The 136,685-nt window shown below is 55.5% G+C and overlaps 10 protein-coding genes and 1 pseudogene across 14 annotated transcripts in view; 3 read left to right on the top strand and 8 right to left on the bottom strand.

The window, feature by feature from the left end:
* Window positions 1-4,376, bottom strand: part of EFNA2 (ephrin A2) — a 13,125-nt gene extending 8,749 nt beyond the window's left edge. The window contains exon 1 of the mRNA XM_016209672.2: window positions 4,213-4,376. Coding sequence (XP_016065158.2) covers window positions 4,213-4,361 — 149 coding nt within the window. The 5' untranslated portion in view covers window positions 4,362-4,376. The remainder of the gene's footprint in view (window positions 1-4,212) is intronic.
* Window positions 4,377-8,355: 3,979 nt separating this feature from the next.
* FAM174C (family with sequence similarity 174 member C) lies at window positions 8,356-13,712 on the bottom strand. The gene is made up of 3 exons (XM_016209711.2): window positions 12,658-13,712; window positions 11,377-11,493; window positions 8,356-10,567 (listed from the first exon to the last, which is right to left on the bottom strand). Coding segments are annotated over exons 1-3 (447 nt in total). The 5' UTR covers window positions 12,987-13,712; the 3' UTR covers window positions 8,356-10,566.
* A 2,666-nt stretch (window positions 13,713-16,378) lies between these two features.
* CIRBP (cold inducible RNA binding protein) lies at window positions 16,379-18,811 on the bottom strand. Its single transcript, XM_016209708.2, is given in 7 exon segments — window positions 16,379-16,730; window positions 16,733-16,821; window positions 16,934-17,015; window positions 17,115-17,253; window positions 17,347-17,453; window positions 17,540-17,720; window positions 18,740-18,811. Coding segments are annotated over 6 exon segments (612 nt in total). The 5' UTR covers window positions 17,697-17,720; window positions 18,740-18,811; the 3' UTR covers window positions 16,379-16,692.
* An 8,948-nt stretch (window positions 18,812-27,759) lies between these two features.
* MIDN (midnolin) lies at window positions 27,760-35,369 on the bottom strand. Of its 3 annotated transcripts, XM_087816591.1 has the most exons (8): window positions 35,137-35,369; window positions 34,030-34,117; window positions 33,802-33,864; window positions 31,689-31,817; window positions 31,299-31,604; window positions 30,957-31,104; window positions 30,479-30,739; window positions 27,760-29,758 (listed from the first exon to the last, which is right to left on the bottom strand). In XM_087816591.1, the coding sequence occupies exons 1-8, from the start codon at window positions 35,367-35,369 to the stop codon at window positions 29,481-29,483; spliced, it is 1,506 nt and encodes a 501-aa protein (XP_087672717.1). In that variant the 3' UTR covers window positions 27,760-29,480. The 3 variants fall into 3 exon arrangements, with proteins under 3 accessions (XP_087672717.1, XP_016065199.2, XP_016065198.2); XM_016209713.2 differs by lacking the exon at window positions 31,689-31,817 and having other exon boundaries at window positions 30,957-31,101; XM_016209712.2 differs by lacking the exon at window positions 31,689-31,817.
* Window positions 35,370-39,592: 4,223 nt separating this feature from the next.
* Window positions 39,593-42,618, bottom strand: ATP5F1D (ATP synthase F1 subunit delta). Its single transcript, XM_016209716.2, has 5 exons — window positions 42,407-42,618; window positions 41,617-41,770; window positions 40,394-40,482; window positions 40,138-40,263; window positions 39,593-39,823 (listed from the first exon to the last, which is right to left on the bottom strand). The coding sequence occupies exons 1-4, from the start codon at window positions 42,545-42,547 to the stop codon at window positions 40,141-40,143; spliced, it is 507 nt and encodes a 168-aa protein (XP_016065202.1). The 5' UTR covers window positions 42,548-42,618; the 3' UTR covers window positions 39,593-39,823; window positions 40,138-40,140.
* Window positions 42,619-43,840: 1,222 nt separating this feature from the next.
* On the top strand, window positions 43,841-54,582 carry CBARP (CACN subunit beta associated regulatory protein). Of its 2 annotated transcripts, none has more exons than XM_087816589.1 (10): window positions 43,841-43,911; window positions 47,409-47,522; window positions 47,605-47,744; window positions 48,002-48,066; window positions 48,416-48,560; window positions 48,800-48,971; window positions 49,201-49,338; window positions 49,848-50,058; window positions 51,496-51,679; window positions 52,598-54,582. In XM_087816589.1, the coding sequence occupies exons 2-10, from the start codon at window positions 47,430-47,432 to the stop codon at window positions 53,652-53,654; spliced, it is 2,205 nt and encodes a 734-aa protein (XP_087672715.1). In that variant the 5' UTR covers window positions 43,841-43,911; window positions 47,409-47,429; the 3' UTR covers window positions 53,655-54,582. The 2 variants fall into 2 exon arrangements, with proteins under 2 accessions (XP_087672715.1, XP_087672716.1); XM_087816590.1 differs by lacking the exon at window positions 43,841-43,911 and adding an exon at window positions 45,421-45,648.
* Window positions 54,583-55,383: 801 nt separating this feature from the next.
* STK11 (serine/threonine kinase 11) lies at window positions 55,384-73,823 on the bottom strand. Its single transcript, XM_016209715.2, has 10 exons — window positions 72,737-73,823; window positions 64,204-64,287; window positions 63,511-63,600; window positions 62,633-62,765; window positions 62,421-62,557; window positions 61,549-61,676; window positions 58,787-58,844; window positions 58,506-58,702; window positions 56,117-56,335; window positions 55,384-55,472 (listed from the first exon to the last, which is right to left on the bottom strand). The coding sequence occupies exons 1-9, from the start codon at window positions 73,024-73,026 to the stop codon at window positions 56,133-56,135; spliced, it is 1,320 nt and encodes a 439-aa protein (XP_016065201.1). The 5' UTR covers window positions 73,027-73,823; the 3' UTR covers window positions 55,384-55,472; window positions 56,117-56,132.
* LOC107534536 (large ribosomal subunit protein eL28 pseudogene) lies at window positions 73,227-74,946 on the top strand (annotated as a pseudogene).
* An 8,561-nt stretch (window positions 74,947-83,507) lies between these two features.
* On the bottom strand, window positions 83,508-85,800 carry RPS15 (ribosomal protein S15). The gene is made up of 4 exons (XM_016209690.2): window positions 85,739-85,800; window positions 85,268-85,353; window positions 83,734-83,968; window positions 83,508-83,647 (listed from the first exon to the last, which is right to left on the bottom strand). The coding sequence occupies exons 1-4, from the start codon at window positions 85,739-85,741 to the stop codon at window positions 83,534-83,536; spliced, it is 438 nt and encodes a 145-aa protein (XP_016065176.1). The 5' UTR covers window positions 85,742-85,800; the 3' UTR covers window positions 83,508-83,533.
* A 4,667-nt stretch (window positions 85,801-90,467) lies between these two features.
* On the bottom strand, window positions 90,468-115,665 carry DAZAP1 (DAZ associated protein 1). Of its 2 annotated transcripts, none has more exons than XM_016209718.2 (12): window positions 115,592-115,665; window positions 108,286-108,326; window positions 107,378-107,544; window positions 107,020-107,085; window positions 103,192-103,299; window positions 101,929-101,977; window positions 98,809-98,891; window positions 96,142-96,295; window positions 95,024-95,053; window positions 94,766-94,906; window positions 93,291-93,467; window positions 90,468-91,419 (listed from the first exon to the last, which is right to left on the bottom strand). In XM_016209718.2, exons 1-12 carry the CDS (start codon window positions 115,618-115,620, stop codon window positions 91,247-91,249), a joined length of 1,218 nt encoding a protein of 405 aa, XP_016065204.1. In that variant the 5' UTR covers window positions 115,621-115,665; the 3' UTR covers window positions 90,468-91,246. The 2 variants fall into 2 exon arrangements, with proteins under 2 accessions (XP_016065204.1, XP_016065203.1); XM_016209717.2 differs by having other exon boundaries at window positions 103,192-103,302.
* An 11,266-nt stretch (window positions 115,666-126,931) lies between these two features.
* The window catches only part of APC2 (APC regulator of Wnt signaling pathway 2), a 13,813-nt gene continuing 4,059 nt past the window's right edge, over window positions 126,932-136,685 (top strand). Inside the window, exons 1-14 of the mRNA XM_087816592.1 lie at window positions 126,932-127,517; window positions 127,695-127,785; window positions 127,912-128,092; window positions 129,028-129,136; window positions 129,273-129,386; window positions 130,088-130,165; window positions 130,359-130,457; window positions 130,976-131,366; window positions 131,993-132,088; window positions 133,313-133,452; window positions 133,868-133,945; window positions 134,137-134,253; window positions 134,640-134,854; window positions 135,483-136,685. The exon at window positions 135,483-136,685 is cut by the window's right edge and continues 4,059 nt beyond it. Coding sequence (XP_087672718.1) covers window positions 127,377-127,517; window positions 127,695-127,785; window positions 127,912-128,092; window positions 129,028-129,136; window positions 129,273-129,386; window positions 130,088-130,165; window positions 130,359-130,457; window positions 130,976-131,366; window positions 131,993-132,088; window positions 133,313-133,452; window positions 133,868-133,945; window positions 134,137-134,253; window positions 134,640-134,854; window positions 135,483-136,685 — 3,053 coding nt within the window. The 5' untranslated portion in view covers window positions 126,932-127,376. The remainder of the gene's footprint in view (window positions 127,518-127,694; window positions 127,786-127,911; window positions 128,093-129,027; window positions 129,137-129,272; window positions 129,387-130,087; window positions 130,166-130,358; window positions 130,458-130,975; window positions 131,367-131,992; window positions 132,089-133,312; window positions 133,453-133,867; window positions 133,946-134,136; window positions 134,254-134,639; window positions 134,855-135,482) is intronic.

A 136,685-nucleotide genomic window follows, 5' to 3' on the forward strand; every position in this document is an offset into this window, starting at 1 on the left:
GGCTCTGAACCTCCATCCCCGATCCTCAGTTTCTTCCTCTGATAAGACCACTCAAGGTGGTCCATGGTAGGGAGGGACCAAGGCTGGGGAAAGAAGGACCCACTGGCCCATCAGACCACAGGAGGCCTTGCACCCTAGCTCAGACCCAGATGGAGGGAGCCCAGGCCCCCAACAGGTGGGAGCATCTCAAAACTGCCCCATTCAGCCCCCTGGCACTGCTGTCCCCACCCTGGGACATCACTGTCACTGTGGATTTGGGGGCCTGGAAGCCCCTCTTGCCCACAGAAGCTGCCTTGGTTTCCCTTCTCTGTGGGAGAGGCTCTCTGTGCCCCTTAGAGTCCTACTGCCTTCTGCTGAGCGGCACAGCCTGCCAGCCCCCACTTCACAAAGGAGACACAGGTTCAGAGCAGCCAAGCCACCACCTAAGATCACCCCCAGGGTTCCAAGACCCACAAATCTGAGTCCAGGCCCTCCCACAGCCTCCTAGACCCCACCTTCTGGCCCCAAATCCCCAGATCCATTGGTTCTTACTCTCCAAGCCCTATAAGCTGGGGGTGTGTGTGTGAACTTTTCTTTCAAACAAAACAAAAAAACCTCATGTGGCAAAACATAGCGTCACCCCTTTACAGCCAATCCTCCCCCAGCCCAGAGACCCAGGCAAGGCTGATTGGGATGGGGACTGGATAAGAGGCCTCATACCTACAGCAGAGGAACATCCTCCCCAAATCCCTATTTCCCACCAGGTCATTTGAGAGGAAATGTGGGTGCTGCTCATCTCATAGGCAGTCTGGCTGGTGGAGGACCAGGGAATGGTGGCCGGAGCCCGAGATGCCTAGTGGGGTAGGCACTAAGCCCAGAGCCCCACCCATGTCGGCACAGCTGGATCCAGTCTGGCTGCAGTGTTCCATGGTACCCACTGTCAACCTCAATAGCCCCTCTACACCACAGGCAGCATGGGGCCTGAGGGATCTGGACAGGTCTCCCAGCAGGGACCAACTGGCCCAAGGAGAGTATAAAGGGTGAGCAGGGAGGGCAGACTGTGCCACCATCAGTGAGGCCCTGGGACAGCCAGAGCCAGGCTGCACACACAGACAAGCGTGTGCTCTCCACAAACAGACATACATGTGCACCCCCCACACAAACACACACATTCTCCCCGTGTACAAATATGCAGATGCACATAGGCAGATGTACCCCCGGATACCACACACATTAAACATACAAACATACTCCTGCAAATGTGTTACACCCTCCACACGTGTGCACTCCGGCATAATCACATAGACACATGTGCAAACAAGTCAGGGCAGCCATGCACACGTAGGCACATATGTCACCCTGCCACACAGACCAGCATATGGACCATATACATAGACATGCACCTCCTTGGGTCCCTAGGACCCCCGCATGTCAGGGACAAGACCATGCATCAACACATACAGACACATCCTGCAGACCCTGCACCTTCCATGGGCACAAATGCACATGCAGCTCCACACTTGGCCAGTGGTCAGGCCAGGTGAGGGCGACCAACCCAGCCCAGCCTGGTTGAGGACAGGCCCAGAGATGCCCAGAGTGGCTAACCCAGGGATGGACAGCAGTTGGTGGGTGTGCCAGGCGAGGGTGGCTGGATTGGCACAGGGCACAACTCTATGACAACAGTAGAGATGGGTACCGGACTCCCTCTTCAATGAAGTCCGAGGGCCAAAGGAAATAATCTGCACAGCAGGACATAATTTGGGAAACAGCCACATACTTACTACCTCAGTGCAAGTACCAGGCCCAGGCACGGGAGGGTGCTGGCCTCACTGCAATGCCACCAGTGCCTGTCCATCTCCACCTGAGTACAGCCACCCCTCAGGCTCCTCTCTTCTCTTCTGCCCTTCTGTCCCCAACTCCAGCTACCTAGCCCTAGCTCTGTCCCCTTCTTCGCAGTGCCTTTTGTGTGTGCCCCTCTCAGGGCACACCCCCTTTCTCGTTTCTATGTCTCCTCAGCTTGCCACAGCCACCAATCTCTCTGATTTGATCCCATCCTTGTCTCTCCCAATCAAGCCTGTCTCTCATCTCTGTCTCTGGGACTGCCTTACACTTCAGGCTTGTGCCTCTTCAGGCTGTGGTCCCTGCACTGAGTGCCCTTGGGAAAGTTCTATTCCTGAGTGCCCTCAGACCCTGAGGCCCAATACCACCCTCCTTCCAAGACATCCCATCACTGGGCACAGGTTCCAGTCCAGCCACCCCTGGATACTAAACCTCCTAAGGGGTCCCCAGGCACCAACGTTCCCTTTGGCAGAGCCCCCCAACCTCAGCAATGAATGAAGTCCTGATCTGGAATCACCCAACCCCCACCCCCATCACAGCTGTCAGGGGGGTCACCTCCCACCTGGGATACCCCAGGCAGGAGGACGAGGGTCAGATGAGAAAGGTGTGCTGGCCAGGATCTACACCAGACAAGCAAGGCCATCCCCTTAGGTGGATCCTCAGAGCAGGGCTGTTGGGTCAGCAACAGGAGGTGGCTGAGTGGCGGCAGAGCCAGGACCTGGCACCTCCTTTCCCTGATGTGATCCTGTCAGCAGCACAGCCCTGCGGCAGGTCGGGCACAGGGCTGCCCCAGACCCCCTTCTGTTCGGGTTTGTCCCAGTTTGTTTGCAGCTCCTCATGTGTTTGGCATTTACTGGAACAAAGGACAGGCCATGACAGGGACAGGGATTTTGGAGCTGAAACCAAAAACTTGGTCTGGGAAGCACTGCCCGCTGGCTCCCTGCTCAGCCGGCTGCAGGGAAGAGCCTTAATCAAACCCACATGTGACCAGCAGGGCTAGCGGCAAAGGGACAGACGGGCTCCAAGGTGGCCTGGCCAGCCCTCCTTGGCACAGGGTCTCTATCCTGGGCTCCAGGGTCCGACCCAGCAGCTGGGCAACTGAGGGGAGTGTCTGGGCGTACTCCCTGCCCCCACGGCGGACACTGGCCACCCTTGTCCCAGAGCCTGCCTCAAAGACTGCTGTTTATGCAACTTTCGGCCCAAAGCCTTGAAGGCGGCAGGGAACAGTGGGGGGACGGCAGGCTCAGAAAGGCGCTCTGCACGACTTGGAAACGAAGAGAAAGTGACCAGTGGCAGAGGGACAGGGAGCTGGGGGGCCAGCCACCTAAGCCCTGCCACCATGGGAAAGCTGTGTGACCCTGAGTGCTGGAGTCGATAATCAAGCCATGGGACCTTGGAGCCCTATCTCCCATGGGACCCCAGACCACTCCAGCCTTTGAGACCCAGGGACAACCCAGAGGGAGGTTTCTGCTGATGTCCAGGATGTGGTCAGTCACCAGCAAACTTTCCCCACTTTGTCTAATGGGGGCTTTTGCTGACCCTCAAATTGTACTTGGCACCCAGCACTGAGGAGGTTGTATAGGCAGGGCAGGTGCTGGCATCTCGGCAGGCTAGGAACAAGGCCACCTGAGTCCCTGCCCCAGTTCTGCTCCCTTGCCATGACCTTGAGCTAGCTGCTCATTCCCTCTGCCCCTCAGTGTCCCCATCAACACTATGAGGATGGGCAAGGGTACTACCCATCAAGATTCCTGGGACTGACCCCCAGCTCCCTAGGTACCCCAGTCTTCCTCATCCTACAAAACCTGGACCAGAAACCCCCTAGGGTGAAGGTGGACTCTGGATCAGTAGAGAGGGACATTCCAACTTCCTCAAGTTATTCTGGGGACCTACTGGCAGAATGTACCTACTGGCAGAATGTACCTACTGGTAGAATGTACCTGTGGACCCAGGGGACCACGGTTCCCCATCTCCAGGTACAGCTCAGTTGCCAAGGTCCCCAGGAATCCCCACCAACTCTGAAAGGGGGTTCCCTTCCCTGAAGAGGCCCAAGGATGGGGTTCCCCAAGTCTGGAAGGGAACTTAGGGAGCTGCACAGCGTCTGAGGGTGCCAGAGGGGATCCCCAAACTCCTGGGGATGGCGGCACTCTGGGGCATGCACGCGCAAGTCCCTCAAGACTGCATGGCAGTGGGGCACCCTGGAAGGAGAATGCACTAGCAGCGCGAGTCGCCCAAACTCCGAGGTTGCTGGGACTCCCTGGGGGCTCCCACGGGGACCAGGTGCCCCCACTCCAGAAGCAGCGCGTTCGCAGGACCGGACACACGAAGCTCAGGGCGGAGAGGCCAGGCCTGGTCGGCAGGGGGAGGGAGATCGGGGTGCCCCCCGCCCCCGCTCACCTGGGGTTGCTGCGGTTCCAGTAGACCGCGTAGCGGTCCGAGTTGGCTCGGGAGGCGTCCTCGGCGTGGGCTACGGGCGGCGGCGGCGGCGGCGGGGGCAGGAGCAGCAGCAGCAGCACCGGCAGCAGCGGGCGCTGCGCGGGCGCCATGGCCCGGGTCCGGCCGCCACGCTCGCCTGGCGGCCGCCTGCCGTCCCCACCTCCTCTGCCGCCGCCGCCGAACAGGCGGGCACAGGGCTGGCGGGAGGAGGGCGCACCGGCGCTTGGAGATCCCCCGCCGCCCCCGCCTGGGCGCGCACGACCTCGGGCGCCGAGAAGTCAGGCGGCGGCGGGCGGGGGCGCCGGGGTCACCCGGGCGCCAGCCCGGCCGCAGGGACTCAGAGCACGGTCCACCGCTGCTGCCGCACCCGCCGAGGAGGGGCCGGGGCTCTAGCCTTTGTCCCTCCCGAGCGCTGGGAGGGCCGCGGGCGCCCCCTCCTGCCGTGCCCCGGCCACGCGGGGGTGGGCGGGGGCTCCTGCCTCAACCGCGCCCCCGGCCCCAGCCAAAGCGTCCCAGACACATCCCAGGCCCAGGCTGCTTGGACCCCCAGGGTCGTGCCCCAGAGATCCCATCATCACCACGTAGCCCTGATGGAGGTTCCCTAAGTTCCTCTCCGTCACTTCCATTCAAGCCCATCTGCAGAGCCAGATAATTCAAGGAGCAGGAGGAACAGAGATGACTCACCCCATCTTTCAAACCCAAATCCTAAACCAGACTGAGCCCACTCCACCTCTCCAGTCCCACCTGGTGGAGGTTTTTGCAGTTGGGCTGACCAAAGTCCACTACTGCCCCCTGGAAACCCCCAGGACAGTCACTTCTCCTTGAACTCCTGTTTTTTCATCCAGGAAATGGGACAGAAGTCCCTAACTTGGCACCTTCAGCAGATAAGTCAACATGCATAAGTCTGACAAGGAGAGAATGGGAAAGGCATTTGGGCAGAGGGCACAGCCTAAGCAAAAGCCTAGAGTGAACTCAGAGTGATCACTCCTGGGGGCTTTACCTCTAGTTCTGTCTTTATTCATTCCACAGCCTCCCTCACCAGACTGAGCTGTCACCAAGTGCTGAATGTTAAATACCAGTGGTGCCCAGCTAGGTTCTGCTTCTCTGGGTTTCCCTCACCCAGGCCTGCTGCAGGGTCCAGAGCCAAGAGCTCTTGAACTGCAAGGTCCCCATGTGTATAGTAGAAGCTCCTCCCAGGCACCATGAGAGGTAAGAGATGGACAAACTAACCTTCACCAAGACCCATCCCAGCCACACACCTCTGCTATGTTGTGGACATATGCCACATGTCCCGAGTTTCTCCCTGTCCCCACTTCTCTGCCAGGCACACTGCCTGGCCTTCGCTTGGATGTACCACAAGTACCTCCCCTTCTCTTCTCATTGAAATTCTGCTCCTTCTTCAAGGCCCATTGGACCCTGTGCCCCCATTCCCCACAGGATAAGGTTCTCAGTCCTCTGTCCTGTAGGACACTTGGCCCAGTCTGTTCTGGCTCCTGGGTCCTGTCCTCTGATCTGACTGCAGATGTCCATCCCAGGGCTGGTCCAATGACTCTGAGGAGGGGGAAGGAACCTGCCTACAAGTGGTGGCTAAGGTAGGCCCAGGAGACCCAGAGAGGCTCAGAATCTACCAGTGGTGCCCTGGGCCTTCAGACAAACTCTCTGGACATCCCTGGAGCAAGGGCTCAGCCCAGCTGGCTGACTGGCTCTTTGGGGAGCAAGAGGGGCAGCTACTTCCTAAACAGAGGCCTGATGGCTGGACCAGGCACAGAAAGTGCCCAGAGCACCAGCATGACTGGCCCAGCCCAACATCTTGACAAAGGTGTCCTTTCCAGAAGTCTCCTCTGCCATTGGAGAACCCTACTTTATGGGACCTCACAGATGGGGTGGGGGCTGTCAAACACAGCAGGATTGGACCTCACAGAAAGTGGGCAGGGCACCCCTGGCAGAGGGGACCAACTCCAAAAAGGCCAGTGCTAGATCAGCTAATTTGCATTCAGGGGCCACCTCTGTGAGAGCCACCGCCTCCTCAGAGATTTGAGCTGAAGCTCTGTTTTCCTTCTGTTTTTGTCTCTCTCTCAAGGTCAGAGCTAGAGCAGGGACAGGAACAAAGGCATGTATCCCCCACTCAATCTCTCTGCCCCTGGAAGGGCCCCAGGAAGGAAAGGTCTGGGCAGCTCTGAGGTCTGGCCCCGGGCAAGAAAAGGGTGGAGGTGCAGAAAAAGCTGCCCAACTGTTCATGGCGACTGTTGCTCAGCTGGGGCCAGCTGTGGGCACCCAAGAGGCCCTGACTAGCCTGTTCCAGCCTCCAGCCTCAACAGGTAAGGGGATCACCTGGGGTTAAGGGTCATTCTGGTTTAAGCTTCCTCTAAAGTCAAGAGTTGGACTTCAGGCTCACTCTGGGGACAGGGTTTAATGCTCAGTTGGGGTCATGGTCATCCTGGGTTCTCTGTCAGCCCAGGCTCAGACTCAGGACAGGGTCTTTGATGAGGGTCTATCCCCATCCACCTGGGCCTGCATTCTTGGGCTCAAGGGTGTGCTCCAGGCTCCGCAAGGATCTTGTTCTAGCCAGACTCAGACCTGGCCCCTAGCTGTGCTCAGCACCCACTGCCACTGACCCCTGATCCATCACTCACAACCCATTTACCCCAGTCTAGCACCCACTGACCCTTCACCCACCACCCAGTACCCACTACCCATCACCTGCCACGTGGTCCACAGGACAAGTCCCCAGGGTGGGGATCAGTGTCCAGCATCCCTCAGCCTTCAAAGGCCACAGCACCATGAAGGCTAAAAATACGCAGGGAGAAATTTCTCATTACAGAATAAATTGGACCAAATCCACAGCCTGCTTTGGCTCCAGTGGTTCTCACATGCCCCAGCTCAGCCAGGTAGGTTTCTGGCAGAGAAGGATAGGGGCCTTAGCAGGCAAGGAGCTCCACTGACCCTGGTCAGCGCAGGGCCAGGGCCTCTGCATCAGCCCAGCCCACACCTGGGGTGAAGAATTCCCCCAGGCTGTGGGGGTGTTGGCTTCTGTCATTTGAAAATAAACGTATCCCTTTCTCTTGCTGATAAATTAACTTCCCACCCTTCTGTCCAGCCAGGCCCTTGAAATCTCAGCCTAAGACTCCTGCAACAGCCAAGGCCAGTGACTGAACAGGCCCCACACCCCTGCTAGTTCCCTCCTTCCTCCCTGCTTCCCATCCTCCCAGCCCCAGGCCTGGACAGAGACTTGTCCTCCATGGTGACTACCTACCAGTCTGGGGCTAGACTTCTCTTGAGGACAGAAACATTCCAGATCTTCGCTGTTCCATACAAGTGCCCCCAGCTCCCCATGGCTCCTGGGAACATGGAATGTGGCCAGTATGACAAGGAGCAGGGTTTTTAATTTCTTACTTTGAGTGTAAATGTAAAAAGCCACATGTGGCTACTGTGCTGGGTAGTGCAGCTCTGGGTGCCCCTGCATAGCCACACCTGCCCTGGACTAGGACATCACAGCAGGGCGGGGGGGGGAGGGGCTCAGACTCCTCCAAGGAGGATAAGGGGCACTGAAACACCAGAGAGGATGGGGGATCAGAGAGGACTTGGGTCCTGGGAATCCCAGGAGGATGCAGCTGCCTCACTTGCTGACCCTAGGTGAGAGAAATGCAGCCCTGCTGGGAGCTAGGTCCATGTCTGAGGGAGCCCACATCAGAACCAGCAGAAGAACCCCTACCTCCTGCCCTGGCCAGTGTGGCTCAGTTGTTTGGGTATCGTTCTGTGCACCGAAAGGTTGCTGATTGATTCCCAGTCAGGGCACATGCCCAGGTTTTGGGTTCAGACCCTGTGTATGAGAGGCAACCGAGAGATGTTTCTCACTCTCTCTAAAAACCAATAAAAATATATTTTGGAGGTGGTGGGAGAGCCTCAAGGGTGCAGGTTATGGGTTGTGCACCCTAATCTGGCACAGGCTCTGGATCTGTTGCAGGCAGTATGTGTGCATGTGTGTCCTGTGTCTATCCCTATGCATGATAGTCTGTGTCACGTGCTGTATGTGTCCTGTATCTGTGTGTGGGTATGAGAGGTGGAGGAAGGTGCTGGAAACCCCTCCGTGCTCACATGCATGCACGTACACATGGGCCCTTAAGCTGCCAGGACCCGGGCCCTTCATCTGGTGCTGACAGGCCCCTCTCCTGGCTTCAAGCCACTGAGAACTTCCTGCTAATATTGCATTAACCTTGAAGGGAGCTGCCAATTACTCCACACTAATGCACGGGGATGCAGTGAGGCTGACAGGTGCTGACAGGCACAGGGGCCTGAAAGCAAGGGGCACCCCTCCCTGCCCCATGGGGGTGGGCAGGAGGCAGCCACGCTAGAGGGTGAGTAGTGTGTTCCCAGCTCTGGATGGCAGATGCAGGGTCTCTCCTGACTTTATTAGAGTAATTAATGTGCCTTTTGAAGCTCAAGAAATCACTCAGAGCTGTGGGAGAGAGGCACAGATCACAGGGTAGGGGGACCCGCACAGTGTCTGTGCACCTGTTAAAAGCATGTCCCAGTGGGTCAGACAGGGAGAGAGATGGAGAGCAGAGAGAGACAGGTGGAAATGGAGGGAAACCAAGTGAAAGGCTGTGCAGGTGGAGAGAAACAAATAGGGAGGCCGGCAGGGGTTCAGAAGTGGAGAAGACAGAGATGCAGAGACCAAAAACAGAGATGTGTGGAGAGGGGTGGGGACAGATAGGGAACAGCCAGAGCCCCAGAGGCAGGGAGTGTAATATCTGGGGCGTCCAGGGGACTCTGGCCTCAATTCCTCAAACTTCCCTGGAGGATCTGCTGGTCCTCAGTGCAGGACCCTCCCAAAGAATGGTGGGGAAGGGGGGCAGGAGCTGGGTACTGGAGGAGGAACTGGAAGTGGAAGCCAAGTTGTGAGGGGCACAGATAGAGCCGCCCAAGGAAGCAGACTGGAGACCAGCTCAGAGGACCGGAGATGGAGAGAGGAGTGAAGAGCTGACTGTGGCAGAGATGGCTCCTCTGCACCCGGCAACAAGCAGGGACCCAGGATAAGGCCCAGCAAGGAGGGTCAGTGGGGCTGAGAGGGAACGGCCCAGAGGGTCAGGTTTGGCCCATCCCACAGTGGAAATGGGGACAAAGTGATGCTCAGGAAGAAGCTTGAGAAACAGGGCCCCCAAATGGATGTATTTCCCCACCTGTACAACTGGCTGATCCCAGGCCACACCTGGGCCCAGCAGGTCAGCAGGGCAGAGGCTGGGCAGCACAAGGCTACCACCTAGTGGCTACTCCTCCTAATGACATGGCTGTGGTGGTTCTGGCCAGTGGCCTGTGGGGAGACCTCAGGTAGTGGGGCTGTCACAGGTCAGCCCCTCCTCTCTGACTCTCCAAGACCAAATTTACAGGGAGCAGGGGTGACAGAGCTGGACCCTGCCCAGACATAGTGCCTTGAAGGAAAAACAAAGCCCAAAGAGGAACCCATCAAGCCCCTCACTAGGAATGAGGTTAGGTGCTGGGGTAGGTTCATTAATGATTCCACAGGAGGCTGACAGGGGAGAGGCATGGTGGGCACAAGGGGTCCCGAAGCTGCAAGAAGTTCCAGCCCCCCTACACTACAGTCCCAAAGGTGCTGGTGTGAAAAGGGTGAGGCGAGGGTCCCAGAAAACATGGCCCTTGAGGGGCCCAAGGCTGAAGGCAGCACAGAAGAGGGAGCCCCTATACAAGGCCTTTGATGGTTGATTAGGAGATCTCTCTAGGCCCAAAGGCAATGACTGGCAGCTCCTTCCATCTCTCCATCTACCTCAGGAAACTCCTCCCTGGGCCCTCTGGACAGCTGGGGACAAAGTCAAAGAAGACCAGCGTGATCACAGATAAGAAAAACCAGGCCCAGATGAAGCCCTGGCATCTACCCTGGCTATGAGCCAGAATGCCAGGTCTGGCTCACTGTGGAGTTGGGTGCCAGATACAGAAGCACTGCTGCCTTTATTGTCCCCAGCCCAGTGGGGAAGGCACTCCCAGACAGGACCCTTAGCCCACCTGCCTGCCAGGCCTCAGCTGTGTCCCCACGGGGAGGGTCAGCGGCACAAGTCACAGTCCAAGCAGAGGGTCTCAGAATCCTGGATGGGGCTGCTGGGGGTCCCTCTGGTTTGCACCTGGCATACTGGGTAGTCCTGTGGTGGTGGAGAGCGGAGGTGGCTTCAGGCAGGCTGGGCAGGTCCCACTCAAGCTCTCAGGTCAGCAGAAGAATCGGCAGGTGTGTAGGCACTGGGAGTGGACCCTGTCTCTTATCTTTCTCCCAGGGCAGCTGGGAACACTGCCTCCCTGACCTGAACATCTGAAAGATGAGGGGTAGGGGTGAGAGGTGTTGGGAGCAATGGGCCTACACTGATCCACTCCCCCCAACTGTGCCTGAGGCTAACCCTCCAAGTGCCTGGGAGCCCTCTCACCTGTCCAGCCCCTGCCCCCAGGTCCACTGGGGTCTACCTCCCCTAGCCTGTGAGGCCCTACCCACTTCCCACCTTCAGGGAAGGGGGAAGGAGGAAGGGAGAAGGGGGAAGGGATAAGGGGGAAAGGGGAAGGAAGGAGACGGGGTCCCCTAGCTAGGAGAGGTAGAGAAGACCAGAAGGGCTACCACATCATAGCAATGCCTCCCCTGGGAGGCTTGCAAAGCCAGAGCCGCCCCCTGGTCTCTTGGCCTCCACACCTGCATCCCCAACAAGCTGGGTTGAAGAGCCATCACTCTCTGCTCAGGCCCAGTCCCAGCTCTGTGCCCAGTAGACCCTGGGTCCTCAGTCCCGCCCTCCTTCCTTTCTGCCATTCCCTTTGTCTGCTATGCTCTTCCTGGGGCTGGGACCATGGAAAGACCACCCAACCCATCCCCTCTGCAGCGCCCTGAAGTTAATTCTCTATCTGACTTTGATCTTGGCCTTCAAGGTTGGGCCCAGAGCACTGGTTCAAGACTTTGGCCCCTTCCCATCTGAAAGATATGGGAAACTGAGTCTGGGAGAGGCCCATTTCTTGTCCAAGGCCACACAGCCTGGTGGCATGTGGATGAACTCTAGAATCAGTGGTCTTCCCAACTCTCTAGCCCTGCTCTACCCATCCACCCATAACTTCTGGAGGTGGGGGGGGGGACTTCAGTACCATCTCAGATTCCTGGTCTCAAAGGTGGTTTCCTCAACACCGTCCAGCAAGGCCATGTCCATAGGATCCTCGGTGTTGGCCAGGAGGCCATAGCTCCTCCGCTGGGGTTTCTTCAACCTGAAAGCAGTCCCAGGCCCCATCAGTGGCTGCCTCGGGTCACCTCCCGGGGCAGCTGACACCCCAGCCCATTTCCTGCCTTTCCCCATAGCCTCTGTTGTCTCTGCTCTCCGCCTCCTCTGCCTGACCCCCAAAGCTTTGCTGTGAAGCTTCCTGGTCTAATTGTGTTTCTTTTACCTCATAACAGCCACCATGATTAGTTGCTCTTATGGCAATAATGGGAGGTGGATGCCTCCCTTGGTAGAACTCTTGGCCAGGACCACTCCAGTGGGGGGCACTGTTATCCCACTCTACTGATGAGAAAACAGAGTCTCAGAGAGGGGTGAGGGTGTATCAGAGCCTGAGGGCTGGACTGAGGGCTTTCTCAGACAGAAGCCCCTGTTCCTGACCACCACCAGGCCACCAGAGAAAGGAGGGCCTTCTGAAGAGGATGCAGCAAGATTAAGTACTCAGAGGGAACAAGAGCACTGTGCACCCGCGGTAGTGTGGGTGGGGGACAAAAAGGGCCCCTTTAAAGCGTCTTAACATGGTCAGCTCTGCGACAAAGGCCCTCTGGAGGTCAGTCCCGAACAGGAAGTGAAACAGGGAAGCCAGGGGACTGAACTAGAACTTTGCAGGGCAGGGGACTGAACTAGAACTTTGCAGGGCAGGGGACTGAACTAGAACTTTGCAGGGCATGTGGACCATGGGGAAGGAAGAGGAGTCTTCAACTCTCTAGGGGGAACATCCGTGGAACCAAGAAACTGATCGCTGCCAGCTCCGGTGCTGAAAGAGCAGAAGATGGAAGGCGCGGTTGTCAGGCCCTTCCCAGCGGGCCCTCCTTTCTATTCTCCCGGCTGGGGGACTTAAAGGGCGGGTGCGGCTGGCGGGGAACACAGGCTCAGGCTAGGCTGGTGGGCGTCGCCTGGCACCAGGACCGCGGAGCAGAAACATAAAGCAGGAGCACGCCCTCCCCCACCCGCACTGTCCGGCCTGGGTCGCTGTGCTCCAGAAACCCACATCTGTGCCCCAGCGTGAGGAAAATCCAAGGCATCACGTGACTGCATTTCAGCCACCCGAACCTTACCACAGCGCCGAAGGGGTGGGGCACTCGCCCCTGAGCCTGTGAGGCAGAAGGTGCACGCTGATTTGGCGCTCCTTGGCGGCAGCGTGCGCCTGACGTACCTAAAGGCCCGGATAAGGAAGTAGAGCACTGCCAGGCTGATGAAACCAGAAAGCACGTAGAACGAGCGCAGCAGCGGCGAGCCTGGCGAGCCCAGCAGCCGTGGGTGCGTGCTGTTGTGCAGCGTGCCTGACTGGCTCCCGTTCGTCATGGCGTGCGGTGACCAGAGCGTAGGTTGCGGTGGGTGTTGCGACGAGGAAGTGGCATTCTGGGTTCCACAGAGCATCACTGACAGCAGCAACATTGGCAGGAGCAGCCGCGCTAGCACACACTGCCCCATGGCCCCGCGGAAGAAGTGGTCCCGCCCCACCCACCCCCGAGTCCCTGTCATTCACTGGCACAGGGCGGTGCCAACCAATGGCTCGAGGGGGCGGGGCTTGGCCCTGGGGAACGCCCCGTCCCATGGCTTCCCCTCGCTCAGTCCCACAGTGCTCTGCGCTCAGCCAGCTGTTCGCGTGCCTGGGCTCACGCCCCTTCTGGCCCAGAGCGTAATGGCTACACCCACGCGGAGCTCCCAGTTTGTGGAACAAGTCAGAAAAGCTGGGTGCCCAGAGAGCGAGCGACACGCCACAGGGGAGCCAGCAGCCTCACAGGAAGAAGGTTCCCAACTGCACAGAGGGGGGTCAAAGACCAGCGGCAAGCGGCAAGGCCATCCCAAGTTCAGCTTAGTACCCTTAGGGCCTCTCCCCCATGAGGTCCTGGGAATTCTTGCTGTTCTGGTTCCCAGTCCGGACCTTGTGCTGCGAGGGATAGGCCTGCCTGTTCCAGCCTGGGCATCCTGCGCTCAGTTGTGGTGGCAGGCACCTCAGCCATCCAGACCACATTGCATTGGCCCAGCTCTGGGTCTACTGCCACCATCCTCCCCACTCTGCTAGAATTTGAGAGGACAGACCCAAGGCCTCGGAATCAGGGTCCAACCCCAACTCTCTGCACCCCAAGATCACAGCAGAGAGCCACCAGCTCAGGAAGAAAGGTAGGCCCTACAGGCAAGCACAGATGAAGGTGCCCAAGGTCATTCCGTGTCAATACCTTTATGAGGGCCCTGAGACATGTGCACATCTCAGATGAGGGAGCCCAGGGAGCACTGCCTCTTCCTCTCAAGCTGAGTGTGCCCCGAGACCAACCCCAAGATGACAACTAAGTGACTGCCTCGTCTGTCTGGTTTGGGTCCAGCTACTGCCCTGAACAAAGGCCAGAAGAGGCTTTCTCTAAGAGACCCCCCACTTCCCACCCAGCCTCCACCTGAGGCTTATGGACCACCCTCCTCAGCCGCGCCCCAAACCAGACTCAGATTTCTGGGTAGACACACCAGTCCTTTATTCAAATCTGACTTCCACATCCTGTCACTGTTGTTGCAGGTGAGGACTGGCCACGTGCAAGCTGCCACACACCCATCCTCCTGGAGTAACTTGAAGCCCTGTACTTCCACCTTGCCAATAAAGCACCTGCTGGAAAAATGAAGAAGGAATGAAGAGAACTAGAGCTGGATCCGACAGGAGGCCCACACAGAAAGCTGCCCCCATCCATACTATGGGTGGGGCAGGAAACCAGAGAGAACCCTCAGAAAGGACTAGGCATTGCCAAGGCCAAAGGACCATGTATCACCCCCCAGAAAAGCACTTACAGGTGACAGGCTGAGAGAGCAGGGGGCTGAACCTCTGGTTCTTGCTCCTAGGTGAAGTCCCTCTTGGGAAAGGACCCCAGGTCATTGCTGTTCTTGGACCACCTTTCCAAGTCACAATGGCTTCCCTTCAACCTGCCAAAGCAAAGGAGTGTTACCCCTAGGATCTTGGACACATGCTCGTAGCTGCCCCTCCTTACCTCCCCCTAAACCATCCACTGCTCCTAGGAGGGTTTTAAGCTAGTCATCGGGCCATCCTGGCAGAGACCCTGTCACGGGCTGGTGTGACCAGGGCAAGCCTGAGCCTTGGCCAGGCGGTGTTCCATCCCTAAGCATAGCCAGCTACCCACTTGGGATGGAGCTGCTTAGAGAATAGTGTGGGCTCTGGGAAAAAAAAAAACAACTCATGGAGGCAACAGACATCAGAGAGCTACAGAGAGGAGTATGACTTAAGGAGGTCTGGAAAAGACTGTCAATTGATGAACAAAAAATCCGAAGGCAGGATGTTCAGTGCTCTCTAATCCTGCTTACAGTTCGAACCTACTTGTGAGGTGCAACTTCCTGGGCTGCTTGCCTGGCTGCAGGCAGGGAAGGGCTAAACTAAGCCGGGGTCTGACTTTGATTAAAAAAATGAAAAGAAAGAAAAAGGGAAAGCAAAAAAAAGTCAAAGAAACATTCCCCAGGCACATAATTTTACTTTCAAATGAGCTCTTGACAAGAGGAGGGATGTGGACACGAGCAAAAGGAGTTACCTCGAATTACAGGGCTATTTCCACATATGAGCTAGCCAAGGGAGCAGCTTGCGTCTCAGAGGTTTCTGTTGGGCGCACAACACTTCTGTCCTCCGAGGGGCTGCAGCTTCCATAGGCTAGCGGAGAACTCTCAGAACTTGTGAAGCAACAGCAGAGCTAGCTAATGAGCAGTCAGTCTGCGGTCGCCCAGGGACACTGCCTGCCATCTGCTCTCTGGCCTGCTTCTAGGCTAAGATAGTCGGGTCAACGTCAGGTGCCCGTGTGTCCACTGTCCCTGCTGCACTGCCCGCCCCATTGAGCCCTCTGGCTGCCACTGCCAGAAGCCTCCCAGGGCTGCCTCGAGATCCAACCTACCCACTCCCGTCAGCCACCTGCTCACCTAACCAGGACTGGTGGCAGTTGGCTGTCACAAGGGGCCCGCCAGCGTCAGTTTACTCTGCCTTCCTGGTCTAGCTCTCCATGGGCCTCAGGCAGGACTTGCAGACCTGCTTCTCAAATTGCCCTCTCTGCTGAGGTCTGAGTGTCAAGAGCTCGCAGCAGGAGTGTGTTGAGCAATGAAAGGGAAATTGTCAGAGCAAAGTTCATTTCAGACGGTCTTTTAATCGGCTTCGTAAAGCCAAAAAAACTGTGTACAAGAATTCCTTAACCACTTCAAATACAACATCAATGGGATATGCATACGTCTTCCAGTAAAAAAGGACAATATAAATAAACATTTTCAAGAACCTCTTGGGAACATCTCCAAGTCTACTGTAAGTCATACACAGCGGATAGGCCACATAGGCCAGGCCCAGGTGAACAGTCACCTCTGTTGCCACCTGGGACGGGTCCTACCATGCTACACTCAGAAACGGTACATGAAGTTGGAAAAAAGCCATGGCTCACTCAGCGTCCAACATGGAGCAGACTCAGAGTCTGTCCAATCTCAGAGAGATTTGAATTGGGGGACCCAACTTCACCAGGCCAACCCCACTAAAAAGGGAAGTAAAAAAGACAACACAACCAAAAACAAAAAACCCACACAACCCCCGATGATTTTCTAAAAAACTCATGGCTCATGGTAAAAAGAAAAAAGTAAAATCTTAAGTGCTTTTCAAAACGTTTTTAAAACCCTTAAAAACGAACGCTTCCTTAAAAAGTAAAATCTAGTAATGAAGCCATCTGGGGGGTCAGAAGCAGTCAGGCTGTGTTTGACAAGATCAGAACTGATAAGACTACAAAAGTGGGTACAAGGAGGTGTGTTCACTACACATTAATGATTCAGCGAAGCTCCCAAAATCTTTAAATATACAGCCATTGGAAGGACGATCTTGAGCAGGAAGGATTTTTACTCGTTGTGTGTAGCTGAGAACAAGAAGCAGGTACAGTGTAAAAGCACTGAAGCACGCAACAAGAGGCAGCATTCCACTCCCGGGTCCAGACCTGGAGGGCTCGGCCCTGCAGCCTCGGGAGCATCCAACCCCCCCCACAGCCAAGGGCGGCGGGGCCGGGTGGCCGCACATGCACTTATGCTGCCTGCTTGGCAGGCCCCTCATCTCCCTTTCCTTCTCGGTCAGTCTGGTCTAGCTTTTATGTTCTGTGGTAGAAATGGCTGCTGGCACGGAGACCTGAGAGGGCAATCTTGTCCCTTATGGGCAAGCACAGTGACAAGGTCTGAGTGTCTCTCACAGAGGGTGCCAAGGCTTGCTGAGCTCCCACCGCAGCCCTCAGAACGTGACTTACCATAACTGTCGTAGCTGTCTCTATAGGACCCTCCGGAGCTCCGGTCACCATAGCCACCACCCTGACTCCGGCTATAGGAAAGACACATGTGGGTGCTGGAGGGCACCTTAGTCTACTCACCCCAACCCTGTGCCAACGTCCCAACAGAAGCCTGCCACACACCCGGCAGGACTGCACCCTCACCTGCTGTAGTAGTCTCTAGAGCCGCCATAGCCCCCGCTCCTGGACTCGAACCGGCTCCCCCCATAGCCTCGGTCCCCTCCTCCTACAGACAGGAACAGGAAAGACAAGTTAAGTGCCAGCTCCTTCCAGCAGTGTTCCCATCATGTCCTCAAGGGCCTCGGGCCCCAAGAGTGGCACTCACCTCTGGAGAACCCACGGCCCCGGCCTCGGCCCCCACGGAAGAAGCCCCGGCCCCCAGCAGAGCCACCTCGGTACCCACGGGATCGATTATCAGATGACTTGCCAGCCTGGTCAACTCGGATCTGTCGCCCATCTACAGACTGTGAAGACCAAGAAGTTGGCTCAGGTCAGCCTCTCAGCCTCCCTGCCCTGCAAGCCTGAACACTTTGCATCCCAGAGCAGCTGCCCCTCACCTTCCCATTCATGGCCATCATGGCGTCCTTCGCATCATCAATGTTCTCGAAAGTGACAAATCCAAAGCCTCGTGACCGCTGGGTCTCCCTGTCTTTCACCACCACCACTGTGGAGGAGAGAGGTCTGCAGTCAGCACCCAACCTCACCAAGAGCAGCCCTGCTTAGCCGCTGCCAGTCCAGCACCAGCCTCACCTTCAGAAATCTGTCCATATTTTGAGAAGACCTGCTCCAGCGACTGCTCATTGGTGTCAAAACTCAACCCTCCAACGAAAAGCTTGCCTTCATCTGATGCCATGGTGGCCTGTGGCAAATCGTTGAAATCCTCACTGAGATCCTCCAGGGGCTTCATCGCTCACCCCTCCCTCCTATTTTACTTTATACAAATAACATATACTCGTTGGGGACACATTGAAAAATTGTCTTTCTGCCATTTATCATCCCAAAACCACACCCAGAAATTAATTCAAAAAAGCTGTTAATTCCTTCATCACCCTGGGCCCCATCCCCACTTGGTTCCCTTAGAGGGAGCCCGGTTCTGCATACTCGTCAGTGCCACCCCAGCTACAGCCCCCAGATGATGCCCTCAGGAGATATTTAGGGCTGGGCACTAAAGGCAGGTTGGTATCTACCTCCTTCGTCATTCGCGGAGTGCACCTTGGTTCTCCCTTTTGCAAACAGGCGCCTAACTCCTAACAGGACCATCGGGGTTCGGGATGGCAAAGTGCTTGGTCCACTATGGGGTTCCTGTGGGGGTGGCCGGGAACTGGACCTCCATAAGGAGCTGGGGCAGAGTCCCAACGCCGGGACTCCAACATGGAGTAGACAGGTGGGATCAGTGCTGACTTGGACTGACCCTTTCTGGGATGGGAAAACCTCTGCCACGTGGGTCCGGAAACACAAGCCGGGAACAGCGCAACTGGAAGCCCAACTCGGAGTGCCAGGAGGGAATGGGACATGGGAACGAGGGCTGCGCTACTCTAGCGCATATCCAACCGGAAACGGGCACCAGGAGCCTAGGTCGGGCACCACTACATGGCACCGCCCCCAAGGCCCGCCCCGGCCTCGCGCATGCGCCCTGCACGCGCTCTGCGCCACTCCATCCGGGCACTCGGTGATCCCGCCATTTCGCGGGGCGCACCCTCGCGGCTCGGGTCCGCCATTTTGCGGCGGCGCCCCGCTTTGGGTGAGCCTAGGCCACTAATGTACACCCCCCGGCCGCAGCTCGGACTGGACTACCGCTGCCCCTCGCCGCCGGCGGGGCGGACTCCACCCTGGGCCCGCCCCGACACCACCCCAGCCCAGGGGCGTGCCGCCGCCGCCCCGCCTCATCCGGCCGGCCCCAGGCCGCCCACAGCCCGGGGCCCTTGGAGCCGGTGCCGCCAGGACCCTCACCACTGAGTAGTGCAGGTCCCTGACGCAGGAGGGAAGACGACGCTGCAAAACGACCACAGCCTCCTAACGCGCGAGTGAGGGGGTCGCAGGGCTCCCGGCCTTATGTATGCCGCCGCAGGGCTCCGCCCCCAGATGCCGCCCCCCGCGCCACGCTGTCCAATCCCAGGCCCCACGGGCAGCGTCCCAACCTCATATTCATGAGCTGTGGGCCGGGCTTGACTAGGCCACGCCTCCTTCCGCGCGCTGGTGACGGGCGCTGTGATTGGCCTGAATGCGTGGTCCCGCCGCTTTCCACGCCAGCGAGCGGTGGGCGGGGCCGGCTCACAGCGGGGCGGAGCTGACCCATTTCCGCCTGCCCGGCCCCGGCCTAGAACAAAGAGGCAGCCGGCCGCAGTTGCGAAGGCTAGAGCCTCCGGCGGAACTCTGACGTCTGCTGTGAATCGCAGACGTACCGACCTAACCTAGGTTCCCATAGACACCGAGGCCCAGTTCTGACATTCCAACTTCATCTGAACCCCGACAACAGTCCTGATATACTTGCCCACATAACCAACACCCCGCAGTTCCAGGAACCCAAAGCTCCTGATTACACTACTTCACGTGATAAGCCACAAAGTCCACCAAAACCCCAATACTGAGACAAGCTCACTTATGTGGACCCCAATATTCACCACAATCCCAATCCTTCCTACTTCCCAACTTTGAGGCACCCTAACTTCACCCAACCCAGATTGCCTACAAACCTCGACCCGCACCCACACCTAACTCCCATCCAACCCTGACTTCACCCTGCCCACACCCCAACACTAGCCTGGTCAAATACTTCTGCGCATGCCAGCTTTAGACTACAGGCTGACCCCCACCTGGCCTCCCAAGCCCACAACTGGGCCCAGTCCTCGAGACCCCACTGTATCACTACATTCAGCTCAGCTCTGGCTTCCCCTCCACCAGGTGCTCCAGCACCCCTGCCCCAGCACACCCAGAACCCACTCACTACCCATGGGGGGCCAGTGCCACTCTGCTCCTCCCCCTGTATAGTTTTTCCTGTCTTTGAAAGGCATCTGAAGATCTCTGCTATCAGGAGAACCATCTTTGCAGGGATCCTCACACCTTGGAGAGCCCCTCTTGTGGCCAACATTTGCCTCCTGCCCAGGCCTCTGCTCATGCTGCCTCCTGTGGCCCTGTACCCTTCCACGGGGTAGAGGAACTTGGTGCAGAACCTTGCCTTCCAGACCAAAGATCCAAGCTACATCCCTGCCCTAGAAAGTCTTCAGACAAGACCACCCCAGAGAAGTTCCAGCCCCACTCTAGACCCCTCAGGTGGGTCTAGCTGATGCAGCAGGGGCCTGCCTTGCACAGACACTGTCCCCTGTGACAAGGTTGTTGGGAACCCCTCTCCTAGACACCAACTCATGACTCATCATAGCCCCCTCTGCATCTTGTCCCCCTATGCCACAGCCCCTCTATTCAACTCCCAGTCAGCAGCAGCGTGCTGCAGTGTCAGCCACTCACACAGGGTGGTTATTAAAAGGAGCAAAGAAAGATTTCAGCACTCAGCTCCTTTTCCTGCTGGCTGCCCATGGGGGATCTGGGGCCAGGGCTCCCTAGCCCAAGAGCAATTACTGTCCACCCTTTCTGATCTGCTTCCCCAGAAAAGTCAGGTCATCGTTTCCTTGCTCCAGCCCAGGAGAGGGGTTCCCTGCAGTCACCACACCCTGATCACCCTCTGCCCTGGCCCCACCCCCGCCCTGCCCCACCTTCTGTTGCTCTAGAGTTGCCCTTATTTCTCCAAGCTCCCTGTTCATTCATTCATTCCACCAGCACACAATTATTAAGCGTTTACCACGATCCTGTTGCTGGGTACGGTACGGTCTGCACCCGTACCCACGACTGTCCTGATTTCCCATCATGGTGTGGACACATACCTGTGGATACCTGTCACTAGGTGCACCGGGCATTGTGTGGGAATTGTGAACTTGCGTCACAAGTGTGTAACCTGTCTCCGTACCTGTCTTTGTGATAACCTGGGTCTGCTTGTCCCAGTGACTCGGTGTGTAACCAGAACAGTGTGTCTCTCGTGGGGTGCTCCCTGGGGGGGCTGGGATCACCTTCATTCCTGCCGCTATCGCAGCGTCACGCTCACGCAGCGGACACTAGGGGGCGCCGCGGCCTAGCTGTCACTCTGACCCGGTCTCGCCAGGCAGTCCAGCTGCCCGCCTCCAGTCCCAGCGTGGGAGGGGGTCCGGGTCTCGCCCCACGCCTCAGCCGGAGCGGCGGAGCAGTGTGTGGCTGGGGAGGAGGAGGCTCAAAATAGCCGCGGGCGGGGGCGAAGCTGCTATTTGAAGCCCGGAACGCCCCGTGCTCTCCGCTGCCGGGCGGGGTTGGGGGATTAGGCTGGGGCACTGGGTCTGCGCATTCACAAATAGCCCCTCCCCAGAGGGCAGCAGTGGAGGGGGCGCTAGCCGCCTGAACCCAACATTGGTCCCCCGTCTGGGTGCCCACGGAGACGGGGGTGTGGCCGCCTCGCTCTCGCACCGCCCCCTCCGCCTTCTCCGCAGTGCCCCGCCCGCCGGATGCCAGGTCCTAGCCCTGACCTAGGCTAACGAGCTGGCGGAGGCAGTAATGAGGGTCTGGCCCCAGGACGGGAGTGGCCGGGATGAAAGACGCTTGTTTGTGGGAGACCCAGGGGCCGCGTAATTACCACCCCCTCCTAGCCTCTCAGACACCGGCTGGACTATGCACCTGGCAGCTTCCGAGCGGGGGCGCAGAAGAGGGATGATCCTGGCGCAAATCAGCGGGGTCCAGAGCCAGGGTGGGGGAAGCGGAGACTGAATGTGTTCAGGAGTTGCCAGGTGTGGTGCAAATGTGTGCCTGTGGGCAGTAGACTCGTAGGTACAGAAACAGAAACAAGGGTTCCTGGGGACGCATGCTTGTGTGGACACGAAAATGGAGCTATGTGCATGGAACTCATGTGTGTGCAAATGAGTGGAGGTGTGTGTGTGCGAGCACACATGGAAACATGCTTGCATTGCAACCCATGTGGAAGATCACGGGGTTGTGCACAGACTCCAAAGCATGTGCATACGGGATGTGGAAGCTGCAGGGGACAGAGCTGGGTGTGACTTGGGAGGGCTGGGACTCACAACACATATGTGTCCCTGGGGTGGGCACACAAACTGTTCATCAGTAGTGGTCAGGGTATCTTGAGACAGAAGAGAGAGATAAGCAGCCAGAACCAGGAGGGGGAAAGGTTAAACTGCTGTCCACCCAGTTCCCACCAGCACGAGGAGGTGGGGCTTCTGGCCCTTTCAGGAGGCCCCAGGTGGTGGACAACTGTGAACACAGGAGATTTCGCTTAGCTGTCCTGTGCTTAGTTTCTCTCATTTCTAGGAGAGGGTCTCCACGTGGAGGAGGATTCAAATGGTCGGGGGACACCTGGTAGAGTTGCCTCTGACTCACGGTCCAGGATTGTGGAGACTGAATCTCCTGCACCTGCCCAGGCCCCAGGAGCATAAATGCCAGGCAGTGACCCCATTCCCCACAAAATGCATGCACACATGATGGGCTGCAGAGTGGGACCCTGGGGGACACAAGGAGACACAGACCTTGTGTATTTGCACCCACCTGCACCTGGGCAGAAGGCCTGTGGAAGCCACAAGCCTGCCTCTCCCATCATACAGGTTTGCTCTTTCCCCATTTCATGATCTCCACAGGCCTGGATGGTGGTCTCTTCTGCTGTGGGAAACTGAGGCACAGCAGGGTGGTAAATGCAGTGACAACAAAGCACACACCAAAAACATGCATTCAGGCATAGGATATGTATCAGGAGGAACTAACCCCCATGATGCCCCCATCTGGCCCCACACACAAGATGTCACACACATAGAGGCTCCATGCAGGCACAAGGGGCTTGTGGGATCTCCATGGCAACACTGGAGTGACACAAATGGAAAGTGACCCCTCCCCTGGCAGCTGCAGGGATTCAGGGAAGAGCTGTGGGGCAAGAAGCCCACACATGTGCCCACACCCCCCTGCACCTGTCCCCACCAGAATCACCTGGCCGGGCTCCAGTGGGCCTGTGTGGGTGAGTCTGTAGCTGAGTGCTGGGCGTGTCTGGGGAGGGTGCTGCCTTGAGTGAGCAAGTCTTCCAGGACCCAAGTGCCAGCTGCTGGGTGTAACTTCCAATTTTGCGGTTTTCTTAAGGGAGATCTTGGCCCAGGCTGACAGTGGGGGTGCAGTTCGATTTGAGGGTCACACAGTTAACTGAGGTTGTGGCTGGAGCCAGTGGGGGTATATGTGGGGTGTTGTGTATTGGGGTTGCTGGGTTGCAAAGCAGGGAGTTGATGGATTGCGGAGGAGGGTGCTGCATGTGAATGTCCAGTGAGAAGGCGGATTAGTTTGTCTGGGGCTGTGAGGGGCTGTGTGTGGGAGTCTGGGGTGGTGTTGCTTCTCCAGGAAGCCTATGGGAGTGTGGGGGGGGAATCAATTGGGGCCTGCATGTGGGAGGCTGCCTTCCCCTGCCACTCAGTGAGGCTGGCCCCACCCACATTCCAGAAGGGTTAGGGGGTGCCCTTCCCTCCCCTGCCTGTTCCCTGACCTATTACCTTGGCCCAAGCCCACTCCCTTGGTCTTGGGCACCCAAGGCAGCAGTAGCTGGCTCCAGGGAAGGGCGGTGAGGTGGGATGGAGGCCAAAATGTGCCACGGGTGAAGGAGGGGGCCCCCAGAGAGGGGGCGAAAGTAGTGGAGGGGCTGGTGGGACAGAGACCAGATGAAAATAGAGGGAGACCCATCCAAGAACAGAGATAGGCTGAGAGACTGAGCAAGGCAAAAAGAAAGAGAGAGATGAAAATAGAGGAAGGAGAGGAAGGCCGAGAAGGATGGAGACCAGGGGCAGACATGAAGGCATCTGGCTAAGAACACAGGACCAGGGTAGGGCAATCTGGAAGCAAGGCCCCAGGTGACAGTGGCTCTTCCCCCACCCACAGGCGGGCTGTTCACCAGGTCCTCTGTCATCCCAGGGTTGGGCAGCTGTGGGTGGGACTGGATTCAAGACTCCTAGGTTGGGCCCAGTGCCCTTGGCTTGGTAACTCCCATTCCCAATGAGCCTGGAGAGAAGGGCAGATTCCACCAGGCCTGGTGGGAGCGGCTGTGCCCCAGGCACTTGCCTAGTGCTGGGGGTGCGGCTGGCCCTGGTGGGGCACCACTCACTCCAGTCTCACCAGATGGCTCCTGGCCAGGGGCCTGGCTCTCTAATGTCTTCCCCAAAAGACCCAGGACTGGCTGGGGCCTTTGGCATTTCAACACCGTGCAGCTAGCCCCAGTGACCCATTTGGCCACCCCCAGGGGACTCTGGCCTCAAGCTGAAAGCCATGACCTCAGTTACTTTCTCCTGCCCACCCACAGTGGCCTCATCACCCCAGGAGCACTGCCTACCTGTGAGCCACCACTTGGACTCAGGCTCCACACCTTGGTGGTCACACCAGCCAGTTCACACCACCATCCTTGACCTTCAACTCAGTCTTAAATTCTCTGCCTGGGACCAATGGTTTGGCTTGCATCCTCCCCAGCTGGCAAAACCTACCCTATTCACACTGACCACTGCCTTCTCTGAGTGACTCCTGGTCACAGCCCAATCTGAGCCACACCCAGGCAACAACGTGGACTTCCTGCTACCCTAATCTCTCCTTCTGGGGTCCTCAATCTCTGCCTGGAAGTTGGCCAGGTGCCAGGAGCTCATAGGGGTACCTTCTTCCAATCTCCCAGTTCCCTGCAGTCCCTTTGCCAATCATCTCGCTGTGAACAAGAGGCCCCTTCAGACAATGCCCCAGCTCCATCTGTCCCTCTCAGGCCTCTCCCCTAAATCCAAGCCCAGCGTCCAGCCACATCCGTCCTGGATGTTCTAGCTTCTGCTCCCTTCACCTCCTTCTCCTCCCTGGGCATCATCTCACTCCCCAAACCACAGACTTGGAGAATCACCTTTTCGGGTCCTTAGCCTTTTGTTTATATCTCCCACAACCTGATTTCCCGGCTGCCCCACAAATGCACCTGCTTTTACGTCTCCTGGTCTTTGCACACGCCGTGCCCCCCACCTGGGGCATCCATTCCCTCTTCCTCTACTCGGCAAACTCCTATTCCATGGGCAAAGCCTCATCCCAAGTGCCCTCCCGTTGGGTCTCTGGCGCTTCCCCAGCGTGGGGGCTGCAGTACTCCTCCAGCCCCGGGTCACGCACACGGAGTCGTGGGGGAAGAGGCAGCAGGCAATACCTGGGCGTGGAAGGAATGGTGCACGCGAGCGCGCCGGTGCAGGGGGAACTGGGAACATGCGGCGACCCCAGACACGCCCCCTCTTCCATCCAGGGGTATCTGCGGGTGTAAAAACTGCAGCCAGAGGGAGGGGGCCTAACCCCTCCGCGCCTCACTTGCGCACTCAGCACGGCCAGGACGCAATCCTGCCTGGAGAAGGCAACCCAGTGCCACTATTGGTGTGTGCAGAGGAGCCAGCGGGGCAGCCACCAATGAGGCGAATCCGATGGTAGGCGGGACCTGGGCCTCCGATGCGCCGTAAGGGGCGGGCGGGGCGCCCTCTGTACGGTGACGTCAGACCCGTTTCCCCGCGCGTTGCCCTGGAAACCACGTTTCCAGCCTTGTGGGTTTCCGGGGCCGCCTCTTCTCATTCATCTTTTTCGTCATTGGGGGAGGGGGAGGTGTAGGGCCGACCCTGACACTCGCGGTCCCAGCAGTCCCTGCCTTCTCTGGGCGTCAGTTTACCTTTCGTAGCCTCCTACTCCCGCGTGGTCTAACCTACCGCCCCTCCGGCCGCTGCACACCCTTGGCTGAGCACCCCCACTCCCACTTCCTGCAGGTGTGTGTGCTGTGGTCCACAGCCCCTATGCGGGATGGAGTCCTCATAGGACCCCTGGGCAGGGCCGTGACTCTTGCACCCCGGTCTGCACCGTGAGGAGTAGGTTCCCGGGCAGCAGGGCAGGTGCTCCCCGCCCTAAATTGTGCAGACACAGCCCTGTGATTCAGCGTGTTCCTCAGTGGACACCTTCCCTCTGCATCCCCCACCCAGCTCTGCGGTGGTAACCTGGGTGACAGCGCCGGTCCCTCACCCCCCAACATCCCCAGCTGGACTGCGTAGGCGGAGGTTCCCACCCACACTTCCACCACCTGGGGGGACATTTGCTGCGTTGACATTGAGGTCTGAAGCGATCAGCCTGACTCCGGCATCCTGATACCTTTTAGCTGTGAGCAGACAAATATGATTTGGGGGTGACTGGACGGTAGGAGAGGCCCAAGGGCCTCCACGAGATGCCCCAGGACTCTCCTAGGAGGGAACGTTTCCCTTCCTTCTGGGGTCCCTGGAGCTGGGGCTTGGGAGGACAGGAGCTTGGACCATTAGAAATCAGCCAGGGGGAAAAAAGAAAAAGAAATCGGCCAGGGAGGTCCTGGCTAGATAGCTCAGTTGGTTAGAGCATCCTCCTAATATGCCAAGGTTTTGGGTTAGATTCCTAGTCAGGGCACAAACAAGAATCAACCAATGAATGCATAAAATAAGTGGAACAACAAATTGATATTTCTCTTTTCCTCCCCCCTTTTTAAAAATATATCTTTATTGATTTCAGAGAGAGGAAAGGAGAGGGAGAGATAGAAATATCAGTGATGAGTCATTGATTGGCTGCAGCCCGAAACCCGGGCATGTGCCGACCGGGAATCGAACACAGATCGCCTGGATCCTAGGTCAACGCTCAAACGCTGAGCCACACCCTGCCGGGCTCCCTCCCTTTAAAATATATATATATATATACCTTTATTGATTTCAGAGAGAGGAAGGTAGAGAGAGAAACATCAATGATGTTATTGATCAGCTGCCTCCTGCACGCCCCCTACTGGGGATCGAGGCCATAACCCGGCCATGTGCCCTGACAGGGAATTGAACTGGGATCTCCCAGACCATAGGTTGATGCTCAACCACTGAGCCACACCTGGCCAGGCATCCCTCCCTTTTTCTAAAATCAATAAATAAAAATTAAAAGAGCCTGGCTGGCATGGCTCAGTGGTTGAGCATCAACCTATGATCCAGGAGATTGTGGTTTCATTCCTGGTCAGGGCACATGCCCCAGTTGTGGGCTCCATCTTCAGTAGGGGGCATGCAGGAGGCAGCCAATCAATGACCCTCATCATTGTTGTTTCTCTCTCCTCCGTTCCTCTCTCTGAAATCAATAAAGACGTATTTTTTCTTTTTTAAATTGGCCAGGGGTAGTGGTCACAAATTTCAGAAACATCCCCAAGTGATGCTTCTCTCTGGGCCTGTTTTCTCCTCTATTAAATGGGAATGCTAAGTCTTTTCGGTGGCAGTGCTTGTTAAGTGAGGAAATCCATATAAAATGACATATGATTGTCCCATGTCTGCCCAGTCCCAAAGTGAAGATGGGATCCCAGAGCGGTGGGAGAGGAAGACTGAATAGTTCCCAAGCCAAGCAGGGACAGCTGGGAGAGGGTTGTTCCTGGACAGGGTGCAGCCTGGGCTGGATGCACGAAGGTCAGGGCTGGGGAGTGCTGGAATGCAAGGCCAGATAGAGTTCACACAGGACCTGGTGGCCTTGCACAGCACCAAGCCCTGGGAATTATGGATCCCCTAATAGAGGATTGGGTACTCTGGAGGCCGGGCACCAGGGCACCCTAGTAGTATCCTGGGAGGGGACTCAGGTCTGGGGCCAACCAGAGCAGGGAATCAAGAGGGCAAGGCCCCACACAGCCCCTGCCCACACCCTGCAGATTTCCGTCCTTGGGTAAGGGAGGTGGCCTACCCCTCCCTCCTCTGCAGGGGCAGTTTCCTGCCCACCCTCACCCCAAGCCATGGAGGGAGCCTGGGATGCACTCCTCCCTCTTTGCATTAGGACCCACTTCACACCTGAGATGGTGGAAGACCCCCCCCCCATTGCCACTCCCAGGCACGCAAGACCACCCACTATTATAATCTCGAACAGAACCTACCCCCAAGGGGAGCAGGAGGGACTTTCACTCGTGTAATTTTCTGTTTATTACTTGAAATCAAGGTGTTTGTGTAGGTTTTTTCTTTTCATACAGGAAACTCATGAAAAGTGCAGGCACACCCCACAGCCGGACCCCCACCCCCAGGGCCGGTAATGCTTTCTTGGGGGGGGGGGGCATAGTGAGGCAAGGCTGGTTCCTGCCTGGGGACTCTACCCTCAGACCCTGGGGGGCACAGACATTATTTAAAAATTGTTAAAAAAACAACAACAAGAACACATTTAAATAGGTATCCAAGACAGTTTTTCAAAAAACAAACCTGCCCCTTTTCTCTTTTGGAAAAACAAAAAAAATCCTTGACCCTTAACCTTCTGACCCCCTCCTCCCTGCCCACCCCCCCAACAAAAAAAATTTACAGAGCTACAGTTAACACATGATGTTCACATCTGAAACCATTAACTTGAAACACATAATGGGGAGGGGATGAGGACCTGGGGTTCATCTACAAGTAGGACAAAAGGAGGGAGACAAGCAGGGGTGGGGTGTCCTGCAGGACAGACAGGTGGGGGAGGGGGAAGGCCCAGACATCTCCATTTATCAGTAAAAAAGTGAATGAAAAATAAACTCCACCCACATTGAAATGGCCCCAATTAAGGGGGGGGGGTCCTGTCCCTCTGCTCTGGGCCAAAGACCCCTGGGGCATGGGCATGAGTGGGGAGGTTCCAAATTAGACCAGCAGCAATGCCCCCCAGGGGGTTAATGCTACACAGTGTAGCTCCTAACCATGAGATTCACAGCTCAGCACCCCCTCCCCTCCAGGTTGCAGGAGGGCCATCCCCAGTCCACAGGCCCAGATCCCTCAGGTTGGGCTGAGAAGCAGGGCTGAGGGCATCTCCCCTGCCCCACAGGCATTTCTCTCCTGATTTTTCAAGAGATTCCCAACTACTATTGGCTCAGTCAGAAAATTAACAGTCTATAAATACCCCGAGCTCAGAAAAAAAAAATAGGGGTGGGGCTGGAGTGGCATCAGAGGATATCGCACAGTGCATGGCCGGCAAAGGCGGGCGACAAATCTGTTCCCTTCCCTCCCCTTTGTGCCAGGAAAGAGTACCACACCCCTACCCAAACCCCAAGGCAGGCTCTGGCCAGCCTCTCCCCTGAAACAGCTTTTTTTTTCCAGGAAAAAGAAACCAAGAAGAGAAAGAAGTACAGACGTGGAAGAGACAGCCCCTGGTCGGTTGCAGCTGTGGGTCCTGTGAGGTGTTTGGAGCCCTGTGGGGCCCTGCTGGCTGGGGGAGGCCAGAATCAGCAGTGGGGATTCTCTTGTCTGTGGCCCCCTCCTGTCTGTAAAGTGCATATGAGGCATCTACATTTTTGACTTAAACCTGAAGAGGGTGGGGGAGCAGCAGAGCCAGCAGAAGGGGTGAGGGGGCTTCCTCATTTCTGCTCTGAACCATCTGGAAAGACTGCTACATATTTGGAGCTTGAGAAGGTGAGCAGGGAAGGACCCTGCCTGGCTGAGGTGGGGGGGGGGTACAGAGGAAGAGGTGGGGAGGTAGGGAGGCTGAACTGAGGAGGCAGGAACCCAAGGCCACGTAGGGTTTGGAAAACCATGGTGAGAAATGAAATTTTTAAAAACCAGGACACTAGCTGAGGAGGGAGGGGCCTCCAGCAGTGCCCACTGCCTGCTCTCCTGAGCTGGGTGATATTCTCAGCCACCCTGGGCAGGGGCAAGGGACAAGGTTCCTAGGCCACCACAAACTCTGATTTGATGTCAGGGTTAACTTCTGGCTTCCAGACGGATTCCTCGAAGTCAAGGCCCAAGCCTGCAGCCTCACTGGGGCTGCCACCACTGCCTCCGGGGCTGCTGTCACTGCGACCAGCCTTGCGGCTGGGTGGCCAGTGGTAGGGGCCGCGGGCATCTCTCCGGGCCTTTCTGCGGAGCCGTTTCTGCTGGAGCAGCAGCTGCAGGCGCTCCACTTTGCAGCGGGTGGCACGGTTCTCTGTCTGCCGCAACCGGTCCCCTATAAAGGAAGCAGTGACTGTGACCCCCCCAGGAGAGGCTGGACCCCCAGCAAATCCCCTCCAGCATTAGGCATAGCCTAGGACTCCCTCCATTGAGGGGACTGGTTAAGAGTATTTACAGGATGAATCTCCAGTAGACCCCTGGAAGCTGCAGGTTTATTAAAACTTGCTCCAGTGTCCAGCACACCAGCTTTGAGCCCTGTGAGGGCAGGGTCATGTACAAGTCAGGCACTCAGGACACAGTCACAGCATGAATTAACTGCAGCTTGAACCCTTGCAGCTCCTTCTGTGACCGAGAGGAACTCAGGCTCTGGCCTCGAATGATTTCCCCTTTGTGGCCTGGGCTGGGGGGCCCACTGAACAGAGTGGCATCACCAGTCTGCAAGACTCCAGACTTATAGGGTAAAAACAAGTTGGGAAAATATGGCGTCATAGAGAAGGAGGGGAAACTGGGCCCCCTCCTTAGCCTGACTTGGCCATTCACAGAGGCTCCACCTGCCATTTGGAGAAGGTTCCCGAGGAGGAAGTGAGGAGGAACCCCCTTGGGAGGGCACAAGGACACTTTCTGCCCCCAACACACGGTCCCTTCTCTGCAGGCTCTCCAAGAGCAGGCTGAGTGGCAGCTGGTGCCTCCCTAGCCTGAGGTGGGTCAGCTGCTCTGAGCTGCACAAAGAGGGGCCTTGAGTGATAAGGATGGGAGAGGCACCCTAGATACTCACCCGTGGGCTTGCCCAGGCGGGCCTGGCTCAGGGAGGCCGGGGCCATGGCCACCAGCTTCTCACAGGAGGTAGTTTTGGGGGTGAGGTCTGCAGCAGACGAGGCAGGTGCACACTGGGCATGGCAGCGCAGTTGGGTCAGTGATGGGGGCATGCCCTGGTAGTGCCGTGTGGCACTCAGGAGGTCATTAAGGATCTGCAGGATGGTGCCGATGTCCCGCCGTGGCCGCCCACTGCTGTCCTGGCAGTTGGGGTGCAGCGTGCCTACAGGTGGCAGAGTGTATTGGTGAGTGCCTAAGGGATGGGACCCTGGGGCAGGAATGACACAAAGACCCCCACCCACGCATGGGGGACACAAAACCTGCTGTAGGGTCATGAGTATATGTAGAGATCTGAGGGTGGGATGGTGAGAGTATGTCCCAACCCTGAGGTGTATGCATGTGACCACTAGTGGGACACACGTGGAAGCCATGACACCTACCAGAGAAGGTCCCTGAGAAGACCCCCGGGGCGTGGTTCACGAAGCTCTCGATAATGGCACCAGGTTTTCGGGAACGGGAGGTGGGGCTGCCCCCAGAGGTGGATGTGGGACTGGCCCGGGTACTGGCAGCAGGGGAACAGTCCATCTGCTGATGAGGGAGGGGGCACATGAGCTTAGGGTATAAGCAAAGACCTTGGGGTTCAGGGTCCAGGGATCACCCACCAGCCCAGGATCCAGCGATGGCCTTTGAAACAAGGGATCTGAGTCCCTGTGCACCCTCCTCCCCCATGTCCCAGAACAGCCCATCCTTGAGTTCACCGAATAAGCCCTTCCTGGACTCACCTCAGGACAGGTGGTAGGGGCTGAGTGGGAACGAAAGGAGCCGGCTGTGACAGGTGGGGGGGATGCAGGTGCAGGGCTGGTGGGCACTGGAGGGACACGGGCAGCACTGGACACTGGCCGGCAGGGAGAGGACACAGAGGTGGTCATGCTGGGGTCCCCGCGGGTGGCAGCGGCTGCAGCTGCTAGCACATGGCGGTGTTGTAGTGGGGCGTGCTGGGCTGCAAGTTGAAGCTGGACGAACATCATGTGGTCACCCACTCGAAGAGCCAGGGTCAGCGGTGAGCGGCCCGACAAGAAGTCACTGACCTGCAGAGAGTAGCCTGTCAGCCCCAGGGTCCCAGCCCTAGGCGCCCCCAGCCCGGCCCAGCCCGGCCCCCCATGCTGTGTGACCTGGGGCCTCTCGCCGCCCCTCTCTGGGCTCTGGGGTCCCTGTCGGTGCCACGGATGCTTAAATAAAATGAATCGGTATTTCCGGAAGCCGCCTCCGCCAGCCCGGCCCGGCCCGGGCGCCGCTGGGGGCTGTGGGGGACAGAGGCAGGTCAGACAGGGGGGCCTGGCCCTTCCTGGCCAGCTTGGTTCTTTCAAAGGGAAACTGAGGCCAGAGGGGGCAGGGCCTAGCCAGAGGTCACTGTCCTTAAATAACCCTCACCTTGTACCTTTCCCCACCCTCTCAAACCCCCAGATCCTCTCTGCCTATGATTATGGCAAAGGGACCTATTTCAGGCCCCCTCCCAGTTAAGCCAAAGGGGTGGGCAGCAAGTGGGTGGAATTGCTGGACAAATTCTTCATCCTAACCTTTGCTTTCTCAAGATAAATATTTATCTGTCCTGGGCGGGGCAGAGGCTGAGAGGGAGGCGTCACTGCAGGAAGGGGCCCTGACTGGTTCCCTGGAGCCAGGGTCCCCCAGGGCCTGAACACAACCCACGCAAACATGAACCCTCCAATCGGGGTCCCCTTTCAAAGAGGGTGTGGGGTGCCTCTGACCCTAGTCTGCACTGGGGACTGGCTAGCACAGAACTCTCCCCAGGGGCTGGGCTGGGGGTTGGGGGGGTGGAGAGGTTTCTGAGAAGTGACAGAGGCTGGATGACTCAGAACAACCGCCTCCCAGCTCTCCCCTGGCAGCGGCTGGTGTAACCTTCTCTGCTTGGGGGCCTTGGGGAGGAGGCGAGGGAGGCAGGCAGTTCGAAGCCCCCACCCCCAGCCCAGTCTGCACGACCCACCCCCACCCCCAGAAATGCCCCTTGCAAGAAGGGTCTGGGGTATCTCCCAAGAGTAGCTGAAGCACCCCCCCATTCCCTCCAGCAACTTCCTCCCTGGGGAGGGCAACTGGGCAAGCATAATGTGGTGCCAGGCAGGGAGCAGCCCTTGGGAGCCCAGTTGATCCACCCAGCCTCCCCACCCCCGCTCCATCTCCCTCCTGATGAAGGCACCAGGGCGGATGTGAACCAAACACAGGGCCCCCCACTGGCAACCACATCCCCCACCAACAGCAGGGAGCTCAGTTCACATCTGCCCCAGGAAATCAGGAGCCCCCTTGGGGCTCCCAGGACTCCTGTTCTTCCCTCACCCCGCCACCCCTTCTGATGGCAGACCACCCAGATCCTGCTCTCCCCCCTCCTCCACACTAGCTGGCTGGTGAGGGCAGGATGCTACATGTCGGGGAGGGGGCGAGGGCCTCAGGCAGGAGGAAGGGAAGCGGCTGAGCAGGTTTCCTGCGGCTGGCCAGCCCAGACAGGGAGGCCTAAAACCTGCCCACCCCCTCTAGGGGAGGGCAGCAGCCTGCTTCCCCCACCCTGGCAGCAGGCGGATAGCTGAGGCCTGTGTCACCCTCCTGGGAGGAGGCCCTGCCGCCAGAAAAATGAGAAAAGGAGGGGAGGGGAAGGCTGCAACAAAACCGGGAACCTGGGTGTGGGCCAGCCCAGGCCTCCCTCCTCATCTCCCTCCAGGCTGCTTACTAAATATTTTCCTAACATCCTGTGTTGGTCTTGCTGGGTGCCCGGTTGCCCCCACCCCACCCCTCCCCTTTTGGGGCAGAGAACAAAGGCCAGAAAAAGGAGGGGGAGGGGTGACTACCCACCCCTGACAATGGGGTCAGGAAAGGCGAAAGGCGGAAGGAGTGTCACCCAGGCTAGCCCCTCCCTCTCCCCACCAGCAGAAATTTTATAAAGGTCGCTCTGGGGAAACTTCGGTGGCTCTGGAGGGGGGCACTCAGGGACACAGGCCCAGTGGGTGGGAGCTGGGGCCAAGGTCACCCGAAGGCAGGCTTGTGAAAGCTGGGTCCCCATCCCCCATGGGAGCCACCGTGGGAGAGAAGGCCCTCAAGGTCAGGTGGTGAGTGCTGGGGGGGAGGGGGAAGAGGAAGCTGGGTGACCAGGCCAAGCTGGCAAGAAGGCGGGGCAGCACGAGTCCCCTCCCCACAAGCTTCCTGGGAGCAGAAACAACCCCAGGCTCTCCTGTGGGGCTGGTAGCCCCTGGGCTAGGAGGGGCGGCGATCGAGTCTCACCTGGGTCTCTGTTAAGCTCTCCAGGGCCTGCATCACAGACTGTTCTGGCCTTGAGGCCTGAGACTACAAAGAGAGGGAGGGGAAGAGACCCTAAGTATGCATTTTGGGCTGGACACCTGAGCTGGGAGGGTCCTGCATGGTGGGGGGGAGCCCAGACAGGTGTGATAGGGACCATGCTGGCATGAAAGGGCGCTGCCCTCCCATGTTGGGGCCTCCTAAGCCATTTACCATGAGGCCCGCCTCCACGGTGGGCACGAGAGTCAGCTTGCTGCCATCCCCCACGCCGAACTCCTGCAGCTTCCCCGAACTGAGCCGGCTGGTGGGGGGGGAGGGAGGAAGGAAGAGGGTGAGGCTACAGAGACCAGGCAAAACACGGAAGCAGAGGCTGACGGAGAGTGCTGTGCTCTGTGCTCTGTCCTTCCACCCCCATCTCTAACTGGCCGCTAGACCCAGGGCGCTGAAAGTGGGGGCAAGGTTCACCCTCTGGGCCTTGGGACCCCATGCTAGCGGTTTAGACCCCTTCTCTCAAGGAACCCCAACTCTGGATTGGGACACCCCCTTTACACCTTGGCAAGACACTTTTTCATTACCCGGGCCCCACTGTGCCCTGTGAACCCTCCCAGCAGGGCCAGCCCTGCCTGTAATTCAAGAACTCCGGCCCTGGGCTCCTCTTTGTGGGGCCACAGAGCTTAGCCTTTAGGGGCTTTGCCTGGCAGGGCTCCCCCTCCTCCCTCCCTTCCTGGCTCAGGCAGCCTCTGCTCAGACAAAGGAGACCCTCCCCCTCCCGCCCCTCCCCCACCGAGGCCCCTCCGCTGGGGATGGACACAGCTTGTCCCCGGAGGCCCACGGGAGGCGGGCTCCCCGGCCTGGAGGCGATTTAAATACCATGGGGGAGGGGAAGGCTGAGGGGAGCACTCAGAGGCGAGAACAAAGGGGGGCAGAGAGACGCAAGTTGGGGGAGACAGCCAGACGCAGAGCAGATGCGGAAGCCGGCGGAGACGCAGGCAGAGGAAGAGACGGCAGGGCCTCCACCCCCGCAGCCAGGAGCACCGCGCCGTCCCGGGGCTCCTATCGTCCTGCGAGGGGGGTTGCCTAAGCCCAGACAGAGGCACCCTCACAACCGCCTTTGTGCTGCGACCCCGGGCGGGGGAGGGGGCCGAAGCAAGCAAGGCCGAGCAGAGGGCGCCCGAGAGCGCGCCACCGCCGCCCCCCTCCCGTCTGACCGCCCCCCTTCCTTCCCCGAGCTGCGAGCTCTTTGTTCCCGTCCGGGGGCTGGGGCCAGAGGGGGCAGCAGGCCAAGGGTGCGCTGGGGCCGGGGCGGCGCTGGGTACCTACGTGTCTTTGTGGAGCAGCGCCAGGCGCTCCTTGGGCACTTTGAGGCGCTGGGACAGGCGCTTGCGCAGCCCCTCCACCGTCTCGTCGGGGGACACCGACAACTCGTAGCGAGTACCCGTTGTGCTGTGGATGGCCAGGCTCATGGACGCCGCATCCGCCGCCGGGCCCAACTCGCAGGCGCCTCCGGGGGCCCCGCGCCGGCAGCCCCGGGCGCCGCCGGGCTGCGGCTCCATCCCCGGCCCGCGCTGGGGGGCTGGGGTCCGCGGGGCACCGCCAATCCTCGCCGCGCCTCCGGACAGGGCCGAGGCTCCCAGAACCAGGGTTCTCGGGGACACTGGGGACGGGAGGCAGCGCGTGTCCCCTTCGACAAGGTCCCAGTAGCAAATGGCGAATCAAGAATCCCAGTGGCGCTCCGGGGTCGCGTCGGCTCGTTGGGGCGCCTTCCCAGGTTGGGGATTGCACTTGCGACTTCTTTCAAGGGCTGCAGGCGTCAACCGAGATACGGCGGGAGCGGGAGTAGGGTCCCGGAGGAGTGGGCGCCGCTGGCCGACCGCGCTTAGTGCCGTCTGCCGCTCGGGCCGCGCTTCCCCGCGCGTCACCTCCCTTAGCAACAGTCGCCGCCGCCGCCGCTCAGAGGATCTGGGGGTGAAAGTAACAAGAAAAAAAAGTTATAATGTAGCAACGTTACAAGGGGCGGGGCCTCCGCCCCCTCCCATTCACTACTTACTCAGCCGGCCCCGCGCCGGCCAATCAGCACGCGCCGAACGCATAGTGGGCTGCGCGGGCCCGCCAATGGCTGCAGCCACGGCTCTGCCCCACGTGGCCGCCGGGCCCGCCCCCGGCTCCGCCCCAGCCCCAGCGTCCAAGAGGAGCGCGGCGGGGGCGGAGCTGAAGCAGCAGAAGCCGGCCCCCACGCCCCCGCCCGCGCCCGGGGCCATTCATAAGGCCTGGTGCCCACAACAAAGAGAGAGCGGCACGGGAGGGCCCGGGAACTTCGTCCAGGAGCTGCGCGGCTTGAGGGTGGGCTTTGTCCCTAGGCCTGCAGGGGCAGGATGCCGCGTGACCTCCCCCCGCGTTCGTCCGGGAAGCTACTGCGAGCGGAAGCGGGAGGCAATCCCCGCGCCTGGTAGCTGGGCCCGTTTCGGCGGCTCGGGGGAGGGTTCGACCTTGGGGCGTGAGGTCTCCACGAGGAGTGGGGTGATGGCGAAGCCTGCATCCCGGTGACGTGGCCGGTGTCGGGGGGACCCTTCCCGCGCTGGTGCCACCTCACGTCCCACCCCAGTATCGCGGGCCGGACCCGCTTCTAGAGTCGCACCCTCCTGAGCTATGACGTGACGCGGCGTTCCTGGCTGCGCCCGCGCGCAGCGCTCCGCTCGAGGCTGCGGTGAGTCAGCAGCGCTGGCGCGCCCTCTGCCGGCCCCATCCAGGAGCGCTGCCGGGAGTCCTGGGGAGGGGGCGCGAGGCTGCCCCGGGTAGGGGCAAAGCCGACCGACTGCCGGCGTGGGGAAAGCCTCGCTAGGAGTGTGAATCCTCCAAGACTCAGGTCGTACATCCGAGGAGACAGGCTGGAACAGCAACTAGCTCAAGGTCACTCTGAGGAGGGGGAGTGCCCGGGCCGGAGGGGGGGGGCTTGGGTGGCGCGGGGGCTGAGGTCGCACCAAGGGGGTGCTGGCTGCGCCTTGCTTCTCCCATTCTACGTCCCGGGGACGGAGGGAGAGGCTTCCCAGAACTGGAGATATCCCGAACCCTGCCTGCCCCAAGAACAAAGAAAAGTGGGACACCTTAAAAGCCTAAAGTGGGGTACCCCTCCTTGGCCCACGAGATCCCGCCCACAACTCACCGGGCGCGGGCAGTCCGAGGTCACAACAGTCCTTAAAATACCTACGTCCAGAACTAGTGCGCGGTAGCAGGGTAGGTCTGGGGCCCTACGGACGGCCCCGAACCTTTATCCGCACCGCCTTCCCTGGGGTGGAGTTTGGGCGGGCAGTGACGCAGGCCGTCCCCCGCCCCTCCTAGTGGGCCAGGGCCTCGGAGCGCCTGGCCTGGGCCACTTGCCCTATAAATGACTGAGCTCCTTGACTGCCTCCGAATCCGAGGTCACGGTCGGCCGCGTCGACGACTCTGGCGCACCCCTACTTAGGCCACGGGGACTGGGTTTCAGGGTGCACAGCTGGGCTCCCTGCCCCACCCTTTTTCCTGCCGTTCCAGGCCCCGTGCTTCCACCTGGGAGCGCCCGCATGGCGGGGCGGGGTGGGGGGTGGGGGCGCGGGAAGGGGAGCCTGAGTCAGCAGTGCAGTCCAGGAAAACAGGCTGAAGTCACCAGCCTAGAGTGGGGATGCCCCAGCAGGCGGCCTCCTGCATCCCTTAACAGTGACCTCAGAGGGCATTTATGGAGCGATTAACCAGCACCAGGACTGCCTTGTGCAGCCAGTCACCACAGATCCTGTGACCTCTGGAGGGTTTTGGCCTCTGGAGCCTGTTTCTCCCTGGTAGCCATGGGGTGGAATGAGAATCCTACAGGGCTCACTCTGGGGCCTGAAGTATGGGTCCCTCACCTGGACTCTGTGATGTTATCATCACTCAATAATGCAAGTTCACAGGCTGCTGCCCATCCTTTGGGTTGGGCATAACCCTCCTACCCATTTTACATACTAGGAAATAGGCCACACAGGCAGAAATGTGGCATGTCCTTTGGGGGGCTTTCTAAGGATGACCCTGATTGGTGGTGGGGCCCTCCTGCCCTGAGAGGAACTCCAAGTTCTACTCACCCACCCTGTCCACTTATCTGCCTTCTCCCTTTATCTAGCCTGACCACCCCCACCTCCACCCTCTGCATCCGTCCCAGGGCTGTTCCTTTCTGCTCTCACCCAATGCTCCTATATAGCCTCTGCCCTGCCAACAACCCCCCACCCAGGCACTCCCAGCCCTGCAAGGTCAGCCAGGGCTGGGCTGGAAGGAGGGAGTCACTGGGGCTGCTGTTGAGGGATGGATAGGAGTTGGCCACACACACAGCAGTGGTGCTCCAGGAAATGGAAACAGCCAGTGCAGAGCTCTGGAGACTTAAGTGGAGGCAGGGGGAGGGGTCCAGGGTGGGGGCTCTGCTTCCAGACGGAGCTTGTAGGTGGCAGAGGGAGCAGGAAGAGGCTGGGTGGGACCCTCAAGGGGTGGGGATGTTGCTGCTCAGGTGGCAAAACTTTGTGATCTCAGGCTGGTTCTTGACCTTCCTGAAACCCTTGAGTCACACACACAGGGGGGAGGGGGGGGGAGATAAGGGGTTGCTGTGGGGGGGGGGCTGACCTTGCTCTGTAAGTCTAACAATGTGCTAATTAACTGGCTTCCCATTCCCTCCTGTGTAGAACATCCCCATATTTCAGCAACCGTCTCAGGGCATGAGCACAGGTATACCAGGGGACCCCTTTCCTGCCCCCCATTAGGTCCCAAGCTTGCCCTATGGATAAGGTCTGGATCTCTGGTTTCTGGCCCTGTGACCTGCCCCACCCTGCATGCCTTCTGCCCCAGGTCTTGGCCCTGCCAGCACCAGCTGTTCCCTCCAGCCCATGTCAGGCAGGGGTGTCTTCAAGACTCACAGGTCTCCCCATGGAGACTATGCTATGGAATTCGTTGCATCCTGCTGTCCCCCAACTGGACACTGAAGTCTCTCAGGGAATAGGCAGGGGGGGGTCCCTGTTGTGGGGGGTGCTGGCGCAGTATCTTGGTGATGGTCTCCCTCCTTAACCCCACTTCTTTGGTTTTATTTATGGTGCCCAGTCTGGCCACGGCCTCTAAGACCTAGGCTCTAAGTTGGAGACAAGAGTGGAGCTGCACCTGTGACCCCTGACTGTCACAGCCTTCTCTGGGCTGGGGGTTCCTGGGAAGTGGGGGGCAGCTGCTTGGGTCTCACTGGCCTGAGAGTAAGAAGACCCAGACACACACACAACCAGAGCAGTGAGCTCACCTGGAGGCCCCACACACATGGGTCTCTTACCAGGTCAAGCCTCAAACACAGCCATGTGACAGTCACTTGCATGGGACTGCAACACCCTAGTGCACAGCCCATCCATACTGATGACATGTCCCTATGACACACAGGGAGGCCCAGGCTCTCCTAAATAGTCACCACCCTGGAATACCCTGCAATCCCTGCTTGGGTTCAGGGTTGAGGGGGGTGGAGCAAGAAGACTCCTTCCTTGAAGTCCTCTGTCTACCAACTGGAGCCCAAGTCTGGGTTAACTCCAGGGTTACAAAATGGAATAGATGGAGCAGCACGGCAAAGCTGTGCACTGTCAGGGCTGCCCCTTCCCAGACACCACACCCCATCTGGGGCTGGCCCAGGGACCGGGGTGCCAGAGATGCCAACACCAACAGGAGTCAGACAGACAGCTATGGCCACCCCCCACCCGTTGCCTCTGCCCCATCCCCTTGTAGTGAAGGCCAGAAGCCTGCCCATCACCTGCCCTGGTGTCACTGGCTGTGTTTTCCCCCATTTCCCAGAGGCCCCCAAGGACCTCTCAGGCCACAACCTCCAAATCCCTGAGGCTGAGGCCCTACCTCACAGGGGATATTGTGTCCCAAGCCCATTGCCCTAGGCAGGAGACAAAATCAGCACACACAAGTGGGGTCCTTGGTCTTTAATGGGGTGCAGACCGGGGACAAGCTGTCCAGAGGCGGCAGTGGGGAGCACAGGTCTCTACAGGGATGAGAGTGGAGGGTGGCAGGTCAGGTTGGTGGGATCTTTGGAGGTGGGAAACAAACCCCCTAGGTGATAGTCCCCCAAGGGCAGAGCAGGGTCTCTGGGCTCATCCCTACCCACCAGGCCTGGGCCCAGGGGGTGTGCTCTGAGAGAAGCTGGCAATGTGCCACCCCCTGGTGGCCTGGTCAACAAGGATGGCTACCTCTCAGAGGGGTTGCCCCACCCCCTCATACTGAACCCAAGGGAGCTGGTTCCAAAGGGTCCCACTCTGGGCCTTGGTTTCCCTGCTGACACTGGCAAGGGGCACGCACCGTCTACTCCAGGGCCTTCACCAGGGCTTCATTGGCCTCGATTCGGATTTGGATCTCAGCCCTCGCAGCCTCGTCCGCTGCCCCTGACAGCTCCGAATGTGCCTTCTCCAAGTTTGCCTTGGCTGCCTACAGTAGGTGGGTGGTTGGTGAGGGCCAAATAAGGGCCCTGGTCTGGCACCTGCCCCTCCACCCCCAAAGCCAGAAGCTCTTAGCTCATATGCCTTCTTGGTGCCTCAGTTTCCACTGGGACACTTACCCCCAAGTCCAGCATGTCCAATGTCACAGCCTCTTCAGCCAGTAACTGAACTGATGAATCAGCATTCACTGTGACCGAGCCGCTGCTCACTGCGGAAGGAGGGGGGATGAGACTGCCACATCTAGGCTCAGGGAAAACCACCAGTCCCAGAATCGGGACAGTGGCCCAACAAGGGTCCTGGAGTACAGCATAGGGGATGTAGCACCTGGAGAGAACACATGGGAACAGGGCCACCAGGGGCATCTGTTGTGGCTGGGCATGGGGACAAAGACCCATCCCTTCACACATGAACCCATTAGCTGAGCAGGGCTGTGTTTGAATCCTGGCTGGCTCTAGCTTTAGAGACATGCTGGTGGAAGGTCTTAGAGCCAGTTTCTTTCTGCACAAGTTTCCTCCTTCTCTAAGTCAGGCTCCCCTCCCCAACATGTTTTATTTTTTATTTTTAGAGAACATTTATTAAAACTGGGGAGAATGAAACAAGGAAGGGCCTAGGACAGAAGCAGCAACAGGTGCGGATCCAGTGTCCAGAATGGCCTCTGTATCTGCATGGGTGAAGCAAAGGTGAAATGAGGGTCTAGGAGGGGAAATGAGACTAGGCCGGGCTGCTTTGCTCACTAAAATGTAGAGAAGCCCGGCCAAGCGTGACTCAGTGGATGAGCATCGACCTAGGATCCAGGAGATTGTGGTTGGATTCCCCCTCGGGGCACATGCCTGGGTTGTGGGCTCAATCCCCAGTAGGGGGTGTGCAGGAGGCAACTGACCAATGACGACTCTCATCATTGATGTTTCTATCTCTCTCTTTCCCTTCCTCTCTCTGAAATCAATAACGATATGTTAAAAAAGTCAGAGAAAAGGGAGCCTTGAGGACAGGGTCAGGGAGTTAGAGCAGAACAAGCTGCAGTTGCCCATTGCTCCCTGGTCGCAAGTCTCGTGGGTTCCCTTAGAGTTTAGGAGATGCATTCCTGTGGAGGGAGGAGAGGGAGAAGGGAAAGGTGCAGGTGTGCTCCTGGGAGGGAGAGCACGCCTACCCAGCACCGGTTTTACTTCTCTTCCAAACCACAGCCAGTCCGGAGCTGAAGGCTGCAAGATGCTTCTGGCTTGCTTTCCACCGTCCTCCCAGTGCCCACAGCACTTTTTGTTGCCATATCAACTGAAATGGGGACTGACTTGCTGCACTGTGCAGCTCTGCCCAGCCCAGTTCTCTGTCCTCCTGTTGGACTCACCAAAGTATTTCGAGGTAGTACCATCCTCAGCATGGACGACGACCAGCCCTGGCCGCAGGACCTGCAGGGTGGGCACGTGGGATGCCAGGATACCGAAGGCTCCCGTCTGCGTGGGCACGTCCACCTGCCGGACGTTGGCGCCATTAAAGAAGACCTGGAGAAGAAACATGGGGAATAGGTCGCTACAGGCCAGTCCCACACCACCGGGATTCAGTCTTCCCAATAGTGAAATGGGCTGGGACAGGGCTGAGTGCCAATGGGAGACAAAGCAGCAGTCGCGATGGGGCCGATGCTTGGGTTTTAGTCCTTGGGCTTCAGTGCCATTATCTGTGAGAACGAAATCCAGCCACCAAAGCTTTTCGGCAGAGATATGCTATAAGGATACCAGGAGTGCCTGCCAGGGAAAGACACCATAAGAGGTGCTTATCTCGGGAGAGCTGCCTGCAGCAAGGGGCAATGCCGGCTTAAAGGGCTGGTCCGGCCCTTGGGCGTCGCATTCCAGGTGGAAGGCCCGGGAGCTTGGAGGAGCCGGATCCCAAACCACATGGAGAAGCGACACAGGTACGTAGTACGACATAGGAGTCCACAACCTGGGGGTTTGGGGCTCGGATTCCGGGTCTGGAATGGGGATCGACAACCTGGAGGCTGAGCGGCTTGGATCCTGGGGCCGGAATGGGGGTCGGCGACCTAGGAGTTGGGGAGCTCGGATCCGGAATTGGGCTTGGGGAGGTTCGTGCCCGAATCACGCGGGAGAGGGGCGCGGATCCGGGGTCCGGAATGGCGTCCGCACCTGCGTGGGTGAGGCGAAGGTGAAAGACATTTGTCCCGGGCCCGCGGCGGGGGCCGAGGCGACCGCCGCCTCGGCGTAGGCGCGAGCCTGGCGCACGAGGCGACCCAGGCCCGGGCGGCGGAGCAGCGCGGATGGCAGCATGGCGGAGGCGGCGCGTAGACCGAGTAGCTGGGGTCTGGCGGAACCTGGGTGGCCTAGAGGGCGAGGAGGACGAGGCGCAGAGACGCTTGGGGGAAGAATTAGTAGCGAGGGCGCACGCGCGAACGACTCCCGGCTGGCCGCGCGCTGCTCCGCGGAGTGCGCGGCACGCTGGGGGTTGTAGTTTCCTTTCAGCTCCAGTTCCCAGACCGCTGGCGGAGGGGAAGGGGGCTGGGGGAACCAAGGTTGGCGTTGTGTGGCTTGTGTGGCGCCGGGGTGAGAAACGGCCGTTAGAAGGTTCAGTTAGAAGGTTCTGCATGCAAGAACTAACAGCCTGTGCGAAGACCAAGAGGTCACCGTTTGCATTCTTGGTCAGGGCACGTGCCCAGGTTGCGGCTAGATCCCCAACAGGGAGCTTGCAGGAGGCAGCCAATCCATGTTGATGTTTTACTCATCGATGTTTCTTCTTTCTCTCTCTCCCCCTCTCCCTTCTTCTCTCAAATCAATAAAAACATTAAAAAACAAACAAAAACAAACAAAAACCCTGCGCGGAGAAGACACTTAAGTTGAATTCAGGATTTGGGGAGCGCTCATTGGATGCCAGGAGCTGGAGAGACATTAGAGAAATACCAAGATTCTACCTCTGGTGTGTGTGTGTGGGGGGGCATTTTACAGACGTTCAGCGTAATAACTAAACAAATCATGAAGTATGCTAGAAGGAGACATACTTTATTTTTTAAAGGAGCAAAAGGGGGGGGAGGGAATGAGTGCAGAAATCCCGGAACAGCATCCTCAGGCAGAGGGTCCGGCGCAAGCAAACACCGGCGGTGCTAGCACGGCTTGGCTGTAATTCCCGCGAGCGCCACGAGACGACACCCCGGTGTCCGGAGACGCTCTAGTCGCAGCCCGGCCAGTCCGTCGCCCCTGCGAGCTGCTGACGCACTGGCGCCTGTGTGGTAGGTCGGGGGCTCCGCTGACATCACCGCGGTCTGCGCAGCCTCGCTCGTGGCGCTGACGTCACCAATCCGCCTCCGCGGTCACGCACGCAGGTCGGCGCACGGGGCCGAGCTCCCAATCCCTCACCTTGGGCTCCGGGAAAACGCGGAGTCCGGGTTGAACCGGAACGGCCTTTGTTGAGGACCAGAGGGATGCAAGGTGCAGGGGAGTGGGTGTCACTCCTAGGCCCAGGGCACCTGCTGCGGAGGCTTCCCAACCCTAGGGGCTGCATGAGTCCTAGCTTCTTACAGGGCCCAGGCAGACGCTGTCGCTGCGCCCCTGCCTCCCAGCATCCAGACCGAAAAAGCCTCCTCCGGGCTCTGGAGGTGGGGAAGGCGTGTGTTTTGGGAAGCCCTACTCACGTTTCTCGGGTGAGTCATGTGATCTTGTGTGCAGTCCGACCTCTCCTGGAGACCCGGACCCCACAGGGAGGCCTGATCTATCTAATAGGCTTCTCAAACCCATCCGCTGGACGACTTCTTTCCAATCCCCATTCCAGCGTGACTCATGGGTAAAGGCACCACCTGTTACTCAGGTCCTAAACCTTGAGTTACCCTGGAATACCCTGGTGGAACCATAGACAGGGCCTTTCCATTCAGCTTGGACATTGTGGCCATCACTGGTTTGGATGGTCTCAGCCTCCTCCCTTAGCCTCACCACAGGGGGCTTCATACACAGCCAGAGGTACCACGTTATTCCCCTCCTAGGAACCACAAGATGGTTTGTTTTCCCTGCTTCCTCAAACATATCAATCTTCTGCAAACACACCTACCTACCTCAGGGCCTTTGCACATGCCATTCCTACTCACCTGGAGCCAGCTTTCCTGGGTTATTTATCCACTTGGCTGTCGCTTGCCCTCCTTTAGTGGTATCACCCTTTCAACCAGTCAATAAGTATGTTTTCTCCCGGGTGCCAGCCCTGTGCTATCCCTGGGGAGCCAGAGGTGAATGAGCTCCTGCTCTTGGAGCTCACTGTGTAATGGGGTTAGGAGTGAGTAGAGACGAAACACACAGGAGTTAGTAAGGTCGAGAGAGGGCCATAGCAAGAAACAAAGTGCAGCAAGGGACAGGAGTGTAGCGTGGTGGTTGTCATGTTAGTAGACAGCCAAAAGGAGAGGCATGGAGGCTTTGCTATGTGGGAAGTGTTGAAGGTGGGAAGGAGGGTCTCTTGCGACTGAGCTAGGGAAGAGGGGTCTTGCCTGGCACCTGCGAGTGCAAATGCCTGGAGGTTGAATTTGGGCATAATTGAGCAGTGTAGGCTTTCCCTGGTAAAAAGATGTCCTTGTGGGGCGTGGCTGGGATGGGACCCGGACCAGACGGATGGCAGGTTGGTGGCCTAAGCATCTAGAAGGACAATGCGCGACTTTCAGAAGGAGAAAAGGGGGAACAGCCTTGGGGTTTGCCAGATATGGGGTTTCTGCAGGGTAGTTCTGATGTCACCAGCGCTGGGCAGGCCCTGGTGGTTCTTTTCTATTATCTTTGTTCGTCTCAACAAGGCAGGGCCCTGACAGTGCCGCCCTCACAAAGGAAGAAAGGGAGGACAGCCGAAACCCCTGGGCTGTGCACCTTGGGGACCCCCATACTGGGGGAAGATAAGGAGGGGGAGAAGATAAAGAGGGGGAGCCTATGCACCCCAGGACCCCGGGTTGGGGGGAGTCGTGCATTCCAGCATGCCTCCCTCATCCCCATCCTTCGGGACGCAGGGAAGGGTCGGGAAGTCGTGCTGCAGGGACTGGGGGCGGAGATCTGCCGCCGCGAGAGAGGGCGGCTCCGCGTGGGGAGGGGGCAACGGGGAGCGCAAGCTCCGCCCCCCCCGCCCCCGCCGGAAGGGAAGGGGAGGCGGTGGCCAGTGCGGACAGAGCCAGACGCAGCGGCAAACGCGGTGGGGGCTGCGGGCCTGGACCCGGCGGCACCCAGCGGGTGGGATAGGGCTCGTAGCCAACGCGGTCACGTGAGCGGCCCCTCCTTTCTCGCCGGCCTCCCCCGCGCACCGGGCTCTCCATTCATAAATTCTCCTCCCGCTCCGCGGCCACCGGGCGTTGGAGCCAGCCGAAAGCGCCGCGCAGCCGCCCGCCCGCCGCCCATGGGCCGCGCGCCCCAAGACTGAGGTAGGCGCGGCGGGCCCGGGGCTGCACCGGGGCGGGCGGGAGGCAGGCTAGGATCGCGGAGCCCAGGATCGCGGCCGGCTCCAGGGCCCGCCCTGGCTCCGGACCACTGTCCTTTCCCGACGAGGCCCGAGGGAGGGAGTTGGAGGATCGGGGCGGGCGTGGGAGCCAACCCTTGGAGCTCTGCACCTCGGCTTCGGAGGCCGGAAGAGGGACCTCCGCCCGCGCCCTTCCCCGGCCTCAGTTTCCCCTTGGGAGGTCCAGCGAGGGCGATGGCGTTTTCCCTCCTGGCTTAGCCCGAGGTTGAGATAAGCCTGGAGCTCGGCTCTGCCTGTCCTCGTTAGCCATCCCCGCCCCCGGGGCCGGATGTGAGCGCCGGGTTAGGCGCAGAGGCAAGCGAGCTCGGGGAGCGGAGGCCCGGCTGGACCTCAGGGTCTGGCCCGTGGGGAACCTCCACCCACCGCTCCTGTCCCCGCCTACCGCCGAGAGTCCACCTCTTTTCTTCCTCCGCCTCCTGCCATCTTCCCTGGTCTCCTGTCAAGTCCATGCGCCTCTGTCCCCTCCCCCTCCAGTATGAACTCATTTCTCAACCTACATATACGTGCGCCTTACTCCGGAGTAGACAGGGGTGCGGCAGCCAGTCTCTGACCCCGAGCGCTCAGGACACCTGGCTTTCGCCAGCACCCTCCCCTTCTCTAAGCCTCCGTTTCTCCCGCTGTAGCGTGGGATCAAAACCCGAAAGTGTTGGGGACGCTGGAGCCTGTGCACAGGCATTCCCTTTCCTCTGGGAAGGACCGCGTGGGCGCCGAGCCGACTCAGGGCTGCTGGTCATCCAGCCCCAAACTCTGTTCCCTGAGATTCCAGAGTGCATCCCAGTCCTTCCCGCCCGGAGAAGGGTCAGGTGCAATGCCTGGACAGCCTTTTTCCCCGAGTGCCGGGCCCCTCCCCAGCCTCAGTTTCCCCTGGCGTAAGGCAGGCTTGGAGGCCAGCCAGCTCGCGCTGGGAGAGGCTGCTGGCGGAAGCACTCGGCCTCTCGGGCTGGGCACCCGGGCGCGGGGAGGAGCGCAGCAGCCATTTTGATGCCCAGGGCCCGCAGGAGTCGCCCCTGCAGGAGGCCTCCCTCCCACGCCACGCCCCTCCCCGCCCCTCCCCTCTCCAGTGCTCCCTGGCAAACCCCCCCCTACCCCCCCAGCTCTGCCTGCTCACTCAGTCGCCATGGGAACCAGATTCTTCAGGGCTGGGAACAGATGCGCCTTCTTTGGCCTTTTCACTCCCACTAGTGCTCGGTGGAAGGAGGCCTTTACCTCCAGAGTCAGGAGCCTGGAGACACTGTGCTCAGCCCCTCCGCCACACTCCTCTTGGTGGACTACTTGTCCCCAGTCTCCTGGGACTGCCCATCCCTCTCCCCTGATGGGGCAGACAGGGCCAGCCCTGTGGTCGCTATGGGTTGTGGGCAAGCAGGTGGAGCTGACAGTCTGTTTCCCCATTCTCCCAGGGGGGCTTCCTCTTTCCTGGGCAGGGTTCCAAGCCCCTGTTACCTTGGGGGTCCTGCCCCATCAGCTGGGGAGGCAGTTAACCTCCCTATTAAAGATGGGGAGATGGAGGTCCCTGCTGGGCACTGATCTGAGGGGGTGGGAGCGGTGTTGGGTTCCCCCCACCTCTCTGTGAGTCATTGCCCTGTGTGGGCTGCTGCTCTGACTCCCTGGGATGAGGGAGGAGGCAGGTACCCAGGAGTTGGAGCTGAGCAGCACCCCCCTCCCCAGGCCCTTTCTCCTCACCTCAAAATGCAGCCCACGGCCACCATGGCCACGACTGCCGCCACCACCACCACAGACATCCTGACCACGACGTGGGACAATACCACAGGCCACCCCACTGTGAGTGATGGGGTTGGGGAGGGAGATTAGCGGGTCTGGGCCACCAGAGTCCAGGCAGGACCTGACACCCCCCACCCCACAGGCGGAGCCTGACCCCATCCTGGACAACTATATGCTATTGGTGGTGGTGATGTCACTCTTTGTTGGGGGAACCCTCGTGGTGCTGTCCGGTGTGTTGCTCCTGTGCAGGCGCTGCTGGGAAGTCCACCAGGGCTTCAACAGGTTGGTGCCTACCACCCCGCTGCTTTCTGGGAGGCCTGGGGGCCCTGGAGCTGGGCAAACATCTTACAGCTGGCCAGTGGGGAGCAGGTGCACCATACCTGTGCAGGGGCAGTGGTGTTTGAGGATGTTGGGTGCACATGTGCCTGTGCAGGGACCAGGTCCCAGCAGATGGGCTCCAGTGAGCTCAGAATGCTGCCCATGGGCATGAGCCCTGCAGGCACCCTTGCCTACCTTGCTCTCCTGTTGTCCCACCCCAGAGCCACGGAGGAGGCAGAGAAGACGACTACCACCTACTTGGACACCAGCACCCACCGGGTCCAAGGTGAGGTGCTGCCCAGGCCCCACCCCTGCCCAGGCCCCTCCCCCTGTCCACTCCTAGGCCTTCCCCCTCGGGCCTCCTGACCTTCTGTGTCTGTCTGTCTCCCCCACCAGACTGGGCGCAGCTCGATTCCGACTCATCTCTGTTTCCTTAAAGCCCACGCGTAGGTGCTCACAGGTGCATGCTGAGTGAGTGAGTGTGTGAGCGGATGAGCGAGTGCCCGCCCACCTCCCTGTCCATCCCTGGTGGTCAGTCGGGCCCCCTCGCTCCCTCCCCATCCCGTCCTGCCCACAGTCTGCTGGCATCAGGCACAGCCCACCCGGGGCCCACCCTCTCTTGGCTCTCCTCGCAGACCCCGAATTGAGGGGGGAGGACCTCGAGGGCCAGGATGCAGAGACCGAGCGCTTCCTGTCTACCAGCTCAACCGGGCGCCGCGTATCCTTCAACGAGGCAGCCCTGTTTGAGCAGAGCCGGAAGGCGCAAGACAAGGGCCGAAGGTAAGGGGATCCCTGGGAAGTCAGCACCCTCAGGGCTGGAGCATGGCCTTGATACTGGGCTCACTGGGCAGAGCTGGCCTCTGCTGGGTGGCCTTCATACTCTGCTCTCCCCAGACCCAACAGGGTGGACAGTGGGGCCATGGAGCAGCAGTATGTGGGCTGGGGGTATCTGGCTTGTGTGGGGTGGGGCCAAGCTCAGGGATGGGCCACTCAGTGACTGGCGGGTATGCTGGGCACAGGTATACCCTGACAGAGGGGGACTTCCACCACCTGAAGAACGCTCGCCTCACCCACCTGCACCTGCCACCGCTCAAGATTGTCACCATCCATGAGTGTGATTCCAGCGAGGCCACTGCAACCACCATGCCTCACCCCACAGCACCTCCCAAGGCCAGCCTTGCCATATTCCAGGTGAGTATGGAGAGGTTGGCAGCCAGACTTAGGCTTGGTGGGAGGGACCCCTACCCTTACCTGGCAGGTGGCACCTTTCTGGCTCTCTGAGCCAGGCCCCTTATCTCAGGATGGGGAGGGAGGGCTGGCTGGGATGCATAGAGGGGGGCTGGGCCCAGCATCCCCCCTCACCCACCAGTGCTCTTTGACCTATCAACTGCTTCCTCCTCCACCCGGCTCTGTCCCACAGCCCCCGGGGAAGGCCCTCACTGGCCGCTCCGTGGGCCCCAGCTCCGCATTGCCAGGTGACCCCTACAACCCTGCCACGGGCCCTGCTGACTTCGAGATCAGCTCCTCCTCATCCAGTGACTCCGGGGAAGGCACCTCGGTGAGGGCTCCCATCTGTCCCACTTGTCTCTCCCTGTTCCACTTCAGGACAGGTCAGCCTGTGGCCTCCCACCTCAACAGCTCTCCTTGCCCAGGCCTGGTCCCTGAAGGGGCCACAGCACACAATTGGGCTCTTGTGAACTGGGGAGCTGCCCACGGGCATGAGCCCCGCGGGGTGGGCAACACATAGGACACATGCACAGCCTCTCGAACACGAGTATGCTCACACATGCACAAAGCACTTGGGCAGCTGGGCAGGGTGTGGTCAGGACCCAGCCCAAGCCCCAGGGTGAGTACTCCCGGACATTTATTCTTGGACCCCCTCTGTGCAGGGCTGGAGAGGACACAGCTAGCCAGTACCTGGCTGAGTACCTGGGAAACTTGGGCAGCATCTGGGGAGGAGGAGAGAGCTCCCTGCTCCCCCTTTGCAGTTAGCCTGGGCTGAGTAATAGGCGGGGGACAGTGGGGAAGGGGGCCGTTTTGCCTGAAAGCATCCTTCTTCCCTCCCAGACGGATGCGGGTGCCAAGATCACCAAGCCTGGCAGGCTGGGGACCTCTGTGGGGCCCCGGGAGGCAGGTCCAGGCTCTGGGGCGGGCCCAGTCCTGCAGTTCTTCACCCGCCTAAGGCGCCATGCCAGTTTGGATGGGGCCAGCCCCTACTTCAAGGTCAAAAAATGGAAGCTGGAACCTAGCCAGCGGGCATCAAGTCTGGACACGAGAGGTGAGCTGTGGCCCCTGGTGGGGAGTGAGGGCCAGGGACCCTGCCCCAAGCAGCCATAGGGTGAGAGGCTCAGAACCGAGGGTGGGGGGTGGGGTCTATGCTCCTGAGAGGCGTCTCCAGTTCCTGCCCCATGCTGGCCAATGGGTGCCCTGTCCAAGATCTCAGAGCTGGTCAGGAGGGGGCCCAGGGCCATGCAACGAGCTTTTTTAGGGCCCCAGAGGGTAGTGTTTTTGGCTTTGCTGTCTGTCTATAGTGGTGGTGGGCAAGCAACGGTATATTACATGGAAACGAGTGTGGCTGTGTGCCCATAAAACTTTACAGCCCTGGCCAGTGTTCCTCAGTGGTTAGAGCATTGGCCTATGAAATGAAGGGTTGTGAGTTCAATTGCCGGTCAAGGGCACGTACCTGGGTTGCAGGTTTATTCCCTGGCCCTAGTCAGGGCACATGTGGGAGACAACCAATTGATGTGTCTCTCTCACATTGATGTTTCTCTCTCTCTATTACTCCCTCCCTCCCTTCCACCCTCTCTCAAAATTCAATGGAACCCCCCCCCACAAAAAAAATTATTTGCACCAGGTGGAGGGCCCATTTGGCCACCCCTGGACAAATGACAGCAACGTTGAACCCAGCAGACCCAGAAGCATATGGAGTCCTGGATATAGGGCTTCTTTACCCTCAGCCCAAGGCAGAGTTATGCGGGGGCTTGGGGAGGTGGACACTAGCAGCTGTAACCAGAAGCTCAAGGGAGTTTAGTTGGCCAGGCCAGGTCATGCATGTGCTTGCTTCCTTGTGGAGGAGGTGGGGAGAGGGGACAAACAGTGTCAGAGAGAGAAGGTACGTGGCCAGTGCCTGTGCCATCCTCCTTGTTGGGGCCTGGCTCCAGCCAGCATCAGAGAGGGAGGGGTGAGTTCTGGCCTAGGTGCTCCTGGCCAGAGAGGGAGGGCCTGCCCTGCTGCCCTGTAGGGAGCCCAGAGGCATCCTGTAATTCCTGAGGCTGTCTACAGTAGTACCCAGAACCTACCTATTTGCTAGGTGACTGTCCTCCCTACTCCTGAGGCCTTCCCACTGAAGCTTCTCCCAGGCCTCTGTGGTGGGAGGGTCCTGGCCTCTGTCCAGGTGGCCCATGGGCAGGGGTGAGGCTGGCAGGAGAGGGCTTCACCTCTTCCCTCACCCCCGCAACCTGTTCCTGAGAATTCACTCCTTCCCACATCTGTGCTTTAGCCCAGCTATGCCTGCCACTAGGTAACCAGTTCAAGCCCCTGCTGTAGCCACACCTGTTTTCCCTGGCTGCTCAGGGCACTACTGCTGCCTATACACAACTCACACCTGCACAGCAGGGTGTAACAGGCTCACCTGGCCCAGGCTGGTGCCTGGGGTGGGAGTGGGGTGCAGTGCTGGGAGGGGCCCAGGCAGACTGATGTGCCTCCCTCTGCACAGGCTCCCCCAAGCGACACCACTTCCAGCGGCAGCGAGCAGCCAGCGAGAGCATGGAGCAGGAGGAGGGGGACACCCCTCACATGGACTTCATCCAGTACATTGCCAGCACAGGCGCTGCTATGGCCTTCCCGCCCCCCTGCCCCTTTCTGGCCAGCCCCACCAGCCCGTCCCCCGCTCTCGGCAGGTATTTTTCAGTAGATAAAGGTGCTAGGGGTGGGCCTGTGGGCCCCTGCCCTACCTAGTCACCCATAGGTAGCCAAGGGAGTGCTTTCCCCACCTTGTCTGCAGGGCAGACAGGCAGTCAGTTTCCTCCCGTGCCACTGCCCCTCCTGGAGGCTGCCTCGCTGGGGCCACCTATCCAGCGTGGACCGTGGACCGGAGGAAGGGAGCAGGGGGAGACTGGGTAAGGGCCAAGGGGAGGGTCCCCAGGACTAAACACCTACACAGGCAGGGCTGCTGGGAGTCCCCAGTGGAATCCTTGGCCTGAGGGACCCCCTCCCACCTGCCCAGGTTCCTTCTCAAAAACTGTCCTGACCACATCTGCCAGCAGGACCACCTCCCACAGCCCAAGGGCAGTTATCCTGAAACTCTGGGCCCATGTCAGTGACATGGGGGAATCCAGGGAGCAGGGCAGGGTTCCTACACTTCCTGGTCTGGGTAGAGACCCCTTCTGATTGTGTATCGTCCTCCTAGTTCTTTATTACTCCAAGATGGTGGGAGGGTGCTAAGTGGCATATCCAGGCACCTAGGGGTAGGGGCCCCCCACCTGCTTAGTTCCTCCCCACACTGCTCCTGCACTAAGATGTTAGGAAGAAGGCAGCTCAGAGAAAGCTCTTTCTGGGTGAGGAGCCAACCACCTGCAGTGCCTATAGGTGTTTGGGTTACATATTGTATAAGACATCCTGGTTGAAAAGCAGGCTCCAGGAGAGCTCAGGGTTTACCAAAAAAGCATCCCCTGCAAAGGAGACAGCATTTAAAAAAACTCACCTTCTGCAGAGCCTGACCAAGGTGGAGAGTCCCTATCTGTGCCCCCCTCCCTGACGGAGCAGGGTGGCCGGGGAGGGCATGGGGGAGCCCTCTGACTGTTGCGCCTGGCTTGCAGGCTAGAGGTGGAGGAGGAGGAGGCAGGCGCCGCGGGAGGAGTGAACCCCGAGCCCCCCTCGGAGCGCAGCTTAGGTGGTGCGGGGCCTGACCAGCAGCAGGAGTCAGACAGTGAGCGGGATGCAGGGCCAGAGCATGCCCAGACCATCTACCGCGACATCTGGAGCCTCCGTGCCTCTCTTGAGCTGCACGCGGCCACCGCCTCAGACCACAGCAGCAACGACCGTGACTCGGTGCGCAGCGGAGACAGCTCTGGCTCCGGGGGCACGGCGCCCGCCTTCCCACCGCCCTCGCCGCCGCTCACACTGCGGCCCTCCGATGGCGAGGTGGGAGGGCCCCGCAAGCTGCTGCAGATGGACAGTGGCTATGCCAGCATCGAGGGACGCAGCACGGGTGACGATGGGCCTCCTAGTGCGCCCGAGAAACCCTCCTCCTTCCCTAGTATGGGCCACGCGGCTATAGTTGGGGGCAGCTTCGACGGGGCCGCTGCCGAGGAGTCCCCCTGGCCTTGCAGCCCGCGTGCCTGGCCTCGCCGCACACCACGCCGGGACTACAGCGTGGACGAGAAGACCGATGCACTCTTCCACGAGTTCCTGCGCCACGACCCACACTTCGACGATGTACCACCCATGGCTGGGCGCCATCGAGCTCGTGCTCACCCGCACACTCACGCACGCAAGCAGTGGCAGCAGCGGGGCCGGCAGCACAGTGACCCCTGCGAGCGCGCTGCACCCTCTGCACCCCCGGGGCCTGACCCTCGCCCCACACGTGCGCCTCTGCGCCGTGGCGACAGCGTCGACTGCCCACCCGACAGCCGCGCAGGTGAAGACCCAGCCGGCCCCCCAGCACCCACCATTCCTGCCATTGAGGAGGAGCCTGGCGGCAGGTGCCCAGGATCGGGCCTGTGTGCCCGGCCCTCAGAGGTACTGCTGGACAAGCTAGCATCTGGCCTCGAGAATAGACTCTTACTGCCACACCTCGCCCAGCCCGTTACCGCGGCCCCCATGCTGGCCACCGCCACTGCAGCACCCACATCCCCGGACCACAGCCCCGCCTAAGCCCCGCACCCCGCTCTCCTATTGCGTGCACAAGGCCTCCGTGGCCAGTCCTACCAGCAGCACGAGGTCCCGGTGAGCGTGTGCTGAGACCAGGGGTCCTCAGGTGCAAGAGTACTGCCCCCGACAACCCCATGCTGCCGCAGTGTGCCTGTGCACAGTCCCCTCCAGTCACTAAGCTGGGTTCCTGCATCATTCCAAGGCACAAGGACCCTGGCCTATCTGGAGGGAGCAAGGCGTATTCTCATCTTTGCGCTACTGAGGAACATGTTCACTTGCCCTTACCTGAACCGGTGTAGCCTCTGGATGGTGGTAGGGCTTTCATTCACAGGAGATGGCTGCAACCTAGAGGGACTGCAGCCCGATTGCGTGAGACATAAGTGCAGAGTGCCCCTCCCAGGGCCAAGTGAGCTTTGAGGCACGTCTGGTCTGTATTTGCTGAGTTCACGCCAGGGTGCATGCTCCAAGCTCACTGGGACATGGACCACAGGGTGCTGAGGATTGGCAAAGAGTGGACCGGCATGGCTGCCAATTCCCCTCCCTGAAGCTGTTACCTCACTGGGGCGTGTGTTCCGGTGTGTTCAACTGCAGACCAAGCCTCCTCCAAGCAATAACCATGCCCACTGCTGCTGCTGTCCCCAGCCCTGGAAGAACCCTCCCTCTACCCTCCTCCCCAGTCTGCAGTCGCCCTGCCCTGCGCATGTGAGTGGTGCGCCAGCCCCGCAGCCGCACATCCAAAGAGCCCCAAGACTTATCAGTGTTTGAAACTTACACAAACCCAATCGGCCAAGGTTTCAAGTTTCCCAAGCTTTATTTATTGCCAAAAGATGGGGCAGCTGAGCCACACCGCCCCATCCCTCAAAGCTTCCTGCATTCTGTGTACCTTAGTGATGGAGTTTGTTTTGTTTAATGGTTGATTATAAATATTTACTGCATACTCTTGCTCGCTCTGGGTTTTCTCTGGGGTTCTAGTTCAGAGGCCTTGGGGGAAAGCGCCAGGGTCCTGCACACTTGGCCCCTGCCCTGGGGCTGAGCCAAAAGGGCCTGTTGAGCTTTGGAGAGCACAGAGGGCCAGTGTGGCCAAAGGCAGGGCCCCAGGGAGGCCCAGGAGCTCCACACGCTGCCAACAAGACCTTAAGATGGTGGCCAGCCCCTGCACTGGGGTCCAAGGAGGGGCCCCATGTGCATATTCAGATAACTCACCTGACAGCACGTCCTGCCACCCGACAATTCCCAAACACCCCTCACAACCACAGCTCAAATTGACCTGTTTTATTTTTTTCTTAAAAAAAAAAAAAGAAAAAAAAAGAAAAGGAACCAACCAACCAAAAAGGCAGCCACCTGGCTCCCACGGGCACTGGGCATGTGTCTCGGTGGGCATGTCTATCCACCCCTGCTGGGCTGCAGTCTGTTTGAACACATCACTAGGTATGGGAGGTGCTAACATGTACAAAGTAAAGAGAAGTCGGGCGAGAACCAGTAGTCTAAACGTAAAGTGCACGGCGAGGTCTGTGCAGGGTCCATGGCCTGGCCTCACCCTCCCTTGGCCAGGAAAGGGGCCTGGCACAGGATTGCAAAGTCAACAGGAGGTTGTATCCACTACCCACGATGGGGGGAGGGGGAATAGACCCCAGTCTCTGCTGTCCCCCAGCAAGAGCCCTACAGGAACACCCCCCGACACACACACTGGCTTCCTGAGGGTTGGTCAGCACGAAAGGTGTGGCGGTGGCCTTCCTGGGTTGTGGGCGGTAGGTCAGCAGTCGTTGGGAAGACTGAGGAGGACCTGGGCTATTGCACCTGGCCAGGGCTCTCGGAGATGGGCTGCAGATGGACGGAAGGTATGTCAATCCCAGGTGGGTAAATACATTCTGCATCCCCAGGAGCTTCCCCACCCTGAGGCCCACTGGTAGGGCAGTAAAACTGAGGCTGTGTCCCATGGGGCTGTCAGACATCTGGAGAGGCCAGGGAAAGGTTTGCTGACTTGAGGGGCCACCCTGTGAGTTACTCATTGCTCACTGTAGTTAAGCAGAGCCCTCAGAAGCCCTGTGGCTGGGCAGGGGCAGCTGCTGCCTCAGGCCCACACCCCACTGCCCACATCCTGAGTAAGTGACAGTTTCTAGCACCTCTGGAGCCTAATTCCCACTTCCTGGACTGGGGCGACCAGTGATAAGAGGGGGAAGCAGGGACCAGGATTACAGCCTCAGCTAGACCCCAGCCACTCCCAACACCACTGTCCCAGGAGAAGCCTGGAGATAGGGAGGGCAAGCTCCTCACCCTACTCCTAGCTTTCCTCCTGCACAGGGGCTTCACGTCCTGAGTGACCTGCCCCCGACTCTGGTGGCAGTGATCATAGACTGACAGGACGAGGGCAGAACTGGCTGTGGTCAGCAATGTCCACAGGTGATTTGGCTAAGTTTGGGCAATGCTCACTCCCACCCACTCCCGCCATCCCTGCTGCGGCCCACCTATGGCCGACCGCCCTCACTGCTGCTTGCAGGCCGACAGCCGACGGATCTTGCCGCTGGCGGAACAGGCCTTGCGGGCAGGGTTGGAGGCGGCACTGGCCCGGCGCTCTGCCCTTGATTTGGTGCTTAGCTGCACCGAATCGGTGCCATTCATGCACATGGTCTTGGGCAGGCCCCGACTCTGTCCGTTCTGACTGGCCTCCTCTTCTGGGACTTGTCCTAGGAGGGAGAGGGCAAGTGTGGGCTGATGGGGACCCAAGACCAACAACCCCCCACACAGTCACCCTACTCCCCAGGAATGACCCCACCTGTCCTGCCCAGGTCCTGCCTGCAGGGGCCCTCACCCAGGTAGATGGAGAGCTGGCCTCAGAGTTGGCTAGCGGACCAGGCCAAGACCCAGACACTTGGTGAAGAACCAGGGTCCTGGGACACTGGTGAGAGCCTCAGCCCTCTCACCTGTTCAGAGGCCACACCTTGCTGCGCTGCCCTGTGGGACTTCGGAGGGGCTGGGCTCAGGCTGGGCATGTCTCTCAAAACAGCACACTGGGATGAAGGGATCAGTGCCAGGAACCTACTATGACCTCTCCCTCATCCTCAAAGCATCCTGAGTGCTATGTGCCTGGGACTTCATGCCCATCTGCACTCCTGTGCTCACTGAGGGCCCACGAAGCTCAGTCAGTGACAATGAAAACTGGTCTGTTGCCAGAGGCCTGCCCTCCTACAACAGCCATGGGAAACTGCCCCCAACTCCTCTCCAACACAGAGCCCCTCTCTGCCAAGGGTGTCCAGGGCCTGACTCATGGCTTCAGGAACTTGCCACACCCACCTGTGTGTGCCCAGGTCACAGCTCATCCATGCTCACAGAATCCTGCTAGACAGAGCAAGTAAGGGGTCTCCGCACGGAAGACTGAAGCCCAGCCATCAGTGCAGCATTTGAAACTTGCCCCACTCACTCTCAAAGCACTGTGCCAGCAGCAATTAACCAGAACCAAAGCCCAGTTCTCCTGGATGGCAGGATCCTCATGGTGGGGACAACTGAGAGCCTCTGAGGGTAACCAACCGACTAGGATCAGAGTGGGTGGGGTCTTGGCCCCAGCACAGCCTGTCACTGACCCATGAAAAGGTCAGAGAGAAGTGGCTACCCGACCTTGGAAATGGGCTTTCCCACTTCTAGGTTGGAGGACATTCCCAGGGTAGGGCTCCCCACTGGGAAAAGGCCACCCTGGCCTCTTACACAGGCCCGAAGGGTGCTTGGGAGCCAGCTCTGGGGACCTGTCAGGATCCTTACTCAGCCTTGCTAGGACAATAGGCTGCCTGCTGGTGAGGGTAACACCCAGGTGCTGGTCACCTGTCATGGGCCCCAGTGCCCCTGAGAGACAGGACACCTTGCTCTTGTTTTGTGTGAAGGGGCCAGAGGCTCCAGAAGGCCTCAGATCCAGGACTAGAGTGCAGCGAGGTCTCTCAGGGCCAGAGCACCACACACACATTACCTCCATGGGCTTCAGGCCCCAGGCCCCACAGGGAAATGGCTAAGCCAAAGCCATAGTGATTTTGGGCCCTGTGGGCAACAGCCCCAAGCTGACCCTGTGGCCACAGACCCCAGGACAGTGGGACTCTTGGACCCTGCCCAGCTCTGCTACAGACACAGCTCCTGGGGCCCAGCCCATCTGACAGGCTACCACTGCATAATGGTTCTCTCTACAATAAAAACCTACCACCTGGCTGATGAGCCAGGGAGGGGACACAAGCATAACCCACACATAAGCGTTGGGCAAACCTTTATGACGGGGCCTACAGAACCAGGCCTGAAACAGAACTATGAATGCTGTAAAGGGACACATCTGGCAGCAGGGACAGCTGCCCAGTCTCCCTCAGACACCTGGACAGGGTCAGTGAGGGCCCGTGGGGGGTGCACGGCCTGGCCCCTACAGCCCAGGTGGGCAGGGTGGCTATGCTAAAGCATGGAGCTCCTCCTCGAGCTCCTGTGCGCCCCCGGCCTCAGCTTCCTCTGCAGAAAGGTCTGCGCACTGGCTCTGCTGGGTGCCTCGCTCCTCTCTAAGCCCTGCCTCAGACGCCTCCTCGCCACCTGGGGAAGCAAGGCCACTCATCAGGGTTGGAATCAGGGCCATGAGGGCCACTGGACCCTCAGGGCGGTCAGAGGGGCCTCCCCCATCACTCACCCCTTGGCAGGACATGGTGTACAGTCTGCAGAAGTAATGCAGGGGGAGCCTGGGGGGCCTTTGCCCTCTGGGTCCCCACTTGCTTCTATGGCTGTGAGCCCCACCAAGCCCTTGGGGTCTGTGCTGGCTTGGATGGACCTGCCCTGAGGGCTCGGGGACACTGGGAACATCCAGGCTGGGCTGAGAGCCACCATGATTGCCAGACTCACCAGGCACCGTGAAGTCCTGAGTGTAGATGATGTCATCCTCAATGTCAAAGAGGTCCTCGTCCCCTTCATCATCAGCGCAGCCATGAAGGTCCTCCAGGTAGGGCACAACAGTCATGCCGCGCCACCGGTCCTTGCAGTCCGAGCTTGGTGGGATGGGCACCAGCTCCTCAGCCAGTGGGTGCTTCTTCTGGAACCAGCTACGGAAGCCAGCACATCAGGATGGCCTGGAGCTCCAGCTCCCCATGCAGGCCCCGCCCAACCAGGCACCTGAGGACACTCACCTGTGCTGCCTGATCTGCTGTATGGAAAACCTCTTGGCTGGCTCATATTCCAGCATCCCTGAGGAGGGGACCACGGGGGAGTCAGCATGGGCCCCTGCCCAGCTCTACCCCGCCCACCTGGTGCTTTCTAGCAGTGCTGGGCCTGTAACTATGTGGACATGGCACCCAAAGGGACCTGTCCTATGGGGACATGAAGGGCTATCCTGGCACCAAAGGCCTACACAGCCATCTGTGGAAAACTGCAAAGCCATAGGCAGCGTGGCTGGGAAGACAAAGAGGGGAGACTGCTTTTCAAAACGAGAACAGAGCAGGCCAGGCAGGATGCAAGCCCCAATCCACAGGTGTTGGATCTGTGTTCACACACTTGAGAATGAGGAAGCATGGGGCTGCCCTCTGCCAGTGCCCAGCCATCAAGGCCATCGAAGCTGGTGACCCGAGATTCCAGCCAGGAGCTCATGGCTCCTAAAACGGCAGCAAGGGCAGCATATCATGGGTGCTCATACACCCGGGGGCAGGTCCCATACCAGGATAATCACTAGGAAAGGGAAACACTGGCCCAAGGCCCATCCAACCAGGATGGCAACATCACACTCAAGCCACAGAGTACCAGAGCCTTCAGTTTCTGCTGCTCCCACCCCTCACTCCCTGTTTCTCCTGCTCCCTTCCCAGTGGGAGGACAGAGTCGTGCCTCCTGAGCATGATGCAGAGGAGGTAATGGGGTGCAGAGCTAAGCTCTGAACCACCAGAGGGAGGGCGACTTGTATTCAAGAAACAGCAGCAATTTTGGAAGCTGAAGAACTGAAGATCTGAGTGGCATGGGGAGAGAAAGGGGGAAATCATGGTGGTGTTCAGCTGGGAGGCCCCTATCAGCTTTTGCTTCCCCTGTTCCTGTCTCTGTTCCCAGCTCTCCATACCTGGGCACAGCAGCCAGCAATGTCCCCTCCCATCATGCCTGGGGTTCTGAGACACTTGAACTCAGGGCCAGGGTGGCTCTAGAACTCACAGGGACACCTCCTACCCACCCCAGCTGACAGGCAGAGCCTCCAGGCTGATCATTCAGCTGTGCAAAGACCCTAACTGAAGCATAGGGGGAGACACAGCCCATGTGCCCCAGCCGGCAGAGACAGTAAGGGATGGAGCTACCCTGCCTGCATCTGGGGACAGGAATATGCTCTGCTGTGTCATCAACCCACATGGAGCCATTTTAGGCATCAACAAGGGTATGGATGCACAAGACACGAGTACATGTAAAGAAAATGCCAAACTGACTAATGCCTGTCCAGGGAAGGTGAGTTCACAACACCCGATCCTTCACAGAGCTGAAATCACCAGGCATGGAAAAGCCTTGTGAAGGGAGGTCGAGTGCCAAACTCTGGGTACACCCAAGGATGAGGTGCTAACTCCATAATTAAAGGGCTGCTGGAGCCCGTGGGCACCTGGGAGTGTTCAGAGGACTGGGGACAGGGCGGCCAGGCTGACATTGACCTGGGGGACCTTCTGAGCCAGCAGTGGAAACTGGTGGGCTGCATTCTGACTGCTCGGCTCACTCCTTGCCATGTTCCAAGAATAATCCAGACTGTATTCCCAGAGCGAGCCATCTTCCTCAAAGTCCTGAGGTGGTGTGCCTGGCCTGTGCTCAGCACTGGGAGCCGAACTCCACCTATGCAGCACTGAATGAACTTACATGTAAGAAACAGCTTGAGCCCAGCTGGAGTGGTTCAGTGATTGAGCATCGACCCATGAACCAGGAGATCACGGTTCGATTCCTGGTCAAGGAACATGCCTGGGTTGTGGGTTCGATCCCCAGTAGGAGGCGTGCATGAAGTAGCCGATCTATGACTCTCTCTCATCATTGACGTTTCTCTCTCTCTCTCTCCCTTCCTCTTCTCTGAAATCAATAAAAACATATATATATATTTTTAAAAATCAGCTTGCCCAGCTGGGTGTGGCTCAGCAGTTGAGCATCGACCTAGGATCCAGGAGATCCTGGTTCAATTCCTAGTCAGCGCACATGCCCAGATTGGAGGCTCAATCCCCAGCTAGGGGCGTGCAGGAGGCAGCCAATCAGTGACTCTCTCATCATTGATGTTTCTATCTTTCCCTCTCCCTCTCCCTTCCTCTCTCTGAAATCAATAAAGATATATTTAAAAAACAAACAAACAAACGAAACCCAGCTTGACTCAGTTACTGGGAAACTGAAATGTATTTGGGGCAGCTTGTGAACATGGCTCAATCTTTCCAGCTGTGCCTTATACAAAACCTAGACACTGAGCAAACATCCAATGAGGACAGAGTATAAGGTCAGTCACACACCAGAGCATAAAGACTAAGGGCAGAAAGAGAACCTGAGATGGTACTGTATTGATGAATCTTACACACTAGTCAAACACTGGGTGTGTAACACCTTCATAAACTGTCATCAACACTCAAACCAGCTGAACCTCAGGTTGCCAGCTAGGGCTCCCACCCACCTGCAGGCACCTTGCCAGCCATGGTGTGGACTGACAGCGCCACCTGCTGCACTGGCTGGGGAATGCAGGGGCACTGTGTCACCCAACAGGCAGTCAGTATTATTTCCCTGAGGGAGTGGGGGTAGGAGTCAGAGCAGGCGGTGGAGCAAGGCTCAGCCTTGAGGGGGTCATCCCTTCCTGGACCCAGACACTCTCCACGCCCCACGGAGAACGATGCCCCCACCCACCCTCAACAGACCCACATCCTGCCCCTCCCCGGCCCATGGTCAGTTTCCATCCTGAAGGCCTCACCTTTCAGCAGGTCCGAGAGTGGGGGGCCGCAGTCGCCTGGGATCGTGTAGTCCCCCTTCCCGATGTTCTCAAACAACTTGTAGATGTTGTCCCCCTCGAAGGGGTACAGGCCTGTTGTAATGTTGTAGCTTCGCCCCCGAGCGGAAGGACAGAGGCCCAGTCAGTCGGGGCTTGTCCTGCAGCCCTGGCCCGAAACCCACCTGGCATAGGAGACTCAAGCCACCCCCATGTATAGGACTTCATATCGGGAGGCAGGAATGATCTGGAATAAAGGATGGTGGCTGCACCACTGAAAATACTGAAACTGCTGGACTGTACACTTTAAAGGGTAGGTCATGTGCTATGTGAATTCTCTCTCAATGAAATATGAACGCTCAGCTTGTGGCTGCCCTGTGGCAGGGGTAGATGGAAGGTTCTTGATGGGGGGCTATGCCCGAGTATCTGCAGCATGATTGCCACTTCAGGAGTGAACAGGGTTCCAGAGAACTCTGACAGGCCAATTAGCGCTGTTATGTGGAAGTGCTCAGGGACATGCCCTATTGGGCCAGCAGACCAAGGCAGCAGAATGGGGAGGAGGGCAGCACACAGTGGTTGGCCATATAGCACTTTTAACACTTCCAATTTGCCATGTCTGAGAATTCTCAGTATAAAGCATTAGGACATAAGGCACTCACAAGATGAGTGTGGCTGGGTGTCGACTGGTGGGGCCCTTGACAACTGAGGGGAACACAGCCCTTACTCCCACCCATAGGGGCTACTAGCCCCAGCTCCATGGCTGCCCTGCTCCAGCTACCCCAGGAGGGGCAGGTTCCAGAAGCCTATAGCCCAATCAGAATGGGTGAAAAAGGGGGCCATAGCCCACAGGCACTTACAGCGTAACCCCAGCTGACCAGATGTCCACTTTGAAGCCAGAGAAAGTGTCCAGGCCATTGGCAATCTCAGGTGGCTGGAATGCTGGGGAGCCCTGGCTCGTCCTGCATGTGTCATCCTCAGCGAACGGGTGCAGGGCCTGTGACAGAGCCAGGTGGCCTCAGGAAGCGGCCTCGGGGAGCACCCGGCCCCCACCCTGGTCCTTGGGTCCTACCTCGGCCACACCCAGGTCAGAGATCTTGAGCGTGCCACTGGTGGTGAGCAGCAGGTTGCCAGGCTTGATGTCCTTATGCACAATGCCCTGGCTGTGCAGGTACTCCAGGCCATCTACCAACTGGCAGAAGTACCTGCAGGGCACAACAGCCATCTGGGGTCACCCAGCAAAACTAAAGACAGGAGGCCATAGCTAGGGAGCCACCAGGGCAGTGAACAAATGACAGAACAGGAGGCCCCTCGGAACCACAGTCGACAGGTGGGGCTGAGCCACTCCTAGACCGTTGAGGACTTCAGTCACTCCTTACCCAAGCTACCTGGGGAGGGCACAGAAGGGCTCCCTGGCTCCCCACCTGCCTCTCTCCATCAGGCAGCTCTTCCTTACTCTCCCCATCAACTCAAGGCATGTGTAACCTCACCCCCACCCCCAATTGCTCTGGCATAGACACAGCCATGTAGCCTCCCTGGAGCCTTCCCTAGGGCCAGAGACCCAGGCTCACCTTGCTGGCCTTCCACTCATGCCACAGGCCAGCTGGTCCTGCACAAGGAAGGGGGATTATACTTCGGGGGGGGGGGGGGGGGCGGCCAGGGAGCCAGCAGCAATACGGATCACTGTCAGGGGTTTCCTAAGGACTAGGAGGTCTCAAAGACTCAGGAGCAGGCACACTGGAGTAGAAGATACAGAGAGAGGGGCAGGTGACCAGGGGTACTGCAAACCAGGCTCCTCAAACTCTGAGTTTTAAAGCACACTTGAGCCTTCATTTCACTGGTAATCAGAAAAAGTTGTTGGAACACAGGACTGAATTCTTGTAGCCACTGGGCCTGTGGGTGACATGGCAGGACAGAGGGACAGCCATAAGGCTGGCAGTGCATACTTACCCATGAGCCTGGCACACAGGGAACCGCTTCTCGGGCACGCTGTCCAGCATCTCCTGCATGCCACACACACAGTACTCCATGACCATATACGTGCAGTGCTAAGGAAACCATGGCCCAGCCCAGACCTCACCCCACACAGGGCCTGTCCCTAGGGTCAGCTGGAGACCAGGGGCAGCTGGGACAGGAGGCCAGAGATGGCCTGGAGTCTCAGGGTCAGACAGAAACTCCCCACCCCTAGCTGTGTCTCCACCAAGGGCAGTCTTGAAACGTGGACAGAGAGGAACCCTGTCACTGTACCGAGTTGGTGACGGGTACTTGTGGAAGGACACTGACCCCTCAGAAGGACCCTGGGCCCCTCATGTGCCTGCTTCTGGGAGCCAGGGCCACACATTCTGGAGAGAGCCCGTCCCTCTCAATAAAGGGCAAAGGCCAAGGACACTCTTGTATTCCCAAGTTATATCTCTGGTCCCAGCAAGCAAGGCCCAAATGCCAGAGGTAGGGAACATGTGCCTACCACGGGACCCCTAAACATGGGGTTACCCAGACTGAGGCCAGAAAGCATCTTGTCTCCAGACCCATTACTCCCATTAGAGCCATGGAGCAACAGGTGTCCCCAGCTAGTTTTGGAATAATTGGGAAGATGGACGTGCGGGTGTGATGGCCAGTGCCCCCCATCATGATCCCGAAGGATATATTTTCTGCTTCTCCTCATTGTAAAGCACGTCCACTAGCTGGATGACGTTTTTGTGCCGCAACCTCCGCAGTAGCTGAATTTCCCTGAAGAGAAGACAGAGCATCAGCCAAGCCTTCTGTGTGGTGGGACACAGAGCTTGCCTCACCTTGGGTGCCATGTAGAGGACATGCCAGCTCTGAGGCATCAGGAGAACCAAGAGGCTCTGTCACTGCCCCTTCCACTGAGCCAGCCCACACAAGGACAGCTGGTGGGGCCTGAATGGGGACAACCCAATCAGGACACTTGTTACATTTCAACTGAAGATAAACAATTTGTTTTACAAGAACACACACAGAGATAGCAAAGCAAGGGTGGCATGAGCACCAAGTATACGGAGTGAGGCTTACATTGAGTTCCCAGAGATGGGGTTGTCAAATAGAAAGGCAAGGCCACGCCTGCTCCCTGGTGTCTTGTAAGGACTCCCTTCCTCTCCCAGTACTCTGTAGCCCTGCAAAAACAACCACCACACCAGCCCCTCTAGAATGGACACCAAGGCGCCACTGCCAACCTGGCACCAACCAAACCCATCGACTTGTGACAAGGGGCTGGAGGGACTCTGAGCACAGCACTGCCTGCTCTGCAGATGGCCTTCCATGTGTCTCATCTCCAAGCAGTCTGAGCAGGAGGGGCTCACACAGCTGGGGCACTGGGGAGGCAGGAAGTGGCAGACAGGTCCTCAGAAGGTTGAAGTTACCAGGTGACTCAGAAATTCTGCTCCAGGTAAGTGCCCAGAACTGCAGACACGTGCATAGAAACCTGCATGTGCACACTCATGGCAGCACCATGCAGAGGTCCCAAAGTAAAAACCACCCACATGTCCATCCACGGAGGACATGGGCCCTTGAGCACAGGGGCAGCAGGAATGGGGAGCCTATAGTGGAGCTCCATGTGCCTGACTGCCCAAGCCTAGAAACACCTTTCTAAATGTGCCACAGACAGCCCACAAAAGAGTGTGGCTGCATCCGGAGCAGGAACCCCTGCTGCTAGTTGGGGGGCTCTGGAGAACATATCCCAGGTCCTCAATGATAACAGGACCAGCCCCACGGTTCTGCATCCCCACATCTGGAGATCTTCTGGGGCCCATCTCCTGGGTTGTGCCCCCCCTCTACTCACCATAAGGGCAAATCCTGACACAAAGTGGCCAGTGGCACCCTGTCCTCTGCAGTGAGACAGCTCAGTGCTCTTGTTAATGTCAACAAAGTGTGTTCTTTAAAAAAAAACCACACAAAACCCCAAGAGGCCCACTCACTTAACGAGGTTGATCCACTGGGGTGGGGTAGGAGTGGGGGAGTGTTTGTTCATTTGTCTAGTAACTGGATCAAAGCCCTCCATGTAAACATGTAAGTCCCATTACTCACACCAGGAAAGAACTGATACACCATCAGCTCCACAGAGATGGGGAAGTGGGAAATTTGTGCCCCCAGCAGCAGGAGCATTTGCATGAAAGGTGCCTCAGGAGAGGTAACTGGAGACATGCCATCAACACAACCTGAGCTGCCTACAAAAAAATGTAGGCAGCCGCCAAAATTGTCACTGCAGTGGCCTCGAAGGCAGAGGGGCTTCTATCACTGTCTATATTGTCAGCTCCTCCTATAAGCTGCCCCTCTGGCCAGAAAATGAGAATACTTTAAGAAAAAGGAAAGGCCAACTGCCCAGCCAGAATGGAGAGGAAGTGGTGCCTTCCAGGTCAGGGAGGCTGCCTCTGCTCCTCAGGAGCCTCCCTGTCGGCAATGCCCAAGCAGAGTGAACTGTTCAGCGACTCTGATTAACAGAAGAGAAACTGAAGAATCAAGGTCAAAGCCATTCACACTCCAGAGGAATGGAAAGCGGCTGCCTCCACACTAAGCCCGAAACACATGGAAATGGGCAAGGGAGACAGGGCCAGGCCACAGCCACTGCTCAGAACCACCCTACCTTGCTCCCCTCCAGGTGGAGGGCAGGCCCAGGATTGATGGGTGGCTCTGGCAGAGGGAAAGATTAAGATCCCCTTACCTCCTGGTCTTTCTGCTGACACTTCTAAACACATAGCAAGAGGCCCTCAGAGGTGGGAGAGGGACTAAAACAAGAGGAAATTAGCTAAAAGTGCAGTTCAACACAAATGTACACAAACTTTCACAGCAGCAGGATTCACAATAGGCAACAGGTGGAAACAACCAAATGCCCATTGACAGAAAATGAATAAATAGAATGTGGCCCATCCACACAGTGGAATATTACTCAATCATAAAAAGGAGTGAAAGTGCTGACACTCGCTGCAATGTGGATGAACCTTGAAATCACAAAACTGTGAGAGAAACCAGACATAGCTCTGGCTTGTGTTGCTCAGTGGTTAGAGTGTCAGCCCTCAAACCCAAAGATTGCCGGTTTGATTCTAGGTCAAGGGCACATACCTGGGTTGCAGGTTTGCTCCCCACCCTCAGTCAGGGTGTGTGCGGGAGGCAACCAGTCTATGTGTCTCTCTTTCTTCCTCCCTCCCTCCCTCTCTTCCACTCTCTGAAAAGTAATAGAAAAAATATCCTCAGGAGAGGAATAAAAAAAAAAGAGAGAGCCACACAGTGTATGATTCCATTTATGTAAAATGTTCAGGACAGGCAAAACCACAGAGACAGAAAGTGGGTTAGTGGTTGCCAGGGGCTGGGGAGGGGGATGGGGGTAACTGCTGATGGGGAAGGGTTTCTTTTGAGATGATGGAACAGTCTAGAATAGGTAGTGGTGAGTTTCACAATCTGTGCAAGTACTAAATGCCATTGAATTATACATTAGTCAGGTGAATTTTTTTAAAAATATATTTTTATTGATTTCATAGAGAGGAAGGGAGAGGGAGAGAGAGAGAGAAACATCAATGATGAGAGAGTCATCAATCGGCTGCCTCCTGCACAACCCCTCCTGGGGATCGAGTCTGCAACCCGGGTATACATGCCCTGACTGGGAATTGAATGGTGATCTCCTGGATCTTAGGTCAATGCTCAACCACTGAGCCACACCTGGCCAGGCTAGTCAAGTGAATTTTATGCCACATAAATTGTATTTCAATAAAGCTGTTAAAAAAAATAAATGAGAGCCCTGGCCAGTGTGTCACAGTGGTTAGTGTGTTGGCCTGCCCACCAAAGGGTCGTGGGTTCAATTTCTCATCAAGGGCATATACCTGAGTTGCAGGTTGGATCTCCAGCCCCAGTTGGGGCAATACAGGAAGGCAACCAATCAATGTGTCTCTTTCACATAGATGTTTTACTCTCTGCCTCTCCCCCTCCCTTCCACTCTCTCTAAAAAAGATCAATGGACCAGCTAAGATCTGGAAACAGCCCAAGTGCCCACCAATAGATGAGGGGATAAAAAGGCTGTGGTACATTTATACCATGGAATACTATGCAGCTGTAAAAAAAGGGATCTCTTACCCTTTGGGACAGCATAGATGGAACTGGAGAGTATTATGTTAAGCGAAATAAGTCAGTCAGAGAAAGACAAGTACCACATGATCTCACTCATATGTGGCATATAATAAACAAAGTAAACTGAATAAAATAGATCCAGAGGCATGGAAGCATAGAACAGACTGAGGGATCTCAGAGGGAAGGAGGGGGTAGGGGAGTGGATGGGGAGAGATTAATCGAAGAACTTATATGCTTATATACATAACCTATGGACATAGATATTGGTATGGGGAAGGCCTGGGAGTGGGGTGGATGTGGGGTGGAGGGGATCAATGGGAGGGAAAAAAGAGGACATCTGTAATACTTTCAACAATAAAGATAAATTAAAAAAAAAAAAACACAATGGAAAAAACATCCTCAGGTAAGGATTACGCAAAAATACAATAAAAGAATAAATTAAATAAAATATAAAACAAACAACAGTTCAGCCACAGGTGGATGTGAGATAAAGGGCAATGTGGACTGTGATTCCCCCACATACTCAAGGGTGAAAAGCCAGAATTCCACATGGACCCCGGCCCAGTGTCCCGTGCTTCCACTGCATCTCAGAGTTTCCCCTCAATCAGGGAAGGACCAAGCAAACAGGGAAGCCCCCAGGACATTCAGTGAAGGTGAACCTCGGTAGATGGGCTTTGCTGTCTTGCTGTTGCCTCTGGCAGGCAGCCTGTATGGCCTCACAGTGGAATCCTTCCCAGTACTGAGGGGGGTAGGCACCCCAGCAGGTGCTGGGACATTGCAGAAGCCACTCGGGACAGGAATGAAAGCCAACAAAGTCCAGGGCTCTGGTTCTCAATGAGCTAAAATTACAACCATTCACCATCCTCCAGATCCAAGTACCTGCAAAGAAGTCCCAGCCTTGTCAGGCCCAGCAAGGACATGGGCGTCTGCTCTCAGAGCCACCACCCCTCCACTGAGGACCTGGCCACACAGGCCAAACCAGCTAAGGGAAAAGAAACAGCCTGAATGGCCAACCACATCATACTACATCATCTCCCTAACACAAACAGGAGGCAAGCACCAGAAACCATACTCAACAGAGAGGCTATAATGTGAAACTGAGCTTTGGCCCTAGCCGGTTTGGCTCAGTGGTTTGAGCATCGGCCCGCAGGCTGAAAGGTCCCAGGTTCAATTCCAGTCTAGGGCACATACCTCAGTTGCAGACTCAATCCCCAGTGGGGTGCATGCAAAGGCAACCAGTCAATGTGTCTCTCTCACATAGATGTCTCCTTCTTTCCCACACTCTCTCCCCCCTTCCACTGTCTCTGAAAAGCAATGGAAAAAATGTCCTTGGGTGAGGGGAAAAAAAACTGGGCACAGCTTATCAAATTCATGCACCCTTCCTCTGACCCAGAAACTCCACTTCTGGCTATGTGCCCTTCATATCCTTGAGCCTGTCACACAACACGGCACGGAGTAACTCACCAACACAGCAAAAACATCCACGGTACAAGGAGGATCAGACTCGCCCAGTGTAAACAGAGACCCATGGGACAGAAAGGTGAGTTGGCTTGAGCTGCAGGGCAGACCACCCCATGACTTTGTACAGTCCTAAGCAGGACTGAAATTGTTTCACATTTCTAAACAACTGATGAAAAAAAATACAAAGACCACTCTTTGGTGACACGTGAGTATTCTATGAATTCAAGTTGCTATCTGTGCAGTTTTACTGGGGGTTTCCCTCAGCCCTGAGCACACCTGGCCTGGCTGTACCCACTTACCACTTGTACCCCAGAGTGTGCCCATCTGGTAGAGCACTATCTATACCTACAAAAAACCCCACTGCCCCCAAGAGGGAGTGACCACACCAGACACTTTTTATCAGTTCGATCCATGCAGTTCTACTACCTATTGGAAAAACAAGTACATTCAACCTATTTTTTAAAAGTGAGTTGGGAGTTTTATTTTTTATTAAAAAGTGCTTGGACAGGGTAAGAAAACAACTGAAAAAGAAAGTGGGGCAAGATGCATCCGTATTAAGATTACAGTCAGGCCAGCATGGCTCAGCAGTTGAGCATGGATCTATGACCCAGGAGATAATTTGATTCTCAGTCAGGGCACAAGGCCGGGTTGTGGCCTCCATCCCCAGTAGGGGGAGTGCAGGCAGCAGCGGATCAAAGACTCTCTCATCACTGATGTATCTCTCCCTCTCTCTCCCTCTCCCTTCCTCTCTCTGAAGTCAATAAAGACATTAAAAAAAAAAAAAAAAAAGCTTTGATCCAACTGAGGCTTGTCTGGAAGGTTTCGGACAGTCCTATAAGAGAGGAGCAGCTGTAGTGGAGTTTATTATACCTCTCACAGACAAAGGAGCCTTTTCCCCCTGCAGTGGGCTGGCTGGCAGCAAGGGAAGCCCACCTCTCCAGGCCAGGGAGCTGACACAGCCCACCCCCCCCACCCCAGAGATCTGCATGGGGTAGGCCCACCCAGTTTCCTGCAGATTTGGAACAGAGCAGGGGCTCAAGAAAGGAGGTGCAGAGGGTTCTAATACCAGCTGCAAACCTAGGAGGATGGGACAGCTCTGAGTAGTCCAGCACTCCAAGGGGAACCTCAAAAAGGGGAACCCCTGCGTGCAGGTCTAGGCCTGAGTTGATGAAACTGAGTGCTAACTCAGTGCCTGCTGCTGACACCTTATGCTAATTGTCAGGCTGGCTGAGCACGACCAACCACTAGCCACCCTGGCCTGCTTCCCCTCCAGTTCTTCCTACAAGACACTTCAGGAACCGGCTCCATGCAGTCCTAGCACCACATACCCATGTGTCTCCAAAAGCTCTTGGGACCTCAGCTGACCCTTCAGGAAACCAGGAGCAGGATGCCAGTGCTCTGTGACCCTCTAACTGGGTTCTGGTCATTTGTGTCTCCAGTGGAGCATGAGAGAACTTTTGAGGGGTGTAATGCCCTCCAAACTTGACCTTGGCATGTAAAATCTGTCTCCTGAATGGATGCTGTTATCACAGGTACATTACACCTTAGCAAAGGGGGGCCCTCGTCCACCCCAACATGCCCTCCACTGTGGCAGGAGAGTGTAGACCTTCTGGGACCTGCTAACCCTGCTGCCACTAGTCAGTGCCCTGATCTACAGGCTCCCTACAGTCAGCAGGGTGGGCTTGGGTGCATGACAGATCAATTGGTGCTGGAACCCAGCCGCTGGGACAGGACTCTGGGAACCCCTCCTACCTGGGGCTGCTGCTCCCGAGAGGCTGGGGACTGGGGTGCCCAGCAGCAGAACCTCAAGCAGCCGGCACCAGAACACATCAATGGACCAGTGCCATCCGGAGAGCTCAGCCAGGCAGAGAGAGACCAGAGCTCATTCCAGGACAGATAGGGGATGATGCCTAAGAGGAGCCACGAGGACAAGGACAACTCTGGAGAGCAGGAGGGAGATCCATTTCCAGGGCAACATTCCAGATGCAGGAACTCACTGCACTCAATCTGCAGTAGTAGCAATCTGGCTGCCTGAGGGCCACATTGTTCCCATGGGCTTCTAATGAGAAAACATGACAGGGCCAGCAGTCAAGTGGGAGTTTCTAACTTGAGGGTGAGCCTTCACTTGGCCCTCAGGAGGGAGTCTGCTTTTGGGGGCCTAAGTCTCCCCAAGGACACACCATGACTCCTGCCCAACCCCCACCTTACAGATAAGAGACTGGTACAGAGAATTGACCATCTCGCCCTAAGGTGCCCAGCCACACCTTCTCCTAGTTTCCACAGGATGGGCTGTAAAAAGGCCTCACCAAAATACTGTCCACCTGGCCCACTGTACCACCCACCCTGAGACCTGTCAGTACAGCCCCACTTCTCTGCTCCATCCCCCCTTTCACCTCCCCCAGGTGTCCCAGAGCAAGTGAAAACAGCTCAGCTGGACTGCCTGCGGGTTGGAAGGAGGGAGGTAAAAGCCCACCCAGTGAGCAGCACTTCCAAGGACTGGCCTGGCCAGCCTGCATGAGGAGTGTCCAAGGTCACCGTCAGTCCTGTTGCCTGGCACATTAGATAAACCTCTTCTGGGAATCTGAAGGCTGGGAGGAGCATGGGCGTGAGTAGGGCAGAGTTCCATTCCCAGCAGCAATAAGGAGGGATGCCCCCATCCTGAGACCAGAAAGAGGAAGTAGACAGTGCCTCCCACTGCCCTTGGGGGACTCCTGATCACAGACTCAGGCACCTCCAGGATGCGTAGGGGGCAGATGGCGCAGAAGAAATTTATGTAAAAAGTTCTCCAGGACACAAGCAATTCCCCTCTGGGGGTCACTGAGCCTGCAGTCAGGGACATCTAGTGACATCCAGGCCAGCAGGAACGGATAAGTACCCCCTTCTGTCTGATAAGCCGGTGCAAACAATTATTTTTGGCAACTGCAGGGTTCCCCTCCAACAGGATAAACAAATCGAATTTCGCCTGGCGCTAGTACCATACTGCCTGCTCACTAAGCAAAAATCTGCCGGCCTCCAAGGCCATTTCCGGGCAGAAACTCTCAGGGCCAAATAAACACTGGCTGGCTCCATGGGTACTTAAGTTCTTTGGCCAGCTGGGAGAGCCAGGGAAAGAGGTACGCGCCCCTACGGAGGACGACTTCACACTGGCACCCAAGAGCCAAACGCACCAGGGCCCAGCTACAAGCTAACCTGACTTCCTGAAAGTACTTAAGCACAGTTCCAACGACACTTGCCCTGGCAAGGGGGGGCGGGGGATGCAGGAACAGATGATCAACTCAGGGAGGGAGGGAGGGAGGGAGGGAGGGAGGGAGGGAGGGAGGGAAGGAAGGAAGGAAGGAAGGAAGGAAGGAAGGAAGGAAGGAAGGAAGGAAGGAAGGAAGGAAGGGAGGGAGGGAGGGAGAAAAGGAGGGAGAAAGGGAGGGAGAAAGGGAGGGAGAAAGGGGGAGGGGGAGGGGGAGGGGGAGGGGGAGGGGGAGGGGAGGGGAGGGGAGGGGAGGGGAGGGGAGGGGAGGGGAGGGGAGGGGAGGGGAGGGGAGGGGAGGGGAGGGGAGGGGAGGGGAGGGGAGGGGAGGAAGAGAGGGAGGATGACCCTGGCGCACCTGGGGGCACCCAAAGTTGTGCAGGTCAGGAAGCCCACACTTACTTCTTCACGTTGGCTTCCCCATTGGGGATCCTCCGCAACTTCTTCTTCTTGAGAATTTTGACAGCTCTCCTGCACAATGTCTCCGAGTCCAGCACCTCCTTCACTTTGCCATAGGAACCCTCCCCCAACAGGTCCCCCATCAGGTACTTGCCAATGAGCTTGGCCCGCTTGCGGCGGGGTTGGTAGATGACCTCGGTAGAGTCGATGCGGTGGATGAACGTGTCCATCCCCACCGACATCAGCTCGCCCTCTGTAAACATGCCCAGCTGCTGCGGGTCTGCCACATCCATCCTGGACCCAAGGCCTCCGACTCGCGCCCCCGGCGGTCCCTTATCCCCTTTATGGATGGCCCCGTGAGCGGTTCTTCTTTTTGTCCCTCCCAAATTCCCTTTTCAAAAAAAAAAATCAACAATAACGCAAAAGATAAAAAGAGAGAAAAACCCTTCTTCGAAAAGAAACGATTGTACTAAATGTGAGTTCAAGAGGCGTGATGGTCCGAGGCCCGTGTATCCAACGGTGCGCAGCACCCCAAGTTTGAGTAAGACCCGGCCTGGCAGCTCCGAGTTGGGCCGGCGTATCCACGGGGGCCCTGGGGAGGCCGGTGGGGTTGCGAAGTGCTAGGTCATCCTCCAGGGACTTTAGACCTTCGGGCAAACACGGACGCGGCCGAGCCAAGTCTTCTCCGGGCCGTCCATAACCAGCGGGCCGTGGCGCTCGCCCGTAGCCCGGGAGCCCCCTAAAGCTGGGCAGATGAGTTCTGCTGGGGGCTAGGGCGTCTCCAGCAGCCTCACAGTCCTAGGCGTCCCAAGAAGTGGCAGGTGCCTATCCGGCTCAGTCCGCTGCCGCCAGCCACGGGCGCGTATCGGGGGTCAAAAAGCCGCCTGGGGCCCTCCCGCCGCAAGAAGCAACTTCCGTGGGAGCCGGCCACTGGGGCGCCCCCAAACCGGTCTGGGACCCACAAGAGGCCTCGCGGGCGACCCCCACCCCAAACGGCAGCCCGCGCTCGCTCTCCGACCCGAACGCCGTCTGACGCGGCCCTCGAAGCGCGGGGGGCCTGTAGGACTCCGGGCTGCTGGGGCGGCGCAGGCCACAGGCCCCGGGCCTGGGGTTCCCGAGGCAGCCGGGGCCCGGGCGGCGCGTCCCTCGCCGCGGCCGCCCCAAGCGTGGAGCAGGAGGGGCGGCGCGGGGACCCAGCCCATGCAAGGCGGCCGCGGTGCCGCCCGGCTCCACCGCCGCCGCCGCTTGCACCCCTGCCTCACTCGCGGGCAACCTGGGCCGCCTCCCCCTTCCGCACCCGACACGCCGCCGCCATCTTGTTTACTTCCCGCCCCAGCCCAGAGCCGCCGCGCCGCCGCGCGCCCGCCCCTTGCTGTGCGGACGTACCCACCCGTTGGCCGAGCTGACACGCCCCGCCCCGCCACAGCCTTCTATTGGTCGGTTTGGACCCGGGCGGCCGAGCGGGCATTGGTTCGCGCTCGGCCCCGCCCCAGGGGTGGACACTGCTTGCTCATTGGCTCGCGGAGACGCCCTTCATGGAGAGGGGCGGGAAGCAGGCGTGGGGAAGTGAGAATGTGGAGAGGACTACAGAGGGATTTGAGGCTGTGGTTGGAGGTTGGGAGCACTTACGGGCTCCTCCGAACGAGCGCTGGTGGGTGCCGTCTTTATGGGCCAGGACGCGGCTCGGGGACCCAGCAGGGCGCCTTCCAAGGACCCCTCCCCCGGCACTTTTTTGAAGACGAGGTCAAGGGTCAAAAAGTAACCCACTTTTTTCCGTCTCCGGCTGCCAGCAGCCTGCCGCAGCAAGAGGAGTTACCGCCAGGTCCGCCCACCTGCAATGGATGGTGCACGGAACTGCTCCAGCTTTCTGATCAACAGTAGCCAGTAGACGTACAGCACCGAACCCCAAAATGTGAAGACCCGCAACTCCTTTCGCTATAACGCGCTGATTTACCGCAAGACGGTGGGTGTGGAACCGGCGACCTGCGGCAAAAATGTGCTCGTCTAGAGGCGGGGATCTGGCCAGCAAAAGCCGGCCACCTCCTACTTGCGAACCACCATCCACAAGAACACCCCGATAGCCTCCGGCACGAGATCCGCGAGAACAAGTACTTCCCTGAACTGCGCATGGCCGCCACTCCAGGGCCAACGCCAGCCTGCGCAGCCAGAAGTACGTGAAGGTGAAGTGGGCCCGCCCCACCAAGAGCTCCTGAGCACCCCCCTCCCCCTAAAGCAATAAAGGTATCCGCCAACTTTCCTAAAGAAAAAAAAAAGTCGCCCAAAGTGGCCAATTCAAGGCAGACCTTGATTAAGCATCGCAGGGGCTGGAATGTGAGAGAGGTGAGCTGGTCGTCTCAGCCCTAAAGGAATTCAGGAGTGAAAACGCAGAACAGGGCTGGGACAGTCTCAACAAAGTGCTTTGCGTGAAAAAGGTTGACAAAATATGGCTTGATGAAGTTGAAAATACAGTGGTGCCTCAGTTTGCGAACATCTCTGTTGACAGAACATTTCGGTTTACAAAGGCTATAAACCCAGGAGCAAGTGCTTCGGTTTTCGAACACAACTCAGCAGTCCAACTCGCCACACGGCTCTGCTGAGGGCAAGATCCTGAGGCCTAGCTGTCAGCTGTTGAACCTTGGTTTTGGACCATTTCAGAACTCGAAGGGTCTTCTGGAACAGATTACATTCAAAACTGAGGTATCACTGTATGTCCCTTGTACCAGGCCCCTAATTTCTACCTTTCTCCTTTTCAGCACTAGATTATTTTGCCAGAACAAACTCTTGTGTGAAGCTCCTGATTCACAGTAGTCAAAAAATATAAAAGTTGGAAGCTGGCCGACATATCCAATTTTGGGTCCAGGCTGGGGTCCAAGCCTTGAACTTCCTTAAAACTGCAAAATTGGTTGTGTCCATGTACATGTTTTTGGGGAGATCCTTTAGTTTTATCAGATTCTTTTTAAAATATTTTAAAATTAAAATAAGGACCCATATAAGGGGGATTGGTGGCCTGGCTTGCGTTGCTCAGTCGTTGGAGTGTTAGCCTGCACACCCAAAGTGTCTCAGGTTTGATTCCCTGGTGAAGGGCATGCACCTGGGTTGCAGGTTCCATCCCCACCCCTGTAGATCAGGACTCTTGCTGTCTCTCTTACATCAATGTTTCTCTCTCTCTCCCTCCCTCCCTTCCATTCTACAAAACAATGGAAAAAATATCCTCAGGTGAGGATTAACAACATCAACAAAAAAACATGTAAGGGGGATTGTTGTGGCTTTGGGGAGAGGAGGGGGCACCAGGACACCAGCAAGCCCAAATCAAAACATGCAGATTGGCCCCAAACTCCTTTTGAGAAGGAAATAAAGAAAATTAGAGCACAAACCAAGGAAATAGAATAGAAAAAGAACAGGGAAATTAATAAAGCCAAAAATTGTTCTTTGAAAAGATCCAAAAAAATTTACAAAACACTAGCTAGGTTGGCCAAAAAGAAAAAGAAGATGATCAATATCAGGAATGAAAGAATTAACTGCCACTATAGATATTTAAAGGATTAAATTCTAGGGACAACTCTGTGCCCATAAATTCAACATCCTACCTGAAATGGACCACCACCTTGAAAGACACTAAAATGAAAGCCCACTCAAGAAGAAATAGATTGTCTGCAGTCGTATCTATTAAAGAAATTAAATCTGTAGTGAAAAACCTTTCAACAAAGAATTGTCAACAAGTGGACTCCCTCACCAAGTAGGGAGACAATACCGAGGACTCCAAATCTTTAGTTTGATTGGTCCAAATAGCCCCACCCAAATTGGTCAGAATAGAGCCCTTCTTGGTCAGTGAAAATGTAAATAAGGATATAGGTAGGCAACTCTGATTGGACAGGGAAAGTCTGAGTCCTCTAGATGAAAGGTGGATCCTTGGAAGCCAAGTCTGTAGCTTTTCCCTCATAGGAAGCTTGGGTGAGAGGCACCTATAAACAATGGCTAGTAGACTCTGGTTATGAATTTGAGCCCAGTTAACTAAAAGGAGTCCTTGGCAGGTATTCTCTTGGACAACACAAGGTTCAGATGGTTTCATTAGAGAAATTCCACCAAACAGTTCAGGAAGAAATAGCATAAATTCTAAAAAAAAAATTCTCCCAGAAAACAGAAGTGGAGAGAACACCACCTAACTCAATTCTTTTTGGTATCTTCTATTTTTTTGAGTGCTGACTTATAGCCAAACTTCTCGGAATCTGGGGATGCCTTTGACAATCTTGGCTCTACTTTCCCTCAGAGCCCAGACTCCTCTCTTGATATGCAGAACATATGAAGGGACTTTAAAAATGTAAGGTGACCATTGCAGAAAGTCCTTGAAGGTGAAATCTCTGCTCAGGTGCCACCTCCTCCAAGAAGCCCTCCTGGTCATCTCCTGGAACATGGCCTCTTTCCAGTTTTTCTTAACCCTCGTCATCAGCAGAAATTGCCTCATTTATATATATTTTCAAATGATTTTTTACAATGTTTTTATTGATTTGAGAGGGATAGGAATAGAAACATCAATCAGCTGCCTCCTGCATGCCCCCGACTAGGGATCAAGCCCACAGCCTGGGCATGTTCCTTAACCTGGAATTGAACCAGCAACCTCTTGGTTCATGGGTCAATGCTCAACCACTGAGCCACACCGCCCAGGCTCATTTATATACTTCTTTACCCGTTTTTCTTCTGTCTCTGGCACTAGACTGGAAACTCTCTGGGGCTGAGTCTGGGTCTGTCTTGGTCACTGCTGTGCCTTCATAAGTGAGAGCTATTAAGTCCAATACAGCACCCACTGGCCATGTGTCTAGTAAGCTCCTATAATGTGACTGCCCAGATTGAGATGTGCTGTGAATATAAACTATACATTGGATTTCAAAGGCTTAGTATGATATATCAATATATCATTAATAACTATAATGAGAAAACACACAATAACTTGCACTGCTTGTGTGTTGAAATAACATAATTTTGTATATGCTAGATTCAAGGAAATATGCTATTAAAATTAACCATACCTGCCCTAACCAGTGTGGTTCAGTTGGTTGTAGCATTATCCTGTACACCAAAAGGCCAATTCCTTTAAAATTTTTTTTTTAGCCCTGGCCAGCCTGGCTCAGTGGTTGGAGTGTCGGCCGAAGGACTGAAGGGTCTTGGGTTTGATTCTGGTCAAGGGCAGGTACCCTGGTTGCAGGTTCTATCCCTGGCACCAGTCGGAGCATGTGCAGGAGGCAACTTATCAGTATTCTCTCTCACATCAATGTCTCTGTCTCTACCTCTCTCTCCCCCTTCCACTCTCTCTGAAAAGCAATGGAAAAAATATCTTCAGGTGAGGATTAAAAAAAAAAATAATTTTTTTTAAACGTTTTTATTGATTTCAGAGAGAGGAAGGGAAAGAGAGAAACATCAATGAGCCCGGCCAGGCATGGCTCAGCAGTTGAGCATCGACCTAGGATCCAGGAGATTGCGGTTCGATTCCTGGTCAGGGCACATGCCCAGGTTGCGGGCTCAATCCCCAGTTGGGGGCATGCAGGAGGGAGCTGATCAATGACAACTCTCTCATCATTGATGTTTCTATTTCTCTCTTGCCATCTCCCTTCCTCTCTCTGAATCAATAAAGATATTTTTTTTTAAAAATAAATGAAAGAGAATTATCAATCTGCTGCCTCCTGCATGCCCCACTACTGGCAATTGAGCCTGCAACCTGGGTATGTGCTCTGACTGGGAATCAAACAGGGACCACTAGGTTCATGGGTCTACGCTCAACCACTGAGCAACACTGGCCAGCCCAAAAGGTCAATCCCCTGTTAGGGCATGCAGAAGGCAACTCTGATTGATGGTTTTTTCTCTCTCCCCCTCTCCCTCCCCCCCTTCCTCTCTGTAAAATCAATTTTTAAAAAATTAACCATACCCACTAGGATGGCTGTGATAAAGAATATAGACAATAGCCCAAGCAGGTTTGGCTCAGTGGTTAGAGCATTGGCCCACGGACTGAAGGGTCCTGGGTTCAATTCTGGCCAAGTACCTAGGCTGCAGACTCGACGCCTGGCCCAAGTCAGGGCACATGTGGGAGGCAACCAGTTGATGTGTCTCTCTCACATTGATATTTCTTGCTCTCCCTCCCTCTCTCCCTTCCACTCTCTCGGAAAAGCTATGGGAAAAATACCCTCTGGCAAGGATTAAAATATACACACACACACATATTAAGAAGTACTGACAAGGATGTGGAGAAACCAGAACCCATGTAGAAAAGATGCAGCTATATTGGGAAAAACTCAAAAGGTTAAACACAATGTTTCCATATGGCCCAGCAATTCCACATCCACATAGAAAACTCCACAGTAGCAGGACTCACAGCAGCCAAAATGTGGAAACAATTGTCAGTTTTGGCTCAAATTCATAAAAAAATTTTTTTAAGTGGAAGCAACCCCAATGCCCATCAACAGGTGAATGGACATACACAATGTGGTCAATCCACACAGTGGAATATTACTTAGCCACAAAAAGAAGTGAAGCACTGACACTCACAACATGGATGGACCTTGAACACATGATGCTCAGTGATATAAGCCAGACACAAAAGGCCACACAATGAGTGATTCCGTTTATGTGAAATGTCCATTATAGGCAAATCCAGACAGGAAATGGGTTAGTGGTTCTCGGGGGCTTGGGGAGGGGGATGGGGAGTGAATGCTGACAGGGCTGTTTTAGGGCGTGATGGAATGTTTTGAAGTCCTCCTCCTCTGCCCCCATCACAGGTGAGCAGACTAAGACTTTCTGAGGGGAAGCCACCTGCCCACATTCCTGGTTGAGTGGGGACTCATGGCTGAGTGCCCAGCCTGGGAGTCCCCAGAAGCCCTGTAAGGGTTCTAGCACCATCTACTCAAGATGATGTGGAGTCCTGGGGCTGCCCCATTGTCCTGCCTGCCTAGGGTTTGTAGCAAACACCAATCCCAGGCCAGGCCAGCAGGGAACCAGATTTTGGGGACCTTTCTCAGCAGTACAGGGTTCACACACACATACACACACACCATAGGGCTGCTCTCAGCCTCACCAGGGACCCTCTCACTGGCCTCACCCTTTCCCAGCAGAAATTCTCACTTGAGGCATCTTGGCCTCTCACTTCCCATTTCTATTTCTCTTAAAGGGGGATTAATAATACCATGTTACCAAACATGAGGCCATTGGTAGGGAGATGTACTATTACTTTAAAACATCCAGCGATACTTTGGGTTGAAAGAGGCAGCCTGACCTCTGGGAAGGTAAACTGTCACAAATGGGAATAATCATAGGGCTAGGCAGTATTATCAATACTTGTGATAGCCCTGGGAAAAATCCTGTTTTACATTCTCTCATCTTCACCAACCTGCAGGTTTTGCTAAGGATCCTGGCTTACAGGTGTGGGCCCCAGGTTACAGGTGGGTCTTCAGATTATAAATGGAAGGCTCTACACAGACACTCATGTTCAGCCAGCCCCCAGACCCACTAGCCCCCATAAAGCCGCTTTGCTAACCCTATTGCTTCTCTAAGCTTTGATGCCAAGATCCCTTTCCCACTAAAGACAGAGGAAGCCAACTGTCCTGGCCACTCTCCAGACTGGCTGCCCCCATCCTGGATCTGCTCCCCCTCAGTGGGTCTCATCAATGTCAAGTTCCTGTCTCCAGGCACAGTTCACCATAGGCCCAGCAAAGTGGGGCCCCCAGGATCCGGAGGGGTCCTTCCAAAAAGAGATAAACTCCCTCAGGGAGTCCAGCTATGATTACCATGTTAGGATGTGGCCAGAGGGGCCAGGTCTGTGTGGAACTTTGTGGCCACCAAGGGGTAGGTGGCAGGGACCATGGCCAAGGCTCCCTAGGTGCTTTGTGTGTGCTACTGGGGTCTTCAGGGTTTCAAACCTATATACAGTGCCTCTGGGCAGTGACACCCAGATTGTCACTGACAAGAGTGGGGATGCTGAGACTCACACATTGACAGTCACCCATCCTTCACTCTAGACCATGCCCTCCCCCACTTCCTGCACTGTGCACATCTGGGCTGGGTCATCACTGTGGGAGTCCTGGGCACTGTGAGGTATGTAGCCTCCCGGCCTTCCACTTACTAAATGCCAGGAGCACTCCAGTTGTGACAACCAGATGTCCTCAGACATCACCCAGGATCCCCTGGGGGATCACCCATGGCTGGGAATGACTAGTTTAGCAATCCATGTCTTTATGGATGAGAATGTTTAGAATTTTGCTTCAAAATACTCCTGGGCATAATGTGTTTGGGGGAAAATGTCCTGATATAGTCCGTAAGGTTTTTTAAATTTTCATTTATTGATTTTAGAGAGGAAGGGAAAAACATTGATTTGTTGTTCCACTTATTTATGCATTCATTGGTTGATTCCTTTAAAAATTTTTTTTAAAATCCTCAACGGAGGATATTTTTTCCATTGCTTTTCAGAGTGAAGGGAGAGAAACATTGTGAGATACATTAATTGGTTGCCTCCCACACGCACCGGCCAGGCCAAGGAGCCTGCAACCAAGAACCCAGGACCCCTCCAGTCCACAGACTGACACTCTAACCATGGAGCAAACCAGCTATGACCACTGGCTGATTTTTTTTTTTTTTTAAGAGAATCTTTTTCTTTTTTAAATATACCTTTATTGATTTCAGAGAGAGGAAGGGAGAGTGCGAGAAACATCAATGATGAGAGTTGTTGCTGATCAGCTGCCTCCTGCACGCCCCCAAGTGGGGATTGAGCCCACAACCTGGGCATATGCCCTGACCGGGAATTGACCCGCAATCTCCTGGATCCTAGGTCAACGCTCAACTGCTGAGCCATGCCCGGCTGGGCCCATTGGCTGATTCTTGTATGTGCCCCAACCATGGATCAAACCCACAACCTTGGCATATTGGGACAATGCTTTAACTGAGGTACAAGGCCAGGGCCATGTTATTATTATTATTATTTTTAATTATGTTTTTATTGATTTGAGAGATAAGGGAGTGGGAGAAACATGGATGTAAGAGAGAAGCACTGATTGGTTGCCTCCATACACACCCCAACCAGGAATAAACCGGAAGCCTGGGCATGTGCCCTGACCAAGAAACTACCGGCAACTTCTTGGTGCACAAGACCAATGCTCAACCAACTGAGCCATACTGGCCAGGGTCACATTACTTTTAAATGCAGCCACACACACTGACTGATGGCTGCATAGAGTTAAGGATAAATTTTCAAATATGTAATAAAGTAAAGCATTAACAGAAGAAACTAGATATTGAGGTTTTACCACAAAATTCTTCAACTCTTCTCCACATTTGAAAATGTTCAAAAATAATTCAAGGGAGGAATAGGGATGAAGCAAGACTGGCCAGGAGTTCACCACGGTTGAGGCAGGCATAGGTTTCTGCTACCTCCTCGACCCCAACCGGGTGGCTCAATTGAAGCATTACCCTGATGCGCCAAGGTTGTAGATTTGGTCCCTGGTCAGGGCACATACAAGAATCAACCAATAAATGTGTAAATGGGTGGAAGAGGAAAATTGATGTTTCTTTCCACTTCTCCCTCTTCTCTAAAATAAAATTTTAGAAAAGTTAGGAGGTCCACCACCTCACACCCATTAATATCGCTACTACCACAAAACAGAGACAGCAACTCCCTCCCCACAAAAAACAGACAAGTTCTGACGAAGATGTAGAGAAATTGAAGCTTGTGAATAGCTGGTGGGAAAGCTGCTATGGAAAAGGATGGCTGTTCCTCAAAGAATTAAACATAGAATCACCATTTGAGCCAAAATGGAAAGTAGGATCTGGAAGAGATATATGTACACGCATGTACATAGCAGCACAGTTCACGACAGAAAAAGTGTCCCCTACGGGTGACCTCAAGCTTCCACTTGCTCAGGCCAAAACCCAGGTGTCACCTGGACTTTCTCTCCATCAGACCCCTTAGTCTCACTGCTGTCTGGACAGTCACCAACTGCTTGAGGTATGCCACCTCTCCTGCTTTATCTGTATGTCTCCTCCTCATGAAGTAAATGAATCCAACCAGGATGCTTTAGGGAGTGCAATTAGGACCCTTCTGCATCATACTCTACAGAGGCGGTCTGTGACAGACACCCTGGTGTGTCCTGGGGAAGGTTTAACCTAATGCCTGTGGCCCCACACCAGGGTCCTGGGGCCACTGTGCAAAGCTTTCAGATGCCAATTAGAAACATCATATCCAAAAACGGACAGATATAGGCAACATGTTGAGGATAAAGAACACTGAGAAAAGTTGAGCAGGTGTATAAATTGGACGGAGGGGGAAGAGGTCAGGTCATTAGAAGGCTCTTCCTGTTCATGTGCTTGACAGTAGGAACCCAATCCATGCCTAGGGAACTTGGGATGGGTCCGGGAAGGGGATGGGGGCCTGAGGGGAGATGCTACACTCAGGCCAGCAGTGGCCACCTCTATAGGCTAAAGTGCACCCAGAGATGCCAGGTGTTCAAACCTGCAGATCTTGGTTTGGAGGATCAAGAAGCAGAGGCACAGGGAAGACAGCATAGGACCCTGAACATCCCCAGACCTGTCACAGGAGCCCCCAACCCACCATCAGTGTGGCTGTCACCATATATATAGTAGGAAACCCAGGGACACTCACTACCCAAAAAGGGGAACACACTACACAAAGCATGCAAGACCCGAACCTTCAAGTATTGTGCCCAGATCCAGTCCCCTTTGCTGGGTGGTTGACACACTGCCCAGAGCCCCAGACATTTGGAAGAATGTGTTGCACTCGGGCTTAGGTTAAATCTGTGCTTTTATTAGCTACTTCAGAGGGATGAAGCGGGAGGAGTGGGTGGCTCCAATGCCAGGCCGGCCGTGCTTCACCGGCTTGTAGGTGATGGAGAATTCACCCAAGTAGTGGCCAATCATCTCAGGCTGTAGGAGGTGAAGAATGGACCAGTGTTAGATGACCATGGGCAGACAGGCCCACACCCGCCCAGACAATGCAGCCCCGTACACACCTTGATTTCCACCTGGTTGAAGGTCTTGCCATTGTATACGCCCACCATGCTGCCCACCATCTCGGGCAGGATGATCATGTCCCGCAGGTGTGTCTTCACCACTTCTGGCTTCTCCATGGGCGGCGCCTCCTTCTTGGCCTTACGCAGACGCTTCAGCAGTGAGTGCTGCTTCCTCCGCAGGCCCCGGTTGAGCCGCCGCCGCTGCCTGGCACTATACAGCTGCATCAGCTGCTCACTGGGGAACAGGCAGGGTAGAATGCGTGGCCTAAGCCCTGGCAGAGACCCCCACCCTTCACCCACTAACACTGATGCTCCCTGTAGTGCCCAAAAACAATGTTCACGGCCCAGCCAAATATTCAAGATGAACCCTGCAAATTCGACAACCTCCACACTGCTCTCTAGAAATGAGGAAACCGAGGCAGAAGGACAGGCAGCTCAGGTAAGGTGGCACAGCTGGAACTTCGTGGGCAAAAGACTGTGCTCCTAAAGGCCTCAAGCACCCAGGAGAACAGCCAAGCCTGAGAAACTCTGAGCCTGCTCTGTGTTCCCAGGAAGCTGGATCCTCCACTCCTAGCCCCTGGCACACTTTCGGGAGATCCAGGGTCCCTGGCTGTCAGCAAGCCTCCCTCCCAGACCTGCACCCACCCTGACCTTGGGGGCAATTTTAAGAAGCACAAGTCTGCCCAGCCGGGCGTGGCTCAGCGGTTGAGAGTCAACCTGGGATCCAGGCGATCGGGGTTCGATTCCCGTCAGGGCACATGCCCGGGTTGTGGGCTCCATCAATGACTCTCTCATCATTGATGTTTCTATCTCTCTCTCTCTCCCTCTCCTTTCCTCTCTCTGAAATCAATAAAGATATATTAAAAAAAAAAAAAAAAAGCACAAGTCTGACCGTGACCACTCTGCCTAGAAACTTCCAGCTTAAACCAAATCTTAGACCTCCCGTCGCAAACTCTCGCCCATGTGCCAATCCCCTGCCCCATATCTGACCCTTACAAGGCTTGTGAGCTACAGACACCTGGGTTTTCAAGTGGATGGGAAGATGACAAACAGGACACATTTAAGTTCTATTACATGGATGGACCTCGAGAATATTAGGCTAAGTGAAATAAACCAGTCAGAAAAAGCTAAGAACCATATGATTTCACTCATGTGGGACATAAAAACTGAAACTCATGGACACAAAAAGCAGTGTGGTGGTTGCCAGAGGGAAGGGGAAGGGGTGAAGAGAGTCCTAATACATGGTGATGGGAGATTTGCCCTTGGGTGGTGGGCAAACAGTGCAATATACAGATCTTGTAACAAAAACCCACACCTGAAACCTGTATGTTCAAATTAGCTACTGTCACCCCAATAAATTTAATAAAGTAAAAAAATAAGACAAAAATAAAGTTCTACTAATGTCAAACCTCAGCGCCCGCAGCTCATCCGTCTACACTGGATCTAAGGCCGCGTCGGCAAGTCAGGCTGCAGCCCCCAGCCCCCCGGGACCCCGTCCCGCCGCCACCCCTCCCCTGGTCCGGCCAACCCTTACTAAGACATGTCAAGCAGCTGATCGAGATCCACGCCGCGGTAGGTGAACTTGCGAAAGGTCCGCTTCTTCTTCTGCTCCACTTCCGCCTGTGCTGACAGGAGACGATGGTGAGCGGGAGCCCGAGATCCACCTCCCACCCCCACGGCTACAGGAGGGTCACCAAAGGTCCTGCCTAAAAACGCGCGGCGCCTCCGGTAAAGAAGTCGGTGGGGACACACCACTTCGGGCACGTCCCAGGGCAGCACGCGCAGCTTCAGGAATTAGGCTGGGACTTGAGAGAGTGTACAGGACTCTCCTGCCCCGGGTGGTCGCGAACCCACCCGGCCGAGCTCGCGCCCCCACATCCGGCGGCTCCGAAGGCCTGGAGGAAGCAGTCTCAGCTGCGCGGCCCGACCCTGGCCTCCTAGGTGCGGCCAGATCCCGGATGCCGCCGGATACGTTCAGATAAATAAGCAAAGAACCAACACCTACCATCTTGCCTATTCTTCAGAAAGGATAACGCACTCTGCGTCTGCGCAATTATCACGCGCTGGCCCATGTGCTCCGCCCCTCGGCCTGAACGCGCAAGCGCTTCAGCTCTCCCGAAGGAGGATGTGCGCCCTCTGCTGTTCGGAGGGTAGAGCGCAGGCTAGGACGGCAAAAGGTTTTGTTAGCTTGGACCCCACCCCCAGGTTGGGGGCTGCAGTCTAGAGTTTGGGGCTTCTTCTTCAACGTCGCTGCCCCTTTCAAGCCTCATGTTTGTGCTCTATACTCTCCATTAATGGAACCCATCTAACAAGTGTTTATGGAGTACCTACTGTTTGCAGTCAGTGCTGTCTGGTTAGAGTCCAGAGTTCCACGATGCTACTGTTGTAATTGGCTTGTTATTAATAAAAGGAAAGGAGCAAAGTGAAGGCCAAATATAGGCATGTCACTTGGGCAGCTTCACCAGGAAACTAAAGCTTTACACTCTCCAGAAAGCCGCTGAAGATTCCTGGGGGAAGGAACTGTACAGGGAGGAGAACAGACACATGCGCAGTAAAGTTGGGGTGATGTTGGGAAGGTACTTGACTGTCAGTCACACCTGGGAACAGGTCACTGGTCAGAATGTGCATGACCATTGCAAGGGCGTGAAATTGGGATACTTAGTTCCCTAAAGAAAAGAGTTCATTCTTGTGCTCTTGGTTCCTCTTATGCTTTTGGGACTCATTTCTCCTGAGGTGCTCTCCTGCATTTTCCCACATACAATGGACTAATGGACCGCAACTAGCCTGATGCTGAACTGGACCCGGCTGCAACATGGAGCAACAACTCTCAGAAAATTCTTTTTCTCAAGATATTGTAAGGACCCCACCCCCAGCACCCAGTGGGGCAGAGGACACCCCAATTTCTCCAATAATAGAGCTGTTGTTGCAGAGTAGGAGGTAGTTCCTGTAAGGGACAAGGTAATACAGATATTAGAGCCAGGAGGAAAATCCAGGAGGGGTGAGACACTGGCTTCTAACATGGTTAGGAAAAGGCATCCCTGAACCAGCCAGCTTTTTTTTTTTTTTTTTTTTTAATCCTCACCCAAGGATATTTTTTCCATTGCTTTTCAGAGAGAGTGAAGGGGGAGAGAGAGAGAAGAAAAAAACAAAACACATCAATGTGAGAGAGACACATGGATTGGTTGCTTCCCACACAGGCCCCAACTGGGATAGAGCCTGAAACCAAGGTACGTGCCCTTGGCCAGAATTGAACCCAGGACCCTTCAGTTTGTGGGCTGGTGCTCTTACCATTGAGCCAAACAGGCTAGGCCAGTTGGCCTTTACTGGACAAAATTATATAAGTAACAACTATACAACAATGCATTGCTAGGTTTGCAACATAAATAGATGTGGTAAGTATAAGAGTAATAGCAAAAAAGGAACAAGGGACTAGGCTATATAGGAATACTTTTTTTAATTGACTTGAGAGAGAGAGAGAGAGAGAAACATTGATTTGTTGTTCCACTTACTTATGCATTCGCATTCACTGGTTGATTCCTGTATGCGCCCTGACTGGGGATCAAACCTGCAATCTTGGCATATTGGGATGATACTCTAACCAACTGAGTTACCAGGCCAGGGTAGGAATTCTGTTTCTATATTCACTAGAATTAAGTTAATGACCATCTAAAGGTGATTCTGGTATATTAAGATGTATATGGTACCATATGACCCAGTAATCCCATTTCTGGGTGTGTACCCCAAAGAATTGAAAGCAGTGATTTGACCATATTTACACATCCATGTTTAGAACAGCACGATTCACAATGGTCAAGAGGTGAAAGCAACCCAAGTGTCCATGAACGGATGAATGCATAAGCAAAATGTGGTACAGCCACACACTGGAATACTATTCAGCCTTTAAAAGGAAGGAAACTCTGACACCTGCTACAACGTGGGTGAACCTTGAAGACATTATGCTCTGATAAGCCAGACACAAAAGGACAAATACTGTGTGATTCCACTTATAGGAAGTCCCTAGAGGAGTCAGATTCATAGAAAAAGAAAGCAGAATGGTGGGAGCCAGAGCTGGGGAGGGTGGTGAGGAGTTAGGGTTTTGTTTTGTTTGTTTTTTATCCTCACCTGAAGATATGTTTTTCATTGATTTTAGAGAGATAGAAAGGGGGAAAGTCCCGTATGCACCCCAACCTGGGATCAAACCCACAACCTAGACATGTGTCCTGACTGGTAATCAAACCTGTGACCCTTTGGAACACAGGATGAAGCTCCAACCACTGAGCCACTCCGACCAGGGTGAGGAGTTAGTGTTTAATGGGGACAGAATTTCAGTTTGGGAAAATGAGAAAGTCCTGGAGATGGATGGTAGGAATGGTTGCACAACAATGTGAAGGTACTTAACGCCACTGAGCTGTGCCTTGAAAAGTGATTAAAAATGGCAAATCTTATGTGCATTTTGCTACAATAAAAAAACAACCAAACGTATGTACATGGTAAGCTCTTAGAGGACCCACTAAGAAAATCACCCCCAAAATATAATGAAAATGTCAGTAAAGAGACTAAAATGCTACACTAGAAAATACTCATTGACTGCAAAAGAAAGAACTAAGAGGCACAAAAAGACAAAAAGAACATGTAACTAAGAAAACAAAGTGAAATGGCACAGGACAGCCCAAGCATATCAGTAATATAAATGTGAATTCATTGAGGAGGCAACCAGCCCTGCTGGGAGGGGACATCTTCCTGGAAGAGGCAGCAGGTGTGCAAAGGTCCTGGGAGAGATGACCTGGGTTCTGCTAAGGCAAGAGAAGCCAGTGCCACTGATTGAGCCTTCAGTTCCCTCCTGGCCTCCAGTCCAGTTTGTTAGGTAGGGTTTGGCTGACACCAGTAGCTTTGGGGGGAGCTGGGTTCGCCAGGAGGAAAGGGAAGTCTCCAAGGAAGCCGAGAACCTCTTTAGCCATTTCCACAATACTGGAAAGAGTCAATTAAACTCTACCCAAACGGGGTAATGTCCCTCCCTGTCCTCAAGGGACTAGTACATCATTTGGAGCCACAAGATGCATTCTTTAGGGTGCGAAGGGTATGACAGGGGCTTCTGAGATCCCTGGCTGGCTGGAAATCCCTGTTTGCACAATGCCCTTTGCCAGGGACCTTAATTTTGCCAATTAATTTCACTAATAAAAGGAGCTAAGGTTTGCCCAGCCAGTGTAGCTCAGCAGTTGAGCATTGATACCTATGATCCAGGAGATCCCCATTCAATTCCCTGTCAGTGTACATGCCTGGGTTGTGGGCTCGATCCCCAGTGGGGGGTGTGCAGAAGGCAGCCGATCAATAACTCTCTCATCATTGGTGTTTTCTATCTCTCTCCCTCTCGCTCCCTCTGAAATAAAGACATATTTAAAAAATATAAAAAAGGAGCTAAGGTTTAATTCTGTGTTGATCATGGTGTGATCCTGCTCTTGCTTCTTTTGTAAACCTGGGTGGCAGCAGCTCTAGAGAGAACAGGGAAGGCTGCCACCCAGAGGGGCATTTTGGGGATCACAATGAAGGTGCCTGGGCCATTGGTACCGGGGGGGGGGGGTTGTGGCTGTTCTATTCATTAGTTTATCTGAAGCCTGGCACATTGGAGGCATCGAATCCATTTTGGATGAATCAGTTTCTTTTTATGTTTTACAATCTTGATTATGGTCTTTAGAATGACAAAATAAGGGCCCCCAATGACATCCCTTGAGACCATGTCAGACTCCTGACCTCTAGAACTCTGAAAGAATAAACATGTCTTGTTTTAAGCCAGTTTGTGGCAATTGGTCAGAGCAGCCACAGGGGACCCACACACCCTAGAACAACTGGTCACAGCTCTTTCCCAGAGGCCAGACTCCCGGGACCCAGGAGCCCTTCCTTACCTCTCAGAGAAGCCAGACCAGCCTCAGCCAAGGGAGTCCTGCATGCAAGCTCTGACTCACCTCTCTTCTCAGGGCTGCAAATAGGGGCTTCATGGAATGTCAAAGCCCTGGGCATCTGGGGTGGGGGGCCGTCAAGAAATTGGAGTCCAAAATATCAGAGGCTGTAAGGACTCTGCCTGCCAGACCCATGTGTCCAATAGGAGGGGACAGCCCCTGTGGGGTGTCAGATCCCATTCCACCTTCCTGGCCCCAGGGCTCCTGATCCCCCTTTGCCTCCTACCCCCCACTCCCACCCATCTCTAGAATCTACACGGACTTGAGCCCAAGCGCCAGGAGCAAGCTGCCCTATTCCCTGGCTCAGCCCTGCCTCTTGGGCCCTCATAAGTGCCCCAGCCACCATGCTTCATCCCAGGGCCCTGACTGAATGTCCTGATGCCCACATCACCCATGTCAACAGCCGAGTTTGTGCAAAGGTGAGTGGCCTGCCCAAGGACACAGTCCAGGTGTCACTCCCAGAGGGACAAGGGAGGCCTGGCCAATCCCCAGCCAGATCTGTCTGTATGCCTTTTCCTTGGCACCCAAGTGGCCATGAACCCCAGAACCCAGGGCCCCTCACATTGGCTCTGCAGCTCTCACCACACCTCTGCCCAAACATCCTAAAGCCCACATCTGCCAGAACCCAAAGATCCCTAGATCCACTGAGGATGGGCCCAGGCCCCTCATTCAAGCAGGCCTCAAGTAGTTGCAAGACCATGGAAGAGCCAAGGCAGGTGCAGGTCCTCCCATGGGCAAGGGCTCTTCCAGGAAAGGAGGGAACAAATGACACAACATGGGTTCTAATCCAAACGCACTTCTCTTTATTCAAACCAGGGTCAAACTGGTCAGTGGGGATGCCCTGAAGCCACATGCGCGGGAAGTAGGCTGACAAGACCTCCTGGTCCTTGGTGCAGTTGGACGCGGGGTGGTTGCCAGCCAAGCCAGGCGGGTGCAGCCCCCATGGTGCACTTGCAGACACCGCCAGGCAGGTCAATCGACAAAAGCAAGGAATAAACAAAAACGAAACACACTCAGTAGATTGCTTTTTTAAGCTCCAGAGTTTCTGGACCAACGAGTCCCAACCCTCAAAGCCAGGAGTACGGGGACCAAAAATGTCCCTCACTTCCACCAGTGCCGACAGAAACCCTGTTTTAAATTAAAAAATAAGCCAGTATACATTGTAGAAAATTTCTCTTAAAAATCTCACAATTTGTAAATGTATATTTTTTCTTTAACATAAAAGTTTACAACATACGATAAAACAAAAGGCTCAGGAAAATAATTTCAAAAAAAAAAAAGGAAGAAAAAGAAACCTGAAGTTTTGAATTAAAGCTGAAGACTTTTTAAAACCCTGTTGTTGAACCAGTGACTTTTTTTTTATTGTGCTGATGGGTTAGAGAAAGAAATATATTTTAAAACTTCAGTCCAGACACCCACAGCCGCCTCCAAAAGCCTCATGTCTGCCCCTCCCCCCAAGGTTGAATCGCGATTTTTCTGCCAAGTTTGTGATTGTCACGAGTTCACAAGTTTCAAATCCTGGGTCTCGGCCATCTAGCCATCTGCGTGTCACCAGCTAGCTAGCGTCGGTAGGGGTGGAATCCTTGAACGTTGTGGTTCTGACCTCGTCCGAAGCCACTTCCACCGGCAGGGGGGCCCCCGGAGCCTGGCACTGAGGGGCCCCCATAGGAGGGGGGCTGCTGGCTGGGATCTGAGAAACCCTGCCCAAAGCTGGCCAAGTCCTGTCCATAACCTGTGGAGAAGAGAATGCAATGAGTAGCCGGGGCAGCTGGTCCCACCAACAGGACCCAGGGTCCCACTTCTGCCTGATATCACTGGGCCCCCAGGAGCATGTATCTCCAGAAAAGCCCACCCTGAAGCCCCAGCCAGGACCCTGTCTCCGCACGGAAAGAAAAGAGCCTGTGAGACCTCGTGGACCCATGGTCTGCCCTGTCTGATCCCAGCCGGTCCCCACTTGTCCCCACGGACTCAGGGCGGGGGCCCTGGTGGCACAGCTGAGGGTCAGGAGAGATCTTTAGGCTTGGAGACGCATATCACCTGGCCCAGCTCGGCGGACCTTGGACTCCTAGAAAGTCTGTTCTCGAGTACAATGCAGGGTAGGCTCAGGCACATTTTTCAGGATTTCAGGAAATATCTGACCTGCCCTGGCCTCCCTCCAGGATGCACTCCTGACCCCAGACAGTCCTCCCTCCAAAGTTGACTCAACCTGGAGGCTTCCATAACACTGAGTGGTACAGGGGCGGGCGGGGACTACATGTGGAGCATTAGGCTTCAATGATTCGAGTTGGCTGCATCTGCAGAGCCCATCTGGGTAGGGCAGGTCCCTCCTCTAAAAAGGACCCTGACCCTGCACTACTGACCTCAGAGGGCATGAAGGCACTTCTGGAATGAGGGACAGCACCGTCCTCGCTCCCTGCCCACCCGGACCACACACTGTGGATGAAGGCCATCCCAGGGCCCCCGGATTCCCAGTTGGGGACACACTAGGAGGCAGAGCTCCTGGGCTGTGTCCCAGAGGGCAGTGTGGGTCCACCCCGCCCGGGACAGCAGAGGAGGCAACGTCCAGTGCCCAGGTGCAGGCAGGTGAGGACCGTGCATGACGAGGCGCCACCTACCTAGGCCATATCACTGCTCAGCCTGACCATAAGAGTGTAAACAAAGTATGGGCCCGAAGCCCGCCGGGTCTTGAGAATAGGTACCCAGGCCTGGCGAGAGACGAGACCAGGGTGACTACCCCAGGGTGGTAGGAGGAACACACTCGAGATCATGAACACCCCCACCCAGGGCCGCTCACATGTCTGCCGCCAACACGTCCTGTTCCAGGCAGGGTCGAGAACCCACGTGCTCAGTGACCACAGCCCTGCAAGGCCCCAAAGGGAACAAGAGTGTACGATGCAGGGGTGCTGGGGGGCATCTGGTCAGCGGTGGGATTGCATTAGAAGATAAGAGTAGATCGACTTGCAGATACTGTGGTCTTGGGTAACACACAGTTCACACCAAAGTGGGAAACCAGGGGCTAAAATTCTCACAGGAGCCCTGGAGGCCCCCTCACGGCAGGCAGGGGACTGACCCCAATGTGGGGAGAGACCCCAGGCAGCACCCTGTCCTCACACGAGCTCCCCCACTCAGCTGTCAACTTGCAGACCCGATTCAGAAGCACCTACTCCACAACCAGCCCTCAAGTGAAGCACAAAGCCAACGCCAAAGCCGATACCTGCCCCAGACCAGAGCCAAGACCACCCAGCTGACACTCTTGCCTGTGCTCTGCACTTGGATATCCCAGGCAACTGGAGGGACAGGCCTGCCAGGGATGTCCTTAGCCTGACAGCAATCACAGCCCTCGAACCATCCCTCTGGGGGCCCAGTCATAGCCTTAGTTTCCCAAACCCACAGGCCTGGGGACACCTGCTGCACAATCCATGCTTTTCTACTATTAGAGCATTGGCAAAAACCCAAGCAACCAAAATCCCGCTTGACGCTTGCTTGATCCTAGGTCACGTGAAATCTCCAACAACTCCCCACACCTCGGACCACCCAACCCAGAAACACTGGTGGGAAATTTGCTTGTGAGGGAGGAAGGGAGGGGGAGGTGCAGACACTCACCATACTGACTGTAGGGAAAGTCTGGCTGTGCTGTTGGGGGCTTGTTCATATCTGGGGCAGCCTGAGATGGAGGCGGTGGGAAGGCCAGAGGTGCTGCCCCAGGAGTGGCAGGTGGAGGGGGGACCCCCGGTGGTGCAAACTGATCCGGTGGTGGAGGTGGAGGCCCGTAGCCAAAACCTGCAAACAAACAGGACAGAAAGACAGACACCATGCTTGCCCACAGCCCAGACACCGGGAGCCTTCACAGGATGCCCACCTGCAACACAGGAGGAGCCAGGCCCTGAAAACGAGGGATAAGAGACCAGCATGAAAACTGTGGACAGTTGGGACAGTGGGAACTGGAGCAAGCCCAGGAGCTAGCTGCCTGCAGTGGGTGTTGGCTAGTAATTTACATAGTAGGAGTCTACTCAGGAATGCTCATTAGAAGGACAGAAGTCAACTGTCCAACATAGCACAACCTGTGTACTTTGAGAAGACAAAAATCACACCCAGCCCGTGCTCAGTCCTCAAGCTGCAATGTTTCTATCCACTTCTTGTCTTGTTACAGCAGACACACCTTTTCTGTAAAGAGGCCCAAGACAAAGTCATCATGTGGCCCTGCTCCAGGCCACAGAATTGAATTGCCCAGTCCTGGGCCACTGGTGATGTGTGGTCACTGAGCCTACGAATGTGGCTGGTTCACATGGCAATCCCAAGAATGACACACTTGGATCCCAAGGACTTAATAGTAAAAAGACAACAGGACCCTCTATGCTGGTGGAATGACATGTGGCCATCCTGGGTTAGGTGAGGGGTTCCTCTTTACTATAGAACCCAGCTCCTAGAGTGAGACTGCACCCCCCACTTTTTTCTTTTTTTAATCCTCACCCAAGAACATGCTTAGAGAAAGAAAGGGAGAGGGAAAGAGAAAGAACTGATGTGAGAGAAAGATCTTGAACAGTTGCCTTCCATATGCACCCCAACCAGGGATCAAACTCGCAACCCAGGTGTATGGGCTCTAACTGGGAATTGAACTGGCAACTTTCAGCGCACAGGATGACACTCAACCGAGCCACTCCACCCAGGCTAGGCTGCGCCCTTTTATTCTGAGGTCAGGGAAGAGCCCTAACCTTCCCAGCGAGTTGGCTGCTAGACACCCAGATCTTCAACCACAAAGTAAAACACAGAGGAAAGTGAATCAAGACCTGAAGCTCCCTCAATTATGAATCACGGAAATTAGGTTTAGAGGCCCATTCCAGGCATAATCATGAGGAAGAGCGAGGTGTTTGTGTTGTGACAACTCATGCAGCCGGCCCACAAGGAGGCCAAAGCCAACAAATTGCAGTCTATAAGGTCAACCCATCCTTTTTCTCCAGGCAGAGGAACCATGACAGGCTCCTGGCTGCACCCCTCCCCTGCCCCACCAGGGGGTGGGGGGAACGCCAAGCAGTGTAAAAAGGTGTGCTGTGAAGGCCTCCCATGGCCCTAGGACTTACTGAATTGTGGGGGGGCGCCGTAGCCCTGTGGGAAGCCCTGTGGAGGGGGGAAACCCCCAGGAGGGGTGGACACAATGTAAGAGGTGAATGGTGGGGGCGGTGGGGGAGCTCCTCTTCCCGCGGGGGGCGGTCCGTAGCCACCTGGAACACAGGACACAGGGTGAGGGAAAGCATGGTGCACACAACCCCACCTGCCCAGACCCAGGTCCACCGCACTTCTAATTGTGTCACCTCTCCGATTACTGAACAAAGACTTACCAATTGCCTGTCCTGCTGGCACCCACATTCCTAAACCAGAAAACAAAGATGGGAATTGTTGCTGTGTTAGCCCAATGTCACTGAATGGAAGCCAAGAATAGCCCTCCTACTCCCATAGCACGATTGCCATATTGGTGGAACCCTCCTGGAGCCCCAAGAGACACAGGGAGGATGTAGGAGAGCCTTGGGACGTGCCCTGTGATCCTGACAACACCAGGCATTGCTTCCATAGGCGAGGATTCCAAGAAAAGCCACTGGGTCAACAGCCCTGGCTCTTCAAAAGAACCATCAAAAGGGAGGGAGGGAATACCCACAGATCAGGGAATCAGGTGCACGTGTGGGATCTCAAGCCTGGCTGCTGGCCAAGCACGGGCCCTTCACCTGCTGATGGGTGAGTGTCTGGAATTGTAGTTTACTGGAGCTGTTTTATTTTGCAATAAAATGCAGGTTTTAAAAAAGACAGCTCGAGAGAGAGAGTGAACAGGGATAAAGCCTCAAGCTACGTAGATAGCTCCGTAAAATCAGGGGTGTTGGGTACCCTGGGTGCAGACAGGCCCACCTGGCCTCCTGCTCTTCTCTAGATGCTGCTGCTTCTTTGGGTTTCCAATGAGGGTGGAGGCTTCCAGATCTCATCCCAGCCCTCCCACCCCCAACCACCCTGCCAGGCTATCCTTAACTGCTCTCCAGACCCCCAGAAGACCCAACAGCCCAGCTGGCATCAGCCTGAAACCTGAGGAACAGAGACACACCCAAAAGGCCCAAGAAGCAGGATTCTCCTTCTAGCCGGGCAAAAACCCCACTTGCTCACCATCAGAGTCTCCAAAACCCACCAGGTTCTCCTGACCTGTCCCTGGAAGAACCACCCCAGAACACAAGGGCAAGGATTCTCACTGCAGCCTTACTGGCCCAATCTCCAAACAGGCACTCGGCCGGGGCCCAACACACTACCGAGGGCCACACCTCCTTTGAGATGGACCTGGTGACAAGGCGGAACCCAGGGACCTGGTGCCCAGTTGAGTAGGGAGCCCCACCTCTGCCTACACGTGCTTCCTCATGGCCCACCTCTGCGTTAAGTTTGGAAGAAGGGGTGTAGTAGCTGGTCTGGGCCAAAGCCTTACCTTGTGGGCCGTATCCTTGCTGCCACGTGGGTGGGGGCTGGCCTGCCCAGCCATTGGCAGCACTGGGCATGACGCGACTCCCCCACTGGCTGGCCCCTGGCTGGCCGGGCACTTGGCTTTTGCTGTCTCGAGGCTCAGCCCGTTTAACCTCCACCTAGACAAACCAAGATCTGGTTCAGGGGGACGCACAGGTCCCAGGCCCCTTCCCGTCAGACACACCCTCAGATAACTTACGACTACACTTAGCATCTTATCACAACTTAAAACTAAATACTTAACTATATACCTTATTTAGGCCAGTAGTTTTCTCTTTAAAAAGTTTTTTTTCTGTTTTAATTATTATATTTAAATGTTTCTCAGGTACAACAGATGTGACTGTGACATGCTAAGCCCTATGCGCTGCAGAGCAGGGACCCTTGAGCATTTTATGCATGACAAGGGTCTCTCAGTCAAGGTAAAACGGCAGTGTCCTCCTTCAACAGCCTCATAAACCCGGGACAGACTGGGGCTGTTCCAATAATCACAGCCCTGCCAGAGGCATCCCTGGGACCACCGAGGGGGAGGAGCCCACCCCTGGCCACACCACGGAGGTGGAGGACCTCTCTGGAGCCCACCCACCCTGCCTGCGCCTTCAACTCATACCTGAGAAACACAGTTGGTTTACTTAGGTTTTTAATTTAAAATGTCTAAAGGAAGATAAAGACTTACCTTCCCCAGGCTAACGCTTAAAGAATCTCAATTAACTCAAAATAATGTCAGAGGGAATGGATGTGATAAAGAGCCTTACATTACATCTAACAAAAAGTAAACAAACATGCAATAAAATGGACATTTGAATCAGTAAGCAATCTTCATACTGTGTTGGGTCAGCAGCCCAGGACCCTTCCTCTTTGGACATGTCAGGAGCCACAGCCAGGGGAGGGATCAGCATAGCAGGTGGTGGTCAATGCCCCACTTATGCTGCTCATTGCCCCTGATGGCAAAAAGATGCCCCAATTCCAGGGTTGTCTCAGCATTTGAGAATACTGGACTTTTTGTTTTTATGATAAATTTTAATAAGAGGGACAATAGACCCACATGAAGTCACCCTTGAGATCACAGCCTGGTGAGCTAATTAACCATTGTGTATCAGAATTCTGTCAGTGCTACCTTAAAACGCAGGCACAAAGACCCCTCCCCTCTTCCTGATGCCTCAAGGCCACTTCTCAGATAGGAACAAAGTCCCCTGTAGCTCAAGGCAACTGGACAGCAGGACCAAGGGAGATTCAAAGAGCTAGAATTAATGGGTCTTCACACACTCTCCTTAAGGCAATTTGGCTCCTGCTTACAAAGCAAAGCAGCCCTTGTGATTAAAAAAGTTACTCTCTTCCTATGGGAGCTCAGATGAAGTCACTCCACTCCGGTTTTAATTATAAGTGGGATCCAAGCCTGTTAGTTGGAAATTCCCACTGAAGAACGGGTGGGGATCAGTGAAGGTCCTGTAATAGGAGCCAGACTCCCACAGGCATGAGAAACCCCCTTACTGTCAGCTCTGAGCAGTCCAAACTCAGATGCCCTGCATCCCACAAAACGGGGACTGGCAGACTGGAGGGAGGGAAGATCGTGCACTTAGCTGACCTTTCTGCCCCTGAAGCAGGACCACACTTCTTCCAAGTTTTAAATGTCACAGGACCTTCAGTTATTGAACATGGACTCCTCTGACCTCATGTTCTTAACTGGTGTGTACCCTTGAAGTCCTCATGCTGATTTTAAACTAAAAGCATCAGTGAATGTTGGAGTTGGGTATGTGTTTCCCACTTAGTCAGGGTCAAATGGAATTAATCCTTTATGGAAACCTGAGCCCCTGGCAAGTACGAACAGTTGCCCTGTTGATGAACATCAGGGAGCAGGCTACCTGGGCAGGCAGGCAGGCCCCAGTGCCATGCTTCCTCCAATATCTCAATCAGAAGGGCTGGGCATGCTGACCCGAACGAGGAGAAACTGGGAGCACACATCAACGGGGACTGCCGCCGGGGTGCGCTGAGCAGGCTTTACAAGGACCCAAACAGGGATTCTGCCAAAACGTGGGCCCCAAAGACTTTGCTAACTGTAAGAAATCCCACACAGCAGAATTTCCATCAGTTACTCATTTTACTGTTAACTTCTCCAAAAACATGAAAGGCCCAGGCAAATGAGGAGTTATGGGCCACTTTCTGACAGTTACCTCCGTGGCGGCAACACAGTATGAAGATGAAACAACCAGAGGTCACTTGACTGCATGGAGTTAAGTACTATCGAGAGCATGTGGTTGGTACCGGAGTTTCACAGTAAGTGACCCAATTAAAACAACCAATCCTTCAGGATGTTTACATTTCTTTCAGTTTTACACAAAACCTGTTCTTAAAGGTTGGCTGCCCATCGCGGGTTGGATGGAACAATCGGAATACAGTTCAGACATCTGAAGGAGTGGTCACTGGAACCAAGCCTGAGGCAACCCACAACGTCACTGGAGGCCCGCCGCCCATCACCCGACACATCTCTAGAGGTCCAGGTCCCACCCCACAGCAGAGGGTCCCAGCACCTCTCACCCGGACCTTTTCTATGAAGGAATTTTCGTTTCCAGTGACATCCCTCAGTTGCCTGAGACTTGGTTTGGTCTTAAGGTAAAATAAAACTACAACTACACACTTTTTTGCCCATGATGTCGTGAAAATGCATGTTGACAGCCTGGTCCACTGATTGTTCGTCCTCGAAAGTAATAAATCCAAAACCTAGCCAACGACGAAGAGTGAATCAAGGTAGCAGGGTGTTGTGACACAAAACAGGATGATGAACAGTATTAGGGACGGGCCGAAGGATCAATCCAGGGCTTCAGCGAAGCAAGTGAGGGAGGGGGCTGCAGGCCTACCCAGCAAGTGACTGAGGCAGGGGGACCCACCGGACACCCGGGCCCAGCTTAAGTTGGGTTCTGATTGGACACTTTGGAACAGCCAGGGCATCTCTTAGAGAGCAGCAGCCTGAACAGCCCAACAGCGAGGGCCAAGAAACATGGCAGGGTATGCCGTGTTGGTGCTAGAACATTCTGTGGAAGACAAGTACAGGCAGAGAGTGGTCGAGCGCTCCGCCTCAGTCGCATGTGTGCTGTGGGTGCACTGTTGCTTCGCTGAAACCCAGGGTTCTCCCCCTCGGCTTGCAATGTGCTTTGCAGCTAGTGCTGACAGCAGCCATATATTGTCCTAGGCGTTAACAGTACGGTCTCTACCACAGTTAGTGCCTCGCTAGGCTTATCCAACACCGTTGGGTAAGCCCAAGGAGTCCTGTCAAGGTCACATATGTATGTATACAGGTATCTATCTGCACACATCTATGTAATAAAATACACAAAGATACAGGCCACAGCGGGTTCCAGCAGGTCAACTCTGCTGTCAGCAGCAAGAGCAAGAGGCACCATGTCATCAAAGAGAATTTTAAAGAGAAAATAATTTAGCATTTTCCAAACACAAGGAAGTGGCAGTATAAACGAAGTTTGGTTGGTCTGGGTGAGCGCGACCACCCGGCTAATGTGGCGTGTCTGGTCCTCAGTCTATTGCCCTTGCTCCCGGGGCCCATCAACTCTGAGCACAAAAGAACACATGGCAGACAGCTGCCAGGAGACCCCAAAGAACAAAAGATGGGTGAGGGGAAGGGCCAGGGCTGGAAAAAGGCTGAAGATGAGCGCGGGAGGGACAGGCAAAGGGAGTGTTCTGTGGCAGAGGTGTGGAGCCAGGGGCAAGCCTGTGCTCGAGACCACCTGGGAAGATCACAGGCAAAATGGTGGTGGAAGGATGGAAACAGAGAGAAGGCAGCTCAGAAAGTTGGGTGACAGACTAGCAGGGAGGGACAGCTGGGATGTAGGAGCCTTCAGTCCTGTTTTCTCCGCACATGCACGCACACAGAATCTACATGTGGCGTGAGAGAAGAAACGGAATCATGACAGCAAAATTGGAGAGGAGACAAAGCTAGAGTGCAGGAGAAAGGGATGAGGTGAGCAAAGGCAGAAGCGGGACTGAGTGGGCCAGAGGTCACCATCTGGCAGAGATACACGCAAAAACCCCGGGACAGGGACAGTCTTAAACAAATAGGAGGGGGGTAGGGGGATGATTCAGAGCCTTTGTGAAAGCTTCTGGAAAGTAAGGTAGGAAAGAGCTGTTTCTGGGACACCCACTGACAAACTGGCTGCTCTGGGTGGTGCTCCTGCCCTCTGCTTGCCTAGCACTCACGGAGGCTCATGGGGACTCTGAGAGACCTACAGTGCCAGATGGCTGAGGACGGTGTGCACCACAGGGGAATGCAGGCCCAAGGACCAAGACCAAAGTGCTCTCCCACCAGCCAGTCCTGCCTGAACCCCCAGCCCCGGGCCCAGGGGTGGGGAGTGACCTGGGGAATCTAAAAGCACCCCTGAGGACCCCCATGTTCTGTCTGAGGCTTCACAAGATCAGAGGCAATGGTGAAACACAGCACAGGTGATGAACGCATATTACAAGGTAACATTTTCTCAGAGTGCAGGAGTATCTGAAACCACAGGGCTCGCGAGGTCCATTAGGGCACAAGAGGCGGTGACTCGTGGGTTAAGGAGCCTGGGGCGGGACGTCTAGGGATGCATCTGTGTCAAGAGGCGACATCACCACTGAGGAAGCAGCACAGAAACACACTGAAACTTCGTTTACACCCCACTGGAGCAAAGCCCGCTCCCTCCTCTGACTGCAGGATGGCCTGTACCTGTGTGATATAATTTAGCACCTGGAGAAGAGAAATCTAAAGAGAGATCGTTAATCACAAAAATTCACAGAGAGAAAGGAAAACAACTTACTTAATATTATTATATTTACTATGAAACACTTAATATGTCACTAAGCACGTAGGTCTACATTAAAATTAAGACTATGACTTAACAGCTTAATCGACATGAAGGGAGGAGACATTACTTAATCATGGAGTAAAAGGATGGAAGTTCAAATGGCAAACTATTCTCCAGCACGGCGGGCGCATGCTGCGGGCAGCAGCCCAGCGCTCTAGGGGTCTCCGCAGGGCAGGGACTGCAGGGCCCAGACCAGCAAATCATCTCTTGTCAGGGCCCAAAGCGGATGATGAAACAAAACAGATGGGCAGGGACAAAGAGCAGCAGCCACAAAACAAAACAAAACTAATAAAACCACCAAACCCAAAAGGGCATGGATATCGGGTGCCGGCTGGCGCAGGCCAGACGTGCAAGGGTGGGCTGCTCAGGGAGTCCTGGTGGGGATGTGCCCCTCCTCCCGCCGGCCCCATTGACTGAGGAGGAAAAAAAAAAAAAAAAAAAAACAGGAAAAAAGCATGAGACGGATAAAGGAAACTCCACGTTCAAGCTGAGCTGCAGCAGATCTGGCCTGACAACATGAAATGAGACTTCTGACTACACTGGAGTGAGCTGAAGGCAGGAGACAAACTACACTGGCGTGAGCTGAAGGTCAAGAAACAGTTGTAACTAAGGAAGGTCACAATGGAAAAGGACACAAGTCTTTCAGTGCACATTAAAGAACAGAAACCATGTTCAAATTCATGTCAAGTTGTAAAAACTTTAAAAGAATGAGCCAAAAAAAAAAAAAAGACAGTAACGTCTGATCTTGGGGAGCACAGACGAGCTGGGGGCTGCACAGGATGAGCCTACATTTTAACCATTTGTCTCCAAATCACCCTTTTCTGAGGCAATGCTCACTACGACCACCACCTAATTGTGAGATAGTTTGCCATCTGAGGGGGAAGGTCAAGGACAAACTCCATCTCTTTTACCTCGAGGCCTCTGCTTTTCTGCGTCGTAGATCATGACCACTTCTGTAACCTGCAAGAGAAAACGGCTGTTTGAGTACCAGAGTGCCACAGCACCTATGAGCACCTCTGGCTACAAAAGAAGTCCCAAGTCAAATGCCCGCTGGGAAGTCTCCAGTCTAGGGAGTCCTGAGGCAAAATGCTGCCTTCCAGGGTATGATGTCCAAGACTCATGAGGCGTGAGGTCTAGGCCACCACTCCACAGGGGAGTTGACAGACAGGAGACCAACAAGGCATTCTCCCCATTCACACCAGGATGGAATGACCCAGAGCGCTGGTGCTCCAGGACCTCCCTTAGTCAGTGGCCCCGGTTGTCCTGCTGACCCAGCCCTCATTACCCCCTACCCCCAACTCACTGAGTGTATCTCTTATCGTGTGCTCTGGCACTCCTAAACTCTAGTCCCAGCCCTTGCACATTCAGGTGCCACCTGACAAACACAACAAAGCGGGAGCAGGCAGGGCCACACCACTGACAGGGCATTTAAGCAGCAGGGGTCTGGGGTGGTCTGTGTAACGGCCCCATGCACACTGGCACCCTAGCCCCATATTTCCCTCTGCTCGCCCCACTAGAACCGAGTTCCCTGTATGACCCCGATTAACTCTAACCCTCATGAGCTTATAAAGGATTTTAACCTCTTCCAGAAAACAGGATCACCCCTGGGGGAAGGTCTGGGTCATAGAGGAAACAATGAGTAAAACACAGGACCAAACAACTCCTGTGAAGCCTGGCAGCCTGGAGGACAGTGAGAACTGCCAGAGGAAGCAATAGGGTGGAGCCAGGGCCCCCCACACAGTGAAGTCCAAGCTGCTGGTACAAGAATCTGAAACTCCTCCGCTAGACCAGGCCTGCCCTCGGCTGCAGCTATCAGGGGTGGGCACCATGTTTCAGATCCTGGGCAGGAGGAGTTAGTCTGAGGTCCCAGATGAACCTCATCTGGAACATGCCCTCCTGCCATCGAGGGGCAGCAGGCTGGCTTCTCCCCAACACTCCCTAGTGCCTTACAGCCAACTGGAAGGCCTTCTGGATGCTGGCCTGGCCAGTTTACATCTGCCTGGAAAAAACAAGACTACTGTCCTGGATGGTAAATGGCCATGAAGGGAAACGATGGGGCTCTGGTTGTTCTGTTCTGGGCATGCGGGGCAAGAGGACAGAGCCGCCATGCCCATCCCGACTAGGCCAAGTTGAGTAGCCGCTGCCTGAGTGCTACTGGTGCAGGAACAACTCACCACTCCGAATTTCTTGAAGTATTCCCTGAGCTCTGTCTCACCACAATTGTGAGGAATTCCACCAACAAATATCTTATTTGATTTACTGTTATCGCTCCTGGGTCCTTTCTGCTGTGTCAAGAAAGAAAAGTTGGTTAGAACATGTGGGGAGCCCTCAGCACACACCCAGGGTTGTAAGTGTCTGCATGGGTTTGAGAGCCACTAAAGTCACCAAACACTTGGAAAGTTCCAGTGAGTCCAAAGAGAACAAAAACAGCATTTTCCTAGAGACCCAAGGAGACTGGATCCAGCACTGTGGCATCGCTGTTTCAAATGCGTTTTAATGTCCCTTCCATAGCTCGCCTGGTCGGACGGAGGGCTGTAGTTGATCTCAAATGTGTTTTAAAGAAGGCTGCAGTACTGTGTTCAATTATTCTGCATCACAACAGCTACCAAAGTTAAAGGTCTACACTGTGAAACTAAGGCTTTCAGGAGAGTAAGGAAGACACAAGGGGGCCTCCATAATTAACACTAGTGATGAGGCTGGTTTTCAGGTGGTGGTTTTCAATTTGGTGACCAACAATGACAATGGAAAGTTCTAGTAACTACAGAGACACTCCATCATTTGTCTTTCTTTCACCATCCCTGACCCAATCCCACTATCTGCAGAATAACTTCATACCTACCTTGTAGGAAAACGCTCAAGCCCAGCTCATCACTTGGGGGGCAGACATGGAGGAGACAGGCCCACCTGAACTCCCTGTGTGGACCAAAATCTCAGCTCTTGCCCTGAAATGCTGTCCCTCCCACCCCCTCTACTCCTAATACCCCTTCTTCTTTCTACTCAAGGAACTTATGGGTTAAGATGTCCCACTGCTTTTAAATATATATATCTTTATTGATCTCAGAGAGAGGAAGGAAGAGGGAGAGAGAGAAAAACATCAATGATGAGAGAGTCTCTGATCGGCTGCCTCCTGCACACCCCCACCAGGGATCAAGCCCATAACCCAGGCATGTGTCCTGACCGGGAATCAAACTGCGACTTCCTGGATCCTAGTTCATTGCTCAACTGCTGAGCCACACCCGGCCGGGCCAAACTGCTATTTATTTATTTATTTATTTATTTATTTATTTTATCTTTATTGATTTCAGAGAGAGAAGGGAGAGGGAGAGATAGAAACATCAATGATGAGAGAGTCGTCATTGATCGGCTGCCTCCTGCACGCCCCCAACTGGGGATGGCGCCCACAATCAGGGCATGTGCCCTGACCGGGAATTGAACCGCGATCTCCTGGATGCTAGGTCAATGCTCAACCACTGAGCCACGCCTGGCCAGGCCCAAACTGCTTTTTAAAAAAATTTTTTAATCCTCACCGAAGGATATTTTTTCTATTGCTTTTCAGAGAGTGGAAGAGAGAAAGCGAGAGAGCGAGAGAGAGCGAGCGAGAGAGATATGTGAGAGACACATTGATTGGTTGCCTCCTGCATGTGCCCTGACAGGAGCTGGGGATTGAGCCTGAAACCGAGTTATGTGCCCTTGGCCAGAATTGAACCCAGGACTCTTCAGTCCACAGGCTGACGCTCTAACCACTGAGATAAACCAGCTAGGGCCCAACTGCTCTTGATTAGCAATTTGGGGGTGGGTGAGGGTTCCCCGGGTATGCAGGTTATGGCCTGTGCCTAATCTGTCTTAATAAAGCTGCCAAGAAACTAAAGAACATTAATAACCAAACAGAATCTGAACCTTGATTGGAGTTCAGTCTGAAAAGCTGTGAAAGTTGTCTGTGAGACAATCATAGAAATGTGAGATGGCTGCCATCAACAAATCAACAAACGACATGTGCTGGCGAGGGTGTGGAGAAAGGGGAACCCTAGTACACTGCTGGTGGGAATGCAGACTGGTGCAACCACTATGGAAAACAGTATGGAGGTCCCTCAAAAAAATAGAAATGGAGCTGCCATTTGACCCAGTGATTCCACTCCTAGGAATGTATCCTAAGAATCCTAAAACACTGACCAGGAAGAATATATGTACCCCGATGTTCACAGCAGCACAGTTTACAATAGCTAAGATCTGGAAACAACCCAAGTGCCCATCAGTAGATGAGTGGATAAAAAAGCTGTGGGACATTTACACCATGGAATACTACGCAGCTGTAAAGAAGAATAATCTCGTACCCTTTGGGACAGTATGGATGGACTTGGAGAATATTATGCTAAGTGAAATAAGCCACGCAGCGAAAGATGAATATCACATGATCTCACTTATACGTGGAATCTAAAGAACTTAATAAACTGATGAACAGAATAGACTCAATGACATGGAAGCATAGATGAGACTGACGAATGTCAGAGGGATGGAGGAGGGCGGGTGGGTGGAGGGGGAGAGTAACCAAAGAATTTATATGCATATATGCAAAACCCAAGGACATGGACAATGGTGGGGAGAGGGACTGGGGAGGGGGAAGAGACGGGGTGGAGCGGGTCACTGGAGAGAAAAAGGGACATCTGTAATATTTTAAACAAAAATTAAAAAGAAAAGAAAGAAATGTGAGAATGGCGGTGTAGACACAGGTAACACTGGGTATCACCGTAGGCATCTTAGCTATGGAGATGGGGATTCTGTAGGAGGCTGGACTTCTATGAGACGCACACTCCAGAATTTAGGAGTGGTCTATGCAGACAGAGATAGATATTAATATAGATATCTGGAAAATAATAATAATCGATTAATCTAGTCTTCTGTAATTTGAAAACTTTCCTAATAGAAATTTGGAAAAATAAAAATGGTTTCAGGGGTCTCAGGTCTGTCTATGGAAGCAGCTGGGATCCTGCTAGAAATGCAGACCTCAAGCCTCCACTTAGATCAGACACATGTGGTGGAGCCTGCTCGCAGCTTCCAACAGCCTCCAGTCCCGCTCTGTTCAGTAGGGCTTTCTGTGAGGACGAAAGCATTCTGAGTGACAGTCTTCTCTGAGAACTGCTGGGTGGTGGAAGATGTGGGCAGTGAGCAAGAGAGGACAGGTCTGTTCCAGCTGACCCAGGGACCACATATAGCTCCCATGGAATCCTCAGGATTCATCATACTGGCTATTCAAGCAACCAGCCACCAGGTTTGAATCTAGAGGGGAGCAGCCTGCAGAGCTGGGTGGTGAAAGCCTCACAGTTAAGGATGACCAGGCAGCCAAGTGGAGAAGAGTGAGGAACTGGGAGAAGCTGCTCTCAGCCCTCTTGGGTAAGCTGGGAACACTTGGAGCGGATAAAATCAGAAGGCTCTAGTTGATAAACAGGTGTGAGCTGTCATTTTATTTAAAAAAAAATGTTTTTAATGTTTTTATTGATTTCAGAGAGGGAAAGAGAGATAGAAACATCAATGATGAGAGAGGGTCATTAATCGGCTGCCTCCTGCATGCCCCCTGCTGGGGATCAAGCCTGAAACCCGGGAATGTACCCTGACCAGGAACTGAACCTCAGTCTCCTGGGTCATAGATTGGTGCTCAACCACTGAGCTACACCGGCTGGGCTATCATTTTATTTTTAAAGGTAGACTAATAAAAATTTTCTTCTTGGCTACAAGATAAAAAATTTAAAGCGCTGAATAAATCTGAGCAATTCTCAGCTGGTCAAATGTCAAAGATGACCTTCAGTCACTTCTAATCTTAATGAGCAAAAACCCCAGATCAAAGGCACATGTTTGTCTAACCCCTATGCGGTATATCTGAAACTAGTAAGGAATAATATTGAATGTAAACTATAATTGAAAAAAAAAAAAAAAAAAAGAACAACAAAGGCACACATGTCCTTTAAACTGTCTGTTGAACATGCAAGGTTGCCCACCCAGCCCCTTACCCAGCCTTCTTTTGGCCGCGTCCTCTCTGGCTGCATCCCCCGAGGTGTACATGGCTTTGGGTCGATCTGTAGAAAGTTTCAAATGAGCCAGTTGTAAATATGAGGCTCTTCTCTCCAGAAAAGGTGTCAACAACAGCAGCCAGTAGCACAGCATACTAGCACTCGCAATAAATTCACACCGTGTCTGTATCCACATCCTATTCCATCCTCCAGTCTAAATACAGAGCCTAATCCTTTTAGGTCACCCCCACAGGAAAGAGTCTTTAACATAAACATTGACGAAAGCTCAAAGAACCCAGTGAACTGAAGGACAAATGACAGAGAAAGAAGCAAGGAGCTCAGCTACAGCAGGACTTACATTTCGACCATCCAGTGTGTGCGGTCTGCTGGCCAGCACTGTGCCCACACAGTTTGGGTCTTTAAACTTGACAAACCCGAAGCCTCGAGACTGGTTGGTTGTCTTATCTTTCATGATCACACAGTCCACAACCTCTCCATACTGGGAGAAGTAGCTGCGAAGAGTCTCTGCTCAGGGATCAGAACAGAAACAGACACATACACCAGAGTGTTAAGCACAGCATTGCAGCTGGCATGCAAACACACGCACACGCACACGCACGCACACACCCATGTGCTGCTTTCCTGGTTCACCAGGCTGACTTGGAAAGTGTGCAAATAGCCATTTTTAAACTGACCAATCAACTGGTTTTGGGGCTGAAGAAGATGATAAAGGACAGGAAACACATGAAGAAGAATGGGGGACTCCACACAGGGGGTACATCATGTCTTCATATAAACTAGAAATGCTGCAACTGAGCATGGCTGTGGCGAAGGCATCTAGGAAAGTGAAGTTTAAGAGAATGCAGAACAACCATTTTGAAGGCTGCTTGACAACCAGCTTCTTCCTGCTATGTCTGAACTCAGTGACCGCTGGGCAAATTCCTGGCCACTGCACTCTACATGTTAACAGTCCTCCTACCTCCAGAACCTACCTCAGCCTTGAGCTAGGAACCTGCAGTCTAATTTCTCCCCCAATTCTGCTGTGAAATGTGAGGAAGAAATTAACCTTTTCAAAGCCAATATTGCATTTCCTCTGGCCCCCGCTAATGCCCAATTGAATGTCCCTTCACCCCAGAAATCAAGACAATAAATCCAATGAAGAATTAAAGAAACTCGAGGTAGTAGCAAGAGATGAATTCATACAACACAACTTGAAGACCAAGGTCAGCCCACCTGCAATGCCTGGCACTCAGCCACAGCACCTACCTTGGGTGGTGCTCCAGTCAAGACCGCCCACGAAGAGCTTCCTGCAATTCAACAAGAAAACATTCAGGGTCAAATGGTTCTTGCCTTAGAGATGTCGCCCATCTGACCCATCCCAAGGCAGTAATCCACACCACAGAAGGAGTTCACACAAACATGCTAACATCACGGTCACAGCCATGGCGCACAACAGCTGCAGCCATCACCTGGCCACATTGATTGCAGATGTGAAAAATGACTCCAAGACTTGCCAACATGGTGGAGTGTTATAATGTAGTAAAGACAATGTGTCCAGAATTGCACATGCACAAGGACCACAACCACAGCAAATCCCTCCCCTACCACTCTTGTACAAATATTGTTCATTTGTAATCAAGATCTGAGATCACAGAAGACAAACCAGAATGACAGCAGGGGTAGGGGCTATAGGGCAAAGCCTCAGAAACCCACCACATGGTCATGAGCTCGGAACCACAAATCATTAGAAAGGTTCCCAGAGCTCCAGACCCAGCACTGGAGCCCTAGCCCACATTCCCCCACCCCAGGGTAGCCTGGGTTGTACTTTCAAGCAGTCACACTAGAACTTTCGGGAAGAACCCCACACTGTCCCTGCAGCCTACCCGCCTTGTATCTGTACAGCCCTCAGTGGGTTCAGAACCCAGAGGCCCCCTACTACCCCCAGGGAGGGCTCTACATCTCTAGGACCCAACATGGGAGGGTTGTGGCAGCACCTGCCTTTTCCACTCTCACACAGGTCTCAAACTGGCTGGACCTGGAATGAACCGAGGTGCTGAGGCTGTTCCAGCTTCCACATGGGACCATGCTCACCTGCCTCACCCTCAGAACCATTCCAGCCTCCCAAAGCTCTGGAGGCAGGTATGACAGAGGAGGCCGAGGGAGGGGGCTCCAGCAGCAGTGGTGGCAGCTCTCTATCGTTCTTGTTTCACCCAGGAAAAAGGGGACACTACTGCTTTCACCCTCGGAGATGGACCTAGGCACTAACTGGCGGGTGTTCAGAATGCAGGCAGGTGGCCCAGGCTCAGTTTCCGTCTGAGTACACAAGGACCCTGCAAGGCTGATCACATTCCTGCCTCCTGAGCAACCAAGAGACCTTCCAGAGGAAAGGTCTCCATCTGAGGATAGAACCCTCAAGGTAAAAGGCACACCTGTCACCTCTGCTCCATCTGGTGACTCAAGCCTCAGTGTGCCAGACACTGGCAAAATGCCTGCAACAGCAGGACTGTTAGGGGCTTCTTCCAATCTGCCTTTATTCTAAGGAAAGACAATTTAAATTTAGTGTGTGAGAAACAATTTCCCACCACCAGACAGATACCTACTATCATCCTCAAAATGCCAACAAACAGGCCACCACCCGTTCCTGGTTGGGGAGGGCTGGAAGCGAACTCAGGATGGGTATCTGGCTGTAGCTATACTTCCAGTGCCTTAGAGGGAACTCAGTAAAAACAGGTTTCATGGAACATGCTGACCAAGCAGCAGCAAGGCTCACATTTAGGCCTCATTAACTTAAAACCATGTCGCAGGCCTCCTGCCTTCCAACAATGGGGGTGTGTGGGGGGGTGAAGCCTCCATCTATGCCCCACTCCCAAAGGGCTGTCCAGGCCCAGCCCCACCCTGCATGCCCAACCCCTTGAGGCCTGGCACCCAGTAGGGGCACAGAGCCTCAAATGACAAGGGCCAGAGGCTGGCTAGCACTCCTAAGGAACTGCCTGTTTGCCCAGTCCTTTGGAACAGGAACAACCAAGGGTTTGCTGTGGAAAAGCAGCTTCATGCAGGAAAGAGATCTCATGAATTCTCAAAAAACAAAATTAAAACAAAACCCAATTCACTTAGAGAACACCAGCCTCTATTTAGCATTGCATTCACCAAAACAGTAAAGTAATAAGCTGTTGCCCATTTGAGCACCCCAACCTCCACTGCCCGCCCGCAGAAGAGGAACCTGTGAGACCAGTCCAGGCTCCAGCTTTCACTTAAATTTCAAAATTAGGCATTACAGGCATTAAGGGGGGGGGAACTAGAAATGCTATCATCTGCACAACTGACAGAACTTGCATCTGTCCTGTGGATGGACAAATAACATGGCATCAATACTGTGCTTTCCAATTTTATCACTGTTCCATGTGCATTTAAGAGAATGTCTCTGTTCTTTCAAGAAACACATGGACAGGTCCACACAAAGGGGCATTGGGGTACCACTTCCTTCTGAATACTTCATGAAAGACCAACACAGGAGCCAATGGGGCAGAATGTCAGCTCCTGTTGAGTCTGGATAAAGAATATTGGGAACTTTTGTTGCTAATCTATAACTGTTATGTAAATCTGAAGTTATATGAGATTATAAATTAGGAAATTCTCATTGAAGAAACACCAGGATATAGAAATAACCACCCTGTCACATAGGATATCTGAGACACTCAGCAATAGGTGCCTCTTATATGACTATCAGCTTACGCAGAGGGAAAAACATGCCAAGCCTGTGTGCCGGACGGTGCTGTGCTAGGCATGTTTCCACTTCCTTTCCTCCTTCTCTGAGGGCACACTCTCCCAGTCTGCACACGGAAGATTCCAGAAGGTCCTGAGAGGCCAGCTGATCGGTGACAGGGGCCTTTCCAGAGCCCCAGCACAAAGCCCCAATCTCTGAGCCTCAGGTTTTGTAATCAATAGACAGCACGACCAGCAACATGAACATGAAGCCCTGGCACCAGTGGGAGCCCTGTTCAACAAGCTGTCCATCCAGGGACAGCCCAGACAAACTGGGCACCATGTGAACCACAGGAGTCAATGGGCATGTACACATGGGACTCCACAGATAAAGGGATTAGCCAACCATGCCAGCTCCCCTTCTCCAGCCCTTCCCTGCTCTGAAGGGTATCATTACTCAGCTGAAACTGGATGTCAGGGCCCCACAGACCCTGCACTCCCAAACCCACATGCAAACTTCCTGGCTCTACCAGGCCCTCCCAGGAAAACAAAGTCAGGTTCTCAAGAGGGAAACAGGCAATGTCACCACCTGGGGGATCTGAGAGAGGTTGTCTGTGATCAGCACACTGGCTCCCAGGGCCTTCACCTTGAGAGGGGGCTGGTAAGTTCCTCCTGGACAGGCTCTGTACAAGTGACCTGGCACCAGGCTGCAGTTAATATTCTCCTTGAATGTTTCTGGATGACTACCCTGCTCTTGCTCTGTGGAATTCATGACAACCACCTAGGACCTGCATCAGAAAGTCAGTCTTCAGTGGCTTCCCCTGGCTAGGGTCAACCACTGTGGGCTCTGTCCTGGAAGCACATTGGCAGGCTTTGGAAAGTTCCATCTGGCCTGCCAAGGCCACTCAAAGGCAGCAGGGGGCAGAGGTATAGGACCTGGACCAGCCGGTTGTTGAGCAAATGGCCCCTTCTTCTTAGACAGCATCCAACCCAGAGCCTATGTTTGCACCTTTCTGGTCTCCAGTGGGGAAACACTGAGACTCCTTAAGTCTGTCCTCATTTCCCTGTAGGAGGGAGGCAGCCCTGGGAAGGGACATGCACCCCGGCCCATGGGCTTCACTCCAAAGCCCACCCATGCCAGCGCCTGCCTTCAGTACTCAGGCTTCCCTCCTGCCAGCAGGGAAGAGCACACCCTCCCAGTAGACTATGGGGGCTGTGTGACACAGGAGAAAAGCCCAGAACTGTGAACAGTAGGAGGAGCCTCTCCACTGCCCTGTTCCATACAGGATCAATATCCTCCCCAAATCACCACCTCTCTGAAACAAACCAAACAATGACTCTCCCACCTCATTGTAAACAGGCATTTACAAGTACCCTCCTGGTGCCCTCCCTCTCAGGCCCTGCCAGAGCTCAACTCAGGGGTGTCTGCTTCCAGACCCTCTCCAACAAACTATTCCAGAAAGACCAGGAAGGACTCAAGCACTCCATCCTGGGACCACTCCACATGCCATCACTCAGCCAGTGCCAGGTTGCAGGCTGCTTAGGTCACCCACTTGCAGGCTCTTTGGCTAAGCAGCTGTGGACTCACTCCACATCCCTAGTCTTTTCCCAATGCCACTTCACTTCCTTTCAAGTCCTTCCTCTCCCTGCAACTCTGCCCTCAATGACATGCAGGTGTCCCCGTCTCACCAGTCCCCAGTTACAAAATAGGACCATGTGTGCCAGATAAAATCTTCCTCATTTTTCTCCAGTTCCTGACACAATTCGATTGCCCCAGAGGTGGGTGGAACAAAGGGCCTCTGGGTACCTCTGTCTATCTGTAAAGGGAGACAGCCCTCCCCCAGCACCCAGGAACATCAACAAGATGGTAGGCACCCTCAGATGTCCACCCACAGACCCCAACCGAGTATCTGAATCAAGGGCCCTTTCTTTAAGTTGACTTTCCAAAGTTGTAGCAGGGGAAGGAGGACCTCAGCCCTGTCTGCTTAGCAGGTTCCCAAGCGAGATGAGTGCCTGTCACTGCCAGGCCTGCCTCAGAAGGGAGGACATCTGGCTATCCACACATCAGCTACACAGGGCCATACATGACTACAGGTGAAACCCACTGCTCCTGTCATCCTTCTACCCTCAAGACCTAGCCCTCGCTCTGCTCTAGCTGACTGTGAAAATAATGACTCTAAAAACATTAACTAAAGCCAGTGGCCTCACCCAACTTCCATTCTCCCATCAGACTTCATACTGATTTCTAGGTAGTCAAGAACTAGGGAAGCTCTTCCTTCACATACAAATTCAGTAAAGACTGGGAGGGAATGGTGCCCCAGCATCCACACATTTCCTGAGACCTCCACCATGTACCCACACATGTGGGCCTGTCAAGGAAAGGGGAGTGGCCCCTCCCACCTGTCAAGCGCTCCCTAGGGAGCTACTGGGGTGGTGACCAGACACCAAAGCAAAGGAGGAGCCCTAGCTGATTTTACTTAGTGGTTAGAGCATCAGCCTGAGGACTGAAGGGTCCTGGGTTTGATTCTGGCCAAGGGCACATGCCTCAGTTGCTGGCTCAAGCCCCAGCCCAGGTTGGGGTGCGTGTGGGAGGCAACCAATCGATGTGTCTCTTTCACATTGATCTCTCTCTCTCTCTCCCTCCCTCTTCCACGCTCTCTGAAAAACAATGGAGAAAATATCCTCAGGTGAGAATTTCAAAAAAAAAACAAACAAAGCAAAGGAGGTCAGAGGTAAGGGTGGCTGTCACCAGGTATTATTCAGACCTGCCACCTTCTGATAATGTTTGCCATCATTTGGATCTGAGAACACACCTCCCACATGATAACCACTCCAAAGTAGCAACAGTGGTCCCCTAACAGGAAACTGCAAGAGGGCCCACTGCCAAGGAGCCTGGTTAACACAGCTACACAGCAAGGTCAAACAGGATCTGGGATGCCATATCCAATGCAAATAAGGTTCCTACATAAAATAGAAACTTGTCAGTACTTTTTGCAAAAGATTTTTACTTGCAAAGCAATAAGTTTTCTGGGACCTGTGATTTACAACTTTAAAACTCAAGCCACTGGGTAGATTCACCAGAGTGGGAGGTGAACATGGCGAGGCAGGGTCCCAAGTCCCAATCCTGGTTCTGATATTCACTCTGCAGCGCTCCCAAGCTGCCCGCAGGTCTGGAGGGTCCAGACCTGGGCTGAGATCCTGGCTGGAATCCAAGAGTTGGGACAAGTTGTAGGGTTGAAGTGCCTGGCAACCCTGTCTCCTCATGGGCATACCTGAGGGCAGACCTCATGGATCTCCAGGCTCCCTCCCTTCCCTAACCTTCATCTCTGCTCTCTGGTGAGAAAGGAAGGCAGCCCAGGCCTGAAGACCCCTGTGCTCTGGAAAGACATGTGCATGTGGGTGTGGATGTGGGAAGCCTGCTAACACTCTTCCTGCCTCCTAGTTTCCTGTTAGAAGTGCTGCAACTTCTCATTTACCTAACAGAACACAGTCTTCTAATGCCTGGCAGGGTATATACACACACACACACACACACACACACACACACGCACGCACGCACGCACGCACAAAACCCAGCTGGGAGCTAAGTGCTTTCCTCCAGGGTCCACTAAATGGCATGGGGTTTTGGGGAGTGTGGAGCTCACAAAATGCATTTTACATCCAAGGTGTACGCAGTGGCTGGAGCCAGATGAAGGCCTGGTGATGCCAGCTTCCCACTAGCAAATAATGATCAACTCACCAAATCAATTACTTTGTAAACACATCTGTTCAAAGCTAAAAGCACCAAGAAATGTACACAAGGCCAGGGAAAAACAGCTGGCACTGTTTTGCCACCTTCTTCAGAGGAGAATCTAACTGCAAAATTAGGCTGGTGCAGTGGGAGCTGGTCTCTGCATAGAAAACTAGAGCAAACCCCTCCACTAGGGCATAACTGCATTTTCTAGCTCCTTTGGGATGGCTTCTCAGATCTCGTCTGGTTCAGCATTAGGCAAGGTTATAATTAAGGGGAAACTTAGCTGTAACAAACCTGCTCTGATAGCTGCGCCCAGAGAAAGACCTCGGAAGCAAGGCTTTCTACCCACCCACCGGAGTTTACCTTTTTCTTTATTTTAAATACATCCCTGGGGAGTTTCGCAGGGGCTAAGCGATAAGGGGCTCCATCTACATAAAAACAAGTTACAGACACTACGGGTTGCGCTGACCGGTCCTCATGACCTTGGCCCGAGGGTCCTCTATTTGTAACCTTGTTTTAGGTACTTAGGAGAGAGAGAGTGGAAAGGGTGCAATGCCGCCCGAGTCTCTGGTGGGAGAAGTTGGGCTGCTGCAGAACTGGAACCCCCGCGTCGGGCCCGCCACGTGCGCCGACCCACCAAGTTTGTGCGCGGGCTGGGGGGGCCGCGAAACCCTCAAGGTTCTGGTTCCGGTACTCCAGGAGAAACACTGGCACGGGGGCGCCCAAGACCGTGCGGATTCCCGTTTGGAGCCCCCCATCGGGAAATCCAGGCACAGGGGTAGACCGGGAGCCTCAGACCCTCCAGGTTCACGCTCGGGGTCCCCCATGGTAAACTCGAGCGCGACGGCAGCAGGCCCCTCCAAGGTCCCCTAGGCTCCCATTCGGGAGTCCCCCAGCGGGAAACTTGGGCGCGGTGGCGGCGGGCCTCCCTGGCTCCCCTAGGCTCCCGTTTGGGGTCCTCCCGGGCCCAGAAACAGCAGGGACCATCAGAACCCCCAGGTTCCCGCTCGGGGTGGCCCTCCCCGGCTAGGAAGCAGCGGGATCCCGGGCTGTGGCCCCGCGGCGTGACCTTGACTGGCCAAGCGGCGTCTGGGAGGGGGCCGGCCGAGGCGGCGGAGCGGCCCGGGGCGTCCTCACCCGATCTCGTCGGCGCCCGAGTTGTTCATGGCGGCGGCGGCAGCGCTCCGCGTCCCAGGCCCCCTGGCTCGCTCCCGCCTCCGGAAGGTCACTGGCCCCGGCGCCCTCCCCACAGCAGCGGCCCGGATCTGCGCAACGGCGGCGGCCGCGCTGCCTCCTCCCCTCAGCGCCAACCCAACAGTCACCGCGCGCTCCCGCGCCCGCGCCACCGCCCTGCACACGACCGGGCGCGCTCCCGCACAGAGCGTCAGGGGGCGGGGCCAGGAGGTGCGCCCGCGTGCGTGCCGCGTGCGTGCCGGCGTTCGTGCGTGTGGCAGGGCTGCCACAGCTAGACCGTGGCGGGTCGAGCTTCCTCGTCGGTGGCTCCTGGCGTCGATGCGGGGCATGCTGGGAAGGGGAGTCTTGCGCTCAGGCGTCGGCCCCGCCCCCGGTGGGGAGCGCGCGGGCTGAACCACGTGCGTGCGCGTCCGTGCGTGCGTGCGTACGCTGCGGCACTCGGGAATGGGCAGCGCGGGGCGCAGGCGTGTCTACGGCTTCCTTTTTCAGACTCCATTGGGAAGTGGCTGAGGCGCTTTGGGTCAGCTGGGGGCCCCGGCCACGCCCGCACCCCTGCGGGCCAACTGTTGGCGTTCTGTCTCCTGCGCCTTGGTTGCTCCAGTTGTCCTGCTGTCCCCGTCTCACAGAAGAAGATACCAAGGGTCAGAAAAGCCCAATCATCTGCCCAAAGCCACTCGGGAAGAACTGGAATCAAATCCAACAGTTGGCTGAAAATTCATGATTATGAAAACATAATGAGCAGCTACCATGTGCCTAGTATTGTTTCTGCCCTCAATAGTCCGCACAGGTGGGTCTCATCCCCGTGATCCTGTCTACTCCCGCCCCACCCCACCCCCGCAGTCTCAGGGCTGGCAGCCCATTAAATACATAGGACACTTAAAAACTCCCTTGTTACCCGGCCGGGCGTGGCTCAGCGGTTGAGCATCGACCTAGGATCCAGGCGACCGGAGTCCGATTCCCAGTCAGGGCACATACCCGGGTTGTGGGCTCGATCCCCAGTCTGGGCGTGCAGGAGGCAGCCGATTAATTACTCTCATCATTGATGCTCCTATCTCTCTCTCTCCCTCTCCTTTCCTCTGTCTGAAATCAATAAAGATATATCTAAAAAAAAAAAATTCTCTTGTGGAAGGCTGTCTGAGCCCGAATAGACTTCAGACTAGAAATTTTCAGCCCATCAAGTGAAGATTGAATATGTTTTGAGTGTTAGATGATAAGTTACTAAGTAAGGCAGGTGAGTGCTTTGCGGTTTAAAGGCCTTTGCTGCTGACTGGAAGGTCTCTGAGTGACACTGGCCAAATTCACTTTGCTCAGAACAGCAGAAGCCTTTGGGTGATCCTACCTTCAGTGAACTGCCTGCCTGGGCCCAGCAAAGAGAAAGGGAAGAGAGGAGTACATGAGGGTTCATTGTAGTCTCAATTATCTATTTCTGGAATTTCCATAATTGAAAAAAGTGAAATTGACAAAATGTAAGAAACAAGTTTTTCACATCAGATTGGCAAGAGCAAGAAGGATGATCTGGGTGAATATTCCCCTTTACTGGAACGTAGTGGGTTTTTGTTTGTTTGTTTTTATTTCAGAGAGAAGAGAGAGAGAAACATCAATGATGAGAGAGAATCATTGATCTCCTGCCTCCCACACCCCCCTACTAGGGATCAAGTCTGAAACCGGCACATGTACTCCCAACGGGAATCAAACCATGACCTCCAGGTTCATGGGTGGATGCTTAACCACTGAGCCACACCAGCCAGGCTAGAAAGTGGTTTTTGACCCTGAACTTAGACATAAACATCTGCAGGGCTTTCCAGCCACCAGGTCCACCTGCAGGAGCAACATGCAAGTACCAGTAAAACTTTGAGCCCCCTCCAACTTGCGAAGGTTGAGTGGGCCCTGGTAGAAGTGGGAAATGGGGGCTGATGCTCACTCATGGGGTGGGCAAATACCACCTTCCTGCCAAAGGGCCCACTGTCTGTTTTTGTAAATAATGGGCACACAACCATGCCCATTATTTATGGTGCTTTCATACTACAATGGGCAGACACTAGCCTGCACATCTGAAATTATTGACTGGACCTTAAAACAGAAAGTTTCTGTGTTCTATAAAAATTAGCAGGACCCTTCCTGGGACAGCAGCATCAGCGTTATGCTCCCATCAGGCCCGCTAACATGTGTGTCACCTTTTGACCCTTCATAGGAAGCTTCCAGCTTGGCCACCACAAGTTACCTGGATGTACTCAGGGTGGGGGTGGCCAGTGATCATGGCTTTCCTTAATTTTGTGCAGTTTGAATTTATATAACCACCAATTACATATTATTAGTGGGAAATGCACAGAATTACTGAGGCAGGAGAGTTAAAATAGGGAACCACAGCCTCAAGCTCTACCCCTCCCCTTCTCTGTCTTGGCTGGAAAATCACAGACATGACCTTCACTGAATACCTGTTCCCCCACTTCCCTCTCCCCAATTTCCTGTAATTGAGAGGACCAAAATTTTGTTCTCTGGAAAGGAGGGATATGGACGAGCAGGACAAGCGGTGTAGGCAGTCACCCCACGGGCGTCAGAAGCAAAGGACCACTCTACACCCCCTTGACCCAGTTTAATAAAAACCTTCCACCCAGACCCCATACATGTGTCTTGTTTTCCAAGGTCACCCCCTCTCACTTCTGGAGTGCATACTATCACTTTAGTACACTTACTGAGCTTTGCTAAGTCTTTCTGTCATGCTCTTGAAGTCCTTCTTGATCCATGACAAAGACCTGGGTCAGGTTAGGGTCTCCCTTGGCCTGGTGGGCCGTGAGAGGGGGGATGTTCCACCTGACACCATTACAAGTGAAGTAAATAGGATGTCCTACTCAGACGGAGGTGCCTGCCCCAGCTGCCAGGTGGTGCTCTAGTCCAGGGGGCTGGGAGGAGCCTTTGTAACCCTGGATGTCTCACCACAGGAAACCTCTCCCATATTATGGCCCAGGCTCTGCCTTCAAACTTTCTGGCCATATTTCCACCTTTATGTCCAGTCCCTCCACAATCTGTCTCACTCACCTGGGCTCCAGCCCACTTTCCCCAAGCCTGCCCCACCCCCATCTCCACCACCTCAGGCAGCTCCCTCCCTTTCTGAGTCACTCCCCTTCAGTTGTCAGCTGCCTTCAGAGCCTGTCCTGGATCTAGCCATTTCCCACCACCCCAACTGCTACCACCCAGGCCAGGCCTCCGCTGTCTTCCACCTAGACTTCAATTTGAAAAAAATGCAGAAGCCATCCTCCCCTGACTTCCTCAGCCAACCCCCACCAGAATAACACCCAGAGTCCTTCTTGGCCATGAAGCCCTGCCTTCCTACCTCTCCTCCCCTTGTCCATCTGGCCCACCTCCCTGCTGTTCTCCAGACACTCAGCTTGTCTCACCTCCCAGACTTTGGATGGGCTTTGCCTCATGTCCTGTCCAGATCCCCTTTCCACAGATGCATGGCACCTGCTCACAGAACCCTGCCCTCACTATCCTGGTCATAGTAGCACCCCCTTTCTCTCTCTCTTTTTTTTTTTAAATATCTTTATTGATTTCCAAGAGAGGAAGGGAGAGGAAGAGAGAAATAGAAACATCAATGATGAGAGAGTCATTGATCGCCTGCCTCCTGGATGCCCAGACTGGGGATTGAGCCTGCAGCCCAGGCTCAATTGCCCTGAGAGGGAATTGAACCGTTATCTCCTGGATCCTAGGTCAATGCTCAACTGCTGAGCCACGCCCAGCCAGGCCCTTTTCTCTTCTCGACGGTTGTTCGCTTTTTCTTTGTCTTCCCAGGACTTAGCACAGTTCATAATAACACCCTCACTGCAATCCCCACCATCCTTCCTAGACTAGTGCAGTCCCCTCTGCCCTAGTTTCCCCTCACTGACCACAGTCTGTTCTCTCGGCAGCCACCAGGGGGGGCTGCCTGTGAAGACTGGAGTCAGGTTTGGTTCTCCAGCCCCACAGACTGTCCTCCTCGCTGCCGTCATAAGGCGCCAGAAAGCTCCTAATCCACAGGTTCCTGCTCTGCCCACCGCCCTCCAAGGCTCCTACGTCCTTCCTCCTTTGGGATAAAAGCTCAAGTCCTTACTCGCTCAGGAGACCCTGCACGACCTGCCCCTTCCCTTTGTTCTGGGTGTTCTTTCGGCCTGGACGCTCTTCCCACTAGAGTCACCACTCCCGCCTCTATTCAAGTGCCGTTCCCAGCCGCCCAACTCCCTACACCCTCCACCTCCCCGCTGTAGGAGCTCACCGCTAGTAAACACGTCGTCCTCTTAAGACTCTCGGCCACTTCCCTCAATGTCAGTTTCCTACACTCAGGGGTTTTGACTCTTTTGTTCAGGTGCTTAATATATGTTTGTTAAATGACTTTCAGAGTGTTTACGAGTGTGGGTGTTATCTTTATTGATTTCCGAGTGAGGAAGGGAGAGGAAGAGAGAGATAGAAACATCAATGATGAGAGAGTCATTGATCGCCTGCCTTCTGGACGCCCGGACTGCGGATTGAGCCTGCAGCCCAGGCATGTGCCCTGACGGGGAATCGAACCGTGATCTCCTGGATCCTAGGTCAATGCTCAACTGCTGAGCCACTGTTGTAACCTCATCAGGCCCTTCCATGCCCAGCACCCAGCTCAGAGCCTGGCGAAAGCAGGCGCGTAGCCAATGTTTGCCGAATGACTAATGAATTGAGCGCGCAGCCCTAGTTTGGGAGAACGCAAAGAGGTGCCCCGGCTTCTGCAGGCCACTGTCCAAGCGGGCAGCTGACTACCACCGCAGGGCGACGCCTCCCTCCGTCCCTCTGAGATCTCCATTCCAGGCAGGACACCTCCTCCCTGGATTCCCATTTCCCACACCGTACTCCTCACCAGCTTCCGTGGGAGACTATCCCCGCTCTTCCTCCGCCACCACGGAACCCCTCTTCACCTCTCTAAGGTTCTCCAACCCTGATCCTCTTTCTCTGCTCACATGCCCTCCATTTCCCTCGGGATCTCCTTGTGCTGCCCCTCCCAGGTCCTCAGTCCCTCGAGACTCTCCCCTCGCCCTTTCGAGGTCCCCAAGACGCCCTCATTCGCCATCTTCTCGGAGGAGTCCTGGCTCTGGCCTGCTAAGTGACCCTCCCCGCCCCCTCCACGCAGGCGCAGGGCGTCCTGGGCGCCCTGCCCCCCACCCCCACTCCCACCCCGCCTTCCCCACTCCCCCAGCCAAGGGCCGGGCGCGGGCTGGTCCGAGGCGGCCAAGGCTCCATGGGGCTCCTGGGGCTCCTGAGCCTGCTGCACTCAGCCTTCTTCCGGGACCAGGTAGGGCGCGGGGTGCCCGGCCGCCGGGGTATGGGTCGGGCTCTGGGCGTAGCTTGGGGGTACGGACCGCGGGGAGGGGGCATACGGGCTTGCGCACCCAAGCTTGATGGGTCTACGGTCTCGTGCTGTCGCGTGGGGATCGTTGCCTGAGGCTGTTTGGCTCAGGCTTTTGGCGAGGCTGGGAGACCCTCCCCTGCACTGCAGCGACCCCTTCTCCCTGGTCTGCGCAAGCGCGGCCTCTCGGGGCCCAGCACTCGGCCTCGGAGGGACACCTTCCCAGACCCCCACCCAGTGCGTGTACGTTGAGACCGGCTGGGGCGGGGGGGCTACGGCAGGAGCACGCTGTGCCGAGGCTCCGCCCTGAACAGGCTTTGGGTGGGGGTCCGGGCCACGCCCTGTGCCTCTCGCGTCCTCAGTGTCCCCTTCTGGACGCCGAACGTAGGGCTGACGCCGACGTTCACCGATGCTTATGTTCTTCCTAATAATATCCACCTCACTGGGCCCTAGCTCCGCCGGTCTCCGTAGTCGTTCTGAATCTTGGCGCTATAACACTCCCTATTTAAGATGAAACTGAGGGGTGGGAGTGTAGCGGGGAGCCCAAGGTCACGCCCGGAGCCTGATTGCCGGGCGGAGGCGGCCTCAGAGGACTCCACTCGGTGGCGGGAGGGAGCTGTCCGCGGTTCTGACCGGGCCGCAGGCCCGCCCCCCTCCTCACTCATGAAAATGAGGCTCAGGAGACCCACCAAGAGTCGGGCTTTGGGGGCGAGGCTTGGACTGGGCAGTCCCTCCTCACCTGTCAGGGTCCTTCCTGGTCACCCAGCTTGAGCGTTGTCCATGGTCGAATGACGACCTGGTGCCTTCCTGCTTCCTTCTAGCCCCCCTCCTACCCCACTCCTAGTGGGGGATGCCGCGGATTCTGCCCCCAGCCCCTGGCACAGAGAAGAGACTCAGTGGGGAAGCATGGAGACCAAGGGAGCAGAAAGCCTGAGGTCAGGCTCAGAAGTCCCAAAGACACTCCATCTGTGACCCTGCAGTGTTCTGGGATGGGGGGTTTGTCTCAGGGGATGGGAAGAAGCGAGCCCCATGATTCATATTACCTCTGGAGAACCCAGCAGCAGTGAATGGGGGGCTGGGAAGGGGCCTCTCTTGCTAGGCCTGGGTACTTTGCAATGGGGGATCTCTCTCAGCCCCTCAAAATTGGGCCTGGGGTCTTGAGGGACTGTGGTGGTTCCAGAAGCTCTTGTGGTTGTAGAATTTCTAGTGATGCCTGAGTGTCGCTGTGGCTCAAAGATTTACAGGGTGAAGGATTGGGGGTGGTGGTGTCAGGGACATAATGTTCAATATGCTTGTGGACAAGCTCATCCTGCCTAGGGGTCTCAGCCCCCATGTCCCCTCAGGCTTCCAGATGGGTGAGGGAGCCTCCCATCAGTTTCTCCATATGTATGAGGGCAGGACTTGGCCATTGGACGCTCCAAACCCTTACCAGCTCTAAAGTTCTGGCTGAGAGGGTTCTGGGGAGCAGTGACATCTTAGACTGGGTGGGGGAGGTGAGACTTAGTTCACTGGGATGTGGGGGTAGGGATTCTCCAACCTTTCAGTGAACAAAATGGTAAAATGAGACCAGAGAGAGGCATGCCCAAGGTTACACAAGGATATCAAGGCAGAGCTGAAGCCAGAGCCTTGGGTTCCCCTTCCCCATTTCAGCTTTTCCCAGTTTGCCTTGCTTTAAAATGTTTTTATTGATTTTTTAGAGCGAGAGGAACAGAGAGGGAGAGAGAGATAGTAACATCTATGAGAGAGAAACATCAGCTGTCTCCTGCATGCCCCCTACTAGGGATGGAGCCCACAACCCAGGCATGTGCTCTAACCAGAAATCAAACTGGTGACAGACATCTTGGTGCATGAGTCGATGCTCAACCACTGAGCAACACCAGCTGCAGTTTGCCCTGCTTTCAACCCCTAATATCTCCCCCAGTCCAGCCCTATCACCATATCCCCTGAATGAGTTCTAATCTCACAGCTCCAGGCATTGCAAATGCTGTTTGCTGTTCCTTCAGCTTGCAATGCCTTTTCCCTCCTTGATCCCAAGGCCAACTCTTATTCACCCTGAAGAGGCCCAGCACTGGTGCTGCCTTCTCAGTTCAGCCTTCCTAGCCTCCAGAAAGAGCCCTTCTACCCAGTGCACCACCTTTCCTACCCCACAGGTTGGGGACAACTTCGTCTGGCTCTGGAGCCTTGGGACAGTCAGACCTGAGTCTTCTGGGGCCTCCAGCCTTGTGGGTCCAGGATGGACACACAGGGCCTCCTGTGGCCAACACAGCAGGAAACTGCATGGTCCTGTTCTCTTGGCTGCCCCTCCAGTGATTTTTAGCACCAGCCATTGCAAAGGCTGCAGCTGCCTCCCATTTGACAGATGGGAAACTGAGGGTCTCAAAGTGAACAATTTTCCCCAGCCCCTGATGCCGGAAAAAGACAGAGGTAGGCCCCAAACCCTCATCTCCATCCTTTGGGGTGGTCATGTGTCAGCAGTAGGAATGACTGGGCTGCACTGCGGGTTCTGGCCGTGGGTATTAAATCCTCAAGTGTCCTCCGTGGACCCATCGAGGATCTGAGACATCTGGGGACTTATACTCCTGGGACCCCAGGCCTCTCCTCTTTTGGTTTCCTTTCTGTGAGGGTGAATTATGGGTGTGATGAGGGACAGAGACACATGGAGACAGATGAGATAGATGGAGAGAGTCGGAGGGATGTGGGGGGAGACAGGAGTCAAGACAGATGCCCACGGAGGAGCTGCCAGGGAGACGAGGAGAAATGGGGGGAAATGCAGGGTCCCAGGCACTCCTCAGGGTGCCTGCCCATCCCCCATGCTCCCCCTTGCCCACCAGCCAGGACCCTGGGGGGCGGGGCGTCCAACCTGGATCGTGAGCCCTGTCCCACTCCGACCCGTCCGCACAAGGCCGGGCCAAATCCGAGGGGAATGGTCTGACCAGCCCCTCCCCCTGCCCCTACCCCTGCCCCTGCCCCTGCCCCTGCCCCGGGAGCTCCCCACAAGATTCTGATGTAACACTCAAGGCTGGATGTTTTACTCTAAAATTCTGCTGATCCTGCCGCTGGAGGTTCTAAGAAGCGTTTCACCCCGGGATGAAGTGTGGGACACGGGATCCTGGTTCTCGGGGCTCCCCCTTTCCCTGGGGGCTTCATCTCCCCCACCACCACGCCCGCACACGTAGCCCTTGAACCCCAGAGGAGGCCAGACGCCCCGCGGCCGCCGCCTGTCCCCGCCCCTGGCCGCCATTGGCTGTTGCCATGGCACCAGCCCGTCTTCCCGCGCCGCCATTGGCCGCCGCGCCTGCATCCCGCATCCCGCATCCCCCGCTAGCGGTGGTCTCGCCCAGCACCCTGAGTGGCGGCGCCGCCTGCCAGGCCCGCACCAGCCTTTGTCCTCCGCGGAGCCCCCTGCCCGCGCCACCGAGACCCCAGAACCCGAGAGCCAGAGCCCCGCGGCCGCCCAGGCCCAGGAGCGCCAGGATCTCAAGAGGGGTCTCAGAATTGCGCCGAGGGAGTAGGACCCAGGCCCGAGGTGCGTCTGCCAGCCCAGCCCAGCCTGAGGGAGATAAGTAAGCGGCGCACTTCCTCGGGTTGAGGGCAGGGGGCCCGGCCTCCGCCTCTGCGGAGATGTCTCTATTCCACCCCCCTTCTCTCTGCTGCGTAGGTCCGCACACGCTCTGGAGCCTTCTATGCGTCTCCAGGGTGGGGCCGGAAGGGAAACTGAGTCCCAAAGAGGTGGGCGCCTGCGTTGTTGCAGATGGTCCCACGCACACACCCACTCACAGACTTCAATACCTGGACCAGAGTCTGCAGGCAGGCTTGCTGTGTGCCTTGGGGTGGGGTGGCGGATGCTGCACCTCTCTGGGAGTCAGTTTCCTTCTCACTAAAGTGGGAGTTTGGATTGAAGGAAAGAGAAGGGCCTCTTTGGGCCACACCTGCGCTATCCTCCGCTGAAATTTGTCCATTCACTCCTTAATTAGGGGAACCACCAGCTATTGGTGCTTTCCCTTTGGTGATAGAGATATCTCAGGGAGGCCCCCAGTAGGCTCCTTTCAGAGCCTGGTGGTGAAGGGCAGGCAGGAGGGCTTCCTTGAGGAAGCTGCGTTGTGAGGGATGGCAAGTCAGGAAAGGTGCTCCAGACAGGAGAACTGCATGTACAAAGGCCTGGGGAAAGAGAGCAGAGTGTATGTGGAGGACACAAGTCTTATGCTGAGGGTACTGGAGAGCCATGGCAGCTAATGGACCAAGGGAGGAATGGAATCTGACCAGTGACTTTCAAAGTTTCCTTTTGTCTGTGCATGAAGAGTGGACTGTGGGAGGCCAGTGAGGCTTCTCTAATGGGAGGGATATGGGGAGCTGGGAGGAGGGTCCAGCTGGACAAAACTTGAGGGGCTGGTGAGATGTGGAGGTGGGGACCCAGGCCAGAATGTGAAGGAACCCAGGGTAGGGGTCTGTTACCAAACTCCATCTGATGAGGATGCAAGAGTGTCAGGAGGAGTGAAGGTATCCCAGGCTGGCCCTGCAAGGGTGGCCTAAGTGTGTGTGTGTGTTTGTGGGGGGAGGGTGCTTGAGAAGGAAGTCTGGGTTTGGGGAATGAGAGGGGTATGCAGGGGTTTGTGCTTAACTCAGTGCTTCTCCCTGGCTGGGTACAGCATGGTGGCCTCAGCCAGGACATAGGGCTCCAGCCAGTCCCTGGGGACCTTACCAAAATCCTCAGCTAGGACCTCTGACTGAGCTTTGGGCAGGATCAGTATTAGGGTGGTAAGCAAAGACTGTGGTCCCCAAGCATCTGGCCTTCCCCACCTGACACACTGTCTCCCATTCTGACCTGTGACTTGTGTTTGCTCAGTGACCACTGTTCTTTCTCCTGACCCTCACATCAACCCACAAGATGGGCCTGGCAGACCAAGTTCCTCCCACTCCTCAGATGGGGGAACTGAGGTCTGCAGAGGGGTTGGGGCCTGTGTGCCTCCAGCATTTTCTGGACTTCTCAATGTCTGGGTTCCAGTCATGCCTTGTCTGTCCCCCTGGCCTCAGTTTCTCCCTCTAATGGTGGCTGCCAAGACCCAGGACTGTGACAAGGAAACCAAATGATAGAGCCAGGCATGCAGTGGGTCCTCCAAGACAGTTAGGATGGCCTGACCCATCCCCCCACCTGGGGCCAAGCCCCCCACCCCTACTCCAGGCCCATCTGTGTCCTTGATGACTTTGGCGTGAGCAGGGGCCTTCTGGGAGCAGGAGGAAAGAGAGGAAAATGAAATGAGCAAGTGAATGAGAGTGTGGCCAGTTCAGGGAGGGAGGCGAGGGTGCCCCCTGTGGGCAAGGGAGGGCTGGCTGATTTGGGGAGGGGGCTCAGGTGGGCAGGGGGAGAGGGCTCCCAAGGAGGAGGTGGCAGAGGGGATGGGCTGCCATTGGTGCACCTCAGACAAAGGCAGAGGGAGGGGGAGCGCTGATGTTAAGGGAACAAAGAAGGAAGGTGGGGGGGGGCAGGAAGGCTCTGGCAGGAGTGCCAAGCTGAGGGAGGAGACACCAGCCAGCTGGACAGAGGGAGAAGCTGGGCCTGAGCAAGAAAGGACAGCCAGACAGACAAAGAAGCAGGCGACAGTGGCAGAGCCCAGTGGATGGGGCCTGGGGTGCTGGAGGCTGCAGGGTCTGGCAGAGGGCTGACTGCAGAGGCCCTGAGCCACACAGGTAGCTACCCAGATTCAGATGCTGATGGAGGGGTTGTGGGGGCTGCAGAGCATTTAGGTCCCCAGTTCCCAGGGTGACCATAGTGGGCTTGTGTTGGTCTGGCTCTCCACTGTCAGCCTGTCCATTGGTTTCTTAGAGCCTTCATGACATTCTTATTGTCCATCAATTGGACCAGCTAATGGTCTGTCCACCCAGCTTCTGGGAAGCTACATTGCTGCAGGGAAAGTGTCTTGTTTATCCATCTGTCTGTCTGTCTCTCTCTGGCTGTGAGCCTGGTGGCGCTAAGCTGGCCAGTCCATCTGCTGGGTTAGATTGTCAGGGTTTCTGCTATCCATCTAGCTGGCTGTCTAGTGGTTTATAAGCACATGTGTCCAGGAGCCCATTGGTGAGGATGAAAGTCTATCTGTGCCTGTCGGTCAGTTGGGTGTTTGGGTTGTCTGTGTGTCTGAACACCCATCTCATGGGTCTGCCTCTCTCTGTCATTGTTCCTGCCTTTGTCTGTCACTCCATCTGCCTCACCATCTGTCCCTGGGATTCCCTGGGCCAGCACCATCCTGCCTGTAGCAGTCCACACCAGCCTCTCCTGCCTGGGACCTAGCTCTACGGTTGGGTGGGAGTGCTAGAGCTTAGGTCCAGGGCTATCCCCTTCTTAGAGCCTCATGTGACCTGTGGCCACAGGCACTGCAGGAGCTAAAGATGACGAGCTCCGTGGCACCCTACGAGCAGCTGGTTCGGCAGGTGGAGGCCTTGAAGGCGGAGAACAGTCACCTGAGGCAGGAGCTTCGAGACAACTCAAGCCACCTGTCCAAGCTGGAGACAGAGACATCTGGAATGAAGGTGGGGTGGAGGAGGGCTGTGTGGAGGACATGAGCCTGGGTCACAGGGACAAACACCAGGACACTGGAGCCCAGAGATGGGCAGGCAGGGCCAAGGGCATCTCACAGGGGTATGGACCTGGGGCATCCCAGGGCAATGGCCATGCCTACCAGCACTCTCTCCTGCCCCCACCTCTAGGAGGTACTGAAGCACTTACAGGGCAAGTTGGAGCAGGAGGCCCGTGTGCTGGTGTCCTCAGGGCAGACAGAGGTGCTGGATCAGCTGAAAGGTAAGGGGCCAGCCTGGTGGTCCCCTCTGCACACCAGGGTGACCCCCATCCATCCTGAGAGGGAGCTGGGAGGAAGAGGGGCAGGGAGGGGTGCTGACCTCTCCCTCTCCCTCTGTGCCCATCCAGCCCTGCAGATGGACATCACCAGCCTGTACAACCTCAAGTTCCAGCCCCCAACCCTGGGCCCTGAGCCTGCTGTTCGAACCCCTGAGGGAAGCCCAGTACATGGCTGTGGGACCTCCAAGGACAGCTTTGGGGATGTGAGCCGGGCCACTATCCGGCTGCTGGAGGAACTGGACAGGGAACGGTAAAACAATGGGAAACTGACCACTGGCAGCTGTCACGTAGCCCCGCCCTCAGCCAGACTCCATCCCAGTAGTCTGCCCTTTGATTGGCCCACCAGCACGTGCACAACTCACTAAGTCAGTCCCACCCACCACTGGAGCCTCGTCTTCAGGCACCAGCTTTCTGTGGCTCCTCCACTCCCTTTCCTGGCACAGCGGACCTCAGCTAGAGGACAAAGAGGAAGGGATGTTCCTGCCAGAGGGGAGGGCTCCTAGGAGACATCCCTAGGGGCTCCCGACACCCAGTCGTCACCAGGGACAGGGCTGTGTCCAGTGCCAGGGCTCAGAGTTAGGCCTGGAGCCAGAGGGGCTCAAGGCAGCCTTTGTGGAGAGAGGGCTGTGGCCCAAGAAACCCTGGAGGGGGCAGGGAGGTCAGCAGAGGAAGGCAGGGCCCAGGCTTCTGCTCAGCTTGGCTGGGCTATGTGGGGTTAGAGAGACCTGGAGGTCCATACTCTGCTGCTGTGTGACCGCAAGCAAGTCCCCTAGCCCCTCCCATCGTCAGGCTTTTGCTCTGTACAATAGGGGGGAATAGCAGTGTCTGCCTACGGGGTGTTAAGAGGGAGACTGTGTTGCAACTGGAGAATCTGAGCTTGAAGCCTCCCCTGTGTAGGCTGGAGGGAGATTAGCGAGTGTGGGAGAGGTGTTAAGAGTCAGAACAGCGCCCCCTCGGAGTCGTTCTCTGAGGACCAGAATTTACAAAGAAACTACCTTCTCTTTTTAATTAACTTTCTGTGCCCCACCCCTACTGAGGGGGCGCACCAAGGGCAAGACTTTGTCATGCTGCCTGTTAAACTTGGGTTACACTAAGCACCCAGCAAGCGATCACTAAAATCAAAAACCACACGTATTAATGGCTACCCCTCTGCGGGCCCGGGCCCACCCACCTGCCCTCCCCCAGGTGTTTCCTGTTGAATGAAATTGAGAAGGAGGAAAAGGAGAAGCTCTGGTACTACTCGCAGCTGCAGGGCCTGTCCAAGCGCCTGGACGAGCTTCCGCACGTGGAAACGGTGAGCGCGCGGGGAGGGGGTTGGGGGTGGGAGGGTGCTGTGGGTCCTTCCCACTCTCTGCCAGGAGAGTGGCCGGAAGGCCCTGGCCCCTGGCCCGGACAGCCCCTCACCGCGACCTGCCCAACCCTCCCAGCAGTTCTCCATGCAGATGGACCTGATCCGGCAGCAGCTGGAGTTTGAGTCCCAGCACATCCGTTCGCTAATGGAGGAGCGCTTTGGCACCTCTGACGAGATGGTGCAGCGGGCGCAGGTGCGGCGGTGGGCGGGGCCGAGCGGATGGGGCGGTGCGCAGTGGGCAAATCTGCACGCGGATAGTTGTGGGATAAGTCTGGATCAATGGGCGGAGTTATGTGCCTATGGGATAGAGGGCAGAGACTGCTGTGGGCGGGGTCTAGCTCACGCCTAAGGGCAGAACCTAGCTCAGGGGCGAACACTGAGGCCAAGGTAAACAGTGGGTGATTTGGTCAGTGGGCGGGGCCACATCAGGGAGTGGGTGGGTCTAGAAGGATGGGTGGGATCTTAATAGGGGTGGGACGAAATAAGGGTGTAGGCCTGTCTAAATAGGGGGCGGGGCTAGAAGGATGGGGTAGGGTCTAGACCTCATGGGGTAGGACCAAATCTTGGAGTAGATGGAGTCAGAGCCTGAGTTGGGGGCTTGGATCATGAGGGGTCCAAGATGTGATGGAGTCAGACATCAGGCTATGGTTTAGAGTGGGTGGGCCATTTTAAGGACCAGGTGGAGTCAGGGCCAAGGCTGGGGTTTGGATAGTGGATGTGGTCATACCTTAAAATAGATAGTCAGAATTGGGGGTGGGGTTAGAAGAGTGAGCAGGGCCAAATCAAAGAGTGGGCGAAGTCAGAATGGGGTGGGTTAGGGCAGTGGGCGGGGCCATATCCGGGTCAAAGCAGGCTCTCGGTCAGCCACAGCATGGTGTGCCTTTCTCCCACTAGATCCGCGCTTCACGCCTGGAGCAGATCGACAAGGAGCTGCTGTCTGCGCAGGACCGGGTGCAGCAGACTGAGCCCCAGGTACTGGAAGGGGCAGAGGCAGGGCCCTCGGGGGAGGTGATGACCCCAGGGAAGGAGGGTACCCTGAGGACCATGCCCAGAGTGTAGGAATAGGTGGAGCCTCCACATCATCATGAGAGTGTGGCCAGTATCAGCAGCCCGGGTGCTTTCTAGGATGCTCCTGTAACCTCCAGGGCTGGTGTTCTCTCCACAGCCCCTGCTAACAGTAAAGTCAGTGCCAGTGGATGAGGACCCCGAGACTAAGGTCCCCGTGCACCCTGAGGATGGTGCCCCTCAGCCGGGCAACAGCAAGGTGAGGGGGAGTTCATTTGGGGTACACTGAGAGGCAGGATGGGGAATGGAAAGCCAGATGGATTAGGGTGCAGTGAGGCTAGTGGGGCCAGGATGTGGCGAGGTGGGCAGAGATACCTGTCCTGTGTGTTTGGGAGGGTATTCTAGACTTAGATGTAGGTGTCCTGTGTGTTTGGGGGGACACTCTAAACTTAGATGTAGGGCTACCCCTAGATGTACCCCGTGAGGTCAGAGGAGTGGGCATTTGAACCTCATGGGCTGGGGGCATCTCAACAGTGACTGAGGCCCCTCATCCATCTCCCCAAGTGTGTGGTGGCCCCTGGGGGATGCAAGGTGAAAGTGGTGGGGGTGAGGAACTGATTCTCCTGGGCTGAGGTCAAAGGACTCCTACTGTGTTTAGGGTGAGTCACCCAGAGTGTGGGGATCGGAGTGTGGGGATCGTCCCTGGCTGGGGGGGGAGGGCAGGCTGGCTGGGGCCAGGTGGACTCCATCCCTGTCCCCCCTTCCCCCACTTCACAGGTGGAGGTGGTCTTCTGGCTGCTGTCAATGCTGGCAACGCGGGACCAGGAGGACACAGCACGCACGCTGCTGGCCATGTCCAGCTCTCCCGAGAGCTGTGTGGCCATGCGCCGCTCAGGCTGCCTGCCACTGCTGCTACAGATCCTGCATGGCACAGAGGACGGGGCTGGGGGTCGCAATGGGACCCCTGGGGCACCCGGAGCCAAGGATGCACGCATGCGTGCCAACGCAGCACTGCATAATATCGTCTTCTCTCAGCCAGACCAGGGCCTGGCGCGCAAGGAAATGCGTGTCCTGCATGTGCTGGAGCAGATCAGAGCCTACTGTGAGACCTGCTGGGACTGGCTGCAGGCCCAGGATGGTGCGACCGAGGGAGGCGGGGTGTGCAACTGTGAGTGCGAAGCCTCCCTGGCCTCCTTTGTGCAATGAGCACAGATCTTGGGCTTCCCGGGTGGCAGGGTGATATCATTAGCAGTAATAGCCACCGGTCTTTTCTGTGAACCTACTCTGTGCCACGTGCCAGCTGAGGCCTTATTGCAATTCTGTGATGCTAGAATGGCAAAAAGACAGCCACCAGCAACCCATGCCCTGGTTGCAGGGTAGCTCAAGAAACCGTGATTGAGTGCATGGATGGATTGTGGGTAACCATAAACAAACATGTGGGTGCTGACTTTGAGATTCCTAGTTTTGGCAGCTGAATGCAAAGTTAATCTATGACAAAAACACTGCCCAAAGGTCCTGAGCACCCATCATGACTTAATCTCCCATCTCAGCTCTGGGTAAGGCAGGCACCTTGTTATTCATTTTAAGAAGAGTTGGAAAAGGAGGCCTGCTGTGAGACCTGCTGGGACTGGCTGCAGCAGGCCCAGGATGGGAGTGACCCCTCAGGTGCCAAGCATGCAGCACTTTGCATAGCTCTAGGGTCTTTTTGGGGGTGGAGAAGGCAGGGAGGGGTGGGACTCAACAGGGGTAATTTCCTGGACTGGGAGGGCTCTGATCTGGTCCCTTGGCCCACAGCACCAGTCCCCATTGAGCCTCAGATCTGCCAGGCCACCTGTGCAGTGATGAAGCTGTCCTTCGATGAGGAATACCGCCGTGCTATGAATGAGCTGGGTGAGTGTACCCCTCGCCTCCTCCAAGTCCCCCCATTTGGCCTGAAGCTTCTGGGCCTCATTCAGCCAGGGCAGGCTTTCAGCTTAATGGTCCTGGGGCTCAGAGGACAGGCAAAGGTGAGAGTTCCAATTTAATACACAGAATCAGACCTACTGGGTGGTTGGGGAAGGGAAGAACTTTGTGAAATTTTAGGTTGGGGACCATTATAATATTGTTTAAAGCAATTGAAACATGGAAAAAAAATCTCAGCAATGTGCTTAACTTTACTCCAGTTATTACAAAATGAGATACCGTTTCTTACCTAGCAGATGGTCAGACACTCAAAGGTTTGCCTAGATCTCTTGTGGTCTAGCTGTGCAGAAATGGGCATTTGCAACCCTGACAAGGCAGCAGACACTGATGAGAGTGTATACCTTTCAAGTCATTCCTTTCCCAGCTGGGGAATTTATCCTCTGGCTGGGTCTATTTAGGAAAATGCAGAAAGATCAGGAAGGTAGTAACCGAACCAAATAAAATCCCAGATCTGGAAACCACAGAAGTGTCCAACAGCCCCAGCCCCTGAATGCACAAATTGCCTCTGTTGTCTTTGCTCAGTGAAGGAGGAAGGGCACCTTATATTTGAATTGCAAGTTCTTTCTCTTCTACTCACCCTGACCATTTCCCCTCACGTTTGCTTACTCTTTGTAAAGTGAAAACCTAGTTTTCACAGTGACTAAAGAACTATGTGTGTGGCAATCATCAGTAACTCCTGAGCACCTGCTGTCCAGATTCTGCCCCTGGGACCCAGTTCTGCCCTCAGACACTCGAGGTCTAATGGTCTTGGGGTGGTTCTCATTTGGGATATTGAGGGCCTTCTTGACCTGGGAGCAGAAGGGAGCCAGGAACATGAGCAAATAGCAGGGAAAGGCATTCCAGGGAGAGGGAACAGCGCATGCAAAGGCCTGGAAGCCAGAAATGTGAATGGAGGTAGAGGGCTGAAAGGAGGTGGGTGTGGAGGTCACAGGGTATCCAGGGGATCATGACAGCCTGGCAGCAGGCTGCCTGAAGGAGGTATCCTTGGAGTTGGGCTTTGAAGGTAGACTTGAGGAAAGCAGATCTGGGGGTAGGATGGAGGGAGGGCACCTAAGCAGGGGAATGGCATGGGCAAAAGTTGGAAGAAGGCAGGGTTTGTTCGGGGTGCCCCCCTACACCCAGCCTCCTGTGCCCCCTTCCATGTCCCCACAGGTGGGCTGCAGGCTGTGGCCGATCTACTGCAGGTGGACTATGAGATGCACAAGATGACCCAGGACCCACTCAACCTTGCCCTGCGCAGATATGCTGGCATGACCCTCACCAACCTCACCTTTGGGGACGTTGCCAACAAGGTGCCTGGGATGGGAAGGTGGTGTCAAAACTCCCCCCACCCTCATCTGAGCCTCAAAACAGTCCTGGAAGGTAGGGACAGTTGTCCCCAATTTTATAGGCAGGCAGACTGAGGTCCACAGAGGTCCATGAGAGGAAGGACTGTGGCCAGGCCACCATCTTCTTGGTTGCTCTGCAGCAGAGTGGGACTTCTGGGCTGGGGGAAGCTGGGTGTCTGTACCTGTCTCAGCCTCAGTTTCCTCATCTTAGCAATAGGATGATTGCTATCCCTTTGCCATAGTGGTGCGGATGGAATGCTGAGGCTTCAGCTCTAGCACATATTAGGTGCCCAGGGAGAAAGCCTGAAAGTGGGGTGTGGTGTCCCTCATGACTCCTCACCCACTGGCCATGGTGTAAATTTCCTGTGGCATCCTACAGGCCACACTGTGTGCCCGGCGGGGCAGCATGGAGGCCATTGTGGCCCAGCTGGCTTCTGAAAGCGAGGATCTCCACCAGGTACCTGGGTGGAGTGGGGTGGGGCATGGGGAGAGCCTTGCAGAGTATCCCACTGCCCAAGGCCCCTGCCAGAGTCCCCTTTCCTGTGGGTGTGATGGGTATCCCCTTTATTCTCTCCATAGCCCCACCACATGTAGGGTTGAGGGTGGGGGGCCCTGGGTCCACCTTGCCTGCCCTGTGCCCTGACCCAGGTAGTGTCCAGCATCTTGCGCAACCTATCTTGGCGGGCTGACATCAACAGCAAGAAGGTACTGAGGGAGGTAGGCAGCATGACTGCCCTGATGCAGTGTGTCCTACGAGCCTCCAAGGTGGGTACTAGGTGGGCACAGTGGAGTAGGGGGGTGGGAATGCACCCAGCACCCAGGGGAGAGGGCACTGTCGTGGCTTTTAATTCCAGTCACAGGGCAGGGAGGCACTGGCAACAGGTGGTGAATTCTCCATCTTGGGGGAGATCAAACCAAACAACCCACTGCTTAGCTTAGGTGGTCCTGAGACAGGCCCAGGGCTTCCAACCTGCAACTCAGAGATCCTGTGAGGGCCAATTTTATTACTTTTCATTTTTATTTGAAAATGTATTTGGGTGCCTTTCCTTCCAACCTTTTGTCTGCGCCTTGATGGAGAGGGCCAAGTGGGTGGGGCCAGTGCCTGGGGTCACCCGTCCACTGACCTTCCTGCATCCCACCTCTGTGCCTAGGAGTCCACCCTGAAGAGTGTGCTCAGTGCCCTGTGGAACCTCTCGGCACACAGCACGGAGAACAAGGCAGCCATCTGTCAAGTGGATGGTGCCCTGGGCTTCCTAGTGAGCACGTTGACCTACAAGTGCCAGAGCAACTCGCTGGCCATCATTGAAAGTGGAGGGGGAATCCTACGCAATGTGTCCAGTCTCATTGCCACCCGAGAGGACTACAGGTGGGTCCACCCCACCCCACAGTCACAGTGGGCGGAGGGCACCACAGAGGGTGCTGGGGGAAGGTGGACCCCCAGGTGTGGTCTGGGGCTGGGAGTGGCAGATCTCATTCTATAGTGAACTGTCACTGAGGTAGCCTTGGTTTGTCCTCTTGCAAATGGATGTTCCCAATTTATCCCCAGGGACTAATTTTTTTAATATAAGTATTCCCAAATATTGCATGAGATATACTTTGCTAAATATTTCATTTATTAAAATAAGTAAAATATTTATTAAATAATTAAGTAATTTACAAATGATACTTAGTATTTTTAAAAACAAATAAAATTTATCTATAGTATATCTATTCCAAATATCACAAGATACTGTGCTAAAATAAGATATACTAAATTTTATTTTAAAAGATAAGTATTATTATTACAACTATTTAATAAATATTTCTTTTAAGTAAAAAAATTAATACAAGTATATCTCATTCAATACTTGGGATAGACTTATACTACATATTTATTCTTTTCTCTGAGATTCTAACTCAGTCGGATGCCTTATATTTTTATTTGCTAAATCTGGCCACCCTGCTCCTGGTAAGATGAGGGGTGGCTCCGCCTGACATACCCCTCCGTGCTGCAGGCAGGTGTTGCGGGACCACAACTGCCTGCAGACACTGCTGCAGCACCTGACATCACACAGCCTGACCATCGTGAGCAATGCCTGTGGCACGCTCTGGAACCTGTCCGCCCGCAGCCCACGTGACCAGGAGCTGCTGTGGGACCTGGGCGCTGTGGCCATGCTGCGCAACCTGGTGCACTCCAAGCACAAGATGATTGCCATGGGCAGTGCCGCCGCCCTGCGCAACCTGCTGGCTCACCGGCCTGCCAAATACCAGGCAGCAGCCACTGCTATCTCCCCCAGTGCCTGTGTGCCCAGCCTGTATGTGCGCAAGCAGCGAGCCCTGGAAGCCGAGCTGGATGCACGGCACCTGGCCCAGACGCTGAACCACCTGGAGAAGCAGGACCTGCCTGAGGCTGAGGCCGAGAGTGCCTCCAAGAAGCCGCTGCCACCCCTGCGGCACCTGGATGGGCTGGCCCAGGACTATGCCTCAGACTCGGGCTGCTTCGATGATGACGATGTGCCCTCCCTGGCCGCTGTGGCCGCCACTGCCGAGCCTGCCAACCCCACTGTGCTGTCGCTCTTTCTGGGCAGCAACTTCTTACAAGGCCAGGCGCTGGCCTGTGCCCCACCTGCCCCCTGCGGTGGCCCAGAGGTGGAGAAGGAGGCCAGTGGGGAGGCAGCCTTGGCAGCCAGGGCCAAGGCCAAGCTGGCACTAGCAGTGGCGCGGATCGACCGGCTGGTGGAGGATATCTCAGCCCTGCACACCTCATCTGATGACAGCTTCAGCCTTAGCTCTGGGGACCCTGGGCAGGAGGCCCTGCGGGAGGGCCGAGCCCAGTCCTGTTCTCCTTGCCGGGGCCCTGAAAGTGGGCAGAGGGCGGCCAGTGGCCGAGCTCACCCGTTGCTGCGGCTCAAGATAGCCCATGCCAGCCTCTCCAATGACAGCCTTAACAGTGGCAGCACCAGCGACGGGCACTGTCCCCGGGACCACATACAGCCCTGCCCACTGGCCTCACGGGGTGAGCACCGAGAGGGGCCCCCGTGTGGCCAGGCACGGCCAAGCCAACTTGACCTCAACCTGCTGGTTGGCCAGGCTAAGCCAGCAGCCTGTGAGGCTGCAGCCACTGATGCCTGTGTGCACACCATTAAGCTGTCACCCACCTACCAGCATGTGCCACTGCTCGAGGACACTGCCAGGGCCAGTGTGGGACTCCTGGTCCC

Source organism: Miniopterus natalensis, chromosome 4, assembly GCF_054644295.1.
Source record: "Miniopterus natalensis isolate mMinNat1 chromosome 4, mMinNat1.hap1, whole genome shotgun sequence".
Lineage (NCBI taxonomy): Eukaryota > Metazoa > Chordata > Mammalia > Chiroptera > Miniopteridae > Miniopterus > Miniopterus natalensis.

Excerpts from the sequence above, each read along its gene's own strand:
- FAM174C (XM_016209711.2), bottom strand. The coding sequence starts at position 12,986 with ATGACAGGGACTCGGGGGTGGGTGGGGCGGGACCACTTCTTCCGCGGG. Across the intron at positions 11,494-12,657 it reads TTCCTTATCCGGGCCTTTAG|GTTGAAGAAACCCCAGCGGA; the intron begins GTACGTCAGGCG and ends GACTGCTTTCAG.
- ATP5F1D (XM_016209716.2), bottom strand. The coding sequence starts at position 42,547 with ATGCTGCCATCCGCGCTGCTCCGCCGCCCGGGCCTGGGTCGCCTCGTG. Across the intron at positions 40,483-41,616 it reads TACTACCTCGAAATACTTTG|TGAGCAGCGGCTCGGTCACA; the intron begins GTGAGTCCAACA and ends CTCCTTCCGCAG. Across the intron at positions 40,264-40,393 it reads TGGACATGCTGGACTTGGGG|GCAGCCAAGGCAAACTTGGA; the intron begins GTAAGTGTCCCA and ends CACCTACTGTAG.
- STK11 (XM_016209715.2), bottom strand. The coding sequence starts at position 73,026 with ATGGATGTGGCAGACCCGCAGCAGCTGGGCATGTTTACAGAGGGCGAG. Across the intron at positions 64,288-72,736 it reads GGGGAAGCCAACGTGAAGAA|GGAAATTCAGCTACTGCGGA; the intron begins GTAAGTGTGGGC and ends TCTTCTCTTCAG. Across the intron at positions 63,601-64,203 it reads AATGAGGAGAAGCAGAAAAT|GTATATGGTCATGGAGTACT; the intron begins ATATCCTTCGGG and ends TTAGCACTGCAC.
- DAZAP1 (XM_016209717.2), bottom strand. The coding sequence starts at position 115,620 with ATGAACAACTCGGGCGCCGACGAGATCGG. Across the intron at positions 103,303-107,019 it reads CGCGGCCAAAAGAAGGCTGG|CAGAAAGGACCCAGGAGCGA; the intron begins GTAAGGGGCTGG and ends TTCTTGACACAG. Across the intron at positions 96,296-98,808 it reads ACGACATCATGGGCAAAAAA|GTGGAGGTTAAACGGGCTGA; the intron begins GTGTGTAGTTGT and ends TGGTTTGTCTAG.
- RPS15 (XM_016209690.2), bottom strand. Across the intron at positions 83,969-85,267 it reads CAGCTGCTTGACATGTCTTA|TGAGCAGCTGATGCAGCTGT; the intron begins GTAAGGGTTGGC and ends CCTGTTCCCCAG. Across the intron at positions 83,648-83,733 it reads TCAACCAGGTGGAAATCAAG|CCTGAGATGATTGGCCACTA; the intron begins GTGTGTACGGGG and ends CACCTCCTACAG.
- CBARP (XM_087816589.1), top strand. The coding sequence starts at position 47,430 with ATGCAGCCCACGGCCACCATGGCCACGACTGCCGCCACCACCACCACA. Across the intron at positions 48,067-48,415 it reads CAGCACCCACCGGGTCCAAG|ACCCCGAATTGAGGGGGGAG; the intron begins GTGAGGTGCTGC and ends CTCTCCTCGCAG. Across the intron at positions 49,339-49,847 it reads ACTCCGGGGAAGGCACCTCG|ACGGATGCGGGTGCCAAGAT; the intron begins GTGAGGGCTCCC and ends CTTCCCTCCCAG.
- MIDN (XM_087816591.1), bottom strand. The coding sequence starts at position 35,369 with ATGGAGCCGCAGCCCGGCGGCGCCCGGGGCTGCCGGCGCGGGGCCCCC. Across the intron at positions 33,865-34,029 it reads CCGTGGAGGCGGGCCTCATG|TCTCAGGCCTCAAGGCCAGA; the intron begins GTAAATGGCTTA and ends CTCTCTTTGTAG. Across the intron at positions 31,105-31,298 it reads CCCCTACCACCTGTCCTGAG|CAGATGGACTGTTCCCCTGC; the intron begins GTGAGTCCAGGA and ends CTCCCTCATCAG.